This window comes from Cebidichthys violaceus, unplaced genomic scaffold, assembly GCF_023349555.1.
Source record: "Cebidichthys violaceus isolate CVI_PGR_0920_01 unplaced genomic scaffold, fCebVio1.0.p SCAF_2, whole genome shotgun sequence".
Taxonomy (NCBI): Eukaryota; Metazoa; Chordata; class Actinopteri; order Perciformes; family Stichaeidae; genus Cebidichthys; species Cebidichthys violaceus.
Window position 1 is genome coordinate 4,401,538 of NW_027176372.1, and position 142,929 is coordinate 4,544,466.

The 142,929-nt window shown below is 41.4% G+C and overlaps 9 protein-coding genes and 1 pseudogene across 17 annotated transcripts; 6 read left to right on the plus strand and 4 right to left on the minus strand.

Annotated features, from left to right (window-relative positions):
- Window positions 1-1,289: 1,289 nt before the first annotated feature.
- ccdc142 (coiled-coil domain containing 142) lies at window positions 1,290-21,703 on the plus strand. 2 transcript variants are annotated; one of them, XM_068714123.1, is made up of 18 exons: window positions 1,290-1,571; window positions 2,630-2,709; window positions 3,221-3,261; window positions 4,884-4,923; window positions 5,638-5,897; window positions 6,863-7,093; window positions 8,982-10,288; window positions 11,793-12,094; window positions 12,913-12,999; window positions 13,968-14,141; window positions 15,469-15,635; window positions 15,875-16,027; window positions 16,435-16,549; window positions 17,913-18,090; window positions 18,533-18,643; window positions 18,912-19,012; window positions 20,163-20,328; window positions 21,365-21,703. In XM_068714123.1, the coding sequence occupies exons 2-18, from the start codon at window positions 2,649-2,651 to the stop codon at window positions 21,471-21,473; spliced, it is 3,603 nt and encodes a 1,200-aa protein (XP_068570224.1). In that variant the 5' UTR covers window positions 1,290-1,571; window positions 2,630-2,648; the 3' UTR covers window positions 21,474-21,703. The 2 variants fall into 2 exon arrangements, with proteins under 2 accessions (XP_068570224.1, XP_068570223.1); XM_068714122.1 differs by having other exon boundaries at window positions 1,290-1,547.
- A 1,597-nt stretch (window positions 21,704-23,300) lies between these two features.
- slbp (stem-loop histone mRNA binding protein) lies at window positions 23,301-28,234 on the plus strand. 2 transcript variants are annotated; one of them, XM_068714126.1, is made up of 8 exons: window positions 23,301-23,537; window positions 24,902-25,048; window positions 25,660-25,773; window positions 25,870-25,935; window positions 26,058-26,180; window positions 26,380-26,535; window positions 26,666-26,765; window positions 27,433-28,234. In XM_068714126.1, the coding sequence occupies exons 1-8, from the start codon at window positions 23,479-23,481 to the stop codon at window positions 27,502-27,504; spliced, it is 837 nt and encodes a 278-aa protein (XP_068570227.1). In that variant the 5' UTR covers window positions 23,301-23,478; the 3' UTR covers window positions 27,505-28,234. The 2 variants fall into 2 exon arrangements, with proteins under 2 accessions (XP_068570227.1, XP_068570225.1); XM_068714124.1 differs by having other exon boundaries at window positions 23,307-23,537; window positions 25,864-25,935.
- Window positions 28,235-29,088: 854 nt separating this feature from the next.
- Window positions 29,089-51,620, plus strand: LOC137875139 (MICOS complex subunit MIC60-like). Of its 2 annotated transcripts, none has more exons than XM_068714128.1 (14): window positions 29,089-29,283; window positions 31,114-31,178; window positions 31,461-31,644; window positions 32,078-32,213; window positions 32,855-32,947; window positions 33,147-33,296; window positions 33,541-33,674; window positions 34,146-34,249; window positions 34,453-34,588; window positions 35,119-35,248; window positions 35,827-36,050; window positions 36,235-36,366; window positions 36,702-36,831; window positions 50,630-51,620. In XM_068714128.1, the coding sequence occupies exons 1-14, from the start codon at window positions 29,242-29,244 to the stop codon at window positions 51,235-51,237; spliced, it is 2,268 nt and encodes a 755-aa protein (XP_068570229.1). In that variant the 5' UTR covers window positions 29,089-29,241; the 3' UTR covers window positions 51,238-51,620. The 2 variants fall into 2 exon arrangements, with proteins under 2 accessions (XP_068570229.1, XP_068570228.1); XM_068714127.1 differs by having other exon boundaries at window positions 29,091-29,283; window positions 31,111-31,178.
- Window positions 51,621-53,819: 2,199 nt separating this feature from the next.
- On the minus strand, window positions 53,820-61,911 carry hars (histidyl-tRNA synthetase). Of its 2 annotated transcripts, XM_068714129.1 has the most exons (14): window positions 61,719-61,810; window positions 59,418-59,826; window positions 59,163-59,252; window positions 58,159-58,278; window positions 57,974-58,069; window positions 57,417-57,542; window positions 57,168-57,275; window positions 56,736-56,834; window positions 56,492-56,585; window positions 56,058-56,185; window positions 55,664-55,936; window positions 55,272-55,388; window positions 54,848-54,994; window positions 53,820-54,335 (listed from the first exon to the last, which is right to left on the minus strand). In XM_068714129.1, the coding sequence occupies exons 2-14, from the start codon at window positions 59,520-59,522 to the stop codon at window positions 54,276-54,278; spliced, it is 1,563 nt and encodes a 520-aa protein (XP_068570230.1). In that variant the 5' UTR covers window positions 59,523-59,826; window positions 61,719-61,810; the 3' UTR covers window positions 53,820-54,275. The 2 variants fall into 2 exon arrangements, with proteins under 2 accessions (XP_068570230.1, XP_068570231.1); XM_068714130.1 differs by lacking the exon at window positions 59,418-59,826 and having other exon boundaries at window positions 61,719-61,911.
- Window positions 61,912-62,357: 446 nt separating this feature from the next.
- ugl (ureidoglycolate lyase) lies at window positions 62,358-73,710 on the plus strand. 3 transcript variants are annotated; one of them, XM_068714132.1, is made up of 15 exons: window positions 62,358-62,451; window positions 63,790-63,918; window positions 64,005-64,223; window positions 64,708-64,798; window positions 64,957-65,030; window positions 65,349-65,459; window positions 65,555-65,614; window positions 65,747-65,903; window positions 66,391-66,589; window positions 67,177-67,255; window positions 67,341-67,433; window positions 68,391-68,463; window positions 68,566-68,633; window positions 70,692-70,816; window positions 72,832-73,710. In XM_068714132.1, the coding sequence occupies exons 1-15, from the start codon at window positions 62,377-62,379 to the stop codon at window positions 73,001-73,003; spliced, it is 1,725 nt and encodes a 574-aa protein (XP_068570233.1). In that variant the 5' UTR covers window positions 62,358-62,376; the 3' UTR covers window positions 73,004-73,710. The 3 variants fall into 3 exon arrangements, with proteins under 3 accessions (XP_068570233.1, XP_068570234.1, XP_068570232.1); XM_068714133.1 differs by lacking the exon at window positions 62,358-62,451 and adding an exon at window positions 63,177-63,246; XM_068714131.1 differs by lacking the exon at window positions 62,358-62,451 and adding an exon at window positions 63,254-63,412.
- Window positions 73,711-77,883: 4,173 nt separating this feature from the next.
- Window positions 77,884-81,926, minus strand: LOC137875835 (fibroblast growth factor 4-like). The gene is made up of 3 exons (XM_068715342.1): window positions 81,635-81,926; window positions 79,661-79,764; window positions 77,884-78,060 (listed from the first exon to the last, which is right to left on the minus strand). The coding sequence occupies exons 1-3, from the start codon at window positions 81,924-81,926 to the stop codon at window positions 77,884-77,886; spliced, it is 573 nt and encodes a 190-aa protein (XP_068571443.1).
- A 6,318-nt stretch (window positions 81,927-88,244) lies between these two features.
- LOC137875142 (uncharacterized) lies at window positions 88,245-92,278 on the plus strand. 2 transcript variants are annotated; one of them, XM_068714136.1, is made up of 4 exons: window positions 88,245-88,339; window positions 89,810-89,913; window positions 90,512-90,529; window positions 90,696-92,278. In XM_068714136.1, the coding sequence occupies exons 2-4, from the start codon at window positions 89,893-89,895 to the stop codon at window positions 91,452-91,454; spliced, it is 798 nt and encodes a 265-aa protein (XP_068570237.1). In that variant the 5' UTR covers window positions 88,245-88,339; window positions 89,810-89,892; the 3' UTR covers window positions 91,455-92,278. The 2 variants fall into 2 exon arrangements, with proteins under 2 accessions (XP_068570237.1, XP_068570236.1); XM_068714135.1 differs by lacking the exon at window positions 88,245-88,339 and adding an exon at window positions 88,436-89,460.
- An 11,466-nt stretch (window positions 92,279-103,744) lies between these two features.
- On the minus strand, window positions 103,745-109,583 carry LOC137875836 (trypsin inhibitor ClTI-1-like). The gene is made up of 4 exons (XM_068715343.1): window positions 109,475-109,583; window positions 105,755-105,843; window positions 104,123-104,229; window positions 103,745-103,981 (listed from the first exon to the last, which is right to left on the minus strand). Exons 1-4 carry the CDS (start codon window positions 109,521-109,523, stop codon window positions 103,930-103,932), a joined length of 297 nt encoding a protein of 98 aa, XP_068571444.1. The 5' UTR covers window positions 109,524-109,583; the 3' UTR covers window positions 103,745-103,929.
- A 614-nt stretch (window positions 109,584-110,197) lies between these two features.
- Window positions 110,198-114,997, minus strand: LOC137875804 (dynein heavy chain-like; annotated as a pseudogene).
- Window positions 114,998-116,181: 1,184 nt separating this feature from the next.
- On the plus strand, window positions 116,182-140,959 carry csnk1a1 (casein kinase 1, alpha 1). Of its 2 annotated transcripts, none has more exons than XM_068714139.1 (10): window positions 116,182-116,932; window positions 117,213-117,319; window positions 123,375-123,501; window positions 123,773-123,871; window positions 132,208-132,347; window positions 133,145-133,223; window positions 133,627-133,701; window positions 133,787-133,893; window positions 135,089-135,201; window positions 140,187-140,959. In XM_068714139.1, the coding sequence occupies exons 1-10, from the start codon at window positions 116,810-116,812 to the stop codon at window positions 140,192-140,194; spliced, it is 978 nt and encodes a 325-aa protein (XP_068570240.1). In that variant the 5' UTR covers window positions 116,182-116,809; the 3' UTR covers window positions 140,195-140,959. The 2 variants fall into 2 exon arrangements, with proteins under 2 accessions (XP_068570240.1, XP_068570239.1); XM_068714138.1 differs by having other exon boundaries at window positions 116,183-116,932; window positions 135,089-135,237.
- The last annotated feature ends 1,970 nt before the right edge of the window (window positions 140,960-142,929 follow it).

Consider the following 142,929-nt stretch of genomic DNA (forward strand, 5'->3'; position numbering starts at 1 on the left):
ATCGAACCTCAACGATACTACCGGTAACGTCGGCGTGTATATATACATATATGTATATATATATATATATATATATACATATATATATATATATATATATACACATGTATATATATATATATATACATATATATATATATATATATATATATATATATATATATGTATGTATATATATATATATATTATATATATATAATATATATGTATATATGTATATACATATATATATATATATATATATATATGTATATACATATATATATATATATATATATATATATGTATATATGTATATACATATATATATATATATATATATATATATATATATATGTATATACATATATATATATATATATATATATATATATATAATATATATATATATTGCGACGTCTTCGGGCAGTAGAAGCCACACTGTCAAAATTTCTTGCAAAATTTTCTAGTGTTTAAACTCTCATCATGTTTTTTTTCATCAGAGGGTTTCTGAGATGTTCAGCGTAATCATTACAGTCATTTTCCTGTTTAGGGTGATCTTGTAAAATCTAAAGTCATTCTACGATCTTCACTCCAAACTAAGTTCAAAAGTTGGCCCCCCTGACCTTATCGTGAACCAGTTTCTATTTATGACAATACCTTTTAACTTGTTTACACTTCTGACACGATTTACATTTGGTTTAATTGCACTCTATTGATAATCTTGTTTATATTTTGTTTTATTTGTACTGTTTTCTACAATGTATTTCAACTGCTTTACAACAATGTCCCTTCGAATGAATGTTATTGTACCATGGAAACGTAGCTGAGTGGCAGAAAGAGTTGAGAAAATGAAAAGAAGGGCTGTTTATAAAGAAATAACATTATTTAGAGAGAGATGGAGGCATACGGCATCATGACTGGACTGGAACATTGTTGGAACAAATTGCTCATGGAAAGCAACTTGTCACATGGAACAAAGGGCCAGGCTTCATGTGCTGCATCGTCCCGCCTGGACACAAAGAAGAGGCTGCTGAATCCCACAAAGAACCCGTCAAAGATCGTGAAACCATTGAACTCACCTCAGCGACAGTCTCTGGAAAAAAGGAAGCGCTGAACTGCAGTCTGACACCGAACGTTAGAGGGCAGCAACGGGCCGCACGGCATGTAGTTCTGCCGGAAATCTACGAACAGAAGAAGAAGCAAGCGGCCTGTTTTCCATAACAACCGTTGGACGCTTTCTCCCTGATTGGCTGCTTTTACATCCTGTGTTTACTGTTTTCAGGCTTCGCTAGCAGATGCTATTTTAAACCACACCGCATTCGTGAGCGGTGGATTAACAGGTACATCTTACAAAAGGAGTAAGTCAATAATAAGATACTTGGCTGTCGGCGGCCATTTCACTGAAGGAATGTGATAAATACAAAGAGTGGACACGGATAAAAAAGCCCTTAGTTGAAGCAAAATGGGGCTAAAGCTGCTGCTGCTGCTGTTGAGAGACTACAGTTCTGTGGGATGATCAACGCTGACTGGATGTGAACCTACCGGCCGGCTTCTCGTGAAGACAAGTGAGTGGTCCAATGGTTCTTCTGGTGAGTCGCCAGGATGCCCCGGGGATGGACGTCTGGACGCCATTTCTATTGTTCAGTAAGAGTGTCTTGATGATGCTTTGGGGTCGTGACAAACAGCTGTGGAACCCACGTCTCTTCCACCTCCTGCTTACTTACTCACACGTGAACACGGCTGTGCCCGCTTTGGATTTAACCAGTGCCACTGGTAACGGTACAGAAGACACATGTTGACTTTAGCTACTCCCCACCGAGAGGTGCAGTGTTCATGTCCGTTACCTAAGTGAACTTCTGCAGTAGTTGCATAAAATGGAAAGACTGAAGTAAAAGTACCTCAAAATTGTCCTTAAAGTTTGGTAACTTAAAGAGCAGATGTGTTTTAAGCTATAAACTAAATGATATGACCGATGAAACACATCAATGCTAAATGTTTACATGTGTTACTCTATTCGTTTTACTTTTTCTGTAACCACTGGCAACATTCTCTGGTTAAACTGCACCCCCACTGAGTCACTCCCTCTTATCGAAGCAAAGGCCGAGCTAACCCATATGGTCCTGTCCCCACTCTCCTAGGTACACGATCATATGTCACATATAATGTTTTGTTCGTGAGTAAGGCACATAAACTGAGTCCCAGTAGAAATGTACCAGCACAGGGAAAATTCTCCATCACAAACGTCATATTTGTCAATTCTGTGTCGAGACTTCCGTCATTCAGAAGTGGATAATGGTTTCATCTCTCTTGCATTTTTAAAATGATGCAGCGGGTGGTCTTAGGCTCAGACCTGGGAGTAAAGTTACACTTTAATAATAATAACTTTATTAGTTATGTTGTTGTTGTTGTTGTTGTTTTTTTGCAACCGATGAACAGAAGTTACCATATTTGGAATGCGGAGAAGTGACGTAGAGTTACGGCTCTGGTCAATCGCAGTAAGCAGGGGACACCTTACATGGTAGCCCCCGTCATCAGTGTGTGAGTGGGTGAATGATGACGTGTAGTGTTGAGGAGCTTTGAGCGATACGTGAACAGTCCATGTGCCATTTACGAAGCAGCTAACAATGTCCATACTGTCTGTTCACAGCTTAGCTGCATTGCCTGTGATGGATCACAACAACCCAGAGATTGTGACAGCTCCTGGTGGAGAACCTGGTCTAACAGCAGGTGATGCACACGCACACACACACACGCACACACGCACACACACACACACACACACACACACACGCACACATAGGTATTAACATACTGTATATTTCCCTCACAAAGTATAGGACAATGGCACATTTTCTGTTGTGTTGTCTCTGCACTCCAGCACATTGGATTAGAAGTGAAACAATGAGTGTGAGGTTGTGTCATTAGTGAAGGAACAGTAGCTCTGCTCCCCAGACCTTTAAACAGTCTGTCAGGTCACCCTGGTGCTTTCTTCTCTTACTCCTACCTAACATAAACAGATTTGTTTAGATACCATCATGGGGTGGTAGGACCTCTCAAAAGACATCCCTTCAATTAGTTTACATTGCTATCCCTTACGCATGGCATTTCATTACCTTCATGGTTCCTGAGAATCCGTGGAAAGGAATACAAGATCCAGTCCAGCTCTCTTTTGAACATGTTGGTGATGCTGTCATTTGTTGTTTTCGATGTTGTCTGAGAATTGTGTTTTTTCTTCCAGACCGGGAGAATCCTGAGTTAATCTGTCCAGAAAAGGAGCAGGTTAGTTCAGTAAAACATGTTTCGGTCTATTAATGGTAATTATGTAATAATGGTAATAATGTTGCTTGTATTGAGGAACCCAGAGATAATTACAGCTCACCCTGCAGCTCCAGGAGCTTTAAAGCATCTTAGCTTTGGTCGCATGGACTACAGATCATAGTCTACAGATCATGGACTACAGATCATAGTCTACAGATCATGGACTACAGATCACAGTCTACAGATCATGGACTACAGATCATAGTCTACAGATCATGGACTACAGATCATAGTCTACAGATCATAGTCTACAGATCATAGTCTACAGATCATAGTCTACAGATCATGGACTACAGATCATGGACTACAGATCACGGACTACAGATCATAGTCTACAGATCACGGACTACAGATCACGGACTACAGATCACGGACTACAGATCATAGTCTACAGATCATGGACTACAGATCATAGTCTACAGATCATGGACTACAGATCATAGTCTACAGATCACGGACTACAGATCACGGACTACAGATCATAGTCTACAGATCATAGTCTACAGATCATAGTCTACAGATCATGGACTACAGATCACAGTCTACAGATCATAGTCTACAGATCATAGTCTACAGATCATGGACTACAGATCACAGTCTACAGATCATAGTCTACAGATCACAGTCTACAGATCACGGACTACAGATCATGGACTACAGATCATAGTCTACAGATCATGGACTACAGATCATAGTCTACAGATCACGGACTACAGATCACGGACTACAGATCATAGTCTACAGATCACAGTCTACAGATCATAGTCTACAGATCACAGTCTACAGATCATAGTCTACAGATCATGGACTACAGATCACAGTCTACAGATCATAGTCTACAGATCATGGACTACAGATCACGGACTACAGATCACGGACTACAGATCACGGACTACAGATCACGGACTACAGATCAGGGACTACAGATCACGGACTACAGATCAGGGACTACAGATCATGGACTACAGATCACGGACTACAGATCACGGACTACAGATCATAGACTACAGATTTTCCTATTTCTCAGTACTGTGCTTCACAATACAAACAATAAGGCAACAGACATAAAGTACATACTTTTGAAGAGAAAATAAAAATATGAATAATAAACGGTGTTCACATATCTCAAAGAGTAACAAGCAGGCTGAAAGTGTTTTTCTGCCTTCTCTGATTGAGAGTTTCAAGCCTGTTTCACCTCTGACCACACTCAGGATCACTGATGGGTCACAAAGTCCTTGAGTACACTGTTACATCACCGCATCAAAGTGACTGGAGGTCAGCAAAGACAAGATTTTCAGGGGGTTAAGTTACTCGTGAAGTCCAAAAGGAGAGAGCTAAAGCGTTGAAACAGTCCCCTCTAGTTTACTCCTGGAGCTGCAGGTAATTGTCGCCCATATAGTTTTTTTGAAAAGTTTAAGCGGTCTTATAAAACGAAACAATTTTGCGACATTTTGAGGCACGATGTATAACTGATGTACAGAAGTGATAAAAAGTGTTGCGAAGGCTTATAAAATGTAAAGAGCATTCATAGGTGATCTTCTAGAAAACACTAGCTCTACGATTGATTTCCCTTTGTCTTTCAGAGGAGTTCCTGCATGGTGACCGAGGACCTGACCACTAATGGTACTATGTGTACATGTGTACATCATGCAGCATGCTGCTGGAAGAACTGTGTCCAAAAACACTCTTATTATTATAATAATATGATATAATTATCAGACAATTGTTGTGTATTTGGAGCACACATCTCTGTCCCAGATCTACGTACTCATCTTATACAGGATGTACTACATCTAACTGTCACTATATACTGTTTTAGTATATAGAAAAATCAACATACATAACTGCTTGATACTAACAGGAAATGCAGTACAGGTGATGTCCAGCAATCCTGAGACTTTGGAACGTCACCGCAAACTAGATGTCCAAAGTGTCCCTCTTAAAAACAGATGCCTTATTATATTGGAGAAACATCATTTGGCTTTGGTCACTACCAAAAATGAGTTTTAGTACCCATACAGATCCTTTTCCTGCAGATTTATTTATTTTTAAAAGCTGAAAATCCCAATTGATAAGCTAATGTGACATAAAGACATTTTACCAATGTTTTGTCTTTATTTTACATTTATTTAACCAGATAAGTCAATTGAGAACCAGTTCTCATTTAGAATGACCGCCTGGCCCAAAAGGCAGCAACAGGAGGCAAGTCAAAAATTACAACATCCTAATATGTACAATATATAAAAGACAACAGTCTTCTGGAGAAGCAAACTAATGAGGGTGTGGAGTTTGGGCTTCTTTTGTTGTTCAACCCCCACCCCTGATCTGCCCCTCCAGGTTCCTGGTCACAGAGGTCCCTCTCCCGTTCCTTGCAGCGAGCTGAGTCTTTACTCCGAAGCACCTTTAATCCCAGTCTGAAGTGGCTGTTCCACGGCCGCAGTCAAGATGAGGAAGAGGAAGAGGTAGAGGGAAATTTTGTGGTCGCTCACAATCTGGTGTCCCGGTCCTCTGCGCGTCTCTTGCGCCTGCAACAAGCTCTCCTGACCGTGGCACCCCAGTGGCAGCCTATCAGCCAGGCGCAGAGGGGATCTCCACAGGTAAGGTCCGGGGAGGGAAGGGAAGCTAGATTTCAGCAGGCGTTGATGTGTGGGATCCCCTCAACCTCATGACTGAGAGAAAGAATCTCTGATGCGTGCTTTCATAATGTTGTCAGACCGTTTAGTATTGGACCAATTTTTGAAGCAGGTCCAATACTGTACAGGATCTCCCCATTGCACTGGTCTCTAGTGGTAGTTTTGATGAAACAAATGAGTTTTATGTCGTCATCGGAGACGTTATGATTTCAGGTTGTCCATAAATCCGTCTCATTCTCGTGAAGAAGATAATCTCAGGAACGCTGGACGGAATTTCTTCAAATCTTCAAATTTTCCATAAACGTGGAAACTTGGACTCGAGGATGAACTGATTAGATTCTGGAGGTCAAAGGTCACTGTGACCTAAAAAGACGCATGTTTGGCCATTACCGAAGATTTCCAATCATTTCATGACAATTTCACACAAATGTCTAACAGGATAAATGAAGACATTTTGGGCATACAATACATATATTAGACACGGTTGGTATACGTACAGTCGATAAGCGGTAATTCTAGTTTTCCTGTGATTCGTGTGTGTTTATTGTTTAAACTAAGCTGCAGTCATTTTTCTATGAGTTATTAGCGGTTTTAGTTCTTTTTTTGAGCATCTCTGCAGTATTTCTGTTGTCTTCTGCTTGATTGAAGCATATACAACTTTTATGAATCAAGGAAGTGAATGAGACAGAACAGAACACCGTAAGTGATAACACTCAGCTGACATGACAGAGCATACATACAGACTACAGCGTGCTTTACAGGTTAATCCTGGACTGACGAGACATGAGTAATGATGGGGGTCGGAGACCAGACTATTCTGTATGGTTGCTGGGTGTATGTGATATAGAGGGTGTAGATTTGTCAGTAAGGGAAGTTGTTAGCAGAACAAGATGTTTAAACCCTCCTCCTCTCTCTTCCTCCCCCATCAGGTCTGTGTTAAAGGCGTCCCAGCAGAGGGTGGCGTTCTCCTCCTGCCCTCCTCATCCTCCTCCGTCCTGCAGGGGCACTACACAGCTCTGTGGAGGCTGCTGGAGCAGCGCTCCCTGCTGCTCTTCATACACGAGTACACCAGGAGGGCTCGCCTAACGGCAGCGTACATATCCAGAGTGAACCAGCTGCTGGAGGAGCAGCTGGAGAAATCACAGCGGACACCTGACCAGGTGAGGCTAAACTACAGGAAACCGTTTCAAAATGAAACATTTCATCAGATTATTCTGTGTAATGTCAAACACAATGAGAATCAGCACAACTGTGCAGCTTTTAAGAGAAAATTAGGCACTTTTTATGTGGATGTCCAACCAGTGTTGATGGTAAATGTAGTCCATTTAGCAATAATTCCTCAGTGCTGCTATATTGACCCAGAGAGCAGTGGAGCTGTGAATCTTCACTCACCTCACGATTCCATTTCCATTCATCGATGCATCTCAATGTTTCGCTACTTTTTCAAGAATTAACAGAAGAGGTCAGATAAATGTGAACTGCCTTTTTATTTAGAATTCCCAGATTGCACTTCAGCCAATGCGTTCCACCTCTTTTGTTCTCCACACGGTCTGTTGAGCTGCATTCAACCAAAGCCTGCTCCAACATGATTGGTCAGTACTACTCGGACTACAAACAGAAACCAAAATCCAGTTGCCTACAGATTCTACATATGAATGAATATGAATCTGTTCAAAGGGATTACTCTCTGAATGGCAAGGTCAAGTCAAGCCTATTTGATTCATATAGCCCAATATCACAATTCACAATTTGCCTCAGGGGGCTTTACAATGTGTCCAAACAGCACCCTCTGTTCTTAAACCCTCACTATGGATCTCCTAAAAAACTCCCTTCAACAGGAGAAAACCTCAGGAAGAGCAACAGAGGACAGACAGACATGTAGTAGATGTTGTGTGTAGAGAATAACCATGAGAATAACATCACAGTATCCACAATCCATTTGACGAAATCTGACATAAACCCACCTGGTGAAATTGACTTGCCTGGTGTGTAAACAAGCAGTTTTCTGTGAATGACAAGTCAAGCTCATGCTTTGTGTTGCTGTCGTGCTGCTCAGAACCTTCAGGATTCCCTGAAGAAACATCTCTCCATTTGTTAAGCTGTTGTTATCAAGCTTCCCTGTGATTGGCTCAGCTGTTACAGATCGATGAGACCAGTGATGTGACTGGCTGAAAGTCACACACTTTCTCACTCAGCCAGTGTGCGGCTGTATCCATCAAAACCGAATAGCATGTGAGTTTAGAGACACCCACACAATTACAGTATGTGTCTATGCTAGCAGCTACAAGTGGTGGTCTTTAGGCACAGCATTACTTTGAGCCAAACGCTAACATCCGCATGCTAACATACTCACAATGACAATGCTAACATGCTAATGTTTAGCAGGTATTATGTTTACCACGTTCACCCTCTTAGTTTAGCTTGTTAGCATGCTAACATCTCCTTATCTGCACTGACTGCCATTAGCGTTGCAGGTATTTGTTCAGAAACCAAAGTACAGGACACATTCTGACCTGCTGTTGGCGCTAAATGAAAAGTTAGAGGATCACCAAAGTTTACAGTTCATCCTGAGGGGACCATGAATGTGTGTACCATATGTACTTGCAAGACATGCAATAGTTGTTGAGATATTTCACTAAAAAACAAAAATGTCAACCTGCTGCTGATGCTAGAATTAATGTCTGCACAAAATGTCACGCCAACAACAGACGGAGAGCTTACATCAACTGTGCTCAGCTTTATAATCTTTTTGACTTGTTTTTTGATCAGATGGTTCTTCTTAGACTCAGTTTTATTTTAGACAGAGCTCTTGTATGGTTGCTTGTGTTTAAACAGCATTTAATGTTTGAGACCATCACTTCTTCTCAATAGAAAAAGGATTAAAACTAAAATATGTTTGTGTTGCTCAAAATGAGATACTGAAAAAATAATCCTTTTGTTATCAGTAGTGATGCTAGGGTACAGTATCAGTAGCACTTGTATAGAAAGATTTCAAATGATACCTATGGTGCTTATTCACAAACACAAGCATTCTCCTCTCCTTTCCAGACCCCATCCAGCTGGTCTTCAACCAGCGTTGGTCTTGGTTCACTGAGTCAGGAGCTCCGGGTCCATCTCAACCACTGGTCTTGTCTGTTCTCCAAAGTCCACTCTGACCGCTACCTGAGACCAGCTCTGGTCCAGCAGACCCGGCTGCTGGTGGAAATCAAACAGACTCTGGACTTACTTGGTTTGCAGGCACTGGTTTTGATGGAACATTATGTGTATGTCATTCTGTGTGCTATAGCCCGGACCGAATTAGACTCTGTACCAAGAGAAGTCCTGGAGGATATTTTAGCTGGAACAGACCTGTATAACCAGGCAGTGGGAGAGCAGAGAGCGCAGCACAGCACCACCCAGCTGAGGACTGCAGTATTACAGCAGTCGCATTATTCCACACTGGACTGCAGTCTTCCAAACAGCAAAGTCCGTCACCCTGCTGCCTTCACAGTGAAAGAGCTGATGATGATCTTAGCGGTGCATCAAGCAGACATGGCAGCCAAGCAGCTGCACTGCTGGGCCTCTAAGCAGAGCTGTCCCATCTGTCAGGTCCACACCGACCACGAGGCCTACGCATGTTCAGACAGCTCTGTTGGTCGGATGGCCAATCCACTCAGTTCTGCACTAAGATCTGAGTGGACCTGGGAGCAGCTGCAGCACACCTACCTTATTTCCTCTCCTCTCTTCTCTGTTCATCATCAGTCATCATCTAGTCACACCTGCCATAAGACTCCTCCTGTTTACATCCCTGAACCTCATTTGGACAGTACTATCTTTGAAAACCACCATCCTGTGTTAGCCAAGCCCACCTTTGTGCAACACAGACCAGAGGGCTCTAACAAAGACCAAACCAGCCAGTGCCAAACATACATGTCCCAGACGGGTCTAGTCCAGACTAGTATGGAAACTTTAGACTCAGTCCAACCAAATCTAGAAAGTTTGGAAAACCGTAAACTATTGCAGACCATTTCCCCCCCTTCACTCACCCCCCACCGTCTCTCAGCCCAGCCTCTGTCAGGGGTTTGCCAACAGGACCATTCCTCAGTAGAGCTACTTTTTCAGGTGCTAGTTTCCTCCAATGACCTGCTGGCTCCACTGGTGTCACATACACCAGAGGCTCCACCTGAACCACTGCGCCCAGATACAACGACAGATGTGTTATCACCAAACGGAAAGACTGACCTGATGACTTTAAATGCTCCCAGAATAAATCCAGCTGATTCAGCGGAATCGAATATTCTGAGTACAGAGCTGAGCAAGGAGCGGAATGCGGAAGGAACTCAGCAGGAATGTGCTGAACTGAAACTAACAACCAGGTGAGAAGCCGCTGTCAGGTAATGTCAAGATCAACCAGCCACTTACTGTTGTGTCAGTTGTTGATGCGCTATTGTTAAGCAATTTGGTTGCCTGTCAGATCATCTGAGACACGTTAGACGCTCCATGCTAGGCAACAGCAGGCAATAGCCGTATATATTATATGCTGGCCATTCACATGAACGCGCATAGCTAAGACTAGGCTTAGGGTTGATTGGTGCAACTGATGTTCTAAAGACTGGTCTTAACAAAGACTGACTTAGGTCTTAGCACCACGCTTAGTAGAGACCAGCTGGTGCAACATGCTCCCGGATCTTCCGCATCCAAGGGGCCAGAGATCAAGTGCTCTAGCGTTTCCGTTAACCCCGCCTCCCAGCCCTCTGTCTTGCTCACATGAACAACAGTATATTATAACTCTGGATTCATCTGTTAGTGAGTATTACCACTTTTAGGAGCTAATGATTTAAATATGGCCTATTCAAGTTGTCATCCTCGGAAGTTAATTTACCTCAAATTCTTTCCCAATGTAAGTCTAGCCCTGGGGTTTGGATGTTAGGTAATAGTCGGATGCTAGTTTCCTGTTAGAACACACTAAAGATCCACCATCATTCCAAATATGACAATATTCAAACATTTGATATGGGTCATCTTATTCCAAACTATTAGTGGAATATTAATTTTCATTAGCCATGTAAACAGCTTAGTAGTAATATTGTCTTTTTCGGAATGAGGTCAAAAGCCAGAATATTTGGTGAAAAACTGAGATAGAGTAAAATAAATCCAACCAAGACCCGTGACCAGCTGGTTAGAAATCCCTAAACACAGGACGTCCAACGGATGTGACTGTCCCCATGCGTCAACATAAGCGATGGTGTTACCTCATACCATCTCAGGTCATGTTGAGACTGACACTGACAACAGACTGAGTGACCCGTCTCATAACATTATAGGCTGCTTATTGGCAGCCAATACATTTACAAACTCATGGATCTGTTACTCAAACTGGACTCTGTGGTTCATATTTCATTGTTTTAGTGGCACCTTTAACAACACACCGACACCCATGCAGTCCCTTGTGTTTTCTAGCACAGTGCCATTATTGCACTGAATGCTGGTATTGTTCAAAAATCCAAAGCAGCCCTATTGGGATTTAGAGAGGAATGTTAGGGTCGGATGGAGACTCCCGTATCTTTAGGGTCCAAAGTTCTTTACATAAGCGATTTATAAATCATAAAATACAGTATAAATACAGTGATTGATGAAAGCTTTCATATGTACCTTTTATACACACATGCAGTATCAAATACAAACTGAGTTGTACAATGTAGACAGCTGATCCCTGACCTGATATGAGTCTATTTCTGTTAGAATGAGGAAACGTTACAGGGTGAATAATCCGATTTTACCACATCCACCAGTAAAATGTTCAGTGTTATATTGATCTTCATGTGGCCACACTCTGTTTCCCAGTCCATGTGTGATAACTGCAGTGTTTGTGTCCTTCAGCTCAGGTTTTAGAAGGGATGGAAACCCAGAGAAGAAGGAGACAGGGGGAGCAGAGGGGACAACAGTGGAGCCAAACAGTCTCCGTTGGCCCCACTCGGTCCAGTGGTTGGACCTCGGTCAGTCGCTGTTGTTTGCGGATCTGTTTGGACAGTACCGCACCCTGCTGTGGACTCTCTGCAGCAAAGCCCTGTGGCTGCAGCTGCATGTGCCACGAGCAGGAAACAGTGCAGGAAGCATCAACCTCCAAGACAAACACAGGGGCTTCCAGATCCTGCACAGGATGAGTCAAGCTTCAGAGACAGGTGAGAAGATAAGGTCCGGTCAAATCAGCAGTGTGGAGGTCTGCATACTGCAGGTCATACAACACAGTCATTCACTGTTTATTCACTTATTAAAAGTAGCAATGTGAAGCGAGACAAAGAACAACTCTTTTGAGCAAACGTACCCACTCACATCTGAAATGAAGTCACAGAAAATAAACAACCTAAGAGCCCGACATTTATTTATGATTAGAGTTTGTATTATTTGTAATTCATCCAGCTCAATTTGAAAGTTGATGATACATATTGTTTAGATATTATTCAATTGAACTTTCTATATTTGAAGTGACAGTCAGTTGTTGACTACAGACAGACGTTAATACAACTGTTGGCTAATTCAATAATTATGGGACTAAATCACTAAATCGAGGCGGCGCCCCGTTCAATCCTATGAAAGTTGCTCAAATAAAGGTTTATGGAGCTTTTCATTTAAAATCGATCCTCTGATTTACAGACGTCTCTTTCCCAATGGAAGTCTATGGGAAAAAGTATTTTAGGGACCCATGGCGGCATCACATGGTGGACCCAGAAATTGTAGTTCCATCGTTTTGCCTTTGCTTCAAAGACTGGCACTCTTCCTGGGGGCTTGGTTTTAAATTAGCCCTCATCTTACAAGGCCAGTTCTAAAATAGAGGTGTCCGTTTGGGACGAATCTAGGTCCTGAAATTCAGAAAATGTTAACGTCCTCATATTCGACCTCCCTCCTTGTTTTTGCTTTTTCAGTAACCACCATGTAGCATGCCTGATATCAGACAGAATTGTCTGCATGATGCTACTGGGTTTTGTGCTGTTTGTTGTAGATCTGGTTCCAGAGGAGTGCAGAACCATGCTGGAGGACTTCTGTCTGTATCTGTTAGTCATTTCAGCACATGCTCAGTGGGACTATGGTTAGTACACACACACACACACACACACACACCACTCTCGTTGTTATTGTCATCTAACAGCAACAGGCAGAGCGTCCTATCTACATCTCTTAGTGTCATCTTATTTAGGCTTAGTGTACGTTGCTAGCTCATACAAACTTCAACTTCACACTAAACACTGCTCTTCATTTCGGTCCTCAGCAACACACCTGCCATGACATACAGTAGTTACATCACACGGTTAGAAACACCAGTGAAATGCACTCTGGTTCACGTGAAAAAACACCAGAGGCAGACCGTTAAGCATGGCAGACAACCTAGGCCTGGGGGCCCCAACTTAAAGGGCCCCAAACAGCTATAGATGTATTATGATGTTTAGATGAAGCACTTCTCTTTCACTCTTCACTTGAAGTAAACATTTGAATGCAGTACTTTTACTGTGTGGTAGTAATAGTTAACTATTAATAGTTAATAGTTTTACGTCAGAAAAAAGCTTTTTAGCAGGCCTACTTCTTTTACCGCTGACTATGCCAACATTCCCAGTTAGAGGAAGGGTGAGAATAAAGCAAGGCAGTTTTACCTGAAGCCCCCAAATCACTAAATCAGGTCTGTGTTACTGGCACAAACACTGGTGAAATACACTTAACAGAGGTCATTTACAAATAGGAGCATTAGTTGCTTGCTTTGATATAACCACTGCAGTTATAAAGTAGAGCATGGATTTATTTAGAGGAGATATTTTGCTGTTATTAGTGTAATAAGTTAGTATCAACAGACAGACAGACAGAGATTCCTTGCGTTAGTTAAGATGTTATTTTGGATCATTATTTATCAGCACATACTCACTACTAAATCACAAGTTTAAACCTTCATCTGGACGGCAGAACATTGCGCTGTCAGTTTTCCATTAAACTCATACAGACCCGATATAAACCTTCACGTATGTGTTTATTTTTAACGTTTGTTTGTCATGTTGTCTCTTTCTCCAGAGGTGTGCAGAAGTTTAGGCTCAGCTCTGAAAGACAAGTGTCTCACAGCTGTGAATCAGAGCAGCAGCAGCTCATCTGAGCAAGATGGACATGTGACGATGTCAGTGACCATGGAGCACCTCCTGCTGCTGTCCCCTCCCCTCCTGTCGGCTCTGAGCTGCCCTCACTCAAACAGTAAGGAGACATACACAATGGGCCCCATGCAAGAACATCCCTGCGCTCTTACATTAACTTTCTCTGACTGTTCCTCGTACGGTGGGCTCGTTCTAGTAAGCCGCGTCAGAATGAATGCCCCAATAATACAATGTAAGGTTAGGTAACGTGTCCCAATATGTCCAAAACCAATAAATAAAAAGATGAGGTATTCACATTGTAACTGAACAACGAAGCCCTTATGCTGCACTCAGGATTATTGATGAGAGCGGGGAGAGTCTGTGGAAACAGTACTTGCAAATACTGTAGCTATGTGCAAATTTGATATCCAATCATGATCTGTTCTGATTACCAGGAAAAGAGACTGAGCAAAAATCTATTTTCTACAATGCAGACATTGTTAACAGGGGATTCACTACAGTCTCCACTTGACAGGAGGGCAATAAGCTGAGGAGGCTTGACTTGGTAAGCCATACGTATTGAACAGCTACTCAATGTTGGGCCCCGTGAACACAGACTGGCCAATCATAATGGAGCATTGGCCAGCTCTTACCAGGGCCTGACAACTGTACGCTCTGCTCCATAGAGATTGCATGCAGTGGTTTCAGATTGTCTTCACTTTCCTTCATCCAGCAGCCAAAGCAGTCAATGAGCCACCAGCTGAGCCCTAACTCACTCTCTCTCTCTCTCTCTCGCTCTCACTCTCTCTCTCTCTCTCGCTCTCTCTCTCTCTCTCTCTCTCGCTCTCTCTCTGTCTCTCTCTCTCTCTCTCTCTCTCTCTGCCTCTCTCTCTCTCTCTCTCTCTCTCTCTCTCTGTCTCTCTCTCTCTCTGTCTCTGTCTCTCTCTCTCTCTCTGTCTCTCTCTCTCTCTCTCTCTCTCTCTCTCTGTCTCTCTCTCTCTCACTCTGTCTCTCTCTATCTCTCTCTCTCTCTCTCTCTCACTCTGTCTCTCTTTCTCTCTCTCTCACTCTGTCTCTCTCTCTCTCTCTCTCTCTCTCTCTGCCTCTCTCTCTCTCTCTCTCTCTCTCTCTCTGTCTCTCTCTCTCTCTGTCTCTGTCTCTCTCTCTCTCTCTGTCTCTCTCTCTCTCTCTCTCTCTCTGTCTCTCTCTCTCTCACTCTGTCTCTCTCTATCTCTCTCTCTCTCTCTCTCTCTCTCACTCTGTCTCTCTTTCTCTCTCTCTCACTCTGTCTCTCTCACTCTGTCTCTCTGTGTCTCTCTCTCTCTCTCTCTCTGTGTCTCTCTGTGTCTCTCTCTCTCTCTCTCTCTCTCTCTCTCTCTCTCACTCTGTCTCTCTCACTCTGTCTCTCTCACTCTGTCTCTCTCTCTCTGTCTCCCTCCCCCCTGCAGGTTCTTCCAGCCTCTTCCCTTCCAGGCTCCCTCTCCAGAGACAGACTGTTAGCTTGGTGTTAGCCACAGTGCAGCTGTCGATGGTCTGGGTCATGTCCAAGGCTTACCAGTTCCTCTCTTCATGGAGCCTCAGCAAGTTCCTGCTCATCACACAGGGAGACCTCAAAGTAGGTTACTCCTTAATATCAACCATGATGAAGACGCCACTTTGTCAACATAGTTGACACAGAGTTCACAAGCTGATTGATACGACTCAATGGACAGAGTGACAGCTTGAGCAAATATGACAATAAGTGTATTAATGTGATTATATGTCTGTCCACCAGTCCAACATTCACTTGCCTTTATAGTCCTGAAATGAAACCAGCACTAGTTTGATCGAGTGTTTGTGATTCTTTCTCTGCAGGTGCTGAGGGAGTCAATAGAGATGATGGTGCATCAGACAAAGTCCCTGATGATGAATTCAGATAGCAACCAACATTCTACTCTTCATACCCACAACCAGCTTCTGCTGAGGCAGCAACTTGAAGCACTGGACAGGGCTGTTTCCGAGCTGCAGGTGACCTGAATGGTTTATTCTACACAACCGCAGTAGAAAGTGACTCCTCTTTTATTTCAAAGAAGAGAATTGCTGTGTTTGTCTGTTTACACAGTTGATACATGAAGCGGTATAGAAATACAGCGAAACAATTTTCACAAAAGTTACAGAATTGACACATGACGCAATTAACCTGTTCCCCTGACCGTAACAATTCAATTTCTGATCAGATTCATTAGCGGTTATAGTGAATCTTATTTTCTTTAGATGTAATATATTCCCTAATTCTTTCAATTGGGGATTACTGAAGGAATGTAAATTTGGATAATGTTTGAAAGTTTCTTCCATTCTACCAGCATGAATGTGGCATTATGCAAACCAAAGAATGTGGATGTCGCTGATCCTGATGCCACTGTTGTTTCCACCAGACCTTCTCCTCTCTGGTGCTGAAGACCTTCTCCAGCGACTGCAAGCGGATGTCAGGGGAGATCTTTAAACAGACCATGCCTTCTGCTGTGCACTGGAGACCCAGTCTCAGGACAGGTACTGTTGTTAATGCTCCGTCTATGTAGAAACAGATGTTTGATGATCAAACTAAAACTAAGGAATACAGAGACGCTCTGTTTATTTCTTTGACACACATTGTCTATCAGAGGAACACCAGTCCATATTGGATGGGTTTGTACATAAATTGTACAGTAGATTCATCTACAAAGTTCATTTGTACATAAAAGATGGAAAGTGTAAACCTCAACAGACTCTGAAAGATATATTCTAAATGTTCAATGAATACATTATTTTGGGCGTTTAAAGGAGCATTGTGGGGGATTTAGTGGCATCTAGCGATGTGGTTGTAGATTGCATCCAACTGAAAACCCCTCTGCTCACTCCTCCCTCTCCACTGTGTCAGAGAACTACAGTGGCCCTCAGGTAAGGTCTCTCTAGAGCCAGCGTTTGGTTTGTCTGTTCTGGGCTACTGTAGTGGTGCAACATGGTGGAATGCCTGAAGAGCTCCCTGTGTAGATATGAAGGGATACACTAATGAATTATAGTTATGAATATTATATTCCCGCTCTGCCAATAAATCCCCCTAGATCCTACACACTGCTCCTTTAAGGGAATGTTCATTTTTGGAAATGGCCCTTCCTCAAATACACAGGCAACAATCATAAGGTCACATACAGGCACTGAAAACACTCCCTCAGGAGATAGCATCCACTGATCTCTGACCAGATGCACATCCTCTGGAGGTTGGACGTAGGGATTTTGTAGGCAGATGACTTTTGTCCCTGTTAACCGAGCTGGGTAGAAGAGGGTGGAGCCCCAAACATGCAGTGAAAAACATGGCAGACACTGCAGCCATTCCAGTGAGTGTGAAGTGTGGGTTTAAATGAAGGTGAGTGACCGGAGCAAAGTTAATCAAAGCGCAGAATTCCTAAACTTATAATGTTAACCGGTGATCAAGCGCATTCAAAAACAGCCTACGGAGCTGAGAGTTTGGAGGTCTTGGATAGAAAAGGGCTTAATAGACAAACAGGAGAACCATAAAATCAATTCTAAACCCGTACTGGCAGTGGAGAGAGACTAGAATAGGGGTAATATGCTTCCTCTTGTGGGTACCTGTCAGGAGCCCGGCGGCAGCGTTTTGGACCAGCTCCAGTGTCCATGTGGGACAGGGACGACTGACCAATCCTATGCCTATTCATACATAGGTCAAAACATAATTTAACATTATAACAGGAATACAAAATAATCATAATAATTGACTTTATGTAGATGGCACTTTTCAAAAGAAAGTGGCTATAGTGGTACATAAGGTAAATACTGGGCTTCCAAAGGAATGCTAGCACAACTTTTGGCACATTTCACTGTGTACTGACAATTGTGTATTACTCTGTTTGCACAGGTTTTCCCAGTAGCCCCAGTGAGTATGCATCTTTAGCAGCTCAGACTGTGATTGGTCAGGTTCTAGAGGGTGTGGCACCATTGTCTGACGATGCCCGTGTCCAAGCGCTGAGTATAACAATGACGGCTTTCATGGAGGCGTGGATGGAACACATCCTGAAACAGAGGATCAAATTCAGGTATTTTTGCTCTTACGGTCATACATTGATGTCTACCACCGCGTTAATGCCTGTAAGAAGAAGAACACAGACAGACTGATTGATGGCTTGATTGATTGATTTTATTGATGCCAAATTGGGAAATGCTAGAGCAGTACAGCAGCGAAATCAAGGTACTGTTAAATCAACTTCAAGAAAGTTAACGTGATTTTTCCACAGCACTGGTGTTACAGGAAAACTCAAAAAACATAGAATAGAAGTATGTAAGCCATTCAGAAGCTGAACACGTGCAATCATCAAAGAGTTTCATCGTCTTCATTGACCCCTGGCTAAGTCCAGCCCGTTAACGGAGCGTTAGCACTTCTATTTTAAGGTAGCTACTGAAGGTATACTGAACGTCTACACATGCTGCTTTAGCTTTTTGATGATTGTAACAGAATAAAGCTCTGTTGCTCCTCCTCAGTGTGCAGGGAGCTCTCCAGCTGAAGCAGGACTTTGATTCTATCAGAGAGTTGATCCAGTCGGACCAATACGGCCTGTCGGCAGAACTCCACCAACGGCTGCTCAGCCTCCGGTATGACATCCTGCCTTTCAAGTCTCTGTTCATGGTGTAGCGTCATGCTCTGTGTCTCCCATTGAACTGTTTCAACAAACCAATGTGTTAAAAAAAGCCCTTTTTACACAGAGATTCTGTAATACTGCCATAAAGAGGATCTGCCATTACGCTGGCTTTGCTTTTTTACACTGACTCAAAGATGCTGATGTGGGAGACAACCTTGTGCCAGTAAAAGCTCCCACACCACTTTTGGTAAGCAGGTTGGGTGATCCTTCTCTGTCTGCAGGGTGTTTCAGCAAGTGGACTCAGCAGTGGTGTGTCTGCTCCAGCAGCCACAGGCCAAACCATACCTGCAGTCCAGAGCGTGGGAACCTTTCAAACGCTGCTGTGAGTATCACACCACTCGGTCAGAAAGTCGCAACCGGGACTATTTATTGCGCACAAAGTAGTTCTGTGAAAGCCATCGAAGGTGTGGATTAACGCAAGTAATGAGGATGCTAATTTTGGAAAGGATTTAAGGTTTCTTAAATGTCTTTTTTTTTTTTTGCCTGCTGTACAGGACAGTAGTTGTACATGTTATTCACTGAGGCTCTGCTGGAACATGAATGAATTACAGTTTCCAAGTTCTGACACATTCTCAAGTCAATTGAGGTGTGGATTCTCCACTCTTGACCACTCCAGCTTGTTTTAAAGCCATTCCAGTATATATTTGTTGTCTGGGTTTGTCGTCTTGGTGGAAATAAGTCTTCTAAAATCAATATTTAATCTTGTTTTTTATTTGGTACGCACTCATCTTTTATGACCTCCAGCAAAACTACTTTTTCTTGTTTGTTTCTGTCACTTCTTCTCTGAAGAGTGTGAAGAAGAAGAAGAAGAAGAAGGAATGTGACAGGTTTCACTGAATAATATTCATTATTCAGTCAGGTCCAGCCACAAATAATCTGTATTTCTTATTCGTCTGTATTATTATACATGAGAAACTGCAATGCTGGGAAAAGTTCAGAAATTTTATTTTAATATTTGCTTGGAAAAGCCTCCAAATGTACGTATTTCAATACAAAAGTTACATTATCGTGTCTTTTTAACATTAAAGGAGCACTATGCAAAATAAAGAGCAAATCTATAATGAGGGATCGCCGCCACACGGCTCTCAACATGGCAATGACTGGGCCAGAGGCTCAGGTGGTAACAGTGCAAACAATAGCAACAGTGCTGATAGAGTTTACCATTACCTCAGCATTATCACTTAGCCCTAAATGTGGACAACAGTCCTTTTTTAACTATCAAACGTACTATCTACATGCGCAACTAACGCATTGACCAGAAAAAGCAAGTCTACTATAACTGTAGGGAGAAAGAGTACTCAGCATAAAATAACGGGGGACTTTTATTGTGAAGAATATAGGAAATGAAATGTGTTTGTCCACCGTTTTACAGCTGCTCCTTTGACCACTAGTAACAGCCACGGTTTGGTGGCCTAATATGCAATATATATATATGTAATATAATTCAGACTAAAATGTATTTGACTCTTCAGGTCCAGCCAACAGCAGAGACAGCCTTGATGCAGCAATGGGGAGCAGTATAATGAACCTGAGGTGTATGGAGGGTGAGGACCTGACTCAGTCTGATCCCTCGGTTGTGACGGCTGACGTCCCTCCTGTGAACCCATCCAGCCCTGGAGAGCCCTACCTTGCTCCAAGGTATTTTTGTACAACTGTGATTCCTCAGTGATATGGTTTGGAATAGGTATCGGACTTGATGCCTGTCACCCCCTTAAAAGATGCAATGTGTAACTGGTTACAATCTTAGCTTCAAACAATCATAGACTGAGCTAACACTATCAACAGGATGTGTTGTGTTACAGAGATATTTACTGAAATGAGCATGCTAAGCGGCTAGCCCGCTCCGTCCCTGTCTTGTAATATCACTTGTACCTGGAGAGGCCATAGAGAGTCACTGTAGCGTCCAGTCTGTCCTCAGTCCGCCATCAGAGGACGAAGACTTGGAGCTGCCCCGTGGACTTGTCAATAACTCCTCCATGGTCCATGTTGGATTATTGGATTAAATCCAAAGCGGCAGAAACAAGAAAAAGACTCGCACCCTCGATGGAGCTTTCTTCAGCAGTTAGCTTGATCAAGCCAGAGCGAACCCTCTGATCCCGGGGGACTGCCCCAACTCCCCCAGCATGATCAGCAAAGTTGCTGTTGCCGCCAATACACAGGTTAGACCCAGCGCTCCACCAGCCTGCTGGGACTCCCGGTGCTGGTGTTATTTGTACCTCTGAAAACAACAAGTGTCCAGACCCAAGCCAGTATATAAATCAAAATGTGACGGTACTCGGACCGTACAGCCCCGGTTCGTGTCACAGTCAACACACAGATGGCGTAAACTATAGGCCAACGCCACACGTGAAGATTATTCTAGTGTTATTTTGACCGTCCCTCAGACTTTCAGCAGTCAGGTCACATTTTGCATATTCTTGCCCTGCTGTAAGCTAGTAGTTGTTTTTTTTGTTTTTTTATAACTGATGACTGTACATTTAGATTGCATGGACCCAGTAGTAGAGGTGAAATATGCTGACACCTATGTCCTTGGAGCAGGTGGCCAGGTATTACACAGGGCCCCTTTTAATTAAAGTACTCATGGTTCTGTGTTATTAGAAAACACAGACCCATCTGTGCTGTTGTGATGAGATTCAATAGTAAGAATTGTACTGTCTTTACTTTGTGCTCCCAGTCTAGCTCTGGGTGTTGCTCAGCGGGAATGGTTGGACCTGAGGATCCAAAGCAGCGCTCGTCGCTGGAGGCTGCCGGGTCTGCAGTGTCTCTCTAAGTCTGAACCCTGAACACACAGACGCTGCAGAGATGTGACACGCCACATGAACCTCTCTGGCTTTCTGGTTTAGTGTCAAAAAACATATTGTAGAATTAATATCCTGTAAAAAATAGTTTTATTCTTGTGGTTCAGATAGTGTATATTTTTGCAAATAAGAGTGTTAGACCTCTGGAGGTTATTTAAAACAAATGTATTTATCTATTTCTACTATTTGTTTTACCACTTGTCTGAAAACATATTTTTTTATTCCTGAATAAAATACAGAATATCATCAGAATTTCTTCCTGATGAAATATTTGTCCTTTTGTACATGTATATGGTGGCCTGGAATTGAAATGGTCTACATGGTAACAGATAACAGTTTGGCAGCTTTTTGAGAAGTGTTGGTGATCAACTCTCTTAAGTTCAACTGGGTTTAGAAATATTCAGCTTTGTGCTTTATGGCTGAGCTGCTCTGCAAACAAAATGGTGCAAGTTCCCAAAAGTAAGTTTAATAAGGAAACATCTTGACCGGCAAGGTGCTCCTCAGTAAAAGAAAAGGCAAAAATATTCACAGACCAAAACAACTTTATTCCAAAAGTAATTCTTGGTGCATCCCACTATTGACCGGTTTCGTGCTTTGCATTGTGGAAAGTGCCCTAAAAAAGACATCTTGGGACATCTGTCCCAAGAATCAATCAATTAGGTGGATACCCAGGTTCTGTAATTAAGTAAGTCCATACATCTTTGAGGGGTGGTGATCTGTATTAAAAACACGCTCTCTAATATTAAACGTTTTGGGTATACACTCAACCTTTAAACCATTAAAATAAGCATCATCTCCTTCACCCCTTTGATTGGATGTCTTTCCTGGTGCCAAACCTATAAAGGAAATATTAATAAACAATTAAAAATCTATTTTTGACTGGTAGAACACAACAGACATGAGGCAGAAATAAAACAAGTAAAGTGCAGATCAACGCCAATGTCTTAAAACACTCATCATCCAGACTTAAAAACAAGCAGCGATGCAAGTAATCGTCTCAAAGTCGTTGTATAAGACACGTCATACAGTCTTGGTGCGTATCAGCGGCGGAGTTGCAGAGGTATTCAGCAGTGTGTGTACTGGTAGTTCTGTTAGCTGTTGGCCAACCACACCGTAAACTCTCAGATAGTTGTCAGAGATGCACTCAGCTGTGTTATCACAAGTGGCCCCTACTGGCTATGGGGCAGTTAGGACTAGTAATTGAGGTGTCAGCAGGCACCTAAAGCAGTGATCTCCTGGCAAAAGCATGGGATGAAGGAAACAAAGGACGCCATCAAAAATTAAGCAAAAATTGGGATGGATGAAAACTAAATGGAAAAGCTCCATAGAGGAAACAATCATATCAAGGCCGACTAAAAGGGAAGACTTCCAACAGGACTATATGAATGAGGATTAGAAGAAGAAACGGTTGAATTTGTTACCTGCAAAAGTTAGAAATTCTAGAGAAAAGGAAAAAAGGAAGTGAATAATTGGAGGGGCCCGGGGCATATTGAAACGACGTAAGAATTTATTTAGCATTGAGGAAAGAAAATATAAAGCCTTGAGTTTTTATTAATTAAGTTTATTTATAAACTGGGTTCATGAAGAGGATTACGTTTTAGTTGTTTTTCTCCCGGTCCTTTAGTAAATAAGGAACTCTGGTCCACACCACAGAATAGTGGGTGGCGGTATTGCTTTGAACGCTAGTTGCCACTCGCCATTAAAAAGAAGAAGAAGAATAAGAAAAAGAAGAAGAAGAAGAAGAAGTAGCAGCTCCTGCAGCTACTGCCCCCTGCTGCCTCCGCCTGTTCGCGGCTCTCTTGAAGCCGTGCTGTTGTAAAATGTACATGTAAAGCCGCCGCCCTTTCCGGTCACGTGACTTGATGGCTTGTTTGGGACCGCGCGTCTTTCGGTGTTGGCGCGTATCTGTACATTGCGAGCCTGCTGTAGAGCCTCTCAGCTGGCAACAGAGATACTTTATCGCTAAAGATAATCGTAGAAGTTGGAGAAAATGTCTGACTGGACCAGAGGCAGACGGCGGGATGCTAACAACAGCGAAGTTGAAAATAGGTAACGTTACGTTGTGAATTGTGTGGTTTACCTGCTTAAAACGTCGTTATTACGAGCTTCCATTGTGTCTTTGTTCAGTCATTGAAGGCACTATATTAAGTTCACGTTAGCTAGAATTATTGTTTAGCATGTAACTTAATATGCGTTCCTATCTAACTAACGTTAGTTAACACGTTTACTGCTAACATTATTGTATGTATGTATGTACGTTTGTACGTGTATAAAGTCAACTTTAGCTAACACTAACGTTATCTGCTCATGTTCCAATGCAGGTTTGCTCTCTTAACCTTGTTCTTTCCTGCGCTAGCTTGTGTGACTAGCTTCACTTTCGTGTCTCCAGCGTTACTAAGTTAGCCTTGAAGTAACGTTAGCAAGTTTCTGCTTTTTGAATTGCATTAGTAACTTTGGTTCAATTGTTGGTGCCTTGGGAATAGAAGAAGAGAAAGAGGCGGTAATAGGCCAGCCCTGGGTAAGAGGACCTGTAACGCTCCAGCTGTTCTTGTCTGTTGGTGTAGATAGCTGAGACGTTATTTCACCACGTAACTTATACAAGAGGACCACAGTGAAGAGTAAACCCGTTGGGCTTAACGGTTAACGTTAGTTACTTAGGCAATAACTGAAGTGACGTGATGGTCAGTCCAGTGTGTCCGCAGCCCGCTGTGAGTTGAAATAGGCCTCAGACACTCAATAGGGTCAGCTAGCTCACAGATGAATGAACATACGGCCAGAACAATCGGAAATAGGAAGCCAAATAGATCGCGGGACAAACCTCTAAACTAGCTACGAATTTCTGTTAGTGAAAAGAAAGCTGATTTAAGGAGGGCTGCATCTAATGTTAGCCCAAGGCAGTGCCTCTCGTGTATCACCATATATTCGTGTCAGAGAGAGAGAACAACCGGTTCCTCTAAAAGATGATTATCCAGCAATGTGTGGAAAAAAAACAAGTTAAAACAAAGACGTCACGTTAACGCTGTTCTGACGATATTTTCAGATTCGTCAATGACTATGACCACCGTGGGTAAAACGATTCAGCTCGTTTCCCGAAAATAAAGATTGTAACCTGTTTTCCAAGTTGTGACTCAGTTTCTTATCAAGGTAACGTTAGCCGGGCTGCCATCTTTGTTTTGACAGGAAGACACTAGCGTAGTTCCTGTAACGATAGCGCTCTGGGTAACGCTAGCTCTGGGTGACGTTAGCGCTAGGTAACGCTAGCTCTGGGTAACGTTGTGTGTGTACAGCTTTCTGATTAGCTTTGCTCGACACAGATAGACGCGTTTTAACATGCTTGTGATAAGAGCTATTCAGACGAAATTGAACATACGCTTGTTTGTTTAAATTAAGTTCTGTACTGTGTCTGCCTGTAGGAGCTGTGGCCCGGCGCGGGGGTCCAACTGCAGGAAACGGGGCATCGACGGAAGCCTGCGGGCCAACAGAGAGGTGGATGGTAGTGGTGGGGAGAACGGAGAGCACACTGACGGCAGCTCCAAGCACTCTGACAAGAGACACGATGGGTAAGAGAGTCGATCTTTGTTTCTATTTGACTCAGCTTGATTGTCAGAGTAGAGGTACCGAGTAGAGGTACGCAGTGCTCTTGGGGATCTAATCAGAAGTACAGAAAGCAGTGCAGAGTAATATACAAATGTACAGATCAACATTAAGAGGTAGATGAATTTGATAAGGTATATACAGTATGATCAGTGTGAAAGAGTTGGTTCAGCTGAGGGGAAGAAGCTGTGATTATGATAATGACAGCTATCTCTCTCTGACCTTTTATTGCATTATTACATGGTGTCAGATAGAAATGATCTCATATTGAATATATATATATATATATATATATATATCTTTCTAGTGTAGATTATATCTTTCTAGTGTATATCACAATCTTTCTTTTCATCCTATCACATTGTTTATCTGCAAAACTGTCAAACTAAATGAAGCACCAGCAACCTTTGAAACTTTGGATGTTATCTATCTATATATATATATATATATATATATATATATATATACACATACACATACACATACACACACACACACACACACACACACACACACACACATACACATACCCTCAGTGTGTTAGTGCTGCTGTGTAACCCTCGTGTTTCCTCCCTAGTTTCACCACTCCAGAGAGCACAGGCCCGGTGTCTCGCTGTAGCGGACAGGCTGACTGGGGCAGCCGGGTGGATGATGATGAGATGAGGAGGGGTGTACACAGAGACATGCAGCGGTAACCAAACTCTGCTTCTAGTTCAGTGGTTTAAAGCCCACTCTTTACTGAGTGCCAGTTCCTCACTGACTGTGTGTGCATTCTGTTCAGTTACAGGAGGAGGATACTGGGTGCAGAGGTCACCCAGAGGGAGAGAAAGACCTCCTCTGGCTCTTCTGGGAGGTGGGTCATCTTCTGTCTCACATTGTCTCTTTTGACAAGTAAACTGTTGATTCTGAACTTCAATGAAGGGGTCAGTCAGTTTGATAGCGTATTCAGTTTGTGAATATGCCTGCCTGTTGCAGCTGTGACTCAAAAGAGGGAGAACACATTGAGACTGATGAGGCTGTGTTGCTACGGCGACAGAAACAGATCAACTATGGCAAGAACACGCTGGCCTATGACCGATACGTCAAAGAAGTTCCAAAGTAGGTTTATGCAAACACACACACTCAATCAAGACTGCACTTCAACTGTGTGTAGAACAGTAGTCATGTTTTACAGTAAAGAAGTAAAACCTGGGTTCTTGCTCTCATCTTGCACCAAATCACTGAGACAAATTCTTTGTATGTGCAAACCTACTCTGCAATAAAACTGACCTTAACTTCTCCTCTTTTTTCTTTCCAGACACATGCGTCAGTCTGGTGTTCACCCAAAGACTCCCAATAAGTTCAGGAAGTACAGCCGTCGCTCCTGGGACCAGCAGATCAAACTGTGGAAGGTCAAACTGCACGCCTGGGACCCCCCAACAGAGGACGGCCAAGACAATGTCCTGGATAACATGTAAGAAGACATTTGGCAACAAAGACACAAGTCACCTGAGACCCATGAAGACGGCTTCATGTACACATTCTGTACTGTCTCAATCAGCTGTCGCTCATGTTCATGTGTTGTCTGTCCTCTGTCCTTCCAGTGAGGAGCTGGGTCTTGGTGATGTGATGGACATTGAGCTGGACTTCCCAAACTTGCCAGACTCCCAGAATGCCCCAACCACACACAGCCTTTCTCTTGATGTGAGTTTGTTTTAATTGAATTCTAGCAAATCTGAATTTACTGAATCGTTTAAAAAAACCTTTAGAAATGTATTGAAGTCAAATCCACATTTTCAAGTAGTAGAAATTAGAAGCACTGTTTATGTTAATGGTGAAATGTAGTTAGGTTTTATTTAATGGGTCCATTTCCTGATCATTTCTAACAATCTCCTAGGAGGGACCTTTATCACTTTATTGTTCAGTTGATTTGTTTTGTTGAAAAGAGCTTAAATGCAACATAAAGTAACTCAATGCAACCTCCATTAACAGCGGTTCACCTGGTTATTTAGCCACGTAGGACCCGCAGAGACCCGATCTAGCATTTCAGACTCTATTGGTATTGGAACAACTCATTTAAAGGCGTTTACTTAACACAGTGTCCTGGTTTTATGGTAACCAGGTTTCTCAAAACCTGCATATGGTCTTCTACAGCTTTCTAAATGCAGTGATTTTTAAGTGCAACACATAACCGGGAAAAGACAGACATCACCGTGCCGTTTTCTCATCTATTGTGTCTTTTATACGTTGTAGTAGCTGTGGTATGGGACATTAAATGTACTTGTCAAAGCTGAAGGAGAGATCCTCATGAAAAAAGACTACTTTGTGAACCTGCTTCTTATTGACTGTGGTTGTTTGCTCTCTTGCTCAGGGTGAAGACTGTTTGGGCACTCCAGTTAAAGTACAGAAGACCGAAAGCACAGTGGAGCCTGACATGGCATAGCTCATCATAGAAAATAAAATACAACATGTTCATACGCTTCTCAAATGGTTCAGGGCCCCCCCCCCCCGACTCTCTCACTTCCCACAGCCCACCATGTTCCCCAGAATGACCCCGGGTACCAGGTACTTGATCTGCTCAAAGCAACGCTGCATCTGCACAGCATCGCGACGCTGTGTCTCAGTTTGTAGTTATTGGGTTCAACACTGTAACATATTTTGTTATCTGTCTCCATTCATACTAGTGCTTCTTAGTCCATAGGCCGATACCTTTTACAGACTACTAATCTGCTCAGGGAGTCTTGTTTTTTGGCAATGTTGTATCAAGCTGTGGTCCGTTTACATGATTTAGGATTTGATGTTCACTAAAACACTTGTAGCACTGTTCTGTGGAGCAGGCATCCAGCTCTGTTGATGCCCATTATGTACAAATGTTAAATCACATCCTGCTTAAACTTGCTAAAGTTTGACTGAACTCAAAGCGTTCTGTCAGCTGTTTGAAGGAGATGGGCAAACCAAAGGCAAAGTACTTTCCTTTTAATAACTCATACTGACACACATTTTTCTTTTCCCCCAAGTATGTACAATTTTAAATACAGAGAAGCATTACTTCAGTTATATTGGCCTGTGATTTGTTTTTATATTGGTTGTTTTTTAATGCAAATGATGCTGTGTTTAATGCTGTTTCCTTCATGGTGAAGACTTTCAAATAATAAATATAACAAAAATTTCAATGTGTCATTGTCTTCTATAATACATTTTATTTGTATAGAGCTTTAAAAGGTGCTCGGAGACACTTTACATGGTAAAAACAGAAACAATGAGCAGTTACAATATAAACAAAATAGATGACATAATCGTAAGGAACGACACAAAAACTACATAACTATGAGCAGAACTGTGAAGGTCCGTCACTCATCCCGTTGTCCTGATGGAGGTAACACGGTGTGGAACCAGATCAACTGCTGAGTGGAATCAGTGTCAGCTTTGTTCTTTGATCAACCACAGGTTTACTGTGGACACTCATTTCTACTGTTCTATTAAGTTGATTATAACCAGCCCTGTGGATTTTGCTGCAAGAGTACCAAAATAGCAGTTCTTCTATTGCACCGGTTGGATTCGGTTTTATTAAAGTGAGGGCGTGCAAAATATGCTGATAAAATGTTCAGAGTAAAATTCCCTTTAACATAAATAATATGAATAATAATAATGCATAATTGTGACTTGTGTGCTGTCTTTTCTGGATGGATCTCTGCAGATTATCCTGTTTTTTCCATTAGTGAAACACTTGTAGAAGTTAGGTTTGTTTGAATATCATAAAGCTGACCATATTGATCTCAAACCAGAGTGCTCAAACATCCAGCCATAGGGGACAACTTCAACTCTGCACGCTTTAGACACGTGTCTAAAGCGTGCAGAGTTGAAGTTGTCCCCTTGCTCACTGACTGATGTGCAGAGCAAGTCAGTGGAAGTCTCTATTAATAGGCAACCACGTTAGCAGAGGTGTGCTGAGGAGCTCGAGAGAAGCCTGCGTTAACGTCTCCTTTTGACCAAGAAGCCTGCGTTAACTTCTGTTTTTGACTAAGGGGGCAGTATTGCGCACACAAGCGTTTAAACTACCTAGAATACGAAGACGGAGGGGGTGAAAGAAGAAAAGGAAAAGAAGGACGAAAGGAGAAATATTGACTGCTTCTGTGCAGCTTAAATTGATACGCATTTGAGAACAAAGTGACCGTGGACCATGCTGAGGGCTTGTCTGAGAGGAGCTAACGCCACAGCCCGGGTAAGCCTCGTGCTTTGGCATCTGTAGCCCCTCCTTTACCACCGTGAGCTAGCTACCATGTTACCACTCAGTGACCCACAGACTGCCCAAGGTGCCACAGTGGGGTTTTACAGTAAACTAGGTCGGGTAGTTAACGTCAGCGTCTAACATAACGTTGTATAATTTTAGAATGAACACGGCTCTTTGTTCATCGTTAAATTGTTGTCACAAAGAGCTGATGAGAACGCTGCTTAATGTCGGTGCTAGCTGGTTAGCTTCTAGTGACATATGGCTAATGACATTTCAACCCCAAGTGAGCTAACGGGTTGAGCTAGCTACGTCTTACAGAGCAGGAGGCTGCGTCAGAAGAGTGTGTCTTTATTTAATATTTCATCGTCATTTCGTGTCAGTAAAACCACATGTTTTATAACAACTAACGTCAACGCTACCATTTAAAACTTAAAAAAATGTTTTGCTGAGCATTAATGTGAACCAAACATTACCCCTCCCCACCGAGAGGGGCGCTGTCGTTCTAACAGGGAAACACTGTCCATTTCTGGATTACGTTGACTTTATTGTCCACCTCAGTGGAAATGTATCTATTGGCTTACAGCTAGTACAGTTGTCTCAGTGAAAATTGTGGTAAGTTGACAGATTCATTTTTACAAAAGAATGAATAAATGTGTTTCATATATTTGATGGATACATTTATTCGAGTGTACATCAATTACCTCATATTTGCTGAAAGTTGGGTTACATCTGAGAGAACAGAATAAAACTACTTTATCGTCCACCAAAAACAGAGAAACAAAGAATGCATGAGAACAAGTAACATATCAAACCAATCAGGACATGACACTTTCCATCCCTGGTGTCTCAGTCTCTGCTGTAGTACCTCCCTGTTCACAGGTTAGAGAGCGATGTGAGCAAACATCCCTGTGAGGCATTATCTGGAGTGCCATCAGTGTCTGATGACGACTGCAAAGTCTTCATCTTGGATGCAAGAGATCCTGAACTTTTTGCACAGATGTGCTGCACTTTCCAAATAACAGCAATGCACCGCTGTTAGTTTTGTTCTTTCCACCTGAGAAAAGTCTGAGAGATCGAACTGCCAATCACATCGTTGAATATTCAGTGGTGGAAAAATGTCATTATGAAACAAAGGATCATTCCATTCGGGCTATATGGGGGTGCTGAATGTCAGATTTTTACATAGAATTGCATGGTTTCTCCCAGCAAATCATGACATATAGCTTACTTGGCTTTAAATATCAGCCTATTAATGAATCCTTAGTATGTGGGAATAAATCACCATGTAGACAAGGATGCACTGTCCATCATATAGACTCGGAAAAGGCTTTGTAACAACAACATACGGCTACTCTTTCAAAATCAAAGAAGAATACATTTATTAATCAGAGCACTCGCATGAGAACGCAGCACTATCAGAGTGCTAAACATTTAAAAATTTATGAACGATTTTCTAAAAAAGCCAGCTGTCTGCTACGCTTATAACTGCAGTTTGTGTCTGTCTCCTGTTGTTGTCATGATTCAATTATCAGTCGACTATAGGCAGGGCCTGACCAATCAGATTCAGCGATGTCAATTTTCAATAAAAAGACGTTTCCGCCAGGTACAGTGTAATCGCTTTGCTCATTGATTTTTTTTCTTTCTTAACTGAGGTAATAAATGGTCATGCAACCTATTAAATGGTGTGTGTGTCAAATTACATTAATTTGACACACACACCACACGGGTACATAATCGTAGATGTGTGTATGTGCATGTTTCACACACAGCAATCTCTCTTCCTCACTCACTCACTCTGTCCACCTGTCCCTTCTCCAGAAGAACTGCAGGAGAACCCCTCTAACCAATCTGCAACAATGCCGCCACTACACAGCAGGAGAGAGCAGGTAACACACACACACACACACACACACACTGTACAAAGATGATTTGTGCAAAGTTTCAGGCCAATTCCAATCGCGAAGAAATGAGTAAATAAGGATCTTATTTGAAATGAATACAGTGTAGATACATACAGTGTTAATGCTAGTGTAAACCAGAGTTGCATTGTTGTACTGTCAGTATTTTAGAGTTAAAAATAAAATGATGGGGCTGTAGCTGCTGATGGGGGTAACAATAATAAATACATGTTGTATATGTCTCTCCTCTGCTGTCCTCTTCCACCACAGTGGTGCTGCTGCTAAAGTGGTTGCTGCTGGCCTGGTGACAGTAGGCGGTGGCGTTGGAGGTACAATACTCTACGCAAAATGGGACCACAAGTTCAGAGCCGCCGTGGAGAACAATGTTCCATACTCAGACTGGCTCCTGGGTCTGGCTCTGGGACCTGCTCCTCAAGGTGGCATCAACAAACAGGTCAGGATGGATTCACAGCATGTTTGGGCCATGAATAAGAGCTAGCTGGATGCTCCTCATTAGATCAGACTGTTTCAAGAAAAACAATCCACTCCGAAACAGAGCGAAAAGATACATGGTGCAGTCGATGCATATCTTACATGCATTAACATCTCTACAGCCTCTACATAGATTAACATGGAGGCCTGCTTGTTTATGGTGAATCGTGGTATCTATTTTTCATTCACCACGAGCGAGCGTAACTCACAGTGAATAAACTCGATTGAACAAACTGATCAGCTGATCTGAGTTTTCCATCAACTCAAGAGTTCAGGGTTAGCCTCAGAGTTCGTTGAACCTGAGTTCTGTGGCAGGGCCCGTGATTGTGACACGTGGCCCTCCGTGTTGAGCCCCTCAGGCTTCAGTTAACGTGTCTGCTGTTGCTGCTGTGTAGATGGAGATGGCCCAGCCTCCCTCGATGATGGAGAAACCGGTGAAGGCGCCCAAAGAGAAGAAGAAGGTGAAGGAGGCAGAGAGTCCAGTCCAAGAGTCCAGTCCCGTCCCATCACAGCCCGCACAGAGCATAGAGGGTATGTCTCTGATTTGGTTCAGACTGACACGTCATGTACACTTGACTTCAGTTATTGCCTTTGACCAGGAGGAGTTAGGGGCCAGTGTGATTCATAAGCTGCTAACTGTAGTTTGAATCACCGTAGGTAGATTTCTTTTTACAGCACAAAACAACAACCGCATGTAAGAACAGGCTGAGCCAACAACGTGTTGCGATTTGTAAAAGTCTTTCAAGTGTTTTCTATGCACTGTGCTGTCTTTGTGCACCCACAGAGGTCTCTGAGGGTAAGCGCTCATCTATGCTTATAGTGCTGAGCTCGTGCCTTTAGACTATTAAAGGCAGCACACACAGCGGAGCAACAAGGTGGCAACTGCTTTCTCAAATGAATGAACGACGGTCTGAAGTCACGCCAACATCAACTCTAAGTGCTCTCCCGCTCTCTTTGTTTATTCACCTTTATAGCTGGCATTGTTTTCACCTTTTGTGGGTTTGTGTGCGAGTCATCATGGCTAAATGAGGTGTGGGAGACACCGACTGTAGCAGGAAGTACAACAGAGGTTAAGAATACTTTGCCAGGTGTTTGTAGTTCTGTCTCTGTGGGCAGATTTGTTCCAGAGTAAATGACTCTCTGTAACCGTTCTGTATTCATGTCCCATCCAGAGGCTTCAGCAGAAGCTTCTCATATCATCTCAGCCATCAGTGAGATCTCCACAGTCCCTGCTCCGTGTGACACAGAGGCAGCAGCAGTCAAAGGTAACACCGTCCAGCGTTGGTATCTTAAAGCTTAGGCTTTAAAGTAAAAGCACAAGTTCAACCTTTTGGGACATTTAGATCAATGTAGAGATGAAATTCAGAAAACTCAAAGATCCAAAATAACCAAATCTTTAAAAAGCTGAGGGTTATATCACAGTGAACACAAGTCAAACACATAGCCTGTGCATGTTTTCTCTAGAGGAGTGCAAAGAGTGCCACGAGCATACGGAGCCTCCAGTGACAGCAGAGGTTCACCCCGACACAGAGGCCCCGCTGAGAGAGAGACCAGTAGAGGAAGTGGCAGCCAGGCTGGCTCAACAAGACCAAGAGGAACAGGACACCCTCGCATGTAGGCTGGAGACACACACACACACACACACACACACACACACACACACACACACACACACACACACAAGTGGGTAAATGTGTGTTAAGTAGTGAAATAATGGTACCACTTCAACAGAAATGATGGAAAACCATATTTATACATTTTATTTATTTTCTTCACAATTTCAGTCTACACATCTTTATAATTGACTGTTTTCTTTATGTCATTGACCTCTGTGTGCGTGTGTGTGTGTGTGTTGCAGCTGTATCAGCCAGTCTTGAGGACTCGCTGGCCAGCTCGGCTAAAGCTACACTGCAGGCCATTGGAGCTCAGGAGGCAGCCCTGCAGGCTATCGCACTGCACACACACAAACTGAAGGAGGCTATGGAAGCAGAGGTAAATGATACAATGTACACAAAATGTCAATAGATTGGTGTGTTTTAGTGTTAGACCCAGGGGCTGGGACTCCAGAGGCTCCAGTTACGTATTAATCAGGTTCAGTTCCATCATCATTATCACCATTGACTTTCCACCGTGATGGCAGAGATGAGGATCATTACACAAGGACTTTAAAGATCTCCGTCCGTCTATTTCCTTCTGCGTATGCGTATCCGGGGGCCGTGTCGTGCTGGCAGCAGGGCCCGCCAGCGTTTTACAGCTCCTCCTGAGGGATCCGGTGGTGTTCTGGTCTGGGCCTACCTGGGATGTCTTACCAGCTCCAATGGGAGGCTTTCAGGAAGCGTCCTGATAGGATGCCTGAACCACCTCACTACAAAACATTGGACCGGTGTTTCCTGTGCGGCGACTCTTTTAATGGGCATCGTGATTGCTTTGCAGTAGACTGATTACAGTTCATATTAAATCCAGGTCCCACCTCAGGAGAAGTCGGCCCAGTGGAAGGACCTGGAAGCTGCTCTCGCTGATAGAACCGCTGCCGTGAATGCTGCTGGAACTGCTCTGTTGAATGCCAAGTAAGACATATATCTACACACACACACACACACACACACACACACACACACACACACACACACTTCTCTGCTGGGTTGAATCGGACAGCTCATCGCATCAAGTTTATCATACTAGATATGTGGTCTTGGCTCTGTGATGATACACGACTGCTCCGCACCGTCCTCTTCCTCACCCCTTCTCCCCCGCCTCTCTCCCTCTGTAGTGAAGCCCTGGGCAGTCTCAAGTCAGAGATTGACCAGTCTAAAGGGCTGAAGGTCGCTGCTGTTCGCCCACTGGTTTTAGCAGCAGAGGAGAATCTCCATAACATGGTGGTGGACTTGGACAAAGTGGTCACTAAGGCAAGGACATTATTTTGAACATTTTGTACAACCAGATGAAAATACTGTTACGGGATATTTCTACATCGCATTGAATCTACACTTCGGTGATTGGCTGAAGGGGAAGCAGCCATCTGATTGGCTACAGATAATTCACACAGTTCAACAGTTTGTATATAAATGTAACAAAATCCAAATATGTTTTTGATAAAAATTGCAAATTTAATTTTAAGTTTTTTAAAGTTAATTACTTTTATTTTGAATAAGAAGTGTGTGTGTGTGTGTGTGTGTGTGTGTGCATATATATATGTATATATGTGTGTGTGTGTGTATAGATAATATATATCTGACAAACACCTTTTCATTAGTCATTACAGAAATGCAGTGCATAAAACGTGTGTGTGTGTGTGTGTGTGTGTGTGTGTGTGTGTGTGTGTGTGTGTGTGTGTGTGTGTGTGTGTGTGTGTGTGTGTGTGTGTGTGTGTGTGTGTGTGTGTGTGTGTGTGTGTGTGTGTGTGTGTGTGTGTGTGTGTGTGTGTGTGTGTGTGTAGGTGCAGTCTGCAGAGTCAGAATCTAAGATTGTCACCCAGTACAGTGATCTGGTTAATGAAGCCAAACTACAGTTCCAGAGGGAAGTAAGCAGCCTCACTCCAGAGATCCAGGCCAACTGGAAGGGACTCAGTAAGACCACGCACACACATTACATTACGGTCATTTAGCAGACGCCTTTATCCAAAGCGACTTACAATTCAGTATCTATCTACTCACCGTAGGCGCAGCTACGGGAGACATTTTGGGGTTAAGTGTCTCGCTCAAGGACACATTGACGGTCACTCCCCATCGAGTCGCACGCACAAACACACACACAGGTTTTATGATACTGTTAAATTCTCAAAAACACTATTGATTTTTAATTGATCATTGATATGCAAAGATTGACGGCAGACGGTGGCTCAGAGCAGTGCTATCATGTTATGATTCCATCAAAGTCAACTTTCTATTCCTCAGATTGTATGCATATGGTGGTGTTCTCTATGCTATGACAGCTAAAGTAGTATATTGATCATAACCTCTATCATGATACGTAATGATCGTAAGATTCTTGCCAACACACAGGCCTACTGTCAACACTGGTACATAGTGTATTCTCTTTATCTATGTGCTCTCTCATAAAGATAAACACCTGAAGTGGAGTTCTTCAGATAAAAACGTATCATATATATATCATGTAAAATAACGTGGTGTCTTTTGTGCGTTAGCTGGTAAACTGTCAGCGGATGACCTGAACGCCCTGATCGCCCACGCGCACCGTCGCATTGACCAGCTGAATCGAGAGCTGGCTGAGCAGCGAGTCAGGGAGCAGATCCACATCGACGCGTCGCTGGAGCAGCAGAAGCTGGAGGACCAGAAAGCCCTGGAGAAAGCTGTTCTCACCGCCGTGCAGCACATCAAGGAGGACACCCGGCTGGAGCAGGAGAGGAAGGTGAGGACGGCACACAAGCGCTTCAGGGTTTGCTGACCTTGATCTGCGTTTGGAGCCACCAAGATGTAACGGTGCTATGCCACAAACATCCTCTCAGACCAGAGGCTGTCTCTGATATTATAATATGTTGTTGTCAATAACAAAGTGTGTGTGTGTGTGTGTGTGTGTGTGCGTGTGTGCACAGTTGTCTGAATTAAGGGAAGTTATGGAGGCAGAGATGAGGACTCAGCTCCGGCGTCAGGCAGCTGCTCACACGGACCACGTCCAAGATGTCCTCAAAGTCCAGGAGACGGAGCTGAGAGCTGATGCTGAGCAGGTCTCCACACTGCCACACACATTCTTCACACACGCACACTCGATGAGTAAATTATGTGTCGATTGAATGTCAGTACTTTGTGTACTGTTCTTCTTTGATCACCTAACTCATGAAGTCATTATAGCAAGAATGCACTCAAACTCTGTAAGAGCTGTGTGTGACCAGGACAGGTGCCTGTAGCATCCACACATCCACTTAACTGGCATCGTCGTGGGCACGTCTCCTTCAACTGTGTGTGTGTGTGTGTGTGTGTGTGTGTGTGTGTGTGTGTGTGTGTGTGTGTGTGTGTGTGTGTGTGTGTGTGTGTGTGTGTGTGTGTGTGTGTGTGTGTTCAGGTCCTGGGCAGTAAGATGCTGGAGCAGGAGACCCACTACCGCCAGCTGAGCCAGGAACAGCTGGATAACTTCACTCTGGATATGAACACTGCCTACGCAAGACTGAAGGGGATGGAGGAGGCCATAGACAGTGAGATACACTCACACACACACACACTATGTGGGCGTGTAGAGGGCGGGATATGAGGCTCAACCAGCTGAAGACATTTACAGGTTGATTTGGGATTCATAAAAGGAAATAGCTCACTGGCAGGTGTACGTAAGGTTTTATGAATCCGAATATTTTTTGGCGTTCGCAAACATTTAGTGTGGCTCATACGCACTGTTTTTTAAAACGAAACCCCTGCTCTCTACTGACTACACTCTTCAAGTTGTTACTGAGAAATAAGTTCTTATTTTTGCTTTTTTTCCCCAAAAACATTTAGCCTAATAAATAACTTCCAGTATTCAAAAGAGATAACCTTATTCTTATAAAATAATGATTTTACGATCAGAATATCAACAAGTACAGACTTAAACAATATAAATGCATTCTCCCAGTAGAAATGGACACAGTACACCTTATAAATACAAAATGCAGGTAGTTATTCATGTGTTTGTTAGACAGGTACAGAGAGGAAACACACCTGTGTGTCTTTATTAGTACTATCTCTTTGTCTCTCTGTTGGTCCACGTCTGTGCAGTGAGCTTCATGTATTCAACACTTACACTAGTGATTCACATTCACAAAGAAAACATGTTTAAGTCGTTTACAAATCTGTTATTAATGAAATTATATTACCGGTCAGTGATGAAGATCAGATGTTTTTTTTAATGTAGAAAATTATTATTTATTATAGAAACAACTCCTGTCGATAACCTAAAATACCATTTGGAACATCTTTTATGACGTAACATTGATAATTTTATTGATCAGCTTAAGTTTTGTTAAAATCATAACTTAAACAGAGACCAGTAGTCACCATAATATCATACAATTGTATTAATACTCTGTATATTTAACCACAGAGGCTGACACTTTAAACATTGATTTGATTATTTATTTGATATGTTTTAGTGGTGATGGAGGGATGATTAAATTGCCCGGTATGACCAAAAATGTATATCACAGTATTTTGTAAGATTATATATATATCATGGTATTTTTTTTTTCGCATTCATGCCAACTGGCCAGCCAGCAATGAGCAGTGAACAGCTGTTTGTGTGGAGTGTCTTCCATCTCTTTCTGCTTATTTCACCTACATTCCCCTGGGTCCTAAGACCCTCCAAGTACAGCTTCTTATCACCCTCTATGTACCAACGTACATTTATAACAAATACCACACATATTACACTCTAATCAGCGTTGCATATGTGTCTAACCAAAATACCCCAAAAAGCAAAAAAGAGTTTATTAAATTGTTTTTGTTTGTAATATGTATAATAAGCATATCATTTAGTTATCGCTACTGATAATTTAACAAACTATGATAGATAGGTAGATAGGTTTGCAGTTTTCAAGGTGTACATTTCAGATTGCATCTATTACACACGTGAAAATAACTCACGTTTTCTGCTGAGGTGATGTAAGTTGCTCTTGTTACCACCAGCGGCAACAACAGTGGCGCCAAACGTCAGATTTTTTAAAACCAAAACACTTCCAAACAGCAGACACAGCTCCTCTCTTGGACACAGACTCTATTGGTGCATCTTCAGTCTCTCTTTGTTCCTCCTACATCGCTCTTTTCTGTTCTTTAAGTAAAGCCACGGAGCCTCTCCCAGCTGTTAGCAGACTGTTGTGCTAACGGGCTAGCTACCGAGCTGTACCCAGCATGCTGTTCGGCGGTTAAATTGTATAAATGTACAATTATTAGTGACACAAACTGTTGTGTGCCGTGGTGTTGTCCTGTTAAAGAGCATTAATTGTTGTGTTATAAAGTTAGAACCATAACTTAGGGGTCCCTCTCACTCATAAGTAGCTCCAACCGTAGCACTCTTCGTGGTGAACAATATATTTTGTTTTCTGTTGAAGAATGACAGCAGTTGTTTCGGCTATACCGGTATGACGGTGTACGAAAAAATCACATCATACGGGAAATTAAAACCGGTATACCGGCCCAGCCCTAGTTTAAATAATAAATCAAATTCTATGACAATTAAAAGGAAAGGTATATGTGGCTGCTGTTATAAGCCCCTCCAATCATTTTATTCTGCACTAATTCCCATGCTAGCTACTTTCACTGCTAAAGAGTTGGCAACACTGGGCTGGGTTTTCTAGTTGGATCATTTGCTAAATATACAGTTGAAACCAGAAGTTTACATACACTGTGCAAAAAGACACATAACACTTTTTTTCTCACTGTCTGAAGTTAAATCGGACTAAACCTCTCCTGTTTCAGGTCCGTTAGGATTACCAAAATGATTTAACTTTTGCTAAATGTCACAATAATGAGAAAGAGAATTTTATATTACTTTCTTTGAGGTCAAAAGTTTACATACACCAAAAGTACTATGTCTTTAAACAACGTGGGCAAGCCCAGATGATGATGTCATGGCTTTTGAAGCTCCTGATAGGTTAACTGACAACATGTGAGTTAATTGAAGGCACACCTGGGGATGTATTTTAAGGCCACACCTCAAACACTCTGCTTCCTTGTTTGAAATCATGGGAAAGTCAAAAGAAATCAGCCAAGAAATCAGGGAGAGAATTGTGGAGCTCCACAAGTCTGGTTCATCCTTGGGTGCAATTTCCAGATGCTTGATGGTGCCACATTCATCTGTGCAAACAATTATACGCAAGTATAAACATCATGGGAATGTCCAGCCATCACACCGCTCAGGAAGGAGACGGGCTCTGTGTCCCAGAGATGAACGTGTTTTGGTCCGACATGTGCAAATCAACCCCAGAACAAAAGCTAAAGACCTTGTGAAGATGATGGCTGAAGCTGGTAAGAAAGTGTCATTATCCACAGTAAAACGAGTCCTGCACCGACATGGGCTGAAAGGCTACTCAGCAAGAAGGAAGCCATTACTCCTAAAGAAACATAAAAAAAGCCAGATTACAGTTTGCAAAAAGACACCAAGACAAAGACCTTAACTTCTGGAGACATGTCCTGTGGTCTGATGCAACTAAAGTGGAGCTGTTTGGCCATAATGACCACCGTTGCATTTGGAGGAAAAAGGGGGAAGCTTGTAGACCTGAAAACACCATCCCAACTGTGAAGCATGGAGGTGGCAGCATCATGTTGTGGGGCTGTTTTGCTGCAGCAGGAACTGGAGCTCTTCATAAAATAGACGGCATCATGAAGAAAGAACATTACCTGGAAATATTAAGGCAACATCTCAGGACATCAGCCAGGAAGCTAAAACTTGGGCGCAAATGGGTCTTCCAAATGGACAATGACCCTAAGCATACTGCCAAAATAGTTAGAGTGGCTTGAGGACAACAAAGTCAATGTCTTGGAGTGGCCATCACAAAGCCCTGACCTGAATCTCATCGAAAATTTGTGGGCAGATCTGAAAAGGCGTGTGTGAGCGAGGCGGCCAACAAACCTGACTCAGTTACACCAGTTCTGTCAGGAGGAATGGGCCAGAATTCCAGCAGAGTACTGTAAGAAGCTTGTGGAAGGATACCCAAAATGTTTGACCCAAGTCATGCAGTTCAAAGGCAATGCTACTAAATACTAAGGAAATGTATGTAAACTTTTGACCTTGAAGAAAGTAATACAAAAATTCTCTAAAATATTCTCTCTCTCATTATTGTGGCATTTAGCAAAAATAAATAATTTTGGTAATCCAAACTGACCTGAAACAGAAGAGGTTTAGTCTGATTTAGCTTCAGACAGTGAGAAAAAAATTAGTTATGTGTCTTTTTGCAGTGTATGTAAACTTCTGGTTTCAACTGTAGCTAACTATTGCTGATTTCTCCAATGTTACCTCGCTAAATTATAACTCTAAACTCAGTTTCCAATTTTCACAAATCAAAATGTATTTCCATACAAAACAGACAAGGAACCCCATAGAAACACCACTACACTGAAAAACCTGGGCTAGATTATCATGGAGTCTGTTCAAAACCATATTGTATTTATAAAAACATATTCAAAAAAAGCTTCCTTCCTGACAGCCATAGCAACAGTAACTATGGAGGGTGGGCAAGGCCTTGGGCTCTGACCTGACATTCCATGACATCATCATAGGCACAGTGACCATGGTGGGCGGAGCTAAGCAAGTTTCCAGAGGCTTGTGGCTTTGATCTGTCATCACGGCTTTGATGTCCAACACCAGATATTTCATATATGTAAATTGCTATATCTCAGCCTAGCTTTACAATACAAACAAAAATGGATAGAATTTATCAGAACATAGATGAGCTGAAGAACGTCATTGACGTCAAAGCAGAGGAAGCCACGGAACTCTCCCAAAAAATAGCGAAAGTAACTGCATTCAACAACTTCCCACAAGACCAACAGATGTTCATTTGGACCATCAATATGGCTCTTCAGGAAGAGATTCAGAGGCTGAAAAACATTATTGAGGACGAACATGCCAAGATTGCTGCCCTCCAGACAGAAAACAAGCGCCTCTGTGTAAAAGACGATGATTTGGAGGTGAACTACTGGCACCTTAAGCGAGAACTTGGAGACCTACGATTCGAACGCAATTGTCTCCTGGAAACGGACCCGAATCTCCAGGGAAAAAACAAAGAACTCCAGAAAAACTACGACAAACTCCAGAACAAAAATGACATACTCCAGACGAAGAATGTTGAACTCCAGACAATGTACGATGAACTCCTGATGAAGAGCGATGACTTCCAGACAAAGATCGATGAACTCCAGACAAAGAGCGATGACTTCCAGAAAAACAACGTTGAACTCCATATGAAGAGCGATGACTTCCAGACAAAGAACGTTGAACTCCAGAAAAACAACGTTGAAGTCGAGACATTGATTGTTGAACTCCAGACAAAGATCGATGAACTCCAGACAAAGAAAGATATACTATCGAAAAAGAACTATAAACTCCTGATTGAGAGCAATAACTTTCAGTATAATAACGCTCAATTGTGGATGAGGATTGGTAAACTCCTGATAGTGAAAGATGAACTCCAGCTAGAGATGTATGATTACCTGACGGAGATCGTTCAAATTGAGAGAAAGAACTATAAACTCCAGAAGAAGACCAATGACTTCCAGACAACAAATGTTGAACTCCAGAAAAAGAACGTTGAACTCCAGAAAAAGAACGTTGAACTCCAGACAAAGAACGATAAACTCTTGACGAAGAATGATGACTTCCAGACCGAGAAAGTTAAATTTGAAATGAGGATGGAAGAACTCCTGATACTGAAACATAAACTCAACATAGAGACGTATGAAATCGAGATGGAGAAAGTTCAATGTGAGAGAATGATCAATGAACTGATAAAGAGCGATGACGTTCAGACAAAGAACGTTGAATTGGGGCTGAGGATTGGTGAACCCCTGACAGTGAAAGATGAACTCCAGAAAGAGATGTTTGAACTCCTGACGGAGATCGTTCAATTTGAGAGAAAGAACTATGAACTTCAGACAAAGATTGATGACTTCCAGACAAAGAACTATGAACTCCAGACAAAGATCGATGGCATCCTTACAAAGAACGTTGAACACCTGACAAAGATCGATGACTTCCATGCAAAGAACGTTGAACTCCGGAAAAAGCACCATGAACTCTTGATGAAGAAACATAAACTCTTGACAAACAAAGATAAACTTCTGACGAAGAGCAACGACTTTCAGACAAAGAAAGTTGAATTTGAGAAGAGGATGGAAGAACTCCTGATAGTGAAAAATAAACTCTATATAGAGATGCATGAACTCAAGATGGAGAAAGTTCAATATGCGAGAAAGATCAATGAACTCAAGGAAGCAGGTGAGAAAAGAAAAGAAGAAAAAGTTTCCCTTTTGAAGAAATTCAAAGGTCTCTTCATCCGTCGTCCAAGGTATAGATCAACACCTGAACGCAGCAGTATGGAGCAGGATGCTCAAGCGGGTTGTTCTCACATGAATGTGTATCGCTAGTTCTACTAGTCCATGTTGATGTGTCCTTGGGCAAGACACTTAACCCCAAATTGCTCTCGTGTGAAACGGTGTATGAATAGGTGTGAATGTTAGTCCTGATAGGCAGGTGGCACCTTGGTGGTCGCCCCTGCCATCAGCGTATGAATAGGTGTGAATGTTAGTCCTGATAGGCAGGTGGCACCTTGGTGGTCGCCCCTGCCATCAGCGTATGAATAGGTGTGAATGTTAGTCCTGATAGGCAGGTGGCACCTTGGTGGTCGCCCCTGCCATCAGCGTATGAATAGGTGTGAATGTTAGTCCTGATAGGCAGGTGGCACCTTGGTGGTCGCCCCTGCCATCAGCGTATGAATAGGTGTGAATGTTAGTCCTGATAGGCAGGTGGCACCTTGGTGGTCGCCCCTGCCATCAGTGTATGAATAGGTGTGAATGTGTGAATGATGACATGTACTGTGAAAGTACAGTCCATTTACCAAAAAATGAAAAAAGAATATGATATGAATAATAAAAATATCAGTAAATTAGAATAACAATGTGGTGGAATAAAATCTTTTTAACCTCCCTGTGAGAAATAACTGAGATAGAAAACTCTTAAATATAAAAAACATATTTAATGAACAGACGGTTTGTAATAATTCAGCTGAATGGATAGAGCTCTTTCCCCACGGATGGTTCGGAGGTCTAACAACAATGAATAGACAAAACAGAGTATATATATATACACATTATCTCTCCTCTCCCTTCACCCCCCCTTGGCAGATGTCGTCCTCCTCTGTCTGCCGATGCACCCACCAAGGCCAGATTCCAGCCTTTTGGTGGGAAGAGGGTTAGGTGGTGAGATCAGGATGACACTACAGCATGCCAGAAATGCTGAAATACCTTTGATATGAGATAATTTCTTATTAGTTCTTAAATTAGTCTGGTTGGCCTCGTCTACATTTCTGCAGGTTTTAAGCAATACAAGTTAACTAAGAGAACGGTATGATACATTTCTCCAACAATTTCCCCTTTGGCCATTCCTATGGCCATTACAGTATTTACAATTTATCGAAACATCAACACATATTACCCAGAATGGTTTACATATGCATATCATTAATCAATAAGGTTACAACATTAGCTGTTTTTGTGAGTTCCAAGCAACTCCATGTTGTAGCAAGCTAGGGAATGTTAACATCAACATGTTAAAATAAATCTCCTGAGATGAGGTGAAACAAACATCGGACCTCCATCTCTGTTAAACTGTATAATGAGACAACATGTCAGTAAGTTTTATAATAAACAATAATCAATTTGTAAGAAATTCTACCATTCAAGTATGTAATAAACATCCAGAATCACCTGTCAATTAAAATGATTCCTTCATCAAATAAAAGAAAACATTAGCTGTTTTGTGAGATTATATTTCTAAAGTAGAAAGCTATAATAAACATAAGTATTACACAAAAAAACTTCACTTTCGTAGTCCTAAGGGAGGAAACAGTCAGATGTTACAGAAACATCACACATGTGGAATGCACATGTGTGATGTCTAAAATGTGTTGGATCTTTGTCTCACTCTTCTGATGTGTTCTATCGGTACAGTAGACTGTGGTCATGTTTTAAACACGTCACGGTTGTTGTGCTGCTGGACTGTGACCTTAACATATTCATATCAGCTAAATGCTTTTACAAATGGTTTCTTTAATCTAATCTAGTGGTTGCGATTTTGGTTCTTCTCACTATACTTGTTTGCATTTGGTTACCATGGTTTCTCATGCATCAATTATTAGGAAACATAATTCTTATTGCACAGAAGAGCAGAAAAAACAGTGAACCCTCTTGTGTACCATGCTAAATGATTTTATAATTTCTTTACTTTGTTTCCAGTAATTGTTTCTTTAAGTCTAGTTTTAAAACCTGAGATCTACAGATTCATGATGCTACTTAGTTATTATCTGAATTAAATACCCCTGATCTATAGTATGTCAAAGTTCAACTAGGTCCAATCGAAGGGTTACAATACAATACACAATAATGACCAACTCACGCTATGATTTAGTCCCATGTATATTGAAGTAGCCAACAGATGTATTAACGTCTGTACGTAGCAACTGACTGTCAAATCAAATAAAGAAAGTTAAATTGAATAATATCTCAACAATATTTATTGTCCACTTTTGAATTGAACTGGATAAATTATAAATAATACATACTCTAGTAATAAAGAAATGTCTCTCATTTCAAGTAAAATAAGAGTTCCATCAAAAATGTAATAATTCTCAATTTTCTATCGGTTCTAGGTCCAGGGTCCACCTATTGGTGACCCCTGCTATACTGTATTAGGCCAACTGTTTCAGTGAAAACACATCGTACTGTAATTTCTAAATAAATAACATGAATATTTATTGTTGCAGTTCTTTTACATTCCCTAATGTCAGTTACCATCTAAGTGGTCATATTGGCTTAGATGAGACGGTTGAAGAAAAGGCTTACATCCTGCATAGGACAGTTTCCAAAGTAAAAGTATGTAGATTTAATCTAAATAAATATTAATAATAAAATGACATATTCCCCCTTTTGCCAAGTTATCTCTGCTGTGAGCTTTAGCGTAACAAAGTAAGCGATCACTTGGCAGTTGTCTGTGCCCATCCATACATCAAAATAACCTGAAAAATCAGAAGCGTTAGTGTGAGCATCACTTTTCACAGGCAGTTTTAGGGAGCAGTATGGCTTCTAGCAAGTCGGCCACGAGACGGCGGTGAGAAATAGGTTTGCCGGATGATGTCAGAAAGCCTCTGTGCTTCCACAGGGCACCAAAGTCGTGCACGACATCAAAGGCGTAGCGGGAGTCGGTGTAAATGGTAACTGTTTTGTTGCCAGCGAGCTTCCAGACTTCTGTAAGAGCCACAGGTTCTGCAGCTTGAGCAGAGAAGTGCGATGCCAACTTACCGCTGCACAGAGTGTCATATGATGAGACTACAGCAAAGCCAACCAACCCTTCTCACGTGTCCGGCGAGCGAGATGCCAAACCGTCCACTAACGGTTCTAAATCAGCATTGGGTGGGCGTGTCTGTGAGGTCTCTGTGTGCAGATCTGTTCAGGAGAAATCGACACAGTTATTTGGCTCTCCATCTGCTGCAGTAGGAAAAGAGTAGCAGGATTAAGGATAGTACATTGTTTCACAGCAATGTTAGGCACATATAATGTATTAATCTAATCTAATGTGTGATACAGCATCAGGAACCTTGAGTGTGAGCTCACTATAACCAACAATGTCACGTGCCACAGCAGCAGACACTTTGACAGAGGAAGGTCAGCTGCTGCAGGGTCTAGTCTAGTAGAGACATATGCAACAGGTCTCTGTCCCCCCATGGTCCTGAGTCAGAACTGATGTCATGTAACCGTCTCTTTGGTCAACGTACTGTGTGAACAGTGTGTCAAGTTTAGGTAGTCCAAGTGTCAGAGCTGACAGTAAAGCGCTCTTTATGTCATTACAGCAGCAGTCGAGCAGTCAGGCCAGGTCAGTTTGTTCTGCGCAGAAAGATGTTTACCATGAATCATGGGAGAGAGGGATGCCTCTCTTTCTGAGTAGTTGGGATCCATTGTCTATACTACGACGTCATTCATATAAAGCTTATCATTTGTTTCTTAGTTGTGTTTTAGGCACATTTTGAATTGCCTGTATTCTCTTGGGAGAGAGGGTTTTGCCCTCTGCTGTGATCACATGTCCCAGATATGAAACTTTATCCAGAGCAAATTTCAATTTGGACGGATAGCCTTGTGACCATTTGCAGCCAAAATTTAAGTAGGATAACTGTAAATGTAAATTACTCTAATCTGCATGCTTCTTCTGTGGGGCTGCAAATCATGATGTCATCAACATATTGTAACCATTTGGTAACTATAAATTAGCCAGATTGTCTCTCAAGGCACTGTGAAATACACCAGGGCTGTCTGGATGTCCCTGGGGACACCGGGTCCAGGTAGAGCTTCTTCCTTTAAATGAAAAAGCAAAGCAAACTTTACTGTCTTTGTGCACAGGTACTGGAAAAAAATAATGCATTGGCCAAGTCGACGACGAAAAAAATGGGTCGTGTCTGGAGGGATGAGTGACAGAATGGTGTGTGGATTAGAAACTGTAGGCACTCGCGGCTGCACCGAAGCATGAACTGCTTGTAAATCTTAAACAAATCGTCACTCAGTCGATTCCCCCATCTCTCAAATTTTCTTTAAATTAAATTAAAGATTGGTGTGCCCACCGGTGAATCACCACATTGGACTATTACACCAGCCTTCAATAAAGACTCAAAAACGGGTGTAATACCATCAATAGCCTCTTGTTTGAGTGGATATTGCTTCATGCATGGACAGAAATCAGATTCTGGGTGAACCACCAGAGGTGTCGCCCCCCTCGCCAGTCCTACGTCATGTTTGTGTGCAGACCATAAAGAGGAGGACACCTCGGACAGCTCAGCTATGTCGACAGATGGAACATTTGAAACCATGGTGTGTGTGTTCTTATCAAACATAAGATGAGTGACTCTTTTTACCGTTGGCAATGATGTACACCTTGTTTTGTGTACGTCGCCTTTTATACTGTACAGTTTATCAGGATCCTCCGTGGGCCTTAAGTGAATGAGTTCAGTCTGCCTGTCCAGCCGGCCAGATAAGTCCTTCTCCTCCATTCCTGGGCCCCGTGTCAATGATGCATGCGGACACACCCCTGTAACAGCTCAGATTGTGTGGGAGACAGAGAAGCAGAGGCCGCAGTATTTTCTGTCCAATAAATGTCCATCATACATAACCTCTCTATCTCACTCTCTCCTCCAAATGTAACATTTTTACCTTTTAATCGTTAACATAACTAGTGGTAACTTTCTAAAATCTTCATTTTCATTTGAATCCACATGGTATTTGGGTGTGAGTGGTGTTTGTCTAGTTTCTAATGTGTGTATTGAATGTACAAGGTGGTCATATTCAGAATCTAAAGTTGACTCACCCTCTGTGTTGTACTGTGTGTGCGTCGAATGGTCCATCACTGGGTCCGCCCCGCCACCTGCTCCTCCCCTCAGTCTGATTGTTGAGCCCTCCCACCACTCTTTGTTCCATGGAGATTGGTGGCCGTCTCTTCTCCTATGTCCGGATTGGCCACATTGATGACACACAATGTTTTCAGCTGGTGTGTGTGTCTCAAAGTCTCTCTGCCCCTCTGTTTTCCTCTTTTGCCCCCTGTTGTCTCTGTCCTTTCCTCCTCGCCTGTCATGGCCTGATTCCATTGTCAGCTGGGCATCCTCTGGTTTGCGCTGACAAAAGTCTTTGCTTGTTGTCTGTCGTTGTACTGCTCCTCAGCGTGTTGCAGTCTGGTTGTAGTCTTCCATGTCAGACAACTCTCTTTGGTGTGATGTTTTCCAGGCTCATGGATGATGTAAAGTCTTCTCACAGAATTCGGTTAGGGCTGTCACTGCATGGTTATACGGCCAGTTTTAAGCATCACCATGGTTGTATATGACACACTGCAGGTTGATTACGGCTGGTGTGAATGCCGCAGATATTTTATGATAACGCACAAAGGAGGTAAAAGTTCTCTTGAATTCTGTGAATTTGCTCTTTGAACTCTCCACATGAGTCATGGCTTCTTCTTCTTCTTCTTCACGTCTTCTCTCTCTGTTGTAATGTCCTCTTTGTCTCGCGTTTCAGATAATCCAAAGTTATATTGTCCCGAGTGTTCATGGACGAACCAGTAGTTGTGAGTCTCGTTGGTCTTCTTCATCCTTGGAGTGTTGAGTGGTGGGTTTGGCTGTAATGTTGTTTGTGCCTGAGGAGCATACGGCAGCGGCATTGCGGAGCCCAGATCAGGATCCACTCGACCATGTAAAACAAATACTAAACAAAGGTTCAGCAGTATATTTTCCTTTTCTATCAGTTGTATACATCTGTTTCTTTCTTTACCTCTTGGACATCACTTCATCTGTTTCTGCTTCACCTTTTCCTCTCTGATCCAGACACGGTTTGAGTTGATCACATTTTTGTCGTAGGCTGAAGTTGCCTTTTCCAGTGAACCCCAATTTTATACATTCTTCCAATTGTTAGGCCGTCTGATTATCTTTTTCCCACATGTATTTTATTATTGGAGGTAAGACCTTGGCACCAGGCTGCTCAGGCTGAGACTTACTCTGACTCTAACCCTTTTTCTCTAGTTACTGTTGATTCTCGTATCTTAAAAACCAGTCTGGTCCAATCAATCAACTTGAAAGGATACACCAAATACTCTATAAAACCTGCAAGGTAATACCAGTACACAAATGTCCAACAACCTCAAGTGCGAGAATAACGTTTACCCTCAAAGTGTCTGTTCCATCACAAAATAATCTCTCACCGGGTGGGATTCTTTTTCCGGTTCCAGGATCGGAGCGGCAATCTCGAACCCTGCCTGACGACAGCCTCTCACCTTCAGGGAGGAATCAACTATTATTTGCGCTTCTGTCGTCTAACAGAGTCCTGATTACTCGTCCGATCCCATCCTCGTCGCCAATTTGGATAAAAAAACATTTAAAAAAAAAAAGAAAAGAAAACGAGCTTCAGGTTCAGAGATGTAAACATAACGCAGACAACAAGTAAAAGAAACAGGAGGAACATAAAGAATAAAAATAGAACACGTGTTGGTAAAAATATCAGTAAATTAGAATAACAACAATTGCATTACAGTCATTTAGCAGACGCTTTTATCCAAAGCAACTTACAATTCAGTATCTATCTACACACCGTATAGATTGATACGCTGCTCTCCACTTAGCCACGGTCACCCCAATAGTCAAATACTACTCCTATGACTACTTCTAACAATGATAATACTAATAACATTAGTAAAATAGACCAACAAAATAATAATACTAAAATAATAATAATAACGGTATCAATAATATAATACAAATAACAATACAATGAGAATATAAACATAATAAGAATAAAAAACAACATTATAAATAATAACAATAAAAACAATACGATTATTTGAAATATAATAAGAATAAAAATGGTATCAAAATAATCATAGTGAATATAATCATAATAATAAAAACAATGTCAATAATCTATAAAAAGCTGTCATCAGCTGTCAATCAAAGAAGAAGTCCAAAGCGTTGTTTGTTTTTAAATGCAGGTCCTTCAATCCAACATTAATGTCAGCGACATGGAGCAGGGGGAGTCACAGTCACAGGGAAGACGATGCTCAATCGGGTAGTTCCCACAGGCATCTGGATGGCTGGACAGTTTAGTAAGCAGCCCAGGTGGTTCCATATAAATGATACTACTTGTAAAATGTAATAAAACAACAACAACAACAACAATCATAAGTAGGAGAAGAAACAATGCTAGGACCACTAAATCATAATTATAAGAAAAATAATTAACATAATTATATATAAGAGAAATAATAGCAAAACAATAATGATAATATAACACTAATTACAACACAGAAACGGTGACACACACACACACACACACACACACACACACACACACACACACACACACACACACACACACACACACACACGCACACGCACACGCACACACACACACACACACGCGCGTCCTGTGGCTCAGGACTTAGTTTGAACATTTCGACCCAAGAGGCCAGAACTGTAATCCTTTTCCTCCACACAAGAGGAACTGGATCCACTCAGACCATCCCAGTGGTGGATGGTCTGGTGGTCAGAGTGTGGAGAGAGCCTGTAATCACCACTATGTGTTGTTATTGGCCTGGGTGCAGTTACTTGTTCTAGAAATAAATAATGTGGTTTATTCATGATTTATTTAAAGATATGGACTCATGGCAGACTAGTACAACATCTGGACTCTTCATCACCGGGCTCATGTAAACACCTTCTTGTCTTTTAATTGCAGGTCATGTGGTGGCGGAGGAGGAGGCCCGTAAAGCCCACCAGCTCTGGCTCTCTGTGGAGGCTCTCAACTACTCGTTAAAGATGGCCGACGCTGACTCCCCCACCATGCCTCTAGAGGGCGCTGCTCAGGCTGTGCGAGACAGCTGCCAAGACAATGACTTTGCCTTGGCTCTGGCAACGGCCCTTCCAGAAGAATCGCTGCAGCGCGGCGTGTACAGCGAGGCCTCCCTCCGGGCCCGCTTCAACTCCCTTCGATCGCTGGCTCGCCGGGTCGCCCTCGTCGACGAAACCCACAACTCCTTGTACCAGTATTTCTTGTCCTACCTTCAAGCTGCGCTGCTGTTCGAGGCCAAACAGGAAGCGCCACCCGGCCAGCTGGGCAGCGAGGATTTAGACCCATTCAAGCTTCTGTCGTATGCTAGCTTCTGCTTAGAGCATGGGGATCTGGAGTTGGCAGCTAAACTGGTGAACCAGTTGAGAGGAGAGGCCAGGAGAGTGGTGGAGGACTGGCTGACTGAAGCCAGACTCACACTGGAGACTAGGCAGGTGGTCAGTCTGCTGTCTGCGTATGCAAATGCTGTGGGGTTAGGAACCACCCAGGCTCCGTAGGTTGCCACGCTCATGTAACCTGGCAACCCTTAAAGGAACAATCCACTGAAAGTCTTTTGAGTATCAAAGAGTTTCCACTGGCTGGTGGGAGTGTTTGATGGTCACTAGAGATGGTTAGTGGTGTATTCCTTTAAGGGAACTGAAGTTAACCAAGTGATTCATTTTCAGATGTAACAGAATTGTTTTAAAGTCACTATGGAGGATATTGTGACTAATTGAATAATTGCACTTATCAATCTAGTCTTGTCAATTCAGATCCACTGGTTTGGTTCAGGTATTTATTCCCCCCCACCCAGGCCTAAGAGCCTAAGAGTCGTTAAAGAATACATTTCTTTTCTTTTTTTGTCAACACTGCACATGTTCCAATAAATCATCAACAACTATGCTGTCTGTTAAATGTTTTGTTTCCTCCTTCACAGCTGTGTTACTGTTCCAAAGACTAAGGGAAAGATGATTGAGTCTCTTGATACAATAACACAGTCACTCATTACAAGCTGCTGTCCAAACATACACATCTTCATTCATGCTTTCATTATTTAGAAGAGTTGCCGTCTGATTCAGTGATCGGCTCAGGGAAAAGCAGAACAAGATATACAAGGTGTATACGTGAAGCGTTAAACTGTTGTAATGTGAGACACTGCAGTGTAATGGACCTGTGAAGTGTCTGTTGATCATAGTGAAACATGGACCTAAAGTTAATTAGATTTCTAATGGACTGAAAAAAACGTGTTTACTTTTGAGGCCATTGACAACCAACACACATCAGAACCTTTGTTTGAGCGGTCACAACAATACAGAAAACCTCATTGTCATTATTACCATCCTCATTTACATACAGCTGCACATGCATTTAACCCTTCCTAAGCATTTAGGAGCAGTGGGCTGCTGTAAAACGTCTAGTCAGCGACTTGGACTTTGAAGAACTCTTGATTTTCTTGACTGTCCCCGGACAAATGGGGCCAAGAGGACGCAGACGTCACGGCCCATAAAGATACTTTGAGTTGGAATGTGAAGCCTCTGCCAAGAAGGAAAAACCAAGAAAGATGAGGAGAGATGTTGGTTGATCAGTAATGTTTCCCACCTTCTCCCTGCGGTCCAGTCCTCTCAGGGGTCTCGTCCTCTCAGGGTCCAGTCCTCTCAGGGTCCAGTCCTCTCAGGGGTCTAGTCCTCTCAGGGTCCAGTCCTCTCAGGGTCCAGTCCTCTCAGGGGTCTAGTCCTCTCAGGGTCTCAGGGTTCAGTTGCATGAAGACTAAAGGACAGCATGAACAGGCTGCTCACAGTATATGATACTGAACAAAGTGTGTGTGGGACATGGTTACTGTTTGGACCTGTATGTTAAATAGGGCAACATGGGTCACATAATATATTATCTATGTATCTATATTATTCAGGCATATGGTGCTTCTATTCACTCTTCCTCTTTGAAGGTTTCATTATTTTATAACTGAATCAGAGGGTCTATTATGCTGCATCTTTTGTCTCAACCCTTTTAGAACTTTAGAGCATTTATAATTGCTGTAGGACCTGAAATTACAACAATTGAACATGAACCGTATTTGGATGGAACATTTCTAAAGGGCTGAGGTTAGGAGGGTTAGACTTAAACTATAACTTATTTGGATGTATAATATGACATTTTATGACATACTATAAAATTACATTTTACTATAATATGACATTTTTCTGACTTTCGACAAACCACTGAATTTTTTGGACATACTATCTTATGGACATTTTTGAACACTATAATAAGACTTTTTGGACATACTATTCATACTATTCAATTACATATTCTACTATCACTTTTTATGGCATTTGTATGACATACTGCACTATGAGATTTTTTTATGACATACTATCATTTTATGACATTATTCTTTATTTCTATGGCATTTATATAGCATATTATACTATGGGTTTTTTTATGGGACATCATGCTATGACTTTTAACAACAAACTGTACTCTGACGTTAGTTATGACTTGTGTATGACTAATTATGAACCAATTTCCAAATGATTACGTCGAGCTGAAGTGTTTGAGAAACTGGTTGTTATCAGAACACTGGTATCAGGTTTTAGACCAGGAGTAGAACTGTGATGGGAGCATAAGATCTTGAATTGTGTTACATTAGGTAACAAATCACACAGATCTTTGTATAGACTCAACAAAGGCCTTCAATACTGTTAATCAAATTATTTTGAAATGTCTAGAATCTAATGGATATGAGGAAAAAACCATGTTGTTAGTTTGCAAATGATCTGAGAGGTAGAACACAAGCTGTTGTGGCTGATGGTGTTAAATCTACCGTTAAGAGTGAAAAAGGAGTAAAGTTAGAAACGGTACAGTTCATCTGTACGCAGATGACGCAACTGTATACACAACAGCAGCCTCTGTTGCCTAAAGGCCATTCAAAACGTACCTTTCATTGACCGAAATTACTGTTATATTCAGAAAAATTAGTTTGGATAGGGATGGGTGATATGATCTAAACTCTATAGCGCAGTATTTTTTTTGGGGGGGGGGGGGGGGGGGGGGTGCAGTGACAATAACTAGCGTCTTCACACAAACAAAAGCACAAAACTTTGTATCAGCAGCTGTTTGTTTAATAATGAGCAGAATGATGCGTTTATTTCAGACACTTACGTATCTTTGATACAGGCAGACATGAGCAGTTTTTTACTGCAGTAAATCATGTGATGGTTCAGGAAGTAAATGTCTCTAACATGGTCTGTCATCTTGGTCCTGGACAGAAGATTTAGCCAATGAATCTGATTAAAGACTAAACTGATCTCCAGCAGCTTTATGGAAAATAAGAAACCTAGACTTGTTGGACTTGGACAAATCATTCTAGAATGAGTTTTTTTATGACAGTGTTTCCTTTCAAGAAGCTCTTCATGTTCACACTTAGAGTCTCTGCTTCTGGCTACTTGCTCTGTTGCAGCGTGTGAGAGTGCAGCACACCAGAGACTCTGTGAGAGGCTCTGCAGAGTGTCTGTTTGAAGCGATAGGGTGGTCGTAGCTGAACAGAAGGGGAGGACTAGGCCTCAGAGGTCCTCTTCCTGATCTCCTCTATAAGAGCTGCTCTGGAGACATCAACCTGTGGCGAGAAGACGAGGACAGTGAGGTTAGTCCTGAAAGGCAGCCGGTTAGCTGCTGTACTGATCTGATGGCAGCACCACAGTGAGAAAGACATAACTAACCAGATCTCTCTATGAACACCTTTATGATCAATCCGACACATGTTCTAGTTCACGGTTGTGATACTGATCTAGTCTGAAACAGCGACAACAATCATGGTGAAGGAACGTTCCTTCTCTACCTACAACAGTTCACTCAGAGCAGCTGTCAATCACAACGTCACACCTTCTTACAGCATCAAATAACTAATTAAATCCCAATTTAAGATAAAATGAACTCTTGAACTCACACAAGTGATAAGAACTACCTAAAATGACATGTCCCATACGCCAACATAGAGGAGGCGGGGTTATGACCTATACTGGCGATCGAGATGTTTTGAGTTAATTTGGGGAAGCTGTCATATCATCCATCTTAATGTAAATAAAATCAATTAAAATGACTTTTCGGTGTGTTCTGTAGGACTCGTACCTCCTCTCTGGAGGCCACGACGCGGAGCTTCACCACTCCATCCTTCAGCTCCTGTTCTCCCAGTATGGCCACCAGGGGGATCCCAGACTCCTCGCAGTGCTGCAGCTGACTCAGCAGTTTGGGGTTCTTCTTGTACATCACTTCTGCCTGGATACATGCAGACACACACACACAGGAGTCAGTTGACGGTACTTTTCAGAATTAAAAGTCTTACTAGTCAGTTCTAAATGACAGCATTGTATCTTAGAACAGAGTGGGGCTCACAGATCAAAACCAAATCAATGAAACTATGACTGACACACACACACACACACACACACACACACACACACACACACACACACACACACACACACACACACACACACACACACACACACACACACACACACACACACACACACACACACACACACACACACACCTTAATGCCAGCATTCCAGAGCTCAGTGACAAGTTGGAGTCTTTCCTCCAGCAGGTTCTTCTGAGCCGACGCCACCATGACCTGAACCTCTGTGGTGCGGACCTTCTCTGCTGAGGCCTGAACAACACAACACTGTTACAGTCTGGACATCAACACAAACAACACCTCGACCTGAGGAACACTCCAAACAGGTGTGACTTAAAAAAAAGAAAACACCTAGGAACTAAAAGGGTTCCTTCAGTCCATTCTTGTACTTTGAGAAAGTACTCTCTCCTGACCAGGTCCTTTTTGGGGGACAAAATGTCTCTTTTCTTTTTGACCCCGGTCCCTGCGGTGTTCCTCAAGGAGGCTTTAGTGACTTCTATGCAACGTATCACAGCGGACACATTTACCTCAGCCTTCTGCTCCATGATGGAGAAGATCCTCTCGATGCCGATGCTGACGCCCACGCACGGCACTTTCCTACCCTTGGGGTCAAACATGCCCACTAGGCCGTCGTATCGACCGCCGCCGGCCACGCTGCCCACGCTCACACTCTCCTCTGCAGGGGCCCCATTTTGGGCTTCAGTGGACACCGGGGCCACACCCGCCTGAGTCAGCACCGCCTCATAAATGATTCCTGTGTAGTAGTCCAGACCCCGAGCCAGACTGAGGTCAAACACCACCTGAGACGATGAAGTAAGAGGAGAGAGTAAAGATACCAGATCAGAGAGAAGAAAGTAGATGGTATGATGACATTATTATGCAAGAAATAGTATGGGACGCATGAATAACAGCATGTCTCACCTTGTCTGTGACCTGGAAGAGCTGCAGGTAGCTGAAGAGCAGCTTGATGTCAGACAGGCCAGCACAGGCCAGCTTACTGCGAGACATCTTCAGGTCCTGGAGGAGGCGCTCTGCTAAGTCCATTCCACCTGCAACACACACACACACACACACACACACACACACACACACACACACACACACACACACACACACACACACACACACACACACACACACACACAGTTGCCTATTTACACATCTAGCAGAGGTCTGTTTGTGTACACGTGGTGAATGGAAGTCCAATACTCTTGAATTGAATTTGCCTTATTTCTACACTGTCCTCTGTCAAACCAAAGACAAAAAGAAAAAGTGATTGAATGGAGGAATGCCTCACTAGTGACCAACATGCCACCGATGTCTCACATCTTGTGTGCCTTTGGGTAAAGTCTCACCTTGTAAACTGACGTACTCCCCGATCTGGTCGGCCGCCTCCTCTGACAGGCCCTTCTCGTTCACCATCTCCTTCCTCACGTCCTCCCAGGGCATCTGGGTTTGGAAGAACCAAAGAATTCATCACACTCACCACGGTCTTGTCTGTTTAGTCTCACAGTGTGGTCTCCATGTCAGTAGATCAATCTACATGGGAGTAACGGCTTCTCATCATTGAGTGTGGAACTGCTCAGCATGTTCACATACCTTGTCCAGTTTATCCACTGTTGAACAGATGGTGCGGAACTTGTCATCTGGAACACCACACACAGCGAACATTCCATCAAGAATACGTCGGTCGTTGACCTGGACAGCGAGGATGTGATAATTAATAATAATAATAATAATAATAATAATAATAATAACTTCAGCCTGGACCAGGGAACAGCTAACGGCCTCATCTGAGGCTACAGGTTGATCCGTAAGGAATCGGAAGCTCAGCCAGACAGAACAGAAGTTTATTCGCTAAAATAGGGGCAATATGATCACGCTGTTGAGATCTGGCTTAACATCTGGTGGCTGTGTTCTGGACACGCTGAAGTAATGTTGTTTTGGTCAAGCTAAGATGACACAGAGATGACACCTGCTGACCCGTCTACAAGTTTCATCTGTAAATGTCAGTGAACGGACACGACCAACCTTGATCCGGAAGTCTCCGAGGTCCAGCCCACTCAGGATTTCATGGACAATCTTCAGACACTCTGCGTCTGGAATCATGGCGTCATACTGCCCTGCTATGTCGAAGTCCTGAAACACACACACACACACACACACACACACACACACACACACAAGTTCACTGCCTAAGTGGAGTAAGTCAGGTCGGACAGGACACTCGCTCCGTGGGCCCCGGTCAGGAGTGAAGACGTGGATCTGAGGACGACTCACACACTGGTAGAACTCTCGGTAGCGGCCGCGGGTCATGGCTGGGTTGTCGCGGCGGTAGACCTTAGCGATGTGGTACCGCTTGATGTTGGTGATCTTGTTCATGGCCAGGTAGCGGGCGAAGGGCACCTGAAGAGGGCGGGTCAAGGACAACACACGGCTCCAGCCATCGAGGTTTATCAAATAAAATAACTGCCTAAATATTACTATATTTCTACTATACTTCTGTTTGTAGTCTGAGTCGTATTGACCAATCACATTGAAGCAGACTATGGCTGAATGCATGTAAACAGTCTGTAATCTGGGAACCCACCAGCTATCCACCAGGATTTCGCTTTTTTGATTGGTTAAAAATGAAACTTGTAAAGTGACTACTCGTGAAAAGAATCCAGATGTACATGCCGTCTCTCACACCAACTCCAGTCTCACATCTGTAAATAGCGATCAGCTCACGGAGAAGACAGTCTTGGCCCGGATATCTGCTTTTACCAGAACCCTCTATATCTAGTGTAGACTGAATATGTTCCCGGTGCTCCTGGCTGTTTGTCTGTGAAGGATACGGTGAGGTCATATCTGAGGGACAGCAGCTCTCCTCCTTGGTCCTTCAAGTCGTAGATGAGCTTGGAATCTTCCCCGTACTTCCCCGTCAACGTTTCCTGCCCACCACAGGGAGACCACAAGATACCGCGTTTGAATGCGAGCCGTTTACGTTCAAACCCGTTCAACTGCGTTGTGACAATCTAACCTTCAGTTCAAAGACAGGCGTGTCGATGGTTTCTGCTCCGTGGCGTTTGAAGCAGTCGATGATGGTGCTGAAGACCTTCTCTCTGATGGCCATCTGCTTTGGGTTGTAGTCCCTCGTTCCCTGACACAGAAAGACATTTGCTGGGTTTCAATCCGACCGTTGAGTGAATCAACTGGCTGAGAGAACGTTACAAATGACTTATAACAATGTTTTGTTCTGTCAGTTCATGTTTGTGTCATTTTTCAAGTCAAAGGGTGACTTCAGTACTTTTCAACCAGAATTCTAGTTTCTCATGTTTGATCAAGAGGGAAAACGATGCTAACAGCAGCTGCTAACGGGCTGCAATGTAATCATATCGAGGTCATTTTAGGTCCACTTAAGGGCTAGTTTGTACCAATAACAGGCTCCGATTGTGATGAAGATTAAAATAAAGAACTGTGTTTGAAAATATTGTGGTGTACCAAGTTACGGTCATAAAAGATCAACAGTGAGACATTTTAACAACAACTCAACACTTTAGCTTCAACCAAACTACGGGGTTTTCACTCGGTATTAAAGTTTGGATTTTTTTGAAGAAGTGGCATCATATGAAGTACTTATGCATAGTCCAAAAAAATGAAATAGCACTTTCAGTGTGCACTTTATTTACAATATTTTGCCGTGTGACAGCCCTTTCAGACGGGGGAACTGAAGCTGTTATCTAACGCTCTCGTCAAAGCCACCGGACTCGGTGACAATGTGTTCAAACTGTGTGGATGGATTTTACACCAGGCTGAGATCTGATCACAATGCGAGCCACACTGAAACTTGTGCATGTATCCTTCATCGCCATCTGTTTCTCCTTGTCCAATTAGATATCCAAGATGTCCAGATACAGTTCATATTTGAACACCAGGTATGAATTTTGTCTCAGTAACAGACTCATTTTGGTTTTCTATTCCAGCAGTGCTCTACTCAGTAAACGCAAGCGTGTGTGTTTGAATCCAGCAGAACTGTGGTCTTACCTTTGCCGTCTTGAGGACAAACTGATGTTTGCCATTGTCTCCTCCTATCTGAGCCTTCAGCTCCAGCAGTTTGGCTACCTCTTCATCAATCTGCAACACACACACACACACACACACACACACACACACACACACACACACACACACACACACACACACACACACACACACACACACACACACCAGAAGATAACAACTAAAAGTACAGGCTACATAATATTACAGGAACCAACACACACAGCACCAGAGGCCTACCTGAGCCACAGTGATCCCAGGGAAAGAACGCAGAGATCGGACCCGTGGTGCAGCCCGAAAGCCCATCAGACCAGAGCCAGCACGAACACAGAACATGCCCAGCATGTTCAACGCACCGCACGGACAAAAAAATACATAAAAAACAAGTCCAGGAATTGGACAGATAAAAGTTCAGGAGTGCATCATGGGTACAGCAATGTCCAGTGGTATTGTACAGGGCCAGCCACAGCAGCCAATCACAAGAGTCAGTAGAAGTAGAACCAGGAAGTGAGTTGAGCAATGATGTCCCAGAGGGTTGGATTCACCAGGAAAGCGAGGTAGATGATGGTGACGATGAAGGGTGAGGCGGGCCGAGGTCATCGAGGGTCAGGCAGGAAGAACAGGAGAAAAGTGGTAAGCAACCCTAGCACTAGGGGGGGGGGGCAGGGCATGACCCATCATCATCATCATCATCATCATCATCATCACAGCATGGAGGACAGAACATGAGATCACATGAGACCAAGTCAATCAAAGAAGCCAGACCAACACACACACACACACACACACACACACACACACACACACACACACACACACACACACACACACACAGTGTGTCTTCATCCGTCTTTTGTTAAATGAAAGATTAAAGTTTTTTTGGAGAAGATTATAGGCATCTAATGCTTCTTGTATTGTGACATTACACAAGTGTAATGAGGAATGAGCTGCTTTACTGGGACCCTTGAATAGAACAGAGCCATGGTTTATATGTCATTAGTAACACCTGTGCTGTGCCTACTACTGTATGTATTCAGTCTTAATGTCTACTGTGAAAAAGACCTATTGAGCTTTCCACTCTCACTTACAGCAATCAGCTCTCCAGAGTAAAGACCGCGCGTGTGTGTGTGTGTGTGTGTGTGTGTGTGTGTGTGTGTGTGTGTGTGTGTGTGTGTGTGTGTGTGTGTGTGTGTGTGTGCGTGCGTGCGTGTCACTGGTGATGTGGTGTTGGTAAAACACAGCTCTCAATGACACTCCCTGACATGACAGCAGGAAATTCAGACCCAAACAAGACAATCAAATAGGAGGACAAACAGCGTCCAGACTTTCATTCAGAAGCATTTATGTCACACAAGACCTCAGAATTCCTCCACCTGCTGTGACATCCTCTGTGGTGCCACTTTGGCAGAGGACAATGTTTAAATAGCAGTGGAAGGACCAGTAGTTTAAAACAGCGGAGACATAAAGCTGGTCCTCAGTAAGAATCTGTCAGTTGGCAGATAATAAAGACAGCCAACACTGTCACATATGTGTGGGATTAGGTGTGCCATTCTGTTTCTATCAGCACACATGATAACATCACTGGTACAGTGGCAACTGATGACATCCGGTTAGCTAATGTTACCTATTCTAACGTTAAACTGTCACAAGCTCCTCCAAATGTCACACAACGCATGCCTGAGTTAATAAGGAGCGCTATTGCATCAGCTAACCTATCTTCAGACATGTTTTATTTAGCACACTTAAAGTTCATGTCTGACCGCATCGTGACAGGGCTCTCTTAAAACGTCCCACTTGTTTGGGTTTTGAGTCGGTGGTATCACTAGCTAGCTAACCGTAAGTCGACACCACTAAGGAGGGCGGTTAGCGGACGGGGCTAGTTAGCTAGTACTTCCAATTGAGGCTACTAGCAAGCTAGCAGTTAGCCAGTCTGGCTCAATGTAAACACCGTCAGGAACAAAGTGACGAGCAGTCCCTTCTAAGTCACCTGGAATGTACATCTTTTTAAAGCAGCTGATGTGTTAGCAGGCCAAATATAATGCGTAGAGCTAGCAAGCTGGTACGTCGTTTTTATATTCGGTTACTCCAAGTATCGCTCAAATTAAAAGCAATTTCAAGTTGACTCACTTATCACTGAGCACATATGGTCCGTGCAATATAACGAGTGAGGTTTTCTAGATTATTGGTGTCTTCCAATTAATTCGGCATATAGAGGACAAATGAATTAGTTCATATTTCATTGTACGAGTTTCATTAATATACGTAACCATTAGTGGACATTGACGAAGTGACTCATAATGAATCAGTTGTGGACAACATACTATCGGCCTACTAAAGGCCGCCATAATTAAGCAAACAGTTTGCTCTGGGGGTTTCCTGTTCGCTATGCAGAATGACTTACGGTATTCTCCGTGTATCGGAGGCTAAAGCAGCCCTGTTCTCAACCTAACGTGAAACGCCAATATGACACGCTGGACACCGCATGTTAAGAACTCGCCTTAACGTCACCATTAAAGATCAGCGCTTACTCTCAGTACTGACCTGATCTTTGCTCGCCTTCTCTGACTTTAACTTCCGAACGACTTCCCCTTGGATTTTAATCGCTTCTTGTATCTGCGCCTTCTGTTCCATGGCTGTTCATGAATGTGTTTGCACCGCTACTCTCACTCAGCGACGTTAGCTGTCAAGAAGTGGCGTAAAGCGGATACGGAAATACGTAAAGCTTGCGATTCATTTAAAAAAAAAAAAAAAAGTAAAATACTTCCTGGCTAAGGTGAGCAGCAACTATATAACAACTATGGTAGCAACCTTTTCAGTCACTGGATGCTATACGTTTCTAATACCAATGTTTCTAGTGTACACAGTTCAATTTTCAGTTCAATTCAATACGTTTTATATAAGTTATATATATTATATTTAGTACACCCCCCCCCCCCCCAACAACAACAACAACAACAACAACAACAGCAGCGTCTCCTTCAGAAACATTTATTGGCATTGTCTGTCCAAAATGTCCCTTTATCATTTTATTCTATTAGACATTTGTGTGGCATTATCAAAATTACCAATGTCGATTCTTGAGTTAGTAAATGTCTTTTGTGAGGTCACAGTGACGAAGAAATTCTTATCAGTTCATTCTTAAATCCGAGTGGATGTTTGTGCCAAATTCCCTCCAGGTGCCACAGTAGAAGAATGGCAGATGCTGGTCACAACCCAGGACCCCACTAGAGCCACAACCTGTGATACGGGGTCCCAATTGTTTCAAAATAAGAGGGTACGAGCCAGAAAGACTTGGAACCAGTGCTCTAAAACACTGCAGGAGGTCCTTGGTATCTTTAGGAACCAAAAACTCAAACAAAGAAACGGCCAAAACAAAGATGTAAAGCGTGTTTAGGGATCTTGATTCTTGCTTAAGACATATACAGTACAGAAACAGATATTCAAATATTGAAAGGGACGAAAGGAGAGCCAACATCATTTCAAACAGTACTGAGAAGACTTAGTGAAGGCCTGTTTAGTCTCTAGGTTTCCTTTGCTAAGAGATCAAAACAGGGCTTTGCTCAGGCTAGGAATGTTTAGAAGTGGACTGTTGTAGAATGGATAAAGCATACTATAGTGACTGATTCCAGCAACGAGCCACTCGGCTGGGTGCGGGAGAAGATCCTGTTCGCTTCAACAAAGAGATCCCAGGCTCTTTCACTTTTGATGAGGTTCCTGTTTAATTAGGTTTTCAGTTTACAGATGATGATACGATATGCTAACTGACTTATCTTCCCTGGCTCCTACACATACTGATTTTCATGTCATTTCCAATTACATCTAGTAATTTCCAATAAAATAAAATCACAAACATTTCTCATATCACGTATACCTACAGCATTAGTAATCTGACCAAATTCCTAATATTGGGCATGCACAGTGTTTAAATCGCCTCAAAGGTCAATGAATCTTCACATAGGACTTTAAACTCTGCACAAAAACAAACATGTTCCTGTTTAAACACTGCCCAAAGTCAGCGCATAACCAAAGTCCACTTCTACTGCGTGAACAGAGACCTGTCCTCATGTCTGTGAGTATCATTGCATTGCTTTATTTTGCAGCTAAATAGACTTAATGGACAGTAAAGAATGCCAAAGTATGGTGAATTTTCTGATCTAGTTTCATTAGCACTAGTGTTCTGTTTCAGACACAGCTCTACTTTGACGAGCCTCAGGAATGTCTTGCGACTGAAAGTGGTAAAAAAAAAACTGAATGACAACATGTTTTGGTGCTTGAATCAAAGTTAGGTGGCATGTGCTGTAACCAGTGAGCTACTGGGTGCTCCTGAAACATATTCCTGAAGGACTTTTTACATTCTATATTATATTTGCATACAGTTATAACTTCTTCAACTCCTCCATATTGTACCGCTGATTCTGTGACTGTTTGTATCCATCACAAGCATGTGTGTTTAAGTTTTATTCACAATTAATCCATATGTGTTATTGGTAGACCTATCGGAACTTTGAAGACGGCTGTTGTTTTTTAGGGCCACTAAAATAAGCCCCTTTCTCCAAATACGGAGATTGACCTGGACCCACTGATATAATATGTTGACTCTTTTCGTCCACAGGGTGCAGTCAGCATGGAGCTGTGCCCACCCCCCTCAGGTCTAGAAGCAGAATATGAGACACTTTTCACCACAGGCTCCCTCCATTTCCTTCATGAGCTGATCTCCACATTTGATGAGGAGGTGGATCAGGTAAGACAGCTGAAAAGGCTTTTTTAAAATCAATGCATGGAAGACTTGTTTAACTCACGATGTGGGGTTTTTAATACTCTACTCAGGTCCTGCAGCTCCGAGTGTCCAGAAAGGCCCATTTGGACATCTCAGCTGACCTGCCAAGCTTTCTGGAAAGTACCACACATATCAGGAGGGACCCCGCCTGGAGGGTGCTCCCGGTCCCCCCGAAGCTCCAGAGAAGACATGTGGATATCGGGGACCTGGCTCCCTGTGACACCCAGCGCTTCATTAAAGCTCTGCAGTCATCAGCACAAGGCATACAGGTACCACCTGTGCCCATACGACACCAACACAGGAACTGGACATAGAGTGCTGTACTGTTGGGTGATAAAAGGCCTATTTATGATTGCTAACGTGGAAATCACGTATATACACGTATATGCAGTAAGTAACTTCAGCATAAGTCATATTACAGTTAACTCTGTTCAGGTGCATCTATGCTGTCCTTTGATTCCAGTTAGACATGTGTAGATGTGAGAATTACATACAACATTTATGGTACAGAGTTGTGTACAGATGTTAGCATGCTAACATATTGAACCAAGATGGTGAACATAGATGTATAAAGAGAACGCACATGCTAAATATCAACCAGTTAGCATTATCATTGTGAGCATGCTAACAATAACCTTAGCATTGAGCTCAAAAGCACCATGGTCCCTACAAGCACAGCCTCACAGAGCCACTAGTATCTCTGCAGACTCCTCACATAACTTCACACTCTGTAAACTCTCTCTTTGGCTTCAGGTTGACTTTGATGATGGGAACTGTCCTACATATTACAACCAGATCAAAGGCATTCATAACGTCTTTAAGGCGGTTCACAACCAGTTCCCCAGTAAGTGGCTTACCTTATATTGATACTCATGTTGGCACAGCTACATTACTGTACATAGAGGTATGTACTATTGTACGTACTATTCCAGGTGTGGAACAGCATAAGAGTCACAGGAAGTCGACGCATTCTCTGACCCACCTCCCTCCATGTGTTCACAGATGTTCCCATATCTCAGGCTCCAGTGCTGATGCTTCGCCCTCGTGCCTGGAACATGGTGGAGCACAACATGATGGTAGTATAACCTCTGCACTTCTTACTGGACAAATAAACATTTGTATTATTTGTGGGAAGTGATATGTTTACTTTTGCTGAAACTTTTTTCAGTACAAATACCAAACATTTACTGGTTGTAACTGCTCAAAGATGTAATTTTTACATTTATATGAATGTAATTTGAATACCATCAGACAAAATAAGCAGTTTTCTTAAATCTATTCGGAGCTTTGGTAACATGTGATGGACATTTGTCATTATTTTTGATTTGTTATAGGCTATACTAGTACATGATTAATCCAAAAAAAAATAACACCATACATAATCTGTTTGCCAGGTGGCAGGGAAGGAGGCTCCTGGTCCTCTCTTTGACTTTGGACTCCTCATGTTTCACTGTGGGGAGACACTTTTTGAAAACAAGAGTGGACCCTTTTTCTACCTCTCAAAAGTAACACACACACACACACACACACACACACACACACACACACCATCACTCAAAACCGTCATCATGAAGCTCTGCTGTTTTGTCTTGTTTTCTAGGTGGAGAGCTTCATGGAGGCCAGACTATGGAACAAGATATTTGTCTGGACACAACAGAAGGTCTGCACGTGTCAGTGTTTATGCACATATCACATATCTATGTTCTCCTACAAAGTCTTTGTTCTTTATATATGCAGTTGTATTCTCAAAATTTGATGACTTGTATCTGTGTGTGTGTGTGGGTGTGTCTAGTTGGGCCTTCCGCTTGGCAGCATTAAGGCGACGGTGCTAATTGAAAATGTATTAGCAGCATTTGAGATGGAGGAGATTCTCTACGAGCTGCGAGACCATTCAGCGGGACTAAACTGTGGCATCTGGGATTATTCAGCCTCCTTTGTCAATAAGTTTGGTGAGCCACACCTTCCCAATGAACCCCTATGCTTTACACCGAGCCTCTGAACCCAATCATTGCTTCAGGAAAGGTCCACGCATGAATGGACTAATGAATGGGTCTACTGGGAACAGACTCCAGGGGCCCAAAGTGTAAGGGCCCCCCCTAGCCTTTACCTAAAAAACACCACTGCAAGAGACATGAACCACCCAGACATTAAAAGACTACAGAGAGACACAAACTCACGGAGAGGTGTGTAACGACTACAAAGACACACAAATCAACAGCTATAAATTCTCTGTCTTGCTCCTGTATAGAAGAGGTGGTGGGGCCTTTTGCATGTCTGTGCCCAGGGTCCCATTGTCTCATAATTCACCCATGGGTGCATGGCCAAATGTATTATCAGAATTAGGGTTCATAGAATAGGTATGATGGATTATATTTATGCTGAAGAAAGGCAATCCTTGTCTCATTGAAGTCAAGTGGTCATGCGTTTCTCCTCCAGGTCACCGACAGGCCTTCTTGCTGCCCGACCGCAGTAAATATGTGAACATGGAGAAGCGTTTTCTGCGCAGCTACATGGACCTGTTGGTTCAGACGTGTCATCGGAGGGGTGCGCTGGCCACAGGAGGCATGGCAGCCCTGCTGCTGCCTCAGGACCCGCTCAGTGACTCCCACAGCAGAGTGTTGGCTACTGTCACCAGGTAAGAACATCGCTGTTCATGAGACTGAATGACACATGGACACAATAACAGACAAACCACTTCAGGCCAAAGGTAAAGAAAAAGGTTGTATTTCTCTGACGGGTCCTTTTCATAATGTTGTCCGACACTTATAATAGCAATCTGAGCCTGTCATTGGCAAAAGCAAGCACCTTTAATGGATGTAACGTTACAGTGACAAGGACCAATTTCAAAAATTGTTGTCCCTATAATTACTTTGACATAAAATCTAGAGGACATATGGTCCAGGTTGAAAAATACCAAAGTTACCCTTGAAGTAAAGGGAATACTCCCTCCACCACTGCACAGAACAGACTGTCTTTGTCAAACTGTCTCGCTGATGTCCATCACACTGAACCGGTGATGAGGAGTCAAACTGAAAAACCAGCATTATTAAGTTAATGCCACATCCTGTTAATGAGCCACATAATATGCAGTGTCATCCGTGCGTATTTAGCCTGGTGATGTCTGTATTCTTTGCTGAGTTGACAGACGTTGTCTTCACAGTTGTTGCATTTTTAAATTGAAACATTTTAGCCCCTCTGACACTGTTTCATCCCACCTGTCAGACTGAAGTTGCTGGAGATCCAGGCGGGTGTGGACGGTTTCATGGTGTATGATCTGAGCTTGATTGAGCCCATGCAGAAAGTGAGTACTGGATCATGAGCCATACAAAGCTCTCTCTAAATACAATGATTTTAGTTTTCTGCTGGTAATTCTTCACCTCTTCTAGCTCTTCAAGCTCCACACTGAAGGTGATAACCAGCTTCACCAGCTTCGACATGATGTCACTGTGACTCCTGATGACCTGTTGTCCATGCCGTTGGTCAGTCGCTCAGTTGTCCCACAATAGGACAGCAGAAGCTGTAACATTTTAACATTATTCAACAATTTGTTCATATTCTACCGTTGGTAGACTGAAACAAAAAGCCTCTTCTCGCCTTTATGTTCCAGTTTACAGATTTAGTGGGCACCAATGGGTGACCTCCTTTTCTGAAAAGTGAAGCCAAAGCTTTAAACCTGCATTCTCTCTAATGTCCATCAGAGGGCGACTCCTCTGGTTGTATAGAAGTCTATGAGACAATTACTCTCCTTCTCGCTTGATTTATTACCTCAGTAAACATTGTAAACATGAGTTTGGATGCACCATGCTAACCAAGCTTTAACAGATAACTTAGTGTTTGTTAAAGTTAACTGTACTGTTAACTTTAACAAACACTAAGTTATCTGTTAAAGCTTGGTTAGCATGGTGCATCCAAAAGGCCCCGTCAGGCTCTCAAGCTCCACCCTCTAGTTCAAATATGGTCACATCTGGCTCCAAAAATAGAAGATGGCAATGGCCCCAAATGCCAAACTCAAGGCTTCTAATCAGTTGTACACACACCAATGGGTGACATCACGGGGAATAAATCCACTTATTATACACAGTCTATGCTAGGCACCATGCAAGAAGACTGCTGTAGATATTATTGGGATGGAATGTCAAATGCACTAACACATGATACACATGAATGATAAATTAAATGAAAAAAACATCTTAGTTTAAGTAGAATTCTACTCCAGGGATGAACGCCATTAATCCCAAAAATATTCTCCTTCAAGTGGAGAGCGCTGTCCAACATGTCACTCCAAAATCTCCCTTAGGTGTTCAGTTTTGTTGATAAATTTAGCATTTTCATACATGAATGTAATTCTGATCTTGGTAGTTTCATGTAATGCAGTGTATATACAGTGTAAGTCTCTAATAATAAAGGATATTTGGATGTATTTTGTTTTTCTCCAGGGAGGAGTCACCCTTTACGGTTTGAAGCATAACATTGCAGTTGGTGTCCTCTTTGTTAATGCTTGGCTAACAGGTATGTACATTCGCATACTCTTGTTCTCCTCATGGCTAGGAGCAGACAGGATGAAGAGAGTCTTATTGTGTGGACTGTTGAAAGTCATTCTCTGTCTTCTAGGTAGAGGTCACTTTTTCTACAGAGGCCAGGTCGAAGATTCCGCCACAGCAGAGATTTCCAGATCACAGGTGGGTTTAGGATTACACGATCCAACTTCAGCAGCCATCCCTGTGGGCCATAACTTACTAAGACAAAAACCTGCCTGCAAATATTAGGGCTTTGCACAAGGAGGATTGTACGACATTTCATGAGTCAGACTCATGACCAGTGAGACAGATAGAAGTTATCATTTTGCCTAAGCACCACCTGCAGGTCAAATGGTATTTATATGCAATACATTTTTGAAGGATTGCCTAGTTTATTTATGAATCAAAATATGGTTGCAACGGCAGAATGTTTACAAGACATTAGGACGTTTATGACAAATGAGCAAGGCATTCATACAACCTGAATTTAGGAACATATTCTATTTCAAACATATTTTTACAAAATTATGGGAAAAGAAAATGGAGGAGTAGGGGAGAAAATGTTCTACAAAATGGGGAAGACGATGGTTTGTCACTCATCCGACTCAAGAACAGATATGCTTTGGTTGGCTTTGAGCAATGCTGATTCATTTCTATTGGGCATACATTAAAGCTATTCAGTTGCTATTATTCAGCTGCTCATTTATGTGCAAAATGCTAGCTAACATCACCATCAACAATGCTAACATGCTGATGTTTAGCAGGAATTCTTTTTGTGTATTTGCAAGCTAACATTAGCAAATTAGTACTAATCACAAAGTAGCTGAATCTGATGCAAATGTTATTAGCTTTGCAGGTATTTGGTCATAAACCAAAGTATTGGACATTAAAACATTGAAATGTTGACCTGATGAATCATGGGAATCCATCTAGTAGTTGTTGAGATGCTTCAGTCTGGACCACAGTTGTGGGTTGACTGGGGCTTAAAATTGGTGAGTCATGAGCAGGCGGAAACCTCTGAGTGTCTTAAAACCTGCATTCTCTCTAGTGTCCATCAGGGGGCGACTCCTCTGGTTGTATAGAAGTCTAGTCTAAAATGACTCTACTTCTCTCTTGATTTATTCCCTCAGTAAACATTGTAAACATGAGTTTATGGTCTCAATCTCTAGTTTACAGTCTTCTTCAATACAGCATGATGTTCATTTAGTACATTATGGTCCATTTAGAGTCAAACAGACCATAAAGCAGGGTATGCTTTAGGGCGGGACTACTGCGATTGACAGGACGCTGCCGCTACCACAGACTTATCCGGCGTCACTACATCAATCCTCAGCCGCATTCCAAATATGATAACTTCTGTTTGTCGGTTGCAAAAAACAACAACATGGCGACGGCCGTAATCCAAGATGGTGACGGACTCGAGTCTTCAAAACGTCAGTCCAGAAACCAATGGGTGACGTCATGATGACTACATCCTCTTCTTATATATAATCCATATGTAGACTTATATACAGTCCTAAGCCAAGCACTTGAGTGCATCATAAGGGTCCAAGTATAGTGGCAATATTTCCATCAAAATATTAAAACGTCCAGGATCACCTTTTACATCAATGTCTGTAAAAATGGAATGGCAATCCATCCAATAGCTATGGCGATATTTCAGACTGAAAGTGGTGGACCAGCTGACATTGCCATCGCCAGGAGTGAGCCGCCAGCACGGCTAAGAACTTGGTTTCATCCGATTTGATTGAAAGGGCCTTAAAACACAAGCAAACGACCCACCAATGCCATCATAACTTGATTCAAATGTTGCTTAATTCGGATTGCCCTACATAAATGTGTGACATCATGTTTTTCTAATTGAGCCCTGCCCACTTCAATCAGTAAGAAGAGCACAGACAGATGATGTGAAATCTGCTCTAACTTGGGCAGAAAATAGTACTCGCATCTTGGACATTGTTGCTCAGAAAAATTAGGTTGCCTGTGTTGTACATAAGGATAAGGATGTTTATTGTCATCGTAAAAACATACAACGAAATGAAGTTGGCGACTCACCAGTCAGTACAGCAGCAATCCCTGCTTTTCAAACGAAAAACAAAACCGTTATCTCTTCATGAAAAGGTTAAGGGGAAACAGGCCTTTTAGTTTATTGTCAACCAGCCATTTTGACCCTGAAGTACGAATCACCTGACACGATGCTGAGTGTGCTTCATGTGGCAGGTGTGGCAGTGGATCCGTCATCAGACTCAGTTGGAGGACGACAGCAGGGTGGTGAGCAGGCGGCTGGTGACTGACCTCATCAGTGAGCTCATGATGGAGCTCAGGGCTCTCTGTCACTCTGATAGGTAAGCAGACACTCCTTAAGAGCACCTTTTGGGTCGTTCCAGCGCTGAGGACGTGTCCATGGTAGATCACCGGTTTCCGTTGACATTGAATTGTTTTTCATTCCCATAAACAATAGCATACACAGTAGATCTGCTCTGTACATTATATGCCCCATGCTCTCTTGAGAAATGTTTATTTATATTTTTTATTCACCTTCATCTGTGCAGATAGCAGTCAGACTACTGCTGTTCTTTAGCTATAAGTTATAGCTATATCAAATCCGTTCAGAACCCGATTAGGTTCTAAATACACATAAATCAAATATTGTAATGGTGGATTCGTACTGTGAAAAAAAATAGATTCAAATACTTCATCATGTGTTATTTTACTACTGTCTATTCCAATGGACGGAGAAAAAACAAATGAAAATATATAGTCTTCAGAGACCTTTTTAAAAAACAAAACAAGTTTATTTGTTTCTCATGAATGATTAACTCATATCAGTGAATACAGTGATGATTTAAAATAACAGTGTGTAACATTTAGGGGGATTATAATAAACTTAAAACTCCTAAGGTATTGCCTTGTGTTATTCAGTTTATTAAAGACATGTTTGTGACATTATCCCAGCTCTTTGGTATGAGTCGATTATCAAGCCAACAATGATTCCAGGGTCCCTTTGTACTCTAGGGGGTATTATTCTGAGATGCTCAATAAGATGTATTCACATATTGTTAACAACAGGCCCTCGCAGTACTTCACAGGAGAAGAATGAATTCAGGAAGCACATCATAGCTATACAGTCATCAGAGCAAGAATTCAGGAGAAACAATCTCCATATGCTTTATAGATTTCCAGAAGGCTTTTGATTGGGTCAATGTATATTTGCTCTTTTTTAAACTCATCCAGGGTGGTGTTGATGGCAAGTTTTACAAAGCTATTGAAGCATTACATCAGACCCCTGCAGTAGTCCAAGTGAGTGATAGGGCTACCGTTTGGTTGTTTACTTCATGCAGGTGACATAATCCTTAAAGATGTTGAATATTGTTTGCTCTACATGGAGGCTTGTGATCAGCCAGAGTAAAACTCAGATCATGCACTTAAGAAAAAGGGGTACTGTAAGATCTAAGCAGTTCTTCAGTGAGAGCCTTGCCTCTGGAATATACTGATTCCTATTGATATTTAATCTTCACTTTGGATGAATTCATGTTTTCTGAAATAGTGATTGGAATACCAGCAGACTCGGCGGGCTGCACAGGATCGTTAATCAGCGAAATTCATTTTGTAAAGATATCGATCCACATACTCGCAGCTCTATGAATCATTTTGTCCAAGTCTTAGCGGCGCAGCTGGAGTGTGGGCTTGCAAGGATGCCAAAAAAGGTCAATTCTTTTCAGATACATGCATTTACCCCTAGTCTTGGGATAAAAGGAGATATGGGTCTCGAACAAAAGGGAGAGATGACACGGCTGTGGAAGTGCCTGATGCATTTGCCAGATTCTGTACTTTAAAAATATGATTAATAGATTAAAATGTTCCTTACACTACCTGTTAGTGTAAGGAACACATGTTTGCTGAAAGTGTGTGTGGCTCTACCTGCAGTCCACTTTAGATGATGTGAAACACTGAATGGATTATAGATATCCGATCAAAACACTTTGTGCATATAGGTGGGTCAGATGACATTCATTATAGATCTATGTATTTTAGAGTTTTGCCCATTGGAACGGTCAGGGGATCTGAATCGGTTTATTTGCAAAGTAACCATATCTCTGGTCTCATATGTTTACATTGACAACCAGCCACAGAACACAACAAGAGGCACAGACTTTGAACCACTTCATATATATATATATATATATATATATATATATATATATATATATATATATACATACACATTCTTTACGTAACTCTTTGCCTTTTCCTGTTAGAAATAGAGTTCTGTATTTGCATCACTGTAGAATATCCTGTCCGATCTGCGCTGTGGCTCAGGCGTTTCATTGTCATGTCTCTGTCTGTCTGTCTTCTTTAGGGCTAAACAGAGGTTACACACAGCAGCAGACATGTTCCTGGAAGTGGTCCTAAAGAGAGATTTCCCAGAGTTCATCACCACCTACTTAATTCAGGACCACACCTTTCTCAGCTCCCAGAACACTGAACAGGTGAAGGCTCTGAACACAGACTTGCCCCAACCCAAGCTGTGAGCGTCCAGCAGAAGACTGCTTCCTGTTCTCTGCTCAACAGGAACACACAAGACGTTTACAGATTGCAATGGACATTTTTCTTTTAGCTATTTCATAACTAACTGATTAAGTAATCACTACTTTTTGCAAAGAAATGTTCCATCATCAGCTCAATGACTGCTCTGGGAAAAACTAGCCAGCTACTATCAACCAAATACTGCTCACCTTCTCCTGCTTCTGATCATTGGATTTAAAGCCGTGGAATCATTTTGGCTGATACACAAAATGTTAAAATAATGTAGATAATGGTGATTTTTAAGAGAAATCTAAAAACAAGAGTGATATTGTTGTACTGTAGCTAGCTTCAACATCAATCCAGAATACCATTAAGAAAACACACGCACAAGAACAGCCTTCCAGGAAGTGTTTTAGTGGTTGACACGCCCCCTCTTTGTTCATCAGTTATGTGATTGGACGCTGCAGCTGAGCGGACTGATCTGATTGTTCCCAACACCTCTGGAGTGAAGACAGATCACAGATTAAACTTTTATATTTGATATGTTTTCTGATTCACCGTCTGGTTTAAATACATGTTCATTGTAGACTGAACAACAAAAGGACTACAAACAACTTTCTTCATTTATTAGAAAGATTTGTCTTTTCATGATCTGATATTTCCCTCAATAACTTTTATTATGTATACAATTAAAGTCAGAGAGAGCTTTTTACATCATTTATCATCATTTCATTCAGTCACGTGAGGCTGATCATTCCTGAGTCTCTGGTTTGATGAGTTATATCATTTAAGTTTAACCTGAAACATTGAGCCTAATAAATTAATTCCAGTGTTCAAGAGAAACCATAATCATATTCTGGGTTATTTATTAATGACGTCACAATCTGAGTTTCAAAACGTACAGACGCAAATAATTCATAAATAAGACAAACACATGCTGCCGGTAGAAATCGGTCCTGTGCCTATAAACAGGACACAGTATAAATACCACAGACTGTGTATAAATACTCAATGCAGTTTGTTAAAGAGGTAACAGGCTACAGAGAGAAAACACCTCTACACAGACAGTGATGATAACTCATAATCTTTATTATTTATTAGTATTATTAGTTACTATTATTAAGTACAGTGATCATGTGAGCAGACACAAACCTCTTTAAAAGTCTCTCCAGCTGTTAAAGCCGACAGACGGCTGATCACAGCTGATCCAGCTGTGATCAGCCGTGATCAAAAACAGACGTCGCTTCACTTGACGATACAAAGGAAAGGACGTTTGTTTTCTCTTAAAACATATTTCCTCGTTTCCTCTCTCCTTGCATGGTTTCCTTGCATCTCTCTGGAAAAGATGCAAGTGAGGGAAACGGGGATGCAATTAAGAGACTTGGGATGTACTCTATAACTCCCTGTGCCTCCAGGATCATTGTCTCCGGTTCCCCAGCCTGCCTGCCTCGCCAGCTCATTCCACTTCCACAACCTGCCACGTTCACACTCCACTCTGCCTGTTTTCTGATTCATCATCTACTTTAAAATAATGGATTTTTATCATATTTTCCGTAGTTTTTGTATCAAAGTGATTAATGGGGACATCAGTTTTTGAAAATTGGTCCAGTGTTAAATTACCCTCAATGTACATCCACTAAAAGTGCTTGTGTTGCCACAGACAAACTCAGATTGTTAGTGTCTGAAAACATTATAAAAAGAACCCTACAGACAAAGTTTTGTGTTCTTTTTAACCTTTTTCCCCATCTGTTTGTCAGTGTGTGTTTCACTCAAGGAGAAGCCTCATTCTGAAATCTAATGTCTCATCCACATTGTGGAAATCAGATAAATATTCAGCCATGACATTAAAAACCTTTTAGATAACACTCAGCTGCGCCTTCTGTACTCCAACACAACAAACACCGACACTCCTCTCGCCAACTCTTTATCATGTTTCCACCATAGTCTTCAGGCAACAAGACGTGACACAATAATAAACAGACGGGATCAAGTCTATAGGGTATTCTTTCCATATTGCTGTCAGACACTTATAATCATATTTCTGAGCCCGTCAGTGGCAAAAGCAAGCTCTTTTAATGGATGGTTACATTGACGGTGAGGGTTTTCACCAAGTGATTCTCCCTCAGTGCTGGACTCATTTTTAAAGGAAAATGTCCCCATTAGTCACTTAGACAAAAAAACATGGAAAGATAGAGTCCAGGTTGAAAAAAAAGTTTTCCTAGTTTTCTCAGGTCATGTCCTTTTTTGGGTTTCCTTTTTTATTTTGTCATTCACCTCTCCCTCTCGTTTTAGGTAACTTCACTTCCTGTGATTACCTCTCCCTGCCCTGATCTGCTTCACCTGTTCCCAATCAACCCTCCTCCTCCCAATCGATTTAGTCCATGTGCTTCCCTTTGTCTGTTCCAGTTCTAGTACTAGTGTTCCAGCATTTTCTCCTTGAGATCTTGGTTACCTGGTTCTTGACTCTGCTTTTCCCTGACTAGCTACCTTTTGCCTCACCCCTGTTTGCCTGGACTGCCTGTGGACGGAGCCTCTGCTAGTAAAGACTGTGTTTTCTTTGAGTCGTGCTTTTGAGTCCTTGCTTCAGTGCTGGTTTCGGCCTTAACACGTTAGGTTAGGTTTAGGAAAAGATCTTGTTGACGTTAGCTTTACTGACTAAAGACTCGTGTGACTAATGATACTAACGAGTCAAGTGACTGACGGGACAAAAGGCAACGTTGACTTGGTTCCACACAGGTTGTGAAAAGCGCTCTCCTGGGTCTTGTTTGTTTGACCCATCAGACTTCACCATTCGCTACACGGACTGCCTCGCTCTTTAAACTACATCAGTTGCTCAGACCGAAATAATGACATGGATGGGTTAGGTTAGTTGAGCTAACTAGCTTGCCCACTAGCTGGCTCACTGATACTGTGCTTCAATTTGCATTCTCCTGCCCAACTATTTGGAGTGTTTAAGTGCATTCACACATACACGTATGGAAAAATGCAGTGCACTACGAGTAACCGGATGGTGTGCTCATAGCGGTCAGGTTTTTTTTTTTTTTGGCTACGTAGCGGGAAGGTGAGGGACCATCAAAGTCGTGAAAATGGCAGAGACTGCGGCGTATTTTCCACTTCGGGTGAAACGGGAGCCACACACAAGCAGGTAAAAGTAAAATAATTTGTATTCAGTTTTAATTGTCAAGTAAAGAAACAAGCCTGCAGATATATTGGTGGGTGACAGGTCGGCCCTTGCACCATGCAACATCTTTGCATTCCCTTATGTAGGCTATACCAACAGTGCCACTCCTTTTAAAAGCACTAACGCCATGTTATGAGAAAGAGGGACCTAAGAAAGGTTTAAGAGATGGGGAAGCATGATGAATACCTTCAAAACGTGGCGTTGCACATTTTAATTGTCCACCGTGATGTGGAATTTGGTAATTTGGTGGCCTCTGGCACATTGTAATACCGCTGTACCAACATGATCTTAGTTATTGCTTATTTCAGTGACTTTGGTCTGATTACAAACATGTAGTGAATTATTGTAAAGAAGAATTAGGCTTCTTGTACGTCTAAGCACAGAGTCATTCTATAGCTATAATAATTTAAAACCATCCCTCTCCTGACTTATCAGAAGTTTTTTCATTAAGAATCATTAGACTATATATTATTTATTTATTGACACCTTCAATGTAAGGTTTATCAAGACATGCCACATTGATGGGTTAACATTTAATTTGTTCATTCATTAAGCCTAGAGCTTAAAAACTAGAGCACGTGAAGGCGTGACTGAAACAGACAATGGGCCGATCTACCTGCTTTATGGGCCAGAAGATGTCAAATTTTGCAATCGATATTTCCTTTGAGAGTGCAAAAGCGGTGTTTTATTTGAGACAACACTACCTGTCCAAATTCACACACTACACATAATCACTGTAGTTAAGCACATAAGATAGGGAAAAAATAAGTTAAAGGTCACGTGTGTAGGATTTGGTAGTATCTAGCAGTGATTCGGAAGATTGCAACCATCTGAATACCCCTCCCGCACTCCTCCCTCTAAAAGACAAAAAAAAAAAAAGAGTGAAAAACCATGGTTTATCTTTCAGGACCTCTACTTCAACTACTTTACGAGCGAAGGACATCAGCGCGGCCAGCGGTACCACAGTTTTGAACTTTTCAGCTCCATTACCAAAGTTTTACTAACTTGTTGGTCAACTAGCGTGGCCTCCAGGTAAAGAAGCAACAGGCTGTCTCTAGAGCCAGTGTTTGGTCCGTCTGTTGTAGGCTACTGTAGAAACATGTTTTGAATGCCATTTATTGCTCCTTTAATGATTGTAACAGTGAATTAAAAACCTACCCGGCTTTGCAGGAACTGTGTTCCATAATTTCTTCTGTCCTGATTGCCAGGTGATGTAGTTCACTTGGGCTTTAGCTTCTAACTTAATCTTTTAACCTTTTGTCTCTGCTGAATCACTTTGACATCCTGGATATATCCTTCAAACACATAATGTAGACCTTTTATGTCAAAAGATTGATGCAATTAATTCAGGGAGTGCAGTTGGTGACAATGTGGGCTCCATGGAATAGCAGCAGGGGGCGGGGCTTAGCAAAAGGTCAATACACCATGCCACTACGCTTTGTATTTTTAAGTATGTCCATTGGCGTCTTCTACCACAGCCATGCTGATACTGTATTCTTAATCTTTGGTTGGTGCATAATATCCTTTCATACAAACATTGCCTTAAGCACGTATGCTTGTAATTAAGCAAAACATTTCAAAATATAGCAGTATTTGTACGTTGTGTTAGTTGTATAAGCAGAATATGAGTAGTCCAACTGTAAAATATGTCCAAACAGTGGCTTTGTCTTCATTTTGTACTGCTGAGAGTTTTGTTTTTTAAAATCATATCCTGGGAAGGAAGTGTGTCATGGTCATGATGGGTGTGACCCGGTTGCCTCTCTTGGTTTTGCCAGTCTTGCTGAGGCCGATGTACATGCCAGGGTAGGCAGCTGATTCATAGGCATTATAGTTGTTGGCCAGGAGATTCTCCTTGAACTTGCATTCATCATTGTAGCGACCCTGGGAAGAGAAAGATAATAAAGTCCATACAAGTCATTGTTTTCGCTTCTAGAATGTGAGAATGTTCTTTTTTTCCCCTCTAGTTGAGTTTTGGCACTGTTTGCAAGACAGCATGTCATGATTCCACCATTTCCTCATGACGGATGAAGACGAAGAGGATGAAGTCTCTCTCTCTCTTGTGATTTGTTGATGTATCTGGGCCTTTAGTGCATTTTAGTGCATGTGAGCGTTCCCCACCGGCACTGTGCTCATACGGCAGTTACTGCTGATAACGGCGTCCCGACCGACAGCGTCGTCGCGGACACGTATCGCCCATCCTCCAGGTTCCCTCAGGAAAACACTTTCTGTCAGCACTGTTGCCGTAGTTTGCACTGTTAGCCATATTAGCACTGTTAGCTGTGAGTCGCCGGCTCAGCTTTTGCCATGCTAAAAGCTGTGTGAAGGTAATAGCTAGGCTCTGAATATTAAATTTAGGATTGTTAAGGCATGTGGAGAAAGGTTAAATGCCATTTTTCTCACTCACTCACTCACTCACTCTCTGGTTTTGCCGCTAGTCGGTCTGTAACAACTCTGGGGGGCGTGGTCGGAACACAGCACATGTCACGTCGGTTCCGCTTGATTTTATTTTTTATTTCACTGATTGTATTTGTTATAATTTTATATTGTTTTACCGGTGTGTGTTTGTGTGTGCCTGTGTGTGTGTGTGTGTGGGTTACTGTAGTTCCACTGCGCCCCCCCTTAGGGTGGGCGCCCCCCAGTTTGGGAACCACTGGTATAATGTCTACTAATACAAGGAAACAACTGACTGGCATGGCAGGCTTACTCACAGAGGTCTGGGAGCAGTTCAAACCAAAGGTCAATCTAATTCCCCCCCCTAACCAAACCACCTACCTTTGTGCATAGAGGCCTGCTGTTAGATGAGTAACTGGATGACTAACTGTTGGATGACTAACTGGTGTTTAGATCATGGCTGAGTTAGCCTCAGTCAGCATTCAAAACAATTTTAACCGGAGCTGATCACTCCAATGTTTGGGCGCTCGCTACCAAATAAAACATTACACCTATGGCTTTGGGCCAGAGGAAAATGACCTACAATTAACTGTGACATGGAATTAAATCAGACAGACAAAGCTGACTCAGTGTGCTTACGTCATCTGGGTATTAATAATTCTTGGCCACTTTAAAGAATTTATTTTCTATGTGTGTGTGTGTATATGTGTGTGTATATATATATATATATATATATATATATATATATATATATATATATATATATATATATAAATATAAATAAAAACCTGATATGACTAACATTCCACACTATCTATCGATCTATCTATCTATCTATCTATGTAAAAGGTTGTAAATTATTGTGTCCTGGGTTTGATACCTTCTGTACTGTACAAGAGACTGTCTGTGTGGAATGTTAGTCATATCAGGTTTTTATATATATATATATATATATATATATAGAAAATAAATTCTTTAAAGTGGCCAAGAATTATTAATACCCAGATGACGTAAGCACACAGAGTCAGCTTTTTCTGTCTGATTTAATTCCGTGTCACAGTTAATGTGTCAAATCCTGATCAGTTCTTACCGAGCCGTAGAGTTTCCCTTTGTCACTCATGGCAATGAAGAGGCCGCTTCTCACTCCAAACAGAGTGACCACTCCTCTCTCCACTGGGGACATCTCCAGAAGGCCTGGGATAAAACATGGAAGTGATCAGCAGCAGATAGAGGCCGTCAAAATGAGACACTGTTCATGCTTACTATGATCGGGGTGTATAGTCCCAAAAAGATTTGAACAGGTAAAGTAGGAAAGTCCCTGAATAGTGTTGGTATGTTGTATTTAGTTTCTCTGAAAGCATAGGTGAAGCACTTCATGTTTGTTTTATTCTTTCAATTTAAAGTGCAGGCATTAAATGGCTGCAACATTTGTGTTAAACAATATTGTCACAACAATGGTTAGTTAACTGACTCACTAGGGTCGCTATAGTTACGTGACTGGTTTGTCACTAACCATGTCACTCATCAGTCAGTCAAGTCGACGTCAACCACGCTCTCTTCCTAAACCTTTCTCAGTGGTCTTGTTGCCTAAACCCTAACTTCCTGTGATGAAGTTTATTTTGAAAAGACGTTATGCATGTAAGGAGTGGAAGCTGGAGCTAGAGGGGTATGTAGAGCGTCGTAGTTTGAAGCTTAGGGCCACTGACCAAGTGTTGGTGTTTGACAATGTGGGAATGAGTTTGCGTTGTGTTTTGTTTTGTATTTCCTCCTGTCTGTTACACCACTATGGGTGGGGAAATAGAATTGATGACTCAACAAATAAAAACCATTTGGATTTTCTCCTGTGGAGCCTACTTGACATGTACTTTTTGTACAGTACATTTCTACGGTTAACTTACTGAAGATCTGTCATTTCAGCCCTTCAGCAGCGTGCTGCTGACAGACACAGGAAGCTGAGATGTTTGGATCAATCACAGTTCTCACAGATAAAGTCTGTGTGAGCCTCAAAACATTAGTCTGAAATTGCTTAGGACACAGACTGTGGAAAAAAAAAGAAGTCCCTTTGATTGTGGTGGAAATATGAGGATCTAATAATAGCAATAATAATGGAGATTTAGGAAAGTAAAATTGATATTTATGGAGCATATGCTTGCAGTTCTTACTTTCCATTCCCTCGCCATAGTCTCAGTTTGTGTTGGAGCAGCTGATGCAACACTAACTACCTGCCTGTCCACTTCAAGTCATTCACATCCTGAGATAAAGAAATGAGAAACATCAGTCAAAAGGCTACAAACACACTGGGAGACATTCATGTCCTTCACTGATCTGTCAGGTTCATGGGCTCAGTATCAGTCTATAAAGATATTTTAAGAATCCTCATGTTACCCCACTTGTCAGCGGTCATTACAATAATGAAATGATTATTGCATACTCCAATTAGAATGAATTTAATCACCCTCTCTGCAGCAAGTCGGTAATATAGTAATTGCACATAAAGTCCCACCAGTCACATATCCTTACATTTTATGGACGTGTCTCAACAGCTTGCTGATGTTTCATTGCTGGGTCCAATAATGTTCCACATAATATTCAGCAGCAATCAAACCTACAGTTTCGGTCGGAGATGTCAGAAATATTTTTTTAACTCAAAAGACGTAAAATTTTATGGGCAGACTGGAATTTCGAGTCAATCTGAATTCCAGTGTGAGGGGCGTGGCCTTTCAAAAATGGTGTTTTGGGGCTTTAATTGGCCAATTAAAGTCTATATTTTCCAGTAGTGCCCAAGTGAATTCCACAATATCAATCCACATCAACTGACAAGATATTACCGTATTTAATTGTTAAAATAAACGCAGAATTAATTCATAATGTTCATCATGCTAATGATAAATTAGTGATGCATTATGATTTCAACAATTCATACAGGTATAACTGGTCTCAATGGCCTGAATACAAGTCACAATTCTAGTTACTCAAACTAGAAAAATGGCAACTTAACTGTTTATGACGACATTTATTTGTCTGCTTTACATGAAATTCAACAGGGAAAAGCGAAATGACTTACTGTATCTGTTTTCATTATGCACGCCTGTGATCTTCCCATTTGGTAAGACCTGAATGTGGAAGCCAATGCCCACATTACAGTAAAGCCTTCTTAGTCTTTTTATCCCCAGCAGGTATTCTCCATCTCTAGCCGCCACCTCCCTCTTGTCCCAGGAGGTGCCGATGGCATGCGTCAATGGCCCGGCGCTCCGTCTGCTATGTCTCTTACTGCTGATGACTGGGAGAGGAGCAAAGGAGCTGCACAGGAGGATCCCAAACAGGAGCAGAGGGAGCTTGGACCTTGACGATGACATCCTCCGCTCACCAATCCCGGAAAACGTAGAGATACACGACTATTGTGTATTTCTAAGATCAATTAAATGTTAACTTTAAACAAAATTGGTCATAAATATATTTTCAGCTTCAATCTCTCTGAGGAAAAATCATGAAGAAAATGCCTCAACTTCTGCACTCTTTTAAAGCCCAGAGAAAAGTTTCAGTATTCATATTTAGACACCTCTAAAAGCTGAACCCATTAGGGGTCCAGTTTGCCAGAGAGTTGTCTCCCGTTTCCTCCTCAGGTAGATCCAGCAGACAGACAGAAGACTTATATGTGGCCCATATTACATCACACACCACCTGCTGTCTTGTTTGTCTGTGAGTCACAGATGCTGTAGAAGCACACAAACTGAGAAATACATTAAACACATAGTGACAGAAAACAAAGAGGAACACGCAAGGACACAGAAACACAGAGTAGTGGATGAATGAATCAAGAGATGGATGTGCAGGACCCATTTGTGAATGTCCTCTATATCACCATGTCACCAATATGTAATTGGTTCAGATATGTGTACAATATCTACTGTGTCAAAAGATTTCAATAATAAAGTTCCTGTGCTGTTTCAAACCGTGGAGCATTCATTCATCATTATCACAGACTTCCTTAATCATAGAAGACGTTGTACTGACATTTGAATCTTTATAAATGAATTCTATAGCATGAGCTGAAAGAACCCTCATGTGTGAGCACGGAAGATTCAGGATTACGGACTATTTAAACACTGACTGTACATGTTATTTTACTGAAAAACACCGCTTATTCATCGTTTGATGTAATTTGCTGTTTAAAACCTGTTGCTTGTTTCTCTTATGTGCAATTTATTATGTTGTTTGTTTGAACATGTTGGCTGTTTTTAAATCTGTTGTTCGTTCTTTAATGAGAAACTTTTTACGCTGCTGTCTTGACCAGGACTCCCTTGTAAAAGAGACGCCGAATGTCAGTGACGTTATCCTGGTAAAATAAAAGAAATAAAAGTATGCCCATGGTCTTCAGTCACTCGTCTTCAGTCAGACACCAGGGGGACCAAGCACCCTGTGGAGTAGATGGACAGACTATATGTTTTTGTAAATTAAATGGCCACCTTCTCCATTTAAGGGCACCCTCTGGACACTGCTTTACGTTTTCTCTACTGGGAGAAACCCTTCAGTGAAAACCCATGTGTCCTGGTGAACAAATGTGTACGCATTTTGACCATCCTCAGTTGACGACGACAGTTTAGTGATGAATGCAATACAGTCACAGTGTTCAAATAGACGAGCTGACCTGCCAGTGATCAAGTTGTGCTATGGCCGAAGCCGATCTTTAGGCTGTTTTTTTGCAGGTAATCTGAAACTCTTCCCTCCATAATTCCTCGCGATTGCACCTGTTGGCTGGTCAGTAAGGGTGACCAAGCGAGCCCAAAATTAAAGCAGGCTGTAAAAACTATAATTGCCTCTGTTAAACCCATCACACATCAGTGTCATTTGCTCCGCCTTCTTCTTTTTCATGGCATCATCGGGGTACACCAACAAGACTGACTGCCAACTATCAATGTGTACGGAAGCAGCACAACTGTGACCGATCCACAAAGAATGCTTCCGTTTGTCATCTACTGTATCTGTGAGCTTCTTTCTCCCTGGCATGTTTATTGGTGTAATGGCGGAGGCCTTTCATCAGTGTCAGCAGGAGAAAAACAGAGCGGATGAAGAAGTATCACAAGCCTTAAGGCCGAGCCACGGATGTTTCAGAGCCTGAGCAGATGCCATATGACACCCACGACTCCCCCCACGCGTCGGTATATTCACACTCAGTGCACCAGCAACTTCCTGGACCCCTTCAAGGCTGTCCTATTTTTCATCAGTGTTGTGACGATGTCTTACGAACATCTTTATCAACCTGTGTGTGTGGAGAAGATTACAGACTGTTCCTACTTTGTGATTTTCGTCATCCTGGTCATAGAAGTCCTCCTGAAGCTTGTGGTGTTTGGCCACTTTTCTGCCAGAAACAAAGCGTGACTCATTGATTTCAACCCTAAACATTAAACAATAAAGTATCTCCTGCTCATGCTTGGATTGTGATTGAAGAGAAGGGCTGAAGCTGGAGCGCAGGAAATCTTTGCAAGCAACAATATCTGCCTGCAAGCGTACAGTTTGAGCAGAAGATCAAATCCAAGGGCAAGCAGGGACTTTTTGACTGCGAGGACAGAGTTTTAAGGGTTGTGAAATCAATAAGTAATGGCCTCAAATGAAAAACCAACGGCCTTAAGTAAAGATAGATCATAAACTCAGTATTTGCGTTGGAAGCGGAGCTCTTTGCTGGAATGACAACTTTTCGATGTTTTGGTACAGTTGGTTTTCACACCTGAGGCAAACCGTACTGGCGTACACATGAACCACAGACCGGATTGTCCAACCATGTGCGAGTACGGTACACAGTGTTGACACTAACCGAATGAACTGGACTTTGGGGACATGTGTTATTGGACTGGATCCCTGATGTGAAAGCCACAACTGGGTTCCCAATAGATCAGAGGTCTGGCTTGGAGAGAAGGGAAAGCCTCATGCACTTTGCATGAGGTTTGCTTTAATGCCAACATATTGTGTTATATATAGTTATGAAGACCACAGGATGCTGTAGAATAAAGGAAGTGTTAAAATACAGTCATTTCAGTGGAGCACAGCGTTCATCATCCGTATATCTATGACACAGTCACCTTTCCAGTAGACGGCTCTTTTTTATTTCTCTATGCTAACTCTGCTGCTGCTGGGCAGCATGCAAATAACTCAAGCATAAAGACACATCGCAAACAACAATGTGATTCATGCCAACAAATGTTAGAACTATCTAGTCGGCACAAACGCACATTAATTCAGAGCAGTGGAGGGTTGATATCATGTGACATGTGGTGCGTCACAGCACTGCTCATGTAGAGCTCATTGCAGGACTCAGAGAGAGAGACAGAGGCAGTGCTAGGTCATGTGTGTACACATGTGAAGGACTGGTCCCCCCACAGGGGGAAACCCCATAGTAACTGTGACGTGGGTAACCATTTATCAGCATTTGCTCTGACATCAAACCTCGTCAACGGTTTCCCCCAAGCCACGTGGGAGAAGTTGTGACAGTGGCAGACCTTAAAATATTTATTTTAAAAGATTTATATTAAAAATAAATCCTGATAATCTGGGTTCATGGATGCAATGATGTCTTGTTCACCTTGGAATGAATTGGTGAATTCATTTGATCTTTCTCTCCCTGTTTTTTCCCTCCAACAAGGCAGTAACCCTCATCACATTTGGCAGGTGGACCCTCACCACTACTCCAGCAAGGCAGCCCTCACATATAGGCTAGCGGTAACGCATATATTTACATTTTGTTTCAGAAATGTTTACTACGGTTCACAGTAATTTAGACAAGACAGATTCTCTGTCAGCTTCTCTGTCTGTCACAGGCCTTGTCTGGACGCAGGCACTTATGTCGTCAGTGTTTTTGTAACTCTTGTTACGTTCCACGTTGCATTTAACAATGGGGTATTTACTTAGCTAGCCAGTGTCCGACAGGATGGTTTCATTCGCTCTATAGATTAAATAATATTTTAATATTTCAACTTTGTGTGCGGACCTTTGTCTACCCTTCTGGCAGTGAGATGAATTACAAAGACACTGTCAACATGTGCTTTTTTTATGCTGAGTTCGATCGGCAGGTGTACCGATACGCTTCAGTACTTTTTGTAGCTCCTCACAGCGGATGTCATCTATCGCCCGACCAGTCACTGATAGATGTGGTTCTTAAAAAACAACACGGTGTAGCTGCTGAACATTCCCAAATATCATGCATTGTTAAGTTGCTTGCGCTAAACCGACAGAACAAATACAAACTAGAAAATTTTGCAAGAAATTTTGACAGTGTGGCTTCTACTTCTACTCAATAATAATTATGGGACTAAATCAGTGCAAGTTAAGCATGCTCTCTCTGAGCATACGGACACAGCCTCGTCATCTACAGCCTCCACCTGAGAATGTAAATGCTCTATTTAATCCATGATCAGCAGCCGCAGGTGTATATGGCAGGTTGCCTTCATTATTACCTCTGTGTGGGCAGCGGGTCAGCGGGCCGTGGCAACACCAACGTCTCCCCATCCGGTCTGTTCTCGCTCCCAATGCCTCAAATACCATGGCTTGGTCAGTACCAGCTGTCTGACACAGAGCACTGTATATGTTGTACCAGGCTTTCAATTAACTCCAATATAAAGACATTGTCCTTATTAGTCCACACAGGGTAGGAGGGAGTTGTGGTGCATGGGTCAAACCAACACCAGACTTTCAGCCAGGAGATCACTGCTGGTGCCCCGTGTGAAACTAAAAGTTGAGGTTATGTTTTCCTGTGAAGACGGAAACATTTATTTTGAAAAGACACAATGCAGGTAACAAGCGAATATTGACACATCGTCCCTCACACTCCATAACTGATGCTAGGGGCGTGTGTGGAGCGTCACAGTTCGAAGCTTAGGAGCACCGACCAAGCTGCGGGATTTGACGCACTGGGGTGAGAAGGTATAGCCACATCAGCAAGAGAAAAACTAAATTATTATTATTATTCACTCCCACAATCATTTGTATATTATATAATTGTGTTTCATTAGAAACCGGGTAGTTTAACACTGACTCATTGACCTGGTCAAATGTGGCCTGTTGGGAGCTGCCACATCCACCAGGGTCTGATGAGACTCCTCTTTCCTCCCCTTCCATTAGGGGAGGGTCAGCTCCTCAGCAGGAGTGTAGCCTTTCTGCTGTGTAGGAGGGAGCCCTCCTGTCTCCTCTCTTTGCTTTCTGTTGGCTGCAGCAATGTCAAAGCATTTCAGCCAATATCCTACAACACATACTGATTGAAGCACTTAAGCGTTGTTCTTGTTTTAAGATATGAAAGTAGGCCTACTTACTGTTTTGAATTATATTTTTACATTTATTTTTGATTTGCTCCCAAGTCCATTTCACACTGCTGGGGTTGCAGCTGACAGAATAGGGCTAAAGTTGTCATACATGCAATAAGAACACGTCTAAGCAACACAGTCCTAATATGACAGTTCTATTCTAGATATGGCAGATGGGCAGTGATATTTGATATTTTTAGTGATATATAACTTCTTACTTACACTGTCATTTTTTTGCCAGCTGTTCTTGCATTTGACAGCTGCAATTATGTGTTGAACTTCTTACTATTTGTGTAATGTCATAGTTTGCTCTTCATGTGTAAAACATGGCTCTCTGCTGACACACACACACACACACACACACACACACACACACACACACACACACACACACACACACACACACACACTCGCTCCTGGGGCTTCAATCCAGCAGTGTTTCTTTCTTTAAACAGGCTCTTAACTGAGTGACATGACCCGGTCAACCCAGTCTCACTCCCAAAAAAAAGAAACATGCTGAAATTTTCATCATTATAATTTTGTATGTAAAGCATAAAAGGGGAACAACATCACAGTGCAGACCAAGTCAAAATGCTGCCATTAATGCTGAGTCATACAAGGTCTCCCATCGTTTGACTTTAACTGTAATAGCAGCATATACATACAATTTTGCTGTACCTATTGTCATGTTTTACATTAGAAGCTAATTATGTTGAGGCAAAGAACTTTGTTAACTTCACTCCTCCGTGATGAAGTGAGCGGTCAGTCTTTTCCTTTTCATAGAGGAACGATCTTCTTACTGAAGTGGGTGCGTGAGGGGATTTCGTGGCGTGGCTCAAGCACTTTAACCAGATTTTGAAATCCTTTTGTTTTCCTCAACGGAGTGTCCCCCGTCACTGACAGACCGGGATGGTGTCTCTTCATGTGTGTGGACATGCCTGATGTACTGCCGTTATCGTATGTCTCTTTAGACAACGCCTACATACCGTAACGCTTTTGTCCACCACCCTCCTCCTCATTATAAGTTACAGAGAAGACAACATGCTCCCAAACTGTGTGACTTAAGGATTAGGATACAAGAACATTTTGTTACAGGAAGAAGAAAAAAAAGTATTGAGATGGTATCTGCATATATTAATATGCAGATACGCACACATAGCAACACTTAAAGACACAAATCTCACACCGCAGCATCAGTGCTGTCTGTGTGAGGGAGATGTAGGGTTGAGGCAGGCGGTTTGGCTCACGTTAGTGAAAAACATGCATTCACTGGGTGGAAATATTACCATTTGATTATCAAGCAAAAAAGAGGAACAACATTGTAGCCTGCAGTCACAAAGCTGGATGTGTGCGCCCTTTTCCGTTCATCAATATTATTCCTTCTGCCAAGAGGCATCCCAGCGTGAAAAGACGGTTTGTAGGGAATAACCAAACTACTAACATGGTGTCTCTGCGGGCTTTTGGTGAGGGGTGGCTGGGTAGGTGTGTGCGTGTGTGCGTGGGGTGGGGGGTGGATGTTGCGGAGGTCCTGTGGCCGGGAAATGTGCCTGATTTCCGAGTGTGGATGAGGGGAGAGTCGGGGGGGTGTTTTCTGAGGGCTATTTTATTCATTTTCCCCGTTTTTCGGGCCAGCTTGTGGCAGAGGTGTTGGTGAGTGCCCAGGGGACGCTGTGGAGGAAAAAGCGGCCTAAACTGGGATGATGAGAGGGAGAGGCATGGAGCGGCAGTCGGAGGCATCCCGGGGAGAGAGGCATGCTCTGGGGCACGAAAATCGAGAAAAAAAGGAAGGAAAAAAAAGGCGAAAAAATGACAGAGTGCTCTAGGCAAATCTCTACACGCGCTGAAGCCTCCAGCGCTTGATTTTGCCTATCCCGATGTGACCACTTTTGGTAGGGGGTAACCAAGCCACCTTGCGCACAACTTGGGAAACCGTTTTTTCAAAAATCTGTCTATCATGAAAAGACAGTGACAGCTCTACTACACGCAGCACGGAAAAGTAAAGACCTCACTGGGCACCACGGAGACATTTTAGGCCCGGCTCTCTGGCTACAAGGGCGACAAAGACAGGCGATAACGCGGAAGTACATTATCCGATTTAAGGCCATTCTGCTCGGCCTAGGTGATTCGATTTTTGGCGGACAACAGCGGTGTGTTGCGGACGTCTCTCACCCGCGAATGGGGCGTTCTGGCTGGGCCTGAATGATCCGAATTTTGTCGGAGAACAGCGGAGTGTTGCGGGGAAGCTCTGCCTCAGAAAATGACTTTTAAACGGATTGGCTGATTATGTGAACAGCCTCTTTACGCGAGTCCTCCAGGCAGTTATAGCGACTGTTTGCGGAGGATGTTTTTCCCAAGATTATGACAATAAAACGGATTAAATTATGATTTATACGGCCTCTTTACGCACGTCCTCCAGACAGTTATAGCGGCTGTTTCCGGAGGATTTTACACCCAGCATTATGTTAATAAAACGGATTAAATTACGATGTGTACGGCGTCTTTACGCACGTCCTCCAGACAGTTATAGCGGCTGTTTCTGGAGGATTTTTCACCCACGATTGTGAGCTTAACCAAAGACTTTGCTGAGCCACATATACCAGTAAGAAACACATATTCTACAGCGAGTGAATACGTAGAGAGGGCTGGATAGTATGTAGTCACAGGTGTGAGTAATTAAGGGGATTGAAATGAAACATCAGCAGTCACACAGCAGGATACAAAAACAAGTTCTGAAAGTTAAACTGTAGCTTTACTCTCATAGCAAACGTATCTTGTTTGAGTTCACTTTAATGTTTGAAACATTGCTGATGTAACACATTCAAATATCTAGTGATATTGTTTGATTCCTATTGCCTTTTTGCTGTGTGTGTGTGTGTGTGTGTGTGTGTGTGTGCGTGCGCGCGCGTGCGCGTGCGTGCGTGCGCATGCATGCGTGTGTGTGTGTGTAGTGTCTGATGCCAGAGACTGTGTCACTGCTACTTGAGGAGACGAGTGAGGAGTCACTGAAGGAACGAATCAGCTGTCGACATGTATGATGAACTGCTGCAAGCTGGTGAGAATACACACACACACACACACACACACACACACACACTCTTTCTCTGTTTATGGGATGCTGCTACATCAATTCTTCAGTTATTTCAGGCACAACGGTCTCAATGGAAACAACCGAGGATCCAGACCTCAGGGTGATGCTCAGAGACGGTTGGGGCTGCAACCAACAATTATTTTCATTATCAATTACCTGCCAATTTTTTCTTCATTACTTGTCTTGTCTATAGAAATGTCAGAATATATCGTCAACAAGTCCAAATGACATTTGAAAGTGTTGTTCTGTTTTGTCCAACCAACTGTCCAAACCGCAAAAATATTCAGTTCAGTTCAAGACAAAAGAAACCAACAAAAAACATTGGAGAAGATGGAACGAGAAACGTTTGGCATTTTTTTCTTTAAAATGGCTCAAAACGACCAATCGATTATCAAAATAACTGCCATCAATCTAATATTCTACAAACCCAAAGTTGTTTTTTTGTTGCAGCAAGTAAAGTCATGCATCCGCCTCATTCAGTGGGAGACTTCAGACATCATAGTAATGCTGCAGTATATATATATATATGTATGCTTACTTTTGTGTGTCTCTGTGTCTTCAGGAGGAGTCAGGAGAGGAGGTGAGGAGACAGTGGAACAAAGAACAACCCACTTTGGCCATCATTCCCACCAGCAGGCCCCTGGTCTCTTTTCACTCCAACGTCCATGTGGTGCTGTACTCCTCTTACCAAGAGCTGGAAGATTTTGTCTCCGCACTTAAACCTACCTCCCTTGTACCCATTGTAGGAAACCATGTACACGGAAATTTCTTTGCCTTACTGCCCACCAAAAAGCGCCATGAAATCTTGGTGCCCGAGTCCGTCGGGCAGCTCCTCCGCATACACCAGCCTTCGCCACAGACGTTTCCAACCTCTTGTTCCCAGAGGGGTGGTGTTTGAGTCTCCTGAAAGGGGATCCAAGAAGCCATGCGAAGAAGCCTGGGAGGCAGAGTGCCTGGAGCAGGATGCTTCTGAGGAAGAGATGGACACAGAAAGTGGTGAAAAGGACTCCGACTGCATCCTTGTTGACCTGAGCAAGGACCTCACCCCGAGCAAAAACACAAGAGGGACTGGAGATTTGTGGAGCCTCAATATCGTCCAAACAGTGTCTGAAGATATGGTGATGGCTGAGTCGGTGCCTCTCAGTCAACTCAGTCACAGCAACTTTGCTCCAGTGGAGATCCGGACCAACACCAAGGCCTGCTTGAAGTCTGTCAGGAAGACAAGAGGGCCTTTTGAAACCAATGCCAAAATAATCAACGACACAGTTTCAAGTGAAAATGACAGCAGCCAGCGTAGCAGACATGGTAGTGTTCACAACAACCACACATTGTCAATGAGAGATAGTGTGAGTCAGCACAGTGGACATGGAATTGATCAGGACAGTGGACATGGAATTGATCAGGACAGTGGACATGGAATTGATCAGGACAGTGGACATGGAATTGATCAGCACAGTGGACATGGAATTGATCAGCACAGTGGACATGGACATAATGTCAAATGACCAACTGAACAACATCGTGACAACATTGCAGAGCAGCCTCGATAACGATTCCTATAACATGTGACCCAACGTTCAAGGTTTTGCCTCGCTTCAGAGGTGTGTGTGTGTGTGTGTGTGTGTGTGTGTGTGTGTGTGTGTGTGTGTGTTAAAAAACAGCACTTTAAAGCCAACAAACTATTTTGTCATTGGTAACTTCCTTATTTATATCATTTTGTATGTGTGGCCTGGAGTTTAGAGAAGCAGGCTTGTGATCAGTCTTTGGACCTGACCTGTGAAGAGACTAACCTCTGCCCACACCTTTCATCACGGTAGCCATGGCCTCAGTATGCCAAGGCAGCTTTCTTTGGTTCAAAAAAAAAATCAAATTAAAAAACAAATTCATTTAGTGTTCACTAACCACTGACTTTTATTGACCGGTATATGTAGTCGGGGCTGATGCACAGCTTACAGTCGTCTGTAATGGACGTTTGTAAAGTCACATTTCCACAATGATAGACAAGTAAGCTAGTTACTCTGGTTTAGTTTTTTTGCCTTGAGAACCATCTGTTTGGTAACAGCACTTGCTTTTCCGTTCTTTGCTTTGAGCAGTTGAAGATTCTTATGTTAGATCTGCCTTTTTCACCTTCATTTGTATATTTCCACTGCGTTTGAATTATGGTCTTTTTAAAGTCAATTTTAAAGTCTTTGTTTTTTGTTATTGAGAATCAAGGTGTTAAAGATGAATGGTGATTTTGGTATCATCTGTACTTTTTACTAGTACTTCATAATGAAAAATGTTTGAGAAGATACTGTGTGATAAAGTGTGTGTTCCTGTATATCCTTAAGCAGCTGTGGCAGTGTTCTTTCTTTGTTAGTCAACTACTGCAGATGGATCAGTGTGAAAACATGTTTTATGTTACTGCTCATATTGATTAACAATCCAAGTGTAATTGTCAAGGGGCCAACATCACTTCTCTTAAAAACATGCATGTGTATTGAAAAGCATGACTGCTTCTGCTTGTATTATTCTTACAACAGGTTAATGTGCATTTCATAGTTGCTTTTCAAAGTAGCTGCTCTTATCCTTTTTACATGTTTTGAGTAGACATGACATAAAGCAGCTGTGTGCAGCTCGGCTGCCCTCTGTGGGTATTTAACAAGTCTCTGTGATAGTTCTAATCCCAAATCTTACCCGTTGGACTCCAGTGCTTTAGAACTCTTTGCATTCAAATGATTTGACACGGTTTATATTTGTCAGTTGTCAGAACATGGGGCTTTTCCAACATGGCAAGTGATGTGTGCCAGTCATCCTCTCTGTACCTCATACACCCTTTTGAACATGTTATCTTGGACACGACCTTCCTCAACATGTTTGATTTACTTAGATAACAGATACAATGTGCAACAAGGGGATCTATCAATTAACACATTGTCGTTTTCTTTCCAGGAGTGTTGGTTAGTCTCCAGCTCTGCGACAACAAGCTGCAGAAGGTAATCTGGACTAATCATTGTAATCACGACTGAGTCTCTCTGTGAATCAGTGAATCTCTCTGTTAATCGCTATAACATGAGGCACACTGTTGCACAGGGTGACATGTTCCTACGTTAAGTTTATGTTGAGCTGATCCAACACACACTCTCCTGCTCACATAAATCTCCTCACTACAGCAATATGCATCATCAGATTATATAGTTCATCAAGAACATGTTGCATATAAGATCACGGAGAAATGCAACTACCACATTAACCAACTTTGAGAAGAATTTTAGAAATCAACCCAGAAAGTATTTGACTATTCAATAAAACATATTTTGGTAGATGCTGAAGGAGAACTATCTTTTTTTCAAAGACTGATAGCGCCATCTTGTGGCTTAATTAATCCAAGCAGTTAAAAAAAGTAGATTACTTGATTTCCATAGTAATTATTGTTCTGGGTGTTGGCTCAAGTGAAGTCATAGTTAGATCTTCATAAAGGAACTTTTCATGGACATGTCTTTTCAGTTCTTAATCATGAGCATGTGAAACAGGAGTTATTAGCCAAATACATTTCAAAATCACAATTAGATAGGCCATATGAAATAACAACCTGGAATATAAAATAGGAAAGCGTATGTATGGGCCTCTGCTGACTGGATTCAAGAGCTTTGAAGTGGCTGTGTAAGATTTGCATGACATTTACACCGTTGATAGAACCACACAGACCTTAAACATGCAGAACAATGCAATTTATTTGATGACACTTTATGGTAAACAAAAATAATAACTATTTACATGCAGAACAAATGTCATTAATTTGATGACAAGTGGAATAAACAATTTAAAAAAATACACAAGACAAATACACAAGAGGAATTTAAAAACGATCAACATTTTGGTAATATCCGATACCAGTGACTGTAATTGAGCGTGCACATCTTAAGCAATAACATTCATGTGCATCACAGCTCTGTCACTCAGGACAGGCTGAGGGCCATTGTCTCACAGATGTAGTGTCGCTCACCGGCACAGATAATATCGTCCCAGGAGTTTAGCCACTCCTCCGCTCCGATGTCTTCCGGTGGGACGATGACCACACAGTCCTGCCCTGGCCCGTCGATGTCCCAGGAGGGGATGAGATTATTCGGCTCCCCGTGCACCCAATAACTGACATCCCTGTCCACTGTGTGTCCACTCACCCAAAGGTAGAGGCCCTCCTTCACCAAGTCGTGCAACCCTATCCATACAGAATTGGGGCCCTGCGGGTGCTGCTGTGCAAATTGATACGTCATGTGTGTTAAAAATGACTGATCTTTTGCATTCCAGACGGTGGCCAGGTCACCCCCCATGTCCATACAGTGCCGTCGTGCAGATACCCACTTCTCTGCTTCCTGGGACAAGAGGAAGCAGCGGGATGAGTGTTCAATCCAGCCTGGCATGCAGCGGGAGCACTGCAGGGACTCTTTGTTGCAGAAAGTCCACAGGAACGACAGTCTGCTGGAGAACAGGATCGAGCGCTGGTGTCTCGGGGCGATCGGTTGCCCCGTCGCTCAGAGGTCCTGGCGGCCGATCGACCCGGTCACGGCTGTTTTCTGTCCTGGCCCTTCAGTGGTGGAATGAACTTCCCACTGACGTCAGGACAGCGGAGTCGCTGCCCATCTTTCATCAGGCTGAAAACCCACCTCTTCAGGAAGTGCTACCCTGAGCCTTCCACTTAGCACTTATTGATTTCATACTAGCTTGTTGCACTTATTGTATTCGTATTACTTATAGTGTAAATAACCCCATGGAAGGTTTGTTGTTTTGGGTTGATTGTTTTTGTATTTGTCTTGTTGCCTAGATGATACTGTGTTGTTGGAAGAGTGTATAGACGTTTTGTGCTACTTTTTCTGTAATGGATGAATCAGACTTTTATTTTGAGGTACCTTTATTTTGAAAAGGTTAAAAGAAAGCGCATACTGGTATGATGTGGGATTGTGAGCTTCACGGTATGGCTACAGATCTTGTTACGCGGATGTACGTCGATACCGCTAAAAGTATTATAGTTTAATGGACCCGTATGAGGCCAAAGCTCTTACGGTGGTGACTGAAAGAAAACAAAGGAGAAATTTCACCAGCAGTAAGTTTCACGCCTTTTCATATACGGGGATCCGTTACAGTAAGAGCTCAACCCTGCTCCGTCGTGGGAGAACTACACCTGCACAGCTAACCGGCTGCATCAAAGAAACACACGGATTAAAAGAACAATTTCTACAGTGGAAGGAAACAACGGATTAAAAGGACAACTTCTACAGTGGAAAGAAAGACTTTTACGGAAGAAATGGATAAGGGCAGCGGTGAATTAAAGACGCGGGAAAAGTAGCAAAAGACGGGAGGAAGGCTAACGAAAATGGAGGGAAACGGCGCTGCTCTGCGCAGCAAGGATAACGAGCAACAGATCGAAATAATTCGAAAGGTAATTCATGAATACAAGGAAATGCTAGAAAAGGAAACAGAACAAGGTGCTGTTAGACAAGAACTAAAAGAGTCTTTGCAAAACAATCAGAAGATGCTTGCTGAACTTTTAAGTGATGAAGATGATGATACAGATTTAGCGTTTAGACGTCCTGACCGGGCGCGAGTTCCCACTGAAAAGATGCTAGCATATCGTAAAGAAGAGCAGAGCGCTTGCGTGAGCTACTTGAGCCCGACTATCCCGGGTCCATTTATGGCTCCTCTGCTTCAGCACTGACTGGCAGTCATCGCTCCATGCACTCAGGTGTTGCAGCCAAGCGAGCAGAAGCAGCGGCGGAGTTAGCTGCTAAGGAGGCTGAATATAAGATGCTAACGGAGGAAAAGAGACAAAAGGAAAAAATCCGAGCTTTAGAGGAAGAACACAGGAGGGAATTAGAACAACACAAGGCTGAATTAGAACGATTACAAGCTGAAAAAGACTTGAAAGCTGCCCAAGCCAGACTTGAAGCATATGACAGAGAAGTGAGAGAGGAGTCTGATGCCCAGTCCTTTAAGCCATTTCAGGAGCCTATACGCTCTTTTCCCCCTGCAACACCGCACCCTCACACAGTTGTCACTCCATCTCCTCCTATTGATGTATCCTGCCTAGCACAAGCTGTTCAGGATAGCATTGCTATTAACAGACTTCCAATGCCAGAGCCCACTATGTTTAATGGCAATCCAATTGACTTTGTTGAGTGGAAGGCTTCATTTATGTCCCTTATAGATAGAAAGAACATTCCAACTACCGATAAGCTGCACTACCTCAAGAGATATGTAGGTGGCTCAGCTCACAAATGCCTAGAAGGGGCTTTCTATCGCAGTGACAGCAAAGCTTACAGTGACGCTTGGAACAAGCTCAACCAGAGGTATGGCCAGCCGTTTGTCATTCAAAAGGCTTTTAGAGAAAAGTTATCCAACTGGTCAAAAATACAGTCTAAAGATGCTGAAGGACTGAGAGATTTCTCAAATTTCTTAAATGCCTGTCTGCAGGCCATGCCCCATGTAAAAGGCTTAAACATCCTAAACGATTGTGAGGAAAATCAGAAGTTGATGCGGAAACTGCCAGAGTGGCTAGCCTCACGATGGAACCGGCAAGTGACACTGCGTCTCACGGAGGGAAAAGATTTCCCTAGCTTCAAGGACTTTGCCAAGTTCATGTCCGTGGAGGCCGAAACCGCCTGCAATCCAGTCACCTCTTTCCTCGCTCTCCATTCAGCTGAATCCAGTCAAGACAAGTGGAGCACAAGGGAAAGCAAAAGAAACAAAGCCAGCGCTTTCAACACACAAACAGTGGTGGAAAATAATAAGCAAACATCAACAAAGGAAAAGGTCAAAGCCCCTTGCATGCTATGCCAGGATATCGGTCTGTAATGTAATGTAATGTAATGGTGTCGATTCTCTGCTTCCAGCTGAGCGGATGTTTGCTGCTCGTTGTTTAACTGCAGCTGCAACTGTTGGATTTCTGCAGACACCAGCAGGTTCAGGTTTCTGTTCTCCTCCTCCACGAGTTCACAGCTTTCAAGGGTTGCATTCAGAAAGGCGTTCAGCTCGTCGTTCGTCACCTGTAACTGTGCCTTTTCTTGCAAAGTGTCCTCCAACAGCAAGCTCAGCTGTGTAGTTTCAGCAGACAACAAGGTAAAGTTGTTCATGAGCAACTCCAGTTGGCCAGCCTCACCTTCCAGATGGGTGACAAGTTAACGAGTGGAATTCAGCAGTTGCTTCAGCTGATCATTTGTCATTTGCAACTGTTGCTGTGTAGTTAAGTACCGGAAGAAAACCACGACCATACAACAAAGCGCCACAGCACAAATCCCAATCCAAAACCATTTGGATCTTAGCGTCTGTACCAAGCAGTTAGCCTCTCTTCTGCCCACTTCTCCTCTTTCAGTTTCTATGGGTAGTGTTGTTTGTCTCTCATCAGGACTTTCACCACGAACACTAAGAGCAAAAAACAAAAGGGATCAAGAGATGTCACTAAAAACAAGATGCTCTAAAATCACACACTCATGTAACCACATACCATATAACGCTACGTAAATAAAGACAGAGTGGTCTTTATGCATGATTTCCTTTACTGTACTGTTTCTCCAACTCCTAGTTCAATATTATCACCCAGTATTCGCACCAAGACTACCTTGTCCTATCATTCAAATCAAAAACGCATCAATTATACCGATATATAAAAAAACAACTTAAAACAGACCTAAACAAGTGTTATAACTGATTTAATTACCTCGGGTTCAATTGAATATTCTCCGGATCAGCCATGTCTTCTCTGTTTAAGCAGTCTTTCTTCTGAAATAGCTGTTTTTAATCCACCAACAATCGCTGCATCTCCAGCTAAGAAATCAACAAACGAATGGAAATCAAAACATTATTTTTCAGATTGTATTTTCAACCCCGAGTTGCCATAACAACTAAAATGTGCTGAAACACCGGAGCGAGATCACGTTGTTAATGTTATGTTATCGCGAGATGTAGGTATTATCCAAGGTGCGTTTAATGAATTGACTTCACGCGACACACAAATACAAATATGGGTTTGAATGTTTAATTAGATCATAATATGTACTAGAGTAGTAACTCTACTTCAACTAGTATTCTGACACTTCTGGTATATTTTATATATACCTGTCTGTATTGCTAGACCGTGTAACGCCACCTTGCTAGCAAGAAATGAGCACGGGTGGAAATACGTAGCCTAGCTAACGGTGAGGCTAACCACTAACTGTTTGAGGTAACAAGTTACTTCTACGCTACTTTGCTTTGGTAACGTTACTTCTCCGACATTCAGTGAGAAGTAATGCTTGTTTTACCGTTTACGTGACAGCTACTTGCCACTTGTACAGATTAAGATTATACACACAAAACATTGAAGTTAACACTTGGCTAACACTCACTGGTGGTTGTTTTAATTGTGAGTAACATTACTATTACTAGTGTGACTTAAGATCTTTTTAAATAATAGTAGCTATGTACTTTTATCTTAGTGACATTTGGTGCGAGAGACAGCGAGATCCTCTTTGTGGCACTGGCACCTCAGTGGCTAGTCTGTGGCAAGCGTCAGTCAGACGTCATCATGCGTCAGGACTGTGGCACCTCAGTGCAGTAGGAGCTGGCTCAAATCGTGGCAGCGGCAGCTAGTAGAGGGACTTCCTGTGGCAAGCTCAGCTGCCACGGCAAGTTGTGGCAGCTGCCACTGTTTGCCACTGTTCGTGGCAGCTGCCACAACTTGCCGCGGCAGCTGCCACAGTTTGGGAGAGGTGCCGCGGCAGTTTAGCCTTTATTTATCGTTATTTGACAATATGTGATAATACATTAAGGTCCTTAAAGGTATGACTGTTGGTAGTTGTAATTGGTTTAGTACAAAAATGCCGATTTGTAATAGTATGGCCACTCGTTTTCATTAAACTAAGCTAATATAGGCTAACGTCAGTTGGTACTTGTTGCCCATGGCAACGATAAACACTGTCAGTCAGCGGACTGAAGAAATGCAAATTGCAAATATGGAAAAGATGCATTGTATTGTTTACAATAATGACAACCCATATCACCTATTGACTTGGATATGTTTTTATATATATATATATACATACATATACATATACATATATATATATATATATATATATATATATATATATATATACATATACATATATAGACAGTTTATGTGCCACAATTTGTTGTAACAGTTTCCACTGTTTGTGGCAGCTGCCGCAGCTTGTTGTTGTGACAGTTTTCACAGTTTGTTGGAGCTGCCACTACTTGCTGTGGCAGCAGCCACAGTTTGGGAGAGGTGCCGCGGCAGTTTAGCCTTTATTTTTCGTTATTTGGCAATATGTGATAATACATTAAGGTCCTTAAAGGTATGATTGTTGGTCGTTGTAATTGGTTTAATAAAAAAATTACGATTTGTAATAGTATCGCTACTCGTTTTTATTAAGCTAATATAGGCTAACGTCAGTTGGTACTTGTTGGTACTCTGTTTGTCCTGTCTATGCTAACGAATTTCATTGCACAATGGATTTATCAATTCAGAAAAATATAATTTCGAAAAACAAACAGAGGAAAACATCTCTATACCTGTGGTGATAATTAAAAAAAATATGTATGTGCCCTGCACTTGTTCACGCCTGACAGAAGTGCTCACTTAAAGGTGTACTCCCTCTTGTGGCCAAATGGGTCAATAACGCTTGTCTTCAATATGTACTATTCCTGGGTGCAGAAAACTGGAGCGGTCACTATTTTGTAAACTACAACACCACATGAAGAATACATATTTTGGAAAACAGTATACAGTTTAGGTCATGCTATGGAGCTTTAATGAGATGAAATAAAATTAAATCAAAAAACATATGTTGGGGTGGCTTCTTGCCATTAACTTTGAAGTCCTTGTCCTAACATACATTTATTTGTTTTATTTGTTTATTTATTTTGCAGGGACAATGCACACCAATCAACAGTAAAACTGTGAGTGAGCCAGAGTTAGCCAGAGAGGCTAGTTTTCATCTGCTGTCCCCGGCCAGATATTTGAAGGCTGCCTAAAAATTACAAAATTTCAAATTAAAATGGAATTAAAATTCATAGATAGACAGTAACATATAGACAAAACCAATACACATATAAGCAAAAGCAAAGTGTACAACACTAGAGCAGAGCAGACATAACAGGCTGCAGCATGCGTCAGGCAGAACAAACCCACCTACAGTACAAGCATATATAACACTGAGGCACATAACATACACATCAAAAATAGAAAATAGCAACAGTGAACAAGACAAATGCACATATAGGCAAAACAAGCAGGCAGGACAGACAGTACATCAATGCTTGCACACCTGATTTGCAACAAGCCATTCCTTAAGGCTGTGTTTGAATGTTTTGTACATGTTTTGTGTGCGTATATGTGGTGGCAGAGTATTCCATGAGTGAGCTTCCTTCACAGAGAATGTAGATTTGCTAAAAGAGTTTGACCAATGTGAAATGACACAATCACCTCTTGAAGCAGATCTAGTGAGTCTGCTGCTTTGAGTGCTTTGTTTAATAAAATCACTAAGCGGAGGCGGGGCCATACCATGTAAAATTTTAAAAACCAGACACACATCAGTGAATTTAATGAGGTTCTCCCAACTCAAGATATGGTGTTTGATGAGGATATTGCAGTGATGGTGATTTCTGGGTTTTTAGAACTTGTTTATGGAGAATATGAATAGATGTTAATGTTGTGCTGCTGGCTTGTGCCCAGCTGGTTGAGCAGTAGGTCAGATGGGGGACAATCATCGCATTAAAATACAGTTTCGTAGCCTGCATGGTTAGACTGTTTCTTATATATCTGAAATTCATGAGATTACATTTTAAGACCTTTGTCACATGTTTTACCTGCTTTTTATTAAAAGAGAGATTATAATCAATACAAATTCCTAAATATTTAAAATCTATATTTTTATTATAGTTTATATATATATATATGTGTATATATATATATATATATATATATATATATATATATATATATATATATATATATATATATATATATATATATATACACATATCCAAGTCAATAGGTGATATGGGTTGTCATTATTGTAAACAATATAATGCATCTTTTCCATATTTGCAATTTGCATTTCTTCAGTCCGCTGACTGACAGTGTTTATCGTTGCCATGGGCAACAAGTACCAACTGACTTTAGCCTATATTACCTTAATAGAAACGAGTAGCGATACTATTACAAATCGTCATATTTTTATTAAACCAATTACAACGACCAACAATCATACCTTTAAGGACCTTAATGTATTATCACATATTGTCAAATAACGAAAAATAAAGGCTAAACTGCCGCGGCACCTCTCCCAAACTGGCAGCTGCCACAGCAAGTAGTGGCAGCTCCAACAAACTGTGAAAACTGTCGCAACAACAAGCTGCGGCAGCTGCCACAAACAGTGGAAACTGTCGCAACAAATTGTGGCACATAAACTGTCTATATATGTATATATATATATATATATATATATATATATATATATATATATATATATATATATATATATATATATATATATATATATATATATATATATATAAACATATCCAAGTCAATAGGTGATATGGGTTGTCATTATTGTAAACAATACAATGCATCTTTTCCATATTTGCAATTTGCATTTCTTCAGTCCGCTGACTGACAGTATTTATCGTTGCCATGGACAACAAGTACCAACTGACGTTAGCCTATATTAGCTTAATAGAAACGAGTAGCGATACTATTACAAATCGTCACTTTTTTTATTAAACCAATTACAACGACCAACAGTCATACCTTTAAGGACCTTAATGTATTGTCACATATTGTCAAATAACGAAAAATAAAGGCTAAATTGCCGCGGCAGCTCTCCCAAACTGTGGCAGCTGCCACAGCAACTAGTGGCAGCTGACTACTAGCGGCACTCCTCTGACTAGTAGTGGCAATCGTCTGACGCCTAGTGGCACTCCTGTGACAACTGTTGTCACTGGCAGCTTGTGGCACCTACATATAAGCAGAGGAAGAGTGAAGCTATTTTCAGACTTGTATTCTGTATATGGGTTTTTATTTTAAAACGTTTTACATATATATATATATGTAAAACATATATATATATATGTATATATATATTATATATATATAAATACATATATATATATATATATATATATATATATATACATATATACATTCATGTGTATATATATATATATATATATATATATATATATATATATATATATATATACACTTTTAAATGATAATAAAACGGATGCTTTATTTTCATTACTTTATCCAATTGTGGTAAATGAAATAATTAGTAAATTTATAAAGATTTAGGAAAGAGTGTATTATGTTCCCTTTTGTTGCAAAACCAGCAAAATCATACTTAAATAAAATGAATGAGAAACAAAACAACGTGGTTACGGACGTATACAGAGAACGGGTGGCTCAGGTGACTCAACTAAAATCCTAAAACTGATTTACGGCAGCTGACCTGTCGTAACAACAATGTGTGTTCTAGCTGTACTTTTTTTCATTACCCGTTACTTCTATTTGTATAGTAAAATCAGATCATTGAAAGAACTCAACAGAGTAATGTAGCACAGAGGGATTCAGACAGCATGCTTCAATGCCTGGGTGTAGTATCATGTTAAAGTACGTCTGGTCTGGGGGTGAGGTTCTCCACCAGGGCCCAGAAGGCATTCACCTCCCTGCAGCACATCGTTTCAACAGCTGGGACCGTGCTGCTGGCTTTTCCCACACAAGCACACCTATCAAACAAAAAGTCAACAAAAGCGACTGATGCTGATGCAAGCTGATACTCGTGTATTAGTTTCTGTCATGGGTAAGTATCAATACTTCTGTCAAGTACTACACGGCCAAATACTAGTTTTAATACAGCCTGATACGTGAAAGCAACCTTTTCTATTCTGTGTGAACACAGCATATACATATGAACATACACGTACAAGCCCTTCAGTGTCAAAACTAGCATTGATCTCCATATTTATGGATGTCATTTATGTGATTACTGAACAAGTAAAGACATGTAGATGCAGCCAAAGCCAACATTAAACGAAGTAGGTCAAAGAAGAACGGCAAAAAGCAAACTGAGGAATAAAACATGGCTTCTGTGCATTTAAACATATAATATATAATTCACAGGTCCAGTTGATGATAGTGGAGAAGTCCTGAATGGAGGCGGTCTGGTACCGATGATTTTCTCTGCAGGCATGACTGTCCTGTTTGGTGGCTGATCCAAACCACACAGTGATGAACCCGTAGAGAACAAACTGGATTATTGCTGAGTAGAAGTGGATCAGCAGCTCTTTATGCAGGTTGAACTTCATGAGCTCACAATATTTCTTATATCTTGTACATTTGAGCTCCACTACGGTGGTGCGCCTGAACTTCGTTGTAAGTAATGACAATAAAGACATTCTGTTTATACAGTGTATTGATTTTATCCCTACGATGGCGACACAACTGTGCAAGATGCAGTCACAAAACTTTGCAGGCGTGTAGTTGAGATCTAAATGCAGGCAGAGTTCCAAGATGGGTGTGGTCTGAGAAAGGGTGCTGGAAGTAAGGGGGTAGGAAGTGAGGATTTCATGCTCTTTATTTGGGGCGGCTGGTGTGATCCCCTTGCGAGATGGTCTCTAGTTAATATCTGTCTCTCATGGGTCGCCCAACTTATAGGAACCATAGAAGTATAGGAATGCAACGTGCAACACTTCTTATTGTATATAGAGCCAGGGTGTTTATAATGTTTCATGAGCTGAATAAACATACACAGGAAACATGTTGCAGTATGTAACTTTATTGAGAAGGCAAGATATAGGGAATGGATATGATACACCAATTCAACAGCCACATGTGTATGTGTGTGTGTGTGTGTGTGTGTGTGTGTGTGTGTGCGTGTGTGTGTGTGTGTGTGTGTGCGTGTGTGTGTGTGTGTGTACGTGTGTGTCACTGGGCCACACAGTCAGTTAAGGAGGGCACTCCCCTTTGCTTGTCATTGTCACATTCTTCTTCTTCATTCTGTAAGAGAAAACAGTACACATTACAGCATTGTGGTTTGCTTCATGTGTGTGTGCATGTGTGTATGTGTATGGATTCCTGAAACAATTCCCACAGTAAGTAAATGCTGACTAATATTAATACAATGTACATGTTACATGCCTGTTGTCCTGGCAGAGAACACATTCGGTGCTGTAGGTTTGTCCATCGCTGCCACATACTGGATCATACTGCTTGGTGCAGAAGTTCCCATACTTGTCACAGTCAGGCTGGACACAAACACAGGTAGTTACAGGATTATTGATTCAAAACATTAAAAAACATATTTGGGTCATATAAACTTAGATTGTACTCAACAATAATTGCATCATGTTCTGAAAAAGAACTGCACTTCCTGTCGGTGATTAACAGGCATGTTGATGTGGCCTCGATGGGACAAGAGATTCTACAGTATAGATCCAGACCAACAGAAAGCGGTTTCACTCTATGTCTTTGCCTTTGTTTTTTGTGAGTGAGTGGCCGATTCTCTGTGGAGTCCATAAGTACATGTCGGGCCGTTTCACACCTACCTCGTTTGATCCGAACATTCTGACCTTTCAGTTTGATCAAAAACAAAATGACAAAAAACCTCCCCCGGGCCGAGGTCCGAACCAAACAGAAGACACCGGGAGGCCAGTCGTGTTATAAGGAATATCTCAGTGATAAGACAAGTGTGTGTGTGTGTGTGTGTGTGTGTGTGTGTGTGTGTGTGTGTGTGTGTGTGTGTGTGGTGAGAGCAGACATGTGTCTCTACCTCTGTTGTCACACATGAGGCTTCCCGGGCATCAGGCCCACTGGATGTAATGGATCTACATCGTGTTAATGGCATAATGCGTCATTACAACGAAGAGGACAGTGTGCGTCGCCCGGCACACCGCCATGTGTAACAAAAATGTGACTTTTGGTTTGGACCTTGGTTTGTACTTTCAGGTGTAAAAAGGCCCTTAGAGATGAGTGCATCAATCTTACACTAAATGGAAGGCAGTGCAGAGACTTCAGAAGGGGGGTGATATGTTTAAAATGACCTGTGAGTGGAGCGAGCCATGAACAGAGCACTGCAGAAGTCCAGCCAGCTTGTAATAGCAGGTTGGTCTATTCGTTCAGACATTATAATTGAGAGATCGAGGTCTCTTTGGCTCTTGATCACTTGCCAGTTTATTAGGTACATCTAGCTAAAAGCAATGCAGTCAAATGCCACAGTTTTGGTTATGGCTTCAGTAAATACCCTGCAGCATTGTTAAATTCTGCAGCAGCAACAGCAGTAACTCAGAAAATCAAACCTTTTTTAAAGCTTTTATTCTGAAAACGAAGGATGCTCTGATTCAACTTTTTCAGTCTTGATACAGATAGCGATACGTGGGCTTTTGGTACCGATCTGATACTGAGTACCGATCTGATACTGAGTGTTTTATGCACTATTTATTTAACATTCTGAAAATTAATATAGCAAACTAGGGGCGACCGTGGCTCAATGGGTTAAGACTCTTAACCCATTTAACGTAAGAGGGTTGTCTGGTAACAGCAAGGTCGATCCTTGGCTGGGACGTGTCCTGTGTCGAAGTGTCCCTGAGCAAGACACTGAACCCCTAACGGCTCCCCGGGGCGCCTGTCATGGGCAGCCCACTGTAAGCACCGTTAGCCATAGACATGTCGAAAAGCCGTTCAGATATCAGCATTGGTATCGATGCATCTGTACTGTAAACTATCAGTCAATAGAAAAATACAGAATTAGATCAACACCCCCAGCAGTCTCACCTGTGTGGGTCCAGTCGAGGTTGTTTGTTCTGGTTTTCCACTTGCTGTTGTCACATTGTTGTCTGGAGCGTCATCCTCCAGGGACAGGACTGCACACACACACACACACACACACACACACACACACACACACACATTAACTTCTACACTCATGAGAACCCTCAATGACATAACACACCTAAACCTAAACTTAACCTAAACCTAATTGACCCTTCGCTAAGCCCCGCCCCCTGCTGCGACTCCATCGAGTTGTCAGAGCTCCGTTTCCATGGAGCCCACACTGTCATTAACTGCACTGCAATAAATATAATCTAATTTTGGGGAAAATGTGAACGTGATTCCAAAGAGAAGCAGACAGAAAGGTCTACAACAATATGTGTTTAGAGTGTGTATATATATATATATATATATATATATATATATATATATATATATATATATATATATATATATAGGATGTCAAAGTGATTCAGCAGAGAAAACAAGTTGAAAAGACCTTTAGAAGCTAAAGCTACAGATCACAGAAATAAAGGAACACTGTTCCTGGAATGCTGGGTAGGTCTTTATTCACTGTTCATGTCATAAAAGATCATAAAAAGGCAAAAGCAGCATGTGTATACATTCCGTATGAATGTGTTGTAACTCTGTTCTGTTGTTCATTCAGTACACTTGACAACTATAACACTTCTGTCCATCCTGATAGAGGATTCTCCTCTGTTGCTCTCTCCCCAAAAAAACTTTAACGGGTTAACCCTGTTAAAGGTTTTTTGGGGGAGTTCTTCCTGTTCCGATGTGAGGGTCCTTCCAACCTCTACGGGTAAGGAGTATTACTATTACACAACGTTTAACCACGACCAGCTCAAAATCCACAAAACCAGCCTGGAAATGAAGACAATCTGAAATCATTGCATAGCAGTCTATGGAGCAGAATGGGATAGTTGTTGGACTTCGATCTGAGCAGGCCGATGCTACGATTGGCCAGTCAGTCAATCAGTTGTAACCTGATCCTTGAAACCAAGTCCAAACCCTCAAATATGCACACGCACATACTGTACACACTATCTCTCTCTGCCTCACCCCTCAAGCAAAACAAGAATCTAACAATGTCACCAGACCTTTTCTCCAGAGGAATGTCACCCAGCAAATGTGTTTTGCTTCTGTTGTTCGCAGAATGTTGAAACTGAACATGCTACTTTTTGTGAGAAAAGAAAGTGTCTCAGGACTAACTTTCAAGCTACAGCATGATAAACAACTTCATTTCTAAAGAAACGTTTGGTATTGACAGTGTTGACTTCTGTCAGTTCACCTCTTTACTGAAACTCTGGTCCAAACCCGGCACCCTGACGTTATTGTGTCTAACAGTAGGCCTATCTATTAGGCTGCATAATAATGTGGTGATGATGGATGAGGAAGTAGGAACAGGTGTGTGGGACAGTGGGAGGGGCTTAAGTAAGAAGAACACTCAGGGACTTACCGCAGTCACCTGGTAAATAGTGGAGTGTGAGAGACTGTGAGGGCTTGAAATGGTGTAAATAGGAATGGGACAGCACTTTGCTGCAACATATCACGTTACCATGATAAGGTCAAAAATTATGATTTGTGGTTATTTATTTTATACTTTGTACTCTCATTGTGACTGTCTTCTCTCCCTTCCGGCTCTACTTTAGTAGGACCAGCAGATGATAGGTTTATTCATTTTGATGACAAATAAAACTGCCTGTAACTGTGTTTGTTCCGCACCACAGGTAGCTGAATGAAGGGCTTTTAACGTTCGTAGTAGTGATCGTAGTAATTGCTTGTTTCCCAGTTCAGTTCTTATCGCCAATTGTCCAAAAAGAATGCACATAAGAATCTAAGACTTTTTTTTGGAAAGGTTGAAGTGCCTTCACGCGATTAGTGTTGGTTTTGTATGTTTTCTTGAATTTCCACACAATAAGTAATAAATGAAACAATGAGAGAATATTACAGGAGGTATATTCAAGATCCATTTTATGATATTGCAATGGTTTAAGACCAAAGTTTGTTTTTACATTATTTATATGTGATGTCATGATTTAGGATCAATTATCTTGCACAGAAATGTATTTTTATACAATATTTCTACTTTTATCATCATTTTTACTTGAGTACTGATTTGCAGATTGCCAAATATTGTAAACTTTGGTCCTGTGCTTCACCCAATGTAGACTTTTGTTTGGGCCTTCGTGACTTATTTCTCCGTTTTCAATTTCGGTGCACACGGCCCTACAGTGCCATGCCCTTTTACGGGGACTGGCCGGGTGCTTACCCGCTGATTAGGGTCAATTAAAGGCACACGCCTTTAATTGACGAAGACACTGGGATTCATCATGTGAAGAACACAGGTACAAAGTATTCTGCCATTTAAGAACACATGAGTGTGACGTAGACTTCTCATAGGACCTTTCTCCATAATTTAAGAACAAACTTCGGTGAATGAGGCCCAGATTTCTGTGTGTGCCATTTGGTAAGAGGGTTCCAGTTGACTGTTACTGTCATCATCTTCACTGTCAATGAAGACCAGATTGTGGTCTTTGGTTTTTCTTAAACCCTGACTCTCGACTGTATGTGGTGAGGTCTTGTCCTGTAGCATCACTGGTAAATAAGCATGGCTGCTTAAATGAGTTCATATTAGCCATGGAAGATGACATCTGAACATAGAGAGGGAAAACAACATGATCCACCACTGTTAAAGTGTTGTCAGGCCACCAGTCCAAAACACACTTAACTTTCTTTTTAGTTCTGTTTTAATCAAATAAAAACCTTTTGCTCACAAACACGCCTTCAGTTGGTGCAGAACTCTGCAGCGAGACTTTTAACTGGTACATGCAGGCGTGAATACATTTCACCGATTTTAAAATCCCTTCATTGGCTTCCTGTAGAGCACAGAATTCATTTTAAAATGTTGCTATTTGTTTTTAAGGGTTTAAATGGCGTCGCCCCAGTCTGACCTGCTGCAGCCCTATACCCCTCCTCGCTCACTACAATCTCTCGGCCAACAGCTTTTTGTTGTTTTCCGAAAACAAAAATGACAAACCGGGCCGACCGGTCCTTCTCTGTCGCTGCCCCTAAGCTCTGGAACAACCTTCCCCTTCACATTAGGTTGTCATCCAGCTTACCAAGGTTTTATATGTGGTTTAAAAACCTATTTCTTTTCCCTGGCCTATCACCTTTGATCTTAACATGGTTTGTCTGGATTTTAATGTCACTTCCTGTTATTAATCAAGTCTTTGTTTGTGCTGTTTATCTACTGTATGTGAAGCACTTTGGGCAACCTTTGTTTTATTTTAAAATGGTGCTATATAAATACATTTTGATTGATTGATTGATACATTAGTTATGTAATCAGTGTGATTTGAAATACCACTTTTACATTTTTGTATTATTTTTACATATAAAGAAGTTAAGCAGGTTTCACATTACAGTGTCTGAACAATACACTGACAAAAAACTCATCTCCACAAATCATTTTGTCCCTTAATGAGCCCTAAAATCTTATCTTCTTAAAAAAGTGTGGTAATATTATTCAATCCTTTTTCAATATGTCTTTTTTCCAGACAACAATGCAGTGTTCTGCTTTTTTCTGTGTGCTACGTTTTACGAGAACTACTCCAAGAACGAGTGGAGAATTCCTACTCTTTCGGCTGTTCTGAAACCAAAGGACTCGTAGAGATCATTAGTTTATGCTGTGAATGAACTCACCAGAGAGAGAGAACAGCAGAACAGAACAGAGCAGCACGGTCAGCTTCATGACTTCACGTTGTGGATGTGTCTCTGAGGGTACAGCAGGTGTTTGTTTCACGCAGTGTGTTTGCCTTTCAAGCACAACCTGTTGAGCTGGGTGTAGCTGTGCTCTGATTGGCTGCATTGTCAAGGCCAGGTGACACAAACCTGATCATTTGTCTCTCAAAATAATGCCATTCAGTCAGAAGAATAACAGCCAGGGGAAAACAAACCTCCAGTTATAGAAGCAGGCTAAAGTTCATCTGTGACTTTGGAAGTAGTTTGAGATAAATAAACTGCAGTTTGACAAATTATTTTTGCCAGTATATAGTGAGATGCAGTTGAAAGCTCCGGAGAAAGTTATTAAATAGACTTTAGATTAGTTTAAATGACTTTGTCACAGTACTGAATACAGTATAAAGGTACAAATGATGTACTGTATATAATTGAATCTTACAATTCTGATTATATAAAGCCTAGTTATACTGTTTTAGTTATAAATATTCTGTAAGAATGTATTTCCATGTATGTACTGAGACATATGTTTGTTTCAGGATACTATAGTAACCTCAACTAAACTATAAGCTATTATGATATACTATGTGTAATGCACTATATGTTCCATAATATGCTATACAACACTGTACAATAATAGACTACATTCAATTGTACTGTAACATATACTACACTGTACAAAACACACTATATTACACTGTACTGTAATATATACGATATTACAGTACAGTGTAATATAGTACTATAGGCTTCTATAACATGATATACTCTACTATACTGCACTATACTATAAATGTATTACATACTTTACTATAATATACTATATTATACCATACTTAAATACACTGTACTGCAATGCACTATATTATACTGTACTGTAAAATACTATATCATAATGTAATGTAACATACTATATCACACTGTACTTAATATACAATATACTGGACTGTAAAAACTGTATCATACTGTACTGTATTATACTACACTATACTGTACTGTATAACTATATTATACTGTACTGTATTATACTATACTATACTGTACTGTATCATACTACACTATACTGTACTGTATAACTATATTATACTGTACTGTATTATACTACACTATACTGTACTGTATAACTATATTATACTGTACTGTATCATACTACACTATACTGTACTGTATTATACTATACTATACTGTACTGTATAACTATACTATACTGTACTGTATTATACTATACTATACTGTACTGTATAACTATACTATACTGTACTGTATTATACTATACTATACTGTACTGTATCATACTACACTATACTGTACTGTATAACTATATTATACTGTACTGTATCATACTACACTATACTGTACTGTATTATACTATACTATACTGTACTGTATAACTATATTATACTGTACTGTATTATACTATACTGTACTGTATTATACTATACTATACTGTACTGTATTATACTACACTATACTGTACTGTATAACTATATTATACTGTACTGTATCATACTACACTATACTGTACTGTATAACTATATTATACTGTACTGTATTATACTATACTATACTGTACTGTATAACTATACTATACTGTACTGTATAACTATATTATACTGTACTGTATTATACTATACTATACTGTACTGTATAACTATACTATACTGTACTGTATAACTATATTATACTGTACTGTATTATACTACACTATACTGTACTGTATAACTATACTATACTGTACTGTATAACTATATTATACTGTACTGTATTATACTACACTATACTGTACTGTATAACTATATTATACTGTACTGTATTATACTACACTATACTGTACTGTATAACTATATTATACTGTACTGTATCATACTATACTATACTGTACTGTATAACTATATTATACTGTACTGTATTATACTACACTATACTGTACTGTATAACTATATTATACTGTACTGTATCATACTACACTATACTGTACTGTATAACTATACTATACTGTACTGTATAACTATATTATACTGTACTGTATTATACTATACTATACTGTACTGTATAACTATATTATACTGTACTGTATTATACTATACTATACTGTACTGTATAACTATACTATACTGTACTGTATAACTATATTATACTGTACTGTATTATACTATACTATACTGTACTGTATAACTATACTATACTGTACTGTATAACTATATTATACTGTACTGTATTATACTACACTATACTGTACTGTATAACTATACTATACTGTACTGTATAACTATATTATACTGTACTGTATTATACTATACTATACTGTACTGTATAACTATATTATACTGTACTGTATCATACTATACTATACTGTACTGTATAACTATATTATACTGTACTGTATCATACTACACTATACTGTACTGTATAACTATATTATACTGTACTGTATCATACTACACTATACTGTACTGTATAACTATATTATACTGTACTGTATCATACTACACTATACTGTACTGTATAACTATATTATACTGTACTGTATCATACTATACTATACTGTACTGTATAACTATATTATACTGTACTGTATCATACTACACTATACTGTACTGTATAACTATATTATACTGTACTGTATTATACTATACTGTAACATATTATATTATACTGTAATAAACTATACTTTACTGTACTATATTAAAATGTACTATAACAAACTATATTACACTGTACTGTTATAAACCAGAATATACTGTAATGTAGTGTACTGTATTATATGATACTGTTCTGTAAAATACTACATTATAATGTACTGTATTATACTATATCATAGTGTGACTCAGGGGTAGAGCGGGTCGTCCTCCAATCAGAAGATTGGCGATCTCCTCCAGTCCATGTCTTATATCGTACCATGTTGAAGGGCCCTTGAGCAAGACTCTGAACCCCAAACTGCTCCTGAAGGCTGTGCCATCAGTGTATGAATGGGTGTGAATTTAAATATTTCAGTCCTGATGGTGCATGGTAGCCCCTGCCATCAGTGTATGAACATACAGACTATAGCGCCACCCAGCTGCAAGTCCATTTATACGGTACTGGGACACTATTTTATGTGTTATATATGCTATATTATACTGTAAAATAACATATCAGAATTTACTACAATATACTGTATTATACTGTACAATAATATATATTATACTACACTATATTATAATATATTATAGTACTATAATTGCTATTTAATAAGTTTGAACAGATAATATCTACTCTGTAAATATTATTAATGTTTATAATTTAAAAATACATACATTTTAACTAACCTTCTTTTCACTTCTATCAAAAACATTTTACACAAGTTATTTTCTTAAATTTGTTCTTGAGAAAGTTTTCCGATAAAAGTCTACGTCAGATACATGACGTGTTCTTAAACCACAGGACTTTTTGGACCTGTGTTCTTAACACGATGAATCCCAGCAGCGCCCTCAGAAATGAAAGGCGTGTGCCAGTTGATCCTATCAGCAGGTGAACACCCGGCCAATCCCCTCAAAAGGACATGGCACTGTAGGGCCGTGTGCACACACGGAAACCAAAGAGAGAATAAAATCAAGAATGCCCAAACAAAAGTCTAAAGAGTGTGAAGCATCGGACCAAAGTTTATAATATTAGAAGTAAAAATAATGATAAATGATGTTGAAATAGAAAAGGCGTATGCAACTACATTTCTGGCCAAGATAATTGATCATAAATTATGTTGGAAAGCACACATTAATAATGTAAACAATTTTGTACACTATTGCTGTAATACTGGGTGCAGGAGAAGATCATGTTTCTTCATCGCTTCAATCACTCTTTCCCTCTAGGGTGAGGTTCCCAATATGAACAGACATAAATACACAGGCATAACGAATGGCTCCTAAAAATACACCATTTATGAATTCACATGCTTTGAAATGTTGCAATCTAGTTGATCTTAAAACTGTTGATCATTTACAGCACAGCATCATCTGCTTCCTAACTGTATTCAGATGTTGTTTGCGAGCCAACGTGAATTTAGTGTATTTAGGTTGTAAACACAAACAACGCTGAGGTTTCACTTTTTGTAAACCTTAGTGAAAGTTAGCTATAAGCAGATTCTACATGTTAATGCAGAACCTGACTTCAGTAGTGGATATAGTATATACTGAAAATAGTGTTAGTGTAATCTTTATTCATTTTAAAAGACCATATTGTTTTGTAAAATAATAAAACATAATTATCAAACAATATTTAAAGAAATATAAAACTATTGCAATGGTATTGATGATTGTTGTAATCCTGTGTTTTACAACTATAGAACTGAGGAAAACACAATATCCAATAACTTTGCACAAGCATGTCAGCACTCAAATGTGTGTAAGTGAGCTCTCTCGTGTGTGTAGAAGAAAACATCGGTGAAAGTCAGAAATGTATTGAAAACTGCCTATGTGGGTTCTAAGAAGACATTTATATTTAAGAACAATTGGTGGTTGAGGCCCAATGTCTATTTTCTTTAACATTTTTCAGAATTTGATTATCAAATATTTTAACAATCTTTTTATCCCTGACTTTACTGTATTATTGTCCAATACTAAACTCACTGTTGTAGTATACTTTATTATACCACATTGTAATGTACTGAACAATACTATACGATCCCTTCTATGTTTTCTTTGGATATTTATATCTGTTTGTGATTATCAATGTTTTTTCAACCCTTATTTATTGTGTATTTCTTGATCAGGATGCTTATAAATGCACTTTCAGGGCTAGACAGTTGTATTGAATTGAACTGAATTAAACGTATAACACTATAACATTTCTGAATCACTGTAGTTTATTTCCCCTCTCCACTACATTTAGTGTGTGCTGTGGAAAGAGGACCAGCAGTAGGTGGTGCCAGTGGACTGGGTGACACTGAGCTGTGCAGTACAGACGGGTTGACACTGGAGAGAAGTCATCCAACACTTAGTAGTGTGACGGGGTATAGTGTCATTTTTTTTAGAAGAAGTGAACATCATCTTACTGGCGTGAACACATGGAAGTCTCAAAGAACAAAATCCAGATAATGTTCATTTAAGTGACTTTTCCCTTATTTGGTAAAATATACTTCCCAAAAATTAAACGAAGCCAACCAAACCACAATATGTGCACTGTTCCAGCAGTAGTTATGCTACCTTTTAATGAAACAACTTCCTTTCTAATATGTGTTGGCAAACATCTTATAGTGAATAACCCACAATTGATTTGATCAACACAATGTTATCCTTCCTGTGACTACTGTATATGTAAACGGTTTGTTTCTGGGGTAAGGAGCGCCTTGGCTCTGCTTTGGTACTAGGCCTCCTGTGTGTTGGTGTCTGACAAACCTTCAAACTCGCGGATCTACTGCTCAAACAGGACTTACCGCATTTGATTAGATTGTCTCACCTGTACCTGCAGCAGCATGCCCACACCGACATGGTCCCCACCCTTATGCTGCATTCAAGCGACGCCGTCAGAATGGGAATAAGATAAACGATTTGGAAATTATGAAATAATCTATATTCGATTTTTGTTGTGTTACATATAAGAGCAGTTCATGAACAAGTCAAACTAGACAAACCGTGTGGACCGATACTTTCATTCAGTGTAGGCTAGTGTCAACCTTAAGGTTGTATTTACACTGACAGTGACTGTGCCTTTGCGTTTTGCTACTGGTTTGCTGAAACTAGTCGTTTACATAAATGGTAGTAATTGTTAAAACAATTACCGATATCTTTAACTGGGCACATGATCCGGTTCTGCCTCTCGGTCGTCTGAACGATATGATGGGATTGCCGTACACTTCGACGGGCCTACCCAGTTTGCAGTGGTGGGATCCCATGAATGGCATCAGATTTCTCATCTGGCTAAAGACACGTTTTCAAGCGAAAGTGAAAGAGTATTAATAATGATTTTCATATCAGATACATGCAATGACAAGTATAAAATGGCCTTCGTGTCGTCATGCTGTAATTGTGTGAATAAAACAAAGCAGTGGATGTTGAGATGTATATTCTGAAGGGTTCACTTTAAAGAGAAAATGATCATATAAGCTACTTGAGACAAGGAGAAAAATATACAAGTGTAAGAAAATTCAGCACAATGTGGCTGAAAAAGGTTGAAAATGTACTGATTGTGCTGAGACACGAAGCTTCTAACGTCAGTCGTAAATACCACCTGTGGGTGCATTCAAGGGAGCTGGGGTCAAACTTGACATACAAAATTGACACAATAATTAGAGATAATAATAATTTACATAATTAGAGGGTCTCCAGCTGCTTTCATGGTGGCTTCGTTTGAATTTGACAATACAACATCAGGCAAAAGAAAACGGCCACAAAAGTACACGAAAAAGTAAAGGCAAAATACACACAATGGATTCTTTAAGCATACATTAACATTGTTTTGACAATAAAGAGGTTACATAACAAATCTCTTTTTAACTTTTCAGTTGTTGACTGGTTACACTAAGGGGCATCATAGACAAACAATAGCTTCCCTTTATCTGTCACCACTAAATATCACTTTGAGGCACTCACATACAGCCATATACAAGCCTATGTCGTGAGTATCGATATGATATTTCCGATAGCACCTAAAGGGGTCATGAGATATCTAACCTTAGCTAATCGCCTCCAACGGAAACCAGCTGAGAGAAAGGGTAGAGAAGACAAGATGGCGGAGTGAGTGGGTTGCGCTTTCTACAGACGGTTGCGACCCTTGAAGTTTGCTGAAAACGCCCTTAAAGGACTGAAACGATTGAAAAAGCAACTTTACCATCGGACGTGTAATTAGAAGGGCTGTTTTTGTTACTCATCACGGAGGAGGTCCGGACATTTTTCCGCGGCGGTCCTTGCTACAGCGTTAGCTTGATGCTAACGCTAGCCAACGTTAGTTTTCACTAGCTGCTACTACGAGCTAGCTGGGTGGTTGTTGAAGGCCGTAAGCTTTTTGGGATTTAGTTTGGATGTATATACGTCGATACTGACACGGCATTCCGTGTTTCTCGGAGGAGGTTTTATTCGAACGAAGATCCATTGTAGCCGGTAGCCTATGAATAAAGCGAACACATTTGGGAGAAATCCACTTCCCAACTTGCTTGTTACGTTAGTAGTCGAAAAAGATCGTTGGAGTAACGTTTACAGCTAGTCCATATTTTCCCTCATCAACGACTACTGGACACACAGGACTCTGTATGTTCTGCTGACAATCGGCTACACGGCCACAGTTTTCTAAAGGTAATCGGGTGGATATCGTCATTTGGTGGATATTATGGCGAGCAGCAGTGGCTCCAAGGCCGAATTCATAGTCGGTGGAAAATACAAGCTGGTCAGAAAAATTGGATCAGGATCTTTCGGTGACATATATTTGGCCATCAACATCACAAATGGAGAGGTAATTAACTGCTTCAACGTCTCACCGCATCGGTATTGTCGGGAACTCGGTTGTGAGTTTTCCTCGTGAACACAACCGTGACTGACTCAAACGTATTAGTCAACTTGATACATAGCTTTGTAAGTTAGCCGGTAACTTGTAGTTATCAAACTGTAAAATGTATTCAGTAAAAGATGCTTCACAACAACGAATTGGCTGTATTCATTGTAAATCGTGTGTCTTTGCTGTAACTACTGTAGAATATGACATATGGATGTTATATTGTGTGTGTCATTTTCAGGAGGTAGCTGTAAAGTTGGAATCACAGAAAGCCAGACATCCACAGCTGTTATACGAAAGCAAGCTGTACAAAATCCTCCAAGGTGGTGTCGGGATTCCACACATCAGGTAAGGGGAACAGTCATTACGTTACATCTTAGTGACTTTCATCACGGTCAATAAAGGGACACTGTATTTATTGTTAATGTCTTCGTTTAGCTACATTATTGTGACAGAGTGTACGGTGAGAAAGGACAACTGACGATAACGTTAGAGGCTCGTCGGCATTAGGCCTGCTAATCTGCCTAACGTTATTTAGTCTGTTCTAGGGACGACATGTTTTCCGTGGTCGCTGTAAAAGCCCGTCGGCTGTACATTGCACAGGGTGCTTTGTGTCAGTCGTGTTTAGACCCCACCTGTGCCCCTTTTATCGTGAATAACAGCGGTTAGCGTTGAGGAAAACCAAGTGTGTAGTTGGAAATGGCCGCTCCTCTTTTGTTGTGTTAGCTCCCAACATGTCTTCCCCTACTCTGTTAGAAAATGGCGGCGGAGCACAGAAGCGAAAACAACAACCTAAGATTCCCGGTAGAAGTGTGTTGTCACCGCGTGATTTCAGCCCTAAACGTCGTTCCCTGTAACTGGTCGCTCGATATGTTTAGTTGTGTGGAATTAGCTGTTAACATTGGGATGTAACGTTAGCTGAACAGAGCATGTGGTGACGCTTTAGAGACACAAGCTGTGCCCCAATAGTTCACACCGTATACTACCACTATAAAGTATAGTCTATGCAGTAATACTCTAATGGCTGTTGTACTTTAATGTTAATATGATGAATGGGCATGTGAATTTGACTCGTTACTGCTGAGCTGTTGCTGACACCGTAGGAGCCTGAGCTATTTATTTGGTAGTATATTGGATTAAAGGAGAAGTTTGTGTGTGTGCAGCTATTGAGGGTGAGATTAATTCTGTAGTGTAGTACAGTGAGCACATGGATATGGTTATGTGCACTCCACAACATAAATAGTATACTAATGTTCCACATGTTAAGAGAAGTCATTTCTCCAGGAGGAAACAAAGAAAATACATTATTTATTTTGGGGTTGTTTGGTACACTAACGTTTAGCTTGAGTGATATACATCAAGAGCCTAAGTGACACTGTGTGCTTACCTCTGAATTATTTTGATACTGTTCTTTTTATTCACTTAACCAGTCCCAATGAAATAAACTCAGTCCTTTTTGAATCCATGTTTTTAATGTTTTCTGCCACAAAGTTAAAGTGAAACTGAATATGTCATTCATTACTGTTACGGTGACAGGAGAAGCATGTTCTCATTCAAACAATAGAGCAGGTTTGCTCAGCTTTATTCAGCATTATGCCTCAGTTTGAGTGTGATTGGTCACCTCACATATTTACTTGACAGATTCTGGAGAATCCGTAAATATATCTATTTGTACCCTTTTTAGCACCACTTAAGGGAAAGTCCACTGGACATATGGTTAATGTAGTGCTGCACATGATGGCCTGATTTACTTTTTAAAGAAACGCTTGTCTTGCTGGCCTGACTCAATCTAAGGGACGATGTGAGTTGTTTGTATTTTAATAGTCAAACTCATTTGAATTTAGTTTGGTGGAATCAAGAGAAAGTACCTGCTGTGTGTTACAGCAACCTGTTGTTACCTGTGACGAACTGTAGTTGCCAAGGGGAAATACCTCTGAATTGATATACTATTGTGCCTTTTGTGTTTTAATCACCACATTTACAATACACGGCTCCTATAAAAATTACTATGTTTCACTGCTTCTGACTTAATTTTAGTAGTGTTTGAATTATGGAAGATTTTTGTGTCTAAGCGGAGTCAAGGATGCACATTTTGATGGTTTCGTGTCAAAGTCAGTAATATCAATGATCAAAAGTGGATTATTAGACATGTACTAAACACAACATGCATGTTCTTCTTAAATGAATAACAGCTTTTTTAAGCAGTTAACTAATGGCTGCCATGCAACTTGACAAAGTTTGAGTGAGCGTTATGCAAAGGAGACTGCACGGTGTGGGGCTTTGCTGTCACGCTTTAGAGATTCCTTAACACTGCTGTAAAGAAGATCTGCCATACGCCTCCTTTTCTCTTCTACACTGACCTAATCAATGGTGCCATGGAACTGACCGTTATTTTAATTTTTTAGATGGCATGTTGGTGTTTTGGCTGCAGTAGAATTTTTTACGAGTAACAAAACAATGTCTGCATCTAGAGAACAAGCGTGTGCCCCATTCTGTCTCCACACCTTTTTATGCAGAAGGACCAGTCCCGCCTTGAACAGGCTGTGAAGGGGGCTGTTATGACTTGAAGAAGGGAGAAATGTGTGCTTGGACTAACCTGAAAATAATTACGTGTGTGCAACTTTTTCAGTCTTGATATGGATTAGTTTATGCACCGTTCTCTTGTTAGAAAATAACCTTTTCATTAAGCATGGCTACTTTTTAGGACATAAAATATCAACATTTGACTGGTGTTGATTTTTCTTTCCCTGTTCTATATCTGGCTAACAAGCACGGCCTTATACAGTACAGCTGGCACATGGCTGAAATGAGACAATGACCGGGGAGCCATTGAGGCATGGTAACTTTGTTGAAACCTGAACTCTGAACACACACACGCCTTTTTTACAAACTAGAAGTGCTTTGTAAGGGAGCCGCTAGCATAGATACATGGGTTGGATGCCAATTGTGCATTTTTGTGTGCAAGTCATGGCCATTATAGAGTCCAATGCTGGCAGCTTTTTTTTGGTAGGCACCAGGAAGTGAGTTCTAATCGCGGGTCGTAAAAGCATTGGTACCATGAATTGGAGGACTTAACAGTGACAGGTCCTGTAGGTTCTGAAGCAAAGCTTTTCCACCTTTACTGTACTGCAGGAACTTGATTGAATGCTGACTATGTTGCAGCAAAGTCTTGTTTAAGCCTGTCCAACCTGCTGGTCCTGCTTCCCCTCCTCCTCCCATAGTACAGCCTGGCTTACCTTTTGTGCAGTTACCGCTTATCATAGTTTCAGTGGTTCCTCATTCTCAACCTGTTTTTTTCACACTGACTGAAACGACGTCCTTTCTTGACTTTGTATACATATAAGTACACACATAAGTGGTGTACTGTATGTTCCAGTACAACACCCGTAGCATTCCAGTAGGCAGTAGCAAACACTAAACAGCATATGCCACTGAAACATTGTAGCTGTATTCTGTTAAGTGCACTAGCATGTTTCCGACTGACTAACACAAGACCTTGCTGGATAATCTGTATTGACATACTTGCCAATTCCGTCTGCGTTATTGGAGGCTATGAACGAGGCTTTAGGCCAGGAGTTGGCATGCACGTCTGGCCAATTGTTTTCTAACTCATTACATGGCTGCAATAACATAATCAAGGGCTAATGTAAGAAATTGCTGAAAAAATGCGACAGGAATTTGCAACAGTTTGTTACAGAATGTCTTGTTGTAATGCTTAGTTAACCGTTTCACCCAGTTGTTAAATTGTGTAACGTCAGAAACAAAGAGTAACTGTTTTGTGCTGCATTGAAGGAATACAATAATAGTGACCATACGGTCTTTATTCTCCAACTGGAGACACAGACAGCCTTAAAAGACGCACGTGTGGGAGCAGGGCTTATGTTCGACTTCTTTTGATGGCAGATATGGCCGTTAATATTGAGAAACCTGCCATGTTTTAAACAGCCATCTAATAGCCTGCATTTGAAATAACTTGAAAGTAAGTAAAATTAAGAAGTGGTCTAAAATTATAAAAGGCTGGCCAGTCCGAATTATATTATTGTATACTTTTACTTGATTACTTTAAAACATTTTGAATGCAAGACTTACTTGTATCAGTGTTTTTTTTTTATATCGTATCAGTTATTTAATCTTAAGTTATGATTAACTTTCAACTGGATATGAACACCGGAGATGCACTAAAAGAACTCGTAGAGAGAAGCTGTGTCTGAAAGATCCGATGTAGCCACTGTTTCCAGCTAACGCTAACAACTTCCGTCACGTCAGCACAAAATGCCCCCAGTGCGTCGGATTCGAGGCCGCCAGTAGCGTTGGCTCCAGTGAAACGGCGAAGCTAAAGGGTCAGACACCGCTTGAAGCGGCGTTTGCCTGAGGCACTGAATATGACAAGTACAGCAAGTGGTGGGGCGAAGCCGCACATGCTCTAATCTACCGGTACATGGAAAGGGTCCTGCTTCAGGCAGTTGAGAACTGGGTTCAACGTATGTCTTGCCGAGGCAAAAAGTATTCCAGTCAGACTGGACTGGACTGAACATTGACACAAAGGTGCCCACTTTACAGACCTGTGGTCAGTTTCTAGTCATTATACAACTATTTTAAAATATTTAGTTTTGAAAAGAAAGTTGTTGGTATATCTAACTTAAGTATTTTCAAGTTCCTGCATTTAGATATGTTGCAGTTTTTACAAAAAGATTTATCATTTTGCAACCGCTTCATGCATTCATATTTTTTCATATATTGTATTATTTTGTTGGGCCAAGCAAACCCTATAGTAAATAAACCCTTCAATATATATACTTGATGACATAAACATGTATTTCCCTATTCTATGAACTGTAAACCACCATAAACCTATATAGAGGCCCAGTCATGAAAAAACCCATAATATATGGGGAAACTGCTAGAATGTTAAATGATACCGTGATACAGGTAGTGGGTCATTCCCCCAAGCATCGTCCCCACCCATATGCTCCGTTCATGCAATGCCTGCAGAATGGGACGAACAGGGAAACTGTTTTGATTCTGTTCAACGAAATAAGCCCAATGGTGAATTTGAATGTTCTGAAGTTCAACTTGTTTCCATGGTGTAATGCACCTTTTTAAAACGGTGTTAGGTGTGTGAGTATGGCTGAGATCCTCATTGTTGACACATCATCAGCTGTTTCAGATGAAGGTGTTTACCATGTTTTGAGTAAGGAAAGGCTTACTCTGCATTTCAGCTTTTGTCTCTTCTTGGCAATTGCGTACGCTGGCAAAAGGTCATGCACAGGACAAGTAATGTAACAAGCACATGCTGACTTAGTGTTGTGGACTGTGCCCACTTAAAACACTCGCACACAATAAATTTGACTTTTTTCTTAATGTCTTTAGCTATTGTGGAATCGACAATATGACGCATGTTGACCCTTCAATTGGTTTGACCCATTTCACCGAGCCTCCTTGAATGGGTTACAGGGCTACTGTTCCGGTGATGAGGAGTTGTGTGCGCACAGCTCTTTTTTAACAGACAAAAAGGAAGTATGGCAGAATATCTGATATAGATGTAATCAATAGAAATCAATATTGCTATTAACTGATTGATGTTTTTGAGACTGTAGGACAATCGACTTGTTTCAGTCTAACATTGAGAACGTCACTACTGCCTTTGAGTCCGATATCAACCATGATCACAACATACAGGCCACTTGTCCATAGGAGGCCTGTTACAAGCACATCAGGGTGAGACAAGACGCCGGCTCAGAAGAGGGAGTATTTAAATAAAAATTAAAAAAAAGAAGAAGAAGAAGAAAGGGCAAACGTCCGGACAACAAAAGTAAGGCTGTGTGGACATAGGGCTGTGTACTGGGCGATGCAATACGTGTCAGGGTATAGAAGATACACTTCAATATATTAGGATACTGTAAACAAGGGTCAGAAATCGGTGAGATACAAAAAATCAAAATTAGCATCCCTAATCATAAAATAGCATGCTTTCTGGTAATTAAAAAAAATAGTGTATTTGAAATAACCGCATATTCAAAAAAAAAAATTATATACTTGTGTGTGAATTAAATACTATTATCTATTTCTGTATATTATATCTGTATCATATCTCTACCTATGATTTCATCCCAATAAGATTCCATTGATATTTACACAGCTGTTTGTAGGCATAGCCAGGAGTCTGAACCTGGACGAAAGAGAACCTTGACTTCTGAAAATAAACTAGTGATCGTCACCAATCATCATCCGAATTAAACAACCATAAAGTTGCATGTCTATCCGTGTATTGATGAAACAATACCTTTACCTTACCCTTTTGATAATTAAGCAGAGAAGTGTTGGATCTGTTTTCAACCTGAGAAGTTGGTTCAGACGATGTGCTGTGAGACAGAGACTCATGATAGGACTATTGTGTCCCCAGGTGGTATGGCCAAGAGAAGGACTACAATGTCCTAGTCATGGACCTGCTTGGACCCAGTCTGGAGGACCTCTTCAACTTCTGTTCTCGCCGCTTCACCATGAAGACGGTCCTTATGCTGGCAGACCAGGTATCTAACACTTACACACAGCCGCCTCTCTGCAATGTTCAGAAGCAAGGAACATTGTTAAATGTAAGCAGCAGGGTGGCGCCGCCTCTCGGCAAGAAGGTCCTGGTTCCAACCTGCTAGATTTGTGAGTAAGGGGTAAGCATGGTCTCTGCCTGGGTTCCCCGTCGGTGTGCCAGTTCAGATTTAGGTATTGGTGACCTATTTCAGTACGTTATATGCAGAATGGTCATAACTTTAATATATTTAACCGTGGCTTTCTTTTCACCTTCAGATGATCAGCAGAATTGAGTATGTACACACAAAGAACTTCATCCACAGAGATATCAAACCAGACAACTTTCTCATGGGCATCGGCCGTCACTGTAACAAGGTAAGACCCGTCTCAGTCCTATACAGTAAGTATGGATTATTGAAGCTCTCAATAGAGCTGTTGGCATGGTGGCCATGTTAACTTCAGTCCTGGTCCCTTCTCCAATCTACAAATGTAGCTTCAGTAATGGTGATCTCTCCATATACTATATTACTGCCTCTAAAAGAAGCTTTTAATGGCTGACGTGACCCACTGTTCTGCTGTTTCAGATCCACGGCATGTTTTGTAAGCCTGCAAATGGTATCAAATGTCGTACTGTTCTCACTCCTTTGACTGACAGCAACATTACCTGTTCTCAGCACAATATAATCCAAAAAGAAGAGGACACATAACTAGTGCAATTCCATATAAATCTGTTGTTCATGTATATGACTGTGAGGGCAGTGGAGGAGTTCTGGAAAATGTAAGTGCTAAGGAGTTGAAGTCACATTTCCACAGTTAAATAAAAGTACAAAGTAATACTCATTTATCTTGTGCCCCTCAAGTGTTCGTTTAGGTGGAACTAAAATTGCCATCAAAGTCCGTTTCATTACGTTTCAATATGACACGTACATAATTGGCATTTCTTTTTTTAAGTTTGAGGTTTCCATAGTTTTTCCAAAGTCTTGTTAGATATCAGTTTTAATAATCTCTAAAATGTATCTCATCAGACTGCACGGCTGCAGGTAGACCATGTAGAGACGTGCGTGATGGTTAGCAGGCTATCTGTACAAATCAGAAATGCAAATTCAAAAACGGGACCGTGGGATTATATGGTTCTATCTGCATTCAGAGTGGGTGTTGATCTCCAACCGACCCGCAGGCACCCAGTGTAGAAGACCAGACGGGTCACAATTCTATTAAGAGAAGCCAAATAAAGACATGAATGATTAATACATTTCCAATTAAATAGATAGCTAAGTAATGAAATGTATTGATAAATTAAATATCGGATGAAAAACTTAAAATACCTTCCTCATAGTAATATTATAATAATACTTGCATTGTTCTATGTTGCAAGCCTTAAACATTAATGGTAAACTGCAGTTAACACTTAAGCTAATACAACTATAAACATAATTCATATATTTCATCACCTATTTATGTTTCATTGTGAATGTATTAGGTGATTTAGTTTTGTATTAATAACATTATTATTTTATGTTTTGAAGATATCATTTTCTGCTACTGAGAATGAATTTGTCACTTGGAATTATAAGGTTCTATTTGCTGAGGCAGGGCAAACGTGAATTGTTTGAATACAGTAACTTCATGTATTCATTTCTGAGGGGAGTTATGATTCAAGATACTTGATAACGGCCAACAATTCAGCCGCATGCTTTCCTTTAGACACTAAAAAGTCTTTGATTTGACTAAATGCTTAAAAGGCAGATTTAAACTGACAATATTAATGTTCCACTAACGATGCAGTTCACCTCGTTAGCTTTTCGCTCTCACGTTCTGCTCATGCTTTTCGACTTCTTTTAGCCTCACTTCTTTTGTGTTTGCTGCTGTCTGGCTGCTGTTCTTCTTTCTGCTCGAAATTTCCACTTCTCCATGTTCTTGCTTGCACAAACTAGTTATGAGCTTTGAATGTAATGTCTATGCTGACACTAAAGCATTCAATTAGTACATGTTTAGTAACTAGCTGCATAGTACTGCATAGTACATTTCTGATCGTTAAAGAACTCCTAACTTTGAGTCATTCATAATTGCTGCCTAGCTCAAATCCTTTAGCATGAGCTGTGTAATTGACCGTAACAATGACTAAGTTAAGTAAGTTTAGTGTGTTGATTCATTTAATAGGATCCCCATTAGCTGATGCTTGGGGTCTGAATCCAGTACATCATATTGCTCATAGAAATACTGTGTACCACATCACACATGTGTTGCTCTATGTTCATCACGTGTGGCTTTAATTGTTTTGCATCAAGAAAGACGTCGTTTGGTTTTCTTAACTATAATTCCGATCTGTAAGTAATTAGTCTCAACTTAGTTTGCCTCTTTAATGGCGTCATTCACTGTCTTCTGAGGTTTCAAACCTTCAGATTCCTGATCGTTGAAGCTCCTTTAACCTCAGCCACAGAGCAGTACTGTGATGGGCACAACCTTATTGTCCTCTCTCTACATTCTGAACACTGATTGGTGCTTTGCAGGTAGAACCTTATAGAACCAAGTAATGGTGAGTTTGGAGTTCTTTCTTTTCTCACATTAAAGTAAAATAAAGTAATCTTTAAAAGATTGACCGTAGTTCTCTAGCGTCACTTGTTGTTGTTTTTGCCCCTTGTAATCTTTAGTGTGTGAGTGATACAGATTCAACTAAGAAAATATTTTTGTGTAATTTGGGTGTACTGGCCCTTTTAAGCCTGTCTACACTAATCTAGATGATTGTAAAAAGTTTCAAACCCAGTGTTTATATTGTTTTCCAAAGGTTTGCCATCTGCAATAATATGCTAAAACAAAAGGTTTAAATATCTACAACAAAATCTTAGTTCCCAGTGTTTTTGTGTTTGGTTTTCCATAAAGCAGGTTACGCAAACATTTATTTCTTAAATAATGTAATTCCCTCTTCATTATAAAGATAATTGCTGATGAAAAGTAAAGGTTGCAGGGCGGTGTAGCCCAGTTTCTGTGCACTGGATTCTTGCTGAAGAATTGACTCTGCAATGTGGACAATGATGCTGCTTTTATTTATTTATATATATATATATATATATATATATATATATATATATATATATATATATATATATATATATATATATATATATATGAATGACACACACACACACACACACACACACACACACACACACACACACACACACACACACACACACACTCTCACACACACACACACTGACGTGATTTTGTTGTCTTGTGATGTCATTTGTTTTAGTCTGGTCAGAGGTGTATGTATAATGAAGTTGCCTGAAATTCAGATTATTTTGAGCCCTTGCAGACAGGCAACGTCTGGTTAAGTTAAAGCATGGGATGTATGTTTTACCTTTTGTGCCCAACCACCACTGACCTGTCCTGCTTAGTGACAGCCTGCTACAGCCAGCTTCTCATTCCTGACGCTGCTGAAGTCGTAATGCTTGGTCTTTTCACTCTTGAGCGCAGAATGCACATGCGGGAGTTGACCGTTGGCAGGCTGTTTGCTGGGGTCACTTGACGTTATGTTGTTCTCTGCATGGGCCAGCGCCAGACTACAACCTTTGTATTATGTTTTATGTACACTTACACATCAGAGAATGTGTGGCGGGGCGTGTTCTGCTATAATATTGTCCAAGACTAAATTTGCTTATCACTTTTGTATTGGACATGAATTGCAATTTGTTGTAAAAGGAATAAACATAGTTGTAGGGAAACCAGTATGACTGCTGAGGCCAACATTATAGTTGTCCCACATTCGCATGACAATTTAGAGAAGTTGCTAGCTATGGTGTTTCGGATGGAGTTAGCTCTCTCTATGCATCTTGTAGGAATTGGAGCCAAATGTGGTTTGCTTAGCAATACAAGGCTTACTGATTGATAGACTTCAAATATTTTAAGCAAAGTTTGAATTAAACGGTAACAATTCTTTATTCCTTGGCCGTCAAATGTCCTCAACGTCTCTTTTTCACGTTGGTGATGATTTCCATGAGGTCATGAGGATGAAGAACCTTGTTGGACTAATATTCTCCAAACCCCTGATTTTCTTTTCAATCAGTTTTGAAGTGTCAATGTGTGCGTCAACACTTAAATGTTTTCTGAAAAATAGCGCAACAATGTTTTTACATTTTTTTTAAATTTTCTTTAATTAGCAGCAGCACCTGATGAGTGCTCGTGCTGATATTGATGTGTTTAGGGCGAAAGGGTGCTGTTCAGTATCTTGTTGCATCTCCCTAATGGTTTAATAAGTTGCTCATGTGTTACAGTTTTAGCCCTTGATTTGTTGCGCACACACTGCTGTGTTTAAGTCCAAATGTTAGCTATATCACTTCCAGCCTCTGCACCTTTTTTCTTTTCTTTTTTTAAACCAGAGCGTCTACACTATTTTGATTGTCATGTACACCTCCGGCTGAGGTTAGTCTAGTACGGCTTGGCTCTCAAATGCTTGCTTTGGAAAATGGGTCTCAATACACAAGTTCATGTTTCAGATTCCAGGGAAGTTAAAACACTAAGTATACACTATGACTTGGTAACCACTGTTCTGGGATCATGCCCCAGACCAGTGCTAGAACGTACATGTTTTAGTTTGTCCCGAAGCGGGGACCGCTGTTTTTTGGGTGTCATTGTTTCATAGCTTATGCTTTAGCCTGTGTAGTTACACAAGTACTTGTAGTACGCTGTTAATTTATTTGTTTCATAATGTGAACAGTCTCTGCAGTAAACCAGCACTATATCACAGTTCACTGTATGCGTGGAGCTTTTGTGCATCATAGTGACAGATGAGAGAGAGAGAACAGTTTGAGTCGGTGAGTCTGAAGACGCCTTAATGTGATACAGGTGATCACAGCCATTTCTCTCCAATACTAACTTGACTCCAGTACAGATTTAACTCCTTATGTGTGCTTAGCTGCGTATGATTGATGACGTTTTTCATGTAACCAAGAGGCAGGAACTCTCCCTATGTAAGTGGTGGTCTGTGAACAACTTGGTTAAGATAATATCTCACCAGTGGCCTGTTAAATCTTTCTTTGTTACCAGACATTTAATATGAACGGAAGGACAACCATGGGCTCTTGTCTTTACCCTCTGCTGCCGACATCCCCTCACTCCCCCAGGTCTTTTCTGAGCCATGGTGTTGCCTGTCTGCACTGGCCTTTACTGTCACTGTCAGACATGATATTGAAGTTTCAACATCTCCACGTTTCATTAGACACTTTGGGCTTGTTGTACAGGGTTGATCTTACCACGGTTGTCCTGACAGAAGAAATTCCTAGTCATGTGGTTTCTTCTAGAATGATGGCCAGAATGATCATATCTGTACCACAAGGACTTAAAGTGGATACTTTGCCGGTGTAGGTCCAGCCTGGGATGGGCTTACCCTAGCTGTACAGGACACTGTTAGTTGTATCAAAGGGAGATAACCATGTGGGTGCAACCAGAAGTGCCTGTTGTACTCATGCTAACTGTGACTGAAGGTGGATAGAGGCTGTGTGATTTTGACCCCTGCCCCTCTACTGTCTGCCCTAGTGTTTAGACTCGTCAGTGGGGAAGAGGAAAAGAAGCTTGGCTGTTAGCTCTTCTCAGGACCCATCTTTCTCAGGATTAAACCAGGTGTGACCTTTACCACAACACCAGCTGCCTCACAACAGCAGTTGTCGCTTTGCAATCATACCTAACTACTACACTGGTTTAAAGTGAATCAGACCACCAGCACCCATCTTGCACTCATAATACCCAATGTATGTACTCCCCCACCCAGTGTGCACTTACACACATTACAATGGGAGAGGAAAGCAAACTTTCCACCAGCCTTGCCTAGGGAGTAGCTATTGTCCCATTTCGTTGTAATACGGGGTCCCAGTCCCTCTATTCGTGGCTCAATTGGCTTCTTGCCGACATTAAAAGCCCGTTTCTGTGTCTTCAATGTGATGTTTGTCCTGATAGTAGTTCATAACAAACCTGATCTCGGAGCCAAGACTGTATTGATATTGATTCAACTAGATCCTGATAATATTCAAAAGCAGGATATTTAACCAAGAATTAGCAATTCGCCTCCCAGAACTAATTTTTTAATCGTACTGATGAATACTAAATCAGCATGCATCCCACCGAAATGTATAGATGACTATTAACATACAGTACCACATAATAGTCTTGTATCCAATGCATTTAAAAAAAAATCTTTTCATGCCCAGCTGAGCTGCATATTTAACAAAAAAAGTTGTGTAAAGCAAATGAAGAACAAAACTAAAAAGTCTTTTTAAAATGCTAAGCAAGCCTGCAAGATGCACCCTAAGAAACAAAGAGGACCTGAGCTACTATGGAGTTGCTTCATCAAAGATGGAGTAAACTGTCACATCCCCTTGTTAAAAAAGCCAACTGCTTGCCTTTTATCCATATAGCCCTGTCCAGCTGCTTCATGTGAAAATGCTCACATTTACGTGATTTAAGTTGACGGCAAACTTTTAAGGACTTTGTTATCTTTCAGCTTAGCATAACTTTGCAATTTGCAATAAAATTATCCATGGGTGTCAAAATTATATTTTCCATGGGTGTTCAAAGGGCACGTGACTCTTTCATGTAGCGCTAGCCCCAAATGGCTTCCAGCAGGCAGTTGGTTGGCAGTGTGCAACATATTTTTCAATTTGAGATGGTTATTTTCTTTCCAGAGGGTCCTAAGACTATTCTCAGGCCAATGTAAATATCACATGCTTTACCATTGGCTGCTTCTGCTGTCCAAATAGGGTGTTTTTCTGATTTTAAAATAGTTTTCATTCAAAATGTATTGGTGTTTTACGCTCTGAGTTGGTGAAATTGTTCAAATACAAGTGCTTATTAGAAGCACTGTAGATCCATCTGAGCAAGCCTAAATGACACTAAGTAGAAGACTTCATTCCATTCAGGGCTGTGCATTTAAATGGGGATAGGTGAACATTTCCCTGAAGCAGCTAGCCTATAAATGAGTTATTCGATAATTGATTGGCCAGTATGGTGTTGTACTTCAGGTGTGCTGAGAGGGAGGTGCACCTAAAATCTCAGAAATGTATTCTATTCAGGCCTTTAGTTGGTCTGAATTTACCAGAAAGACACAACATGTTTAAGCTGCTATTCCATTATTTATTCTGGTATCATTGGATCAGAGCATGGACCAGGAATGTCCATATATTGTGTAAAGCGGCAGTATAATTTTGTCTTGGTTTCCATGTTGTGGTGGTGTGACTGTGTTTGAAACTTTTTTTCACATTAAGGTTTCTCCATAGCTGTAGATTTGGAGAAGAAGGGGATTTTCTAAACTTCCGTTTCACCTCTGGTTGTTTTTCTATTGAAAGTGCCCGTTAGGGTTGGAAATTAGTTGTTGTGTTTAAAGATGTCCCCTCAGTATTCTGTTCTTTAACTTAATGGCATATAGGCCCTGTTGTCAAGTCTGTATGAGAAGACCTCGATGTCGACCATGATCTGCTCTGCTTACATTCACAAACAACATGGCATGTACTGTTGACTATATAAGGACACCTGTATGACGATATTAATAATATCTCAGTTGTAGAGATCTTATAGACCTTAAACTGACCAATAACTACTGTTTTTTTTTTTGTTTTTTGTTTTTTTTGTTTTTTTTTAAATGGCATGAAGCCTGAAGGTGGAGTGTGGCATTAATCTTAAAATAGGATTGAACTGATAGGCCTTCACTGCAGAGGTGTGTTCCCTGGACTGTTACACCAGTAACACATTTCTTTCACAGTGACTGCTCCCACAAACAGCTGAGGTGCATGGGACAACAGGGCTTATCTTCACTATTGAGGATGTGTGTAGATGGATAAGCTGACTGAGGCTGTCATTGTATGCCATAATGAACTGCTGTCATTCTGAAACAGATACTCTTGCTTCTGGTCCCCAGGTGGTCTTGATGTTTAAATTAGCAGTTAGCACACACGCATGGATGTGAGGTTGGGGTGGTTCGGTGCGTCTATGTGGTCCACTTCTTCATGAAGTGTTCAACATGATCGTGGAGTACACCCTGGATGTTTACTGTGCTTTACAATTACAGATGACATCTGACTGCATTGCTGCTTGCCCCTCATAACACAACCTCTCAAAATTACAGTGTAATTAAATGGCCTAATTGTCAGATGGTCCAACAAAACTAACTGTATTCCACTTCTGAATCTCTTATGCAGAAATCCTATTAATATTCGTCTTTGGTAGCCGCTGCACTTAACTGTTGTTTCAGCCATTTAAACGGGACATTTGAGGGTGCTCTCACATTCTAATGACAACACTGTGTTTTAGAGGAATCCAACTTAAAAGATTCTTTTAATGCTTAAGAGGAAACAGTGAAACATGGTGCTGTATGAGGGAGGTAAAAGTCTGGAAGTTGGCTAGTTTGACTCTGGTGTGAGACTACTACCACCTTGAAGCTCTGAGAAGTGACTATTTATTAGGAATGTAGTTGTTGATGTGACCCCCCCCCCCCCCCCCCTCTCAATGCATGTTCATGTTGTCACAAGGATCTCCTCAATCAATACGACAATGTTTTCGACATTCATGATTTACAACAGGACTCTGCTAATTTTCTGTGTTTTAAAATGAAGAAAATATATATATTTTTTGTGCATCTTTTATTTCTGATTAACTTTTGGATTACCATTGCTGTGGGGTGTCACTGACGGAAAACCACAATGTGTTTTCTCCCTCTCTGTCAGTTGTTCCTTATTGACTTTGGTCTGGCGAAGAAGTACAGAGACAACCGAACACGACAGCACATCCCCTACAGAGAAGACAAGAACCTGACTGGCACAGCACGCTATGCCTCCATCAATGCACACCTGGGCATTGAACAGAGGTCCGTGCACACAGCTCATATCTGATCCTCAAAGAAATTACTTTTCATTTCTTCCATGTTTTAAGAAGAATGTTTCTGGATAATAATTCAGATGTGTTTAGTCTTGGCATTTGAACACTTGGGGACTGGTTTCTGAGTTGATCAGCCTTTCACAGGTTAAACATTAAATATGCGAGTGTCTTTATGTATGTATGTAATTTCACCACATTTATTTGACTATTATTTACAGGTTAGGCTCCTGCTGATCTCAAAATTCTGAGTTTGGATCGTTTCACGGGTTTAAAGTCGCAGATCGGACGGATCAGCACAAAAACAGAAGCAAATAAAACATTTAGTTTCCCTGTCGCCACTGATACCATTTGTTTATTGGCGATGATCCATATTGGCCAATGCAGTTAGTTTTTTTTTTTTTCTTTTTTTTTTAATTAGCAGCTGGTATACAAGGCTCCAGACTCTTTTTTTTCTTTTCTTTTTTTTTCTTTTTTTCCCCCACCACCTCCCCAAAAATCCTTTCAACTTCTCTGAAGTCAGCGTAAACCATCAAAAACTCTTAATGTAATCCAAAAGTGTCTTTGAATTAGCAGTTTTAGCGTGCATACGAGAGCCCTGCTCAACTCTGAGAAACCAGTTCCCAGACCAAATCTGAGAGTAACAGTAAAACTATCATTCAGTAAATGTGTTTAAATGGGACCGGATCTATCACACTGCATCTCAAGACCAAATGTTTCTGCATAGAAACTGTCAGAGTGGCAGTGCTGACTGCTTCTTTACTCAACGACTCATTCTGTTGTCTGCAGTCGCCGTGACGACATGGAGTCGCTAGGCTACGTGCTGATGTACTTCAACAGAACCAGTTTGCCGTGGCAGGGATTAAAGGTATGAAAATATAACTGACTGAATGGTTTTTATCCAACAGTTTTCTTTTTATTGACATTTAAATACACTATACACTCTTTGTAGGTGTGTTTTACACTATGTGGTTTTTACAGCGAATGATTCTTTTAAGGGTTAAGAAAGCCTAGCATATCTTAAACCTGGTCAGTGGTCCACTTGACATGCCCAGGTCTGAAGCACTTGTACTGTGGGTCAGCCACAATGTGTGGATGCTGAACATCTGTTACTTGTACATATGAAGCAGGGAGCTGTGGTGCCCCCATGGTTATGCTGCAGATATAATAACTCAATACTGCATTTATGGAACAAAAGTGAATGTTGTCAGAGTATACAAAGCCATTTGAGTGGTACTATGTTGCTAGTAGTGTATTTGTGTGTTTCTCAGGCTGCCACAAAGAAGCAGAAGTATGAGAAGATCTCAGAGAAAAAGATGTCCACCCCTGTTGAGGTCCTCTGTAAGGTAAGAAAAGGTTCAACAGGGGCGCTGGTAAAAGTTGTCTTCCGCCTCATTCACTCAGCTGAACTCTATGAATCCCTGTTTCCAGGGTTTCCCAGCAGAGTTCGCTATGTATCTGAACTACTGCCGTGGATTACGCTTTGAAGAGGCTCCAGACTACATGTACCTGCGCCAACTGTTCCGCATCCTTTTCAGGTAAATGGACATCCACATACTCCACGCTTTGGCCATGCAGCCCTCTCTTTTGTGCTACCTGTGACACGGCAAACTTGCCATACAGTTAGGTTTAAGTAGTCTGCTCCAGTCCATCACTTGAGCTGGATAAAAACGACGGCGGTCGCCATCGATTGCAGCTAATATATTAATCGTGATGGCTGCTGAAAATCTATATAATATTTAACGGGTGAAATTATTACCGAGTGTAGTATTGATGAGTTCTGACGTAACCGGGTGTTTTAGCCATACATTTCAACGTTCAGTTAATATCACGCTGCACCACCTCCTCTGCTCTACGCTCCCACACGCTGATGGTAAACTGTTTGTAGTCCAACTGTTCAGGTAGTTTGACGCCTATCTTCATTTTGTCTTGTGAACTTGTCTGCTGGCTGAGACAAAGCTGCCCCTCCCCCCCTCTACCAGCGCTTCACTCACAAATATGCTTTATTCCTTTTACATTTTAGATTTGTTTTCAGTCGGATATTATTGAGTTTATTTAGTGACTTCATGCTCTAGAAACAACAAAGTTATATTCAAAATACAGTCAAATCCTTTTCAGAATATATATATATATATATTTTTAAATATGTTAGAAAGCAATACTGTAGTTATGGAATTGAACCGATAAGGTAAAGGACTGAAGAAGTATGGGGCGACTGTGGCTCAGTGGTAGAACTTCAATCAGAAGATCGGCGGTTCGACCCCCCCGCTCCACCAGTCCATGTGTCCTTGGGCAAGACACTTGACCCCAAACCTCTCCTGTAGCTGTACCTACGGTGTGTGAAGGAATCTTGCATGTTAGCTCCTCCCATCAGTGTGTGAATGGGTGAATGATGACATGTAGTGTTGAAGAGCTTTGAGTGGTCAGAAGACTAGAAAAGAGAAATCCAAGTACAGTCCATCGACTATTTATTGATGAGATCCTAAAGATCTCATCTCTGTTCAGATGAATTTATTATATATATATACATATTTCTAAGCCACCACCACAGAGGATTATGTTTCTTTTCTTCCTCCTATTCTTTGTCTTCCTTCCCTCTCTTGTTCTTCCCGTCTCTGTGCCATTGTTTCCTGGCTTCATTCCTTCTTTCCCCTGTTGCTGTTCTTTTGTAACCTGTTTTTACAGCTGATCGTTGGTAATATTGGGCTGATAACGTCTTTCTTTGTATTTTAGGACTCTGAACCACCAGTACGACTACACATTTGACTGGACCATGCTGAAACAAAAAGCAGCCCAGCAGGGGGCCACCTCCGGGGGCCAGGGCCAGCAGGCACAAACCCCCACAGGCAAGCAAACTGACAAACCCAAGCCTAACATGAAAGGTTAGTAGCAAACAGCCAAGCGACGTTTTTTACAGACACCAATTGCTCATATATTCATTCAGGATTGTATTCAGGACGATTAGGTATTGTTTTATTCTCTAACCCACACCCCAGTGCCCCCCCCCCCTTTTTTTTCTTTTTTTTTAAAGAATAAAACTTCCAAATTGGAAATCCAAAGCCAATAAAGCTTATTATTCCTGTTGGAATGATGAAGCCAAACCGCATTACAAGTTTCAGGAGGCACCTTAAAAGAACAGAAAAACCCAAATAAAAGAATTTGATACAATTGGTCTGTCTTGCAGAAGCAAAGACGTCCTTGGGGAATTTGACTACTAACTTTACTGCCTTGCTCTTCTGTTCCTTTCGTTGGGGCTGCACATAAGGCTCTCTGTCTTACTGCTGACCAACTCACTCTGACTCTTCTGCAGTCTGTCTTTATTAACATTCCCACTCAAATCTTTATTGTTTCCCCTCCTCACTCAACCCTTGTTTTTCCGTGCTATTTGACTGACATTAATGATCCACACGTGGTGTCAGGCAGACGGAGGCTACCTGTGATGTTACCGTGTGGAAGTTTCCACGCTCATGTAAACAACTCTTCACAATCTGGTTTAGAAGCTGTGTACCAATAAGTAACCAATGAAACCTCTTTGTACAAGCCTGTCCTCAAACAGGAATATCCTTTTAGGACATTGTGATTATGACACGTTACACTCAACAACACAACCAACACAAGGGAAGGCAGAGATGTCAGCATGGGAAGAGCAGTGATCCTTCTTGCGGTTGAAAGGTTGTCTTTTGCAGCAGTTAATTCAGCATATGCTTTAAGCCATTTCAACAACGCTTTGTTACTGTGAACTTTCATTTCCACTTGGAATGTATATCTGTTTTAAACATCTCTTATCGGTCTCCTTAATAGCTAAGAATTAATATTGGTATCAGCCCTGAAAAACAAACCGATCACAACACTCGTGGTTGGGACCGTTTTAGAGATGCTTCTATACAAGGCTCCAGACTTTTGTTTCACCACTGTCCCGAAAACTATTTTCAACTATACTACTGCACATATCAGACCACAGTCTAGAGGGCCACCTCACTACATGAACGTTCCAAAAACCAAATTTATATCCTTGGCATTTTACACCGCATTAATTGGAGCAGTCGTTAATGTCCGCATCGTTATGCATCTTAGAATTGAGACGTTTCCACACACCCAGTATGCCGGCATGGTTTTTGCTCCACACTGAATGGGATTAGGATAGTGGGCATGTCTCTTTGAGTGCCCGAAGAACCCATTCTCATTCTCACATCTTGAGGTGAGAGGTCAAGTTTTAATAAACACCAGGTCAGTTTAACATCTCCAAGATTTAGCCTAATTTTGGAGCGTTCTTCAGCCCATGACATAGTTTGTACCAATGAGTTCATTAGGTCATCTAGTGTCACACGAGACCTTCGCCTCTAGCTTGAAGACTTTTGTGGTGTCTTGGTACCCCGTCACCCTGAGACTAGAGACCAGCAGCTCACAGCTAGCGCTGGTCACTTTCTCTGGAGTTAATGTTGCAGCAGAGGGGCTGATCTCCACTATGTGGGTGTGAGGTTGAGAAGAAGGCGGAGCTCGACCAGGAGTTGAATGCTGGCAGTTTCATGGCTATTCAAGCTGTAGAGGTTCTATCAAAGGCAGCAAGCCAGCTTTCCAATAATGTTATGTACAATGTATTGTACAGTTTAAAACATTTCATGCTGAAAAACCCCTGATATAATGCTGGTGCTTTCTAATAGCTTTCTCTTTCATTTTTTTATTAAGTCATATATTTTTCTCATTTTCTCTCCCATCTATTTCCAGTTGAGCAGTCAGGGATGGCAGTGGCACAGAATAACTGCTGTGAAGATCTCAAGTCTACCTAAACTGCAGTCAACACTGCAACTCTTCACTTTCATAGTTCATAAAACTAGAAGTTAGAAAGAGAGCCTGTTGAAACCGAATGTCCCTACTCTGAACCATGAAGGTAACCGCAGACGTCCTGCTTCTACGGTCACGTCTGCGGCCACAATGGCTTCTTTGCTCAAAGTCTTTTACTTTGTTTGCCCCTACATACAAATACTCGTCTGGTCCTGGTGCTGCCAGCCTTCTAGCGTACCAGATAAGCATCTCTACTAGACTCTGGTGGAGCGTCGTGGCAGGAGAAGCTTCTCTCTTTACAAGCTGTTCCAACATGTCTGTCCCTCCACCCAACACTCTACCATTTACCCATTTGCTGGCTATAAAGCACACACTATTAGGGAACTCAACAACCATCGGTGGTGTGAATATGCAATTAAAAGCTTTTCGCAGCACATGGATCAGCGGCTCCGCTAGTCCATGTCAAAGTGTCCTTGTAACCCCAAATTGGTCCTGTAGGCTGCTTCTGCAGGTATGAATGTTAGTCCTGATGGGCAGGAGGCACCTTGCATGGTAGCCCCTTTCCAAGTACTTTCAGACCTGTATTGTATTTGATTGAATAAAATGCTTTCAGATTTCATTTAATCCATTCTTCATTTGTGGATTCTGGTAGAATAATCGATTACTGCTGTCCACACTTGAGTGATCCAACACTGGCAGGATGAAGAGTGAAGAGTCCTCTGTTCCAGTAAAGTGGAATCTGTTCGGTGGTCTTCAAAGGTGTTCACGTTTCCGCCCTACAGCAGACACCGTTTTAGCTCTACCCAGAGTCACTGCTTTAGCTATTTACATTCTTTCTAACAAAATCTAATTTAAAAAGCAAGTGATCTTTCTTTTGTTTTGATTGACATGAGCTGTAGCCAGCGCTACCCATCTCATGAGGCTCTCCTGGTTAAATCAAGGTCCCGGAAAAGGTTTAAATACCAAAATCTGATCTACATGTTTGAATCACAGTTCTAATACATGCAGACAGTGCAGAACAACCACTCAGTGACTTTGGTTAAAGTCACATTTGGTTTTGACTGACGTGGATGAATCTGTTATCCACCCTGGCTTCATATCCCTGCTCTCTACCGGGGTTGAACACTGCCTCTCCCTAGGAAAAGTGACACCCGTTCATACCATGGACCAGAGGTCACTAATAGGTCCGGCATGTCTGGACCTAAAACCTATTGATTGAGAATTATAAAATGTTGACGGGGCGCTTCTATTTTAACTGGTGCACCTTTTCCAGTCTTTACGTCACTCGTTCAGCAGTCCAGGAAACACACCGACCAATTACATGTGTTCAAATATATCGTCTGACGCTGTTCAGCCAATCACCTGTATTCCAATAAGCATCTCCCCCGAGTGACATTTAAACACACTGGGGAGAGACTGAGAGGGACCAACAGCAGTCACAAGTTAGGGTGCTCGAAAAAGAGCAAAGTGGACAGCTTAACCAGTCTTTAACCAAGAATGTCTTAGGTTAGTTCTTCCCACGTGTTCAGTTTAAAACCAGTGTCTCACGTCTTCAGTTTAAAACCAGTATGTCTCACGTGTTCAGTTTAAAACCAGTGTGTCTCACGTGTTCAGTTTAAAACCAGTATGTCTCACGTGTTCAGTTTAAAACCAGTATGTCTCACGTCTTCAGTTTAAAACCAGTATGTCTCACGTCTTCAGTTTAAAACCAGTGTGTCTCACGTCTTCAGTTTAAAACCAGTATGTCTCTTGTGTTCATAGACCATGAAGGTTATTAAAAGCGGTAATGTGAAGCGCCACTACGAGACAAAGAACAACTCTTTTTAGTAAACGTACCCACTCACATCTGATAAATGACCTAAGAGTCCAATATGATCAGAACCCTAACGAATGAATTCACTGATCAACAGTGATGTTAACAGAGAGGATAGAGCTGAAACAAGAGGTTTACTAACCACAGATAACGTCCCTACACACACTTCTCTTATTAGAAGAATATAATATCTGGCTTTTTTGATTGACATCACTTCACACCTGAGCCACATTTTTCAAAAGCCTTCTGTTATGTATTGTTTTAATCCGTCCTTATTTTACTTCAAATGAGAGAACATTTATTATTAGAGTATGTATTATTTATAATTATTCCAGTTCATTTTGAAAGTTGATGATAAATATTGATTAGATGTTGTTCAATTGAACTTTCTTTATTTGATTGACAGTCAGTTGTTGACTATATGTAGACGTTAAAACAACTGTTAGCTAATTCAATAATTATGGGACTAAAGTGAGACATTACTGTGATGTTCTGGATCTTTTTAATGAGGAGATTCACTCTAACTGGACCTCACTGAACTTTAATTGAATACTCGTGCCATAGACTCTATATATAGATGGACATGCCTCCTCTCACTGTACCAAGCCAAGCCTGAACATCGTGGATGCAGACGCTGCCATCGTGCGCCGGTGACGTCATTTGGAGCCAGAGTGTGCTCGTGTGTAGTAGTGGTCGGGGGGGTTCAGCCACAGCTGGCTTTCATAGAGGTGATTTTCAAAGGTGTGGAAACCAAAAGCCAAACAGAAGAGAGCGGTGATGCTGATCTGGTGTGCAGGGAGTGTGAAACATGCAGACGCTGGTTTTCAGTGTATAAGGAACACATCACTTATGGTTAATATGGTAATGGCAACATGCACCACCTCCTCTTTTTAGGCCACATTGATTCTATTGTTCTGCATAGACGTGTATGTTTGTGATGTCACCTCCAACATGTAACGCACAGCTGTGCCTGTAGGGCGACTGTTGAGTGCAGATGGTGTCGATCGGCTTCTTTTGCTCCGTTTGCAACCAAACGCCCGTCACTGAGGTGGATCTGTTATTTTCCAGCTGGGGGTACCAGACACACTTGAAGTCTACTTTGGTATGGTACCGGTTTAAGGAGACTATTCCTTAGTGCATCCCTCCTCCCTCCTTGCTGCTGCTTTCAGACACTGTGCTGCTGGAGTCCTCTGTCTGTAGCTGTCACACCACTGAACACTGTGTTTCTGTCTGTAGGTTTCTGAGTGCTCTCTGCCCAGAGCAGAGCTGCGGAAGCGTTGGTGACCAGGACCAACACGTCTCTCTTCCTGGACAAGCGACACACAGAAAGTCTGTCTCTCCTTCCATAATAACTATCTATGTAATGGAAATGTATAGATCTACACACGCCTTTGTCAGCTGTGTTATCTATGTATTCATATGTATATATAATAAAACTCTGCACTCCGAAAGAAAAGAAGAATGAAAAAGCAGGTTTTTTTGTTGGTTTTTTTTGGATGTGGAGGCTGTAGCCCCCCCCCCCCCCCCCCCCCCCCCGTCTCTGTCCTCCTCTGTGTTGACTTTTTGTAAGGTTTCTTTTGGGAACTGAAGTTCAGAAGATAGTCAGCTGACCCTCTATTTTTCTCTCCCAGTGGAAACATCTCAAAGCATCTTTTCCCCTCTTCACTCCTCAATGATTTCACTCCCTCCTTTTACCAAGCAAATGTTAAAACATGTAAACAGAAAGCTGTTTCTCCCTTTTTGTTTCTGAAATAATTGAATGATGCAACCCTGGATGTTATTTACTAAAAAAAAAAAAATCAGAAATGTTGGGTTTTCTTTCTTGTTTTCTTTTTGTTTTCCTATGGTGATTAGGAGTTTGCCTGTTGACAATATAAGCAGCTGATGGCAACAGTCAATGATAGAATGATACTCTGGCTCTCTCCCTCTCTAGAGCTCTGAATTATTATTAAATCTGTTGTAAAATGGTCTTCTCCAAAAATACCAATAAAAACATGACATAACTCGGACTTCAAAGCACAAGTTATTCTCAACCTTCTGCACAATGAAACCTGTCATGTGCATGTGTCTGAATGTGACCAGCTGATTGGTCTTTTCTCATACAAATACAATTGTTAATAACCAAAGTCTCCCCCATCACATCACAGCAGGTGCTTGTATGATTCTGTGTAAACTCCTCTTCCTCTGCTAATGTGTGTTTCACCCTCTTAAAGCTGCCACCATTGCATTCTGGTTGGCTGAGAGTACCAACGTATACATGCAGAACGGAACAGTTTGCAGTCACAGTACCCAGAAAGCAGTTCTGAAACATTGAAGTTCAATGTGTCATCACTGTTGCTCGTAGTACACAGGGCAGCTGTATGCAGATTCTGAAAACATGTCACTCCACATAATCACCATTTAGTACTTGATCAATGAATTGGTCCAAAGTATAATGCGACGGCACAAGTTCTACACATTTAGTGTCGGTTGTGATATTCGGATTGTAGCGGCCGGATCAATAAAGGCATACATTGATGGTATTGTATATTTTTCCTCTAATCCCATGTGCAGACTACTAACAAGGTGCAAAGCCTGAAATACCGTCTTCCTCTGTGCCACAGAGCTCTTAGACACATTCATGATTCACACTGTTGAACTGTGTGACATGTTCATTACCATCACTGAGTTCCTCTTCCCTCAAACCATAGATCTGTGGGCTGTTCTGAGAAATCAAAGCATTGTGGGACGGTTTAAAAAGACAAATATAGAATAATACCTGCTTCTCTTCTGTTACCTTCTGGCTGTTTGACTCGTTCTAGTGATCCACGACCGGAGCGCCTTGTTGAAGGCTCTTGTCTCATGGGTCCCATGAATAGATAAACCAAGTGTATGCTCCATCACAGTGTACATCTATAGCTGTCAGTGGACACAGTGAGACTGCATGAACCACCTTCAACAGGAACAAGTCTTCAAGGTGTCCAGGCTGACATTACCTCCCTGTCTGTGGTAACCATGTAACTAAGCAACAGTAATGTTATACATAAGCTCTATGTATCTCAGCATTACTCATAACCAGTACAGTCCAACACTACCAAACTCAACATCATTCATAACCAGTACAGTCCAACACTACCAAACTCAGCATCATTCATAACCAGTACAGTCTAACACTACCAAACTCAGCATCATTCATAACCAGTACAGTCTAACACTACCAAACTCAGCATCATTCATAACCAGTACAGTCCAACACTACCAAACTCAACATCACTCATAACCAGTACAGTCCAACACTACCAAACTCAACATCATTCATAACCAGTACAGTCCAACACTACCAAACTCAGCATCATTCATAACCAGTACAGTCTAACACTACCAAACTCAGCATCATTCATAACCAGTACAGTCCAACACTACCAAACTCAACATTACTCATAACCAGTACAGTCTAACACTACCAAACTCAACATCACTCATAACCAGTACAGTCCAACACTACCAAACTCAACATCATTCATAACCAGTACAGTCTAACACTACCAAACTCAACATCATTCATAACCAGTACAGTCTAACACTACCAAACTCAACATCATTCATAACCAGTACAGTCTAACGCTACCAAACTCAGCATCATTCATAACCAGTACAGTCTAACACTACCAAACTCAGCATTACTCATAACCAGTACAGTCTAACACTACCAAACTCAACATTACTCATAACCAGTACAGTCTAACACTACCAAACTCAGCATCATTCATAACCAGTACAGTCTAACACTACCAAACTCAACATTACTCATAACCAGTACAGTCCAACACTACCAAACTCAGCATCATTCATAACCAGTACAGTCTAACACTACCAAACTCAGCATCATTCATAACCAGTACAGTCTAACACTACCAAACTCAGCATCATTCATAACCAGTACAGTCTAACACTACCAAACTCAACATCACTCATAACCAGTACAGTCCAACACTACCAA

What these genes read in the sequence shown, in the direction of transcription:
- ccdc142 (XM_068714123.1), top strand. Translation starts at nt 2,649, where the DNA reads ATGGATCACAACAACCCAGAGATTGTGACAGCTCCTGGTGGAGAACCT. An exon ending in GGGCTGTTTCCGAGCTGCAG is followed by an intron (nt 16,028 to 16,434) that starts GTGACCTGAATG and finishes TGTTTCCACCAG; the next exon opens with ACCTTCTCCTCTCTGGTGCT. An exon ending in GGAACCTTTCAAACGCTGCT is followed by an intron (nt 19,013 to 20,162) that starts GTGAGTATCACA and finishes TTGACTCTTCAG; the next exon opens with GTCCAGCCAACAGCAGAGAC.
- slbp (XM_068714124.1), top strand. Translation starts at nt 23,479, where the DNA reads ATGTCTGACTGGACCAGAGGCAGACGGCGGGATGCTAACAACAGCGAA. An exon ending in TACGTCAAAGAAGTTCCAAA is followed by an intron (nt 26,181 to 26,379) that starts GTAGGTTTATGC and finishes TTTTCTTTCCAG; the next exon opens with ACACATGCGTCAGTCTGGTG. An exon ending in GACAATGTCCTGGATAACAT is followed by an intron (nt 26,536 to 26,665) that starts GTAAGAAGACAT and finishes CTGTCCTTCCAG; the next exon opens with TGAGGAGCTGGGTCTTGGTG.
- LOC137875139 (XM_068714127.1), top strand. Translation starts at nt 29,242, where the DNA reads ATGCTGAGGGCTTGTCTGAGAGGAGCTAACGCCACAGCCCGG. An exon ending in GAGCTAACGCCACAGCCCGG is followed by an intron (nt 29,284 to 31,110) that starts GTAAGCCTCGTG and finishes TCCCTTCTCCAG; the next exon opens with AAGAACTGCAGGAGAACCCC. An exon ending in GGCTGGAGCAGGAGAGGAAG is followed by an intron (nt 36,051 to 36,234) that starts GTGAGGACGGCA and finishes GTGTGTGCACAG; the next exon opens with TTGTCTGAATTAAGGGAAGT.
- hars (XM_068714129.1), bottom strand. Translation starts at nt 59,522, where the DNA reads ATGCTGGGCATGTTCTGTGTTCGTGCTGGCTCTGGTCTGATGGGCTTT. An exon ending in TTGTCCTCAAGACGGCAAAG is followed by an intron (nt 58,279 to 59,162) that starts GTAAGACCACAG and finishes TTTCTGTGTCAG; the next exon opens with GGAACGAGGGACTACAACCC. An exon ending in TCTGGAATGCTGGCATTAAG is followed by an intron (nt 54,995 to 55,271) that starts GTGTGTGTGTGT and finishes GCATGTATCCAG; the next exon opens with GCAGAAGTGATGTACAAGAA.
- ugl (XM_068714131.1), top strand. Translation starts at nt 63,305, where the DNA reads ATGCCAAAGTATGGTGAATTTTCTGATCTAGTTTCATTAGCACTAGTG. An exon ending in TTGATGAGGAGGTGGATCAG is followed by an intron (nt 63,919 to 64,004) that starts GTAAGACAGCTG and finishes TACTCTACTCAG; the next exon opens with GTCCTGCAGCTCCGAGTGTC. An exon ending in GCTCTCTGTCACTCTGATAG is followed by an intron (nt 70,817 to 72,831) that starts GTAAGCAGACAC and finishes TGTCTTCTTTAG; the next exon opens with GGCTAAACAGAGGTTACACA.
- LOC137875835 (XM_068715342.1), bottom strand. Translation starts at nt 81,926, where the DNA reads ATGTCATCGTCAAGGTCCAAGCTCCCTCTGCTCCTGTTTGGGATCCTC. An exon ending in GCATAATGAAAACAGATACA is followed by an intron (nt 79,765 to 81,634) that starts GTAAGTCATTTC and finishes GTTTTATCCCAG; the next exon opens with GCCTTCTGGAGATGTCCCCA. An exon ending in AAGGGAAACTCTACGGCTCG is followed by an intron (nt 78,061 to 79,660) that starts GTAAGAACTGAT and finishes TTCTCTTCCCAG; the next exon opens with GGTCGCTACAATGATGAATG.
- LOC137875142 (XM_068714136.1), top strand. Translation starts at nt 89,893, where the DNA reads ATGATGAACTGCTGCAAGCTG.
- LOC137875836 (XM_068715343.1), bottom strand. Translation starts at nt 109,523, where the DNA reads ATGAAGCTGACCGTGCTGCTCTGTTCTGTTCTGCTGTTCTCTCTCTCT. An exon ending in TCTGCTGTTCTCTCTCTCTG is followed by an intron (nt 105,844 to 109,474) that starts GTGAGTTCATTC and finishes GTGTGTGTGCAG; the next exon opens with TCCTGTCCCTGGAGGATGAC. An exon ending in GTTCTCTGCCAGGACAACAG is followed by an intron (nt 103,982 to 104,122) that starts GCATGTAACATG and finishes TTTCTCTTACAG; the next exon opens with AATGAAGAAGAAGAATGTGA.
- csnk1a1 (XM_068714138.1), top strand. Translation starts at nt 116,810, where the DNA reads ATGGCGAGCAGCAGTGGCTCCAAGGCCGAATTCATAGTCGGTGGAAAA. An exon ending in TCCTTATGCTGGCAGACCAG is followed by an intron (nt 123,502 to 123,772) that starts GTATCTAACACT and finishes TTTCACCTTCAG; the next exon opens with ATGATCAGCAGAATTGAGTA. An exon ending in CTGTTCCGCATCCTTTTCAG is followed by an intron (nt 133,894 to 135,088) that starts GTAAATGGACAT and finishes TTTGTATTTTAG; the next exon opens with GACTCTGAACCACCAGTACG.